This window comes from Xiphias gladius, chromosome 17, assembly GCF_016859285.1.
Source record: "Xiphias gladius isolate SHS-SW01 ecotype Sanya breed wild chromosome 17, ASM1685928v1, whole genome shotgun sequence".
NCBI lineage: Eukaryota > Metazoa > Chordata > Actinopteri > Istiophoriformes > Xiphiidae > Xiphias > Xiphias gladius.
In genome coordinates, this window is record NC_053416.1 from 7,377,316 (window position 1) to 7,521,494 (window position 144,179).

General features: G+C 41.8%; 2 protein-coding genes and 1 long non-coding RNA gene across 11 annotated transcripts in view; all 3 read left to right on the forward strand.

Moving 5' to 3' along the window:
* The first annotated feature begins 13,942 nt into the window (after nucleotides 1-13,942).
* dchs1b (dachsous cadherin-related 1b) lies at nucleotides 13,943-100,210 on the forward strand. 2 transcript variants are annotated; one of them, XM_040150184.1, is made up of 29 exons: nucleotides 13,943-14,508; nucleotides 28,558-29,397; nucleotides 29,521-29,718; nucleotides 30,006-30,779; nucleotides 76,657-76,845; nucleotides 78,674-78,905; nucleotides 79,786-80,022; nucleotides 80,934-81,992; nucleotides 82,216-82,403; nucleotides 82,754-82,850; nucleotides 83,001-83,158; nucleotides 85,443-85,883; nucleotides 86,295-86,590; nucleotides 86,807-86,922; nucleotides 88,979-89,218; nucleotides 89,839-89,964; nucleotides 90,125-90,334; nucleotides 90,885-91,141; nucleotides 91,292-91,498; nucleotides 91,662-92,058; nucleotides 92,176-92,289; nucleotides 92,425-92,636; nucleotides 92,747-92,898; nucleotides 93,446-93,576; nucleotides 93,799-94,085; nucleotides 94,778-94,919; nucleotides 95,067-95,238; nucleotides 95,325-95,734; nucleotides 95,849-100,210. In XM_040150184.1, exons 2-29 carry the CDS (start codon nucleotides 28,576-28,578, stop codon nucleotides 97,894-97,896), a joined length of 9,912 nt encoding a protein of 3,303 aa, XP_040006118.1. In that variant the 5' UTR covers nucleotides 13,943-14,508; nucleotides 28,558-28,575; the 3' UTR covers nucleotides 97,897-100,210. The 2 variants fall into 2 exon arrangements, with proteins under 2 accessions (XP_040006118.1, XP_040006119.1); XM_040150185.1 differs by lacking the exons at nucleotides 13,943-14,508; nucleotides 28,558-29,397; nucleotides 29,521-29,718; nucleotides 30,006-30,779 and adding an exon at nucleotides 32,771-32,867.
* Nucleotides 100,211-107,614: 7,404 nt separating this feature from the next.
* LOC120803097 lies at nucleotides 107,615-112,615 on the forward strand. Its single transcript, XR_005709290.1, has 4 exons — nucleotides 107,615-107,721; nucleotides 110,404-110,560; nucleotides 112,208-112,384; nucleotides 112,503-112,615. It is a non-coding gene; the product is annotated as an uncharacterized LOC120803097 (long non-coding RNA).
* Nucleotides 112,616-131,909: 19,294 nt separating this feature from the next.
* The window catches only part of arfip2b (ADP-ribosylation factor interacting protein 2b), a 14,032-nt gene continuing 1,762 nt past the window's right edge, over nucleotides 131,910-144,179 (forward strand). Inside the window, exons 1-9 of one of the 8 annotated variants that reach the window (XM_040150310.1) lie at nucleotides 131,910-132,233; nucleotides 134,716-134,826; nucleotides 138,122-138,178; nucleotides 139,205-139,240; nucleotides 139,798-139,906; nucleotides 141,002-141,058; nucleotides 142,763-142,878; nucleotides 143,111-143,332; nucleotides 143,530-143,687. In XM_040150310.1, coding sequence (XP_040006244.1) covers nucleotides 134,728-134,826; nucleotides 138,122-138,178; nucleotides 139,205-139,240; nucleotides 139,798-139,906; nucleotides 141,002-141,058; nucleotides 142,763-142,878; nucleotides 143,111-143,332; nucleotides 143,530-143,687 — 854 coding nt within the window. In that variant the 5' untranslated portion in view covers nucleotides 131,910-132,233; nucleotides 134,716-134,727. The remainder of the gene's footprint in view (nucleotides 132,234-134,715; nucleotides 134,827-138,121; nucleotides 138,179-139,204; nucleotides 139,241-139,797; nucleotides 139,907-141,001; nucleotides 141,059-142,762; nucleotides 142,879-143,110; nucleotides 143,333-143,529; nucleotides 143,688-144,179) is intronic. The other 7 variants (XM_040150311.1, XM_040150313.1, XM_040150312.1 and 4 more) reach the window with 7 other exon arrangements.

Sequence of the window (144,179 nt, forward strand, 5' to 3'; positions counted from 1 at the left end):
ACCCCAGCTCTCTCTGAAGTTCAGGAAATTAAGTCTGCATTGGGCTTCTAAGGATGTAGGTCTGATACTTACGAGGCTCGGTGAAATTTTAAATTCCAACACTCAAAGTAAGAGATTGAAAAGCACTAAGAGAGAAGCTCCCAAAGTCATTTTTGTTACCTGGAGCTTCAAAACCAACCCTCCTGCAGTGGTGGGATGTGTGACAAGGGTTTTTAAAAATGTAGGAAGATTCTTGCAACTAAAATGAAATAATAGTACTCTAGTAGCCACTGCTCTGTTAACCTACTAGACTAAAAGCTACTAATATACACTGCATACACTATATATACTTAGAAATTCTTTACTGGGTTTCTAGACAGTTGTGCCTTTTGGCTACTGTAGTGCTAGTAGAGTGATTATTTTCAGAACACTTTTCAAAGGATAGCTGTTTAAATGTTTAAAACAATATAGGTAAAGGATCCATTTTTCAACAACAATAGGAAAGTGTCTGTATGTTTTCAGTTGGAGTTCATCACAGCCAGGTCTACTGCAGGCTATGGAGGTTCCCTCTTTGAAGGTGGACATCGGCCAGGTTTCAAGTCCCCTCTTGAGAATTTTTTAAACAAAATTACAAAAGCAGTTTTGCACATATTTTATGAAGAAGACCTTAAATTGAAAAAAAATGTTTGTATCTTTTTTGTCTTTTTTAAGATGACTATAAATAGTGGTCCACACTTATTTGGCATGGTCCAATAGTCCACTGTTGGTAAGGTAGTAATGTATGTGTGAGTGCCTATTCGCTCAATTCCAGATGTGATTCTAGGCCAAATTAGTTGCTATGAAATATGATGAAGCTAAGAACAACAATCAGCAAACACCTAAGGCAGTAGCACGTAGTCAGAATCAATCATTTCTAACTTTGAATTTGATGACTGATCTAATGAAGTTGTGACAAAGAGGAAAGATTTTGGGTTAGATTTTCAGTGAATGTTGCTTTCAAGTGTCAGAGTCCAAAAGTTTGAAAAGTTAATACTTTCTATTTGATTTAATTAAAGAAAAACAAAACAAAACAAAAAACAGACAGAGTTTTTTCTGTGTATCCTGGTATAACATTTTTTTTTTTTCCATGGAAGCTGATGACTAAAAAAAACAAACTCTGTGCATGACCTCAAGAGATCAACTTAATATATTGACTCTTTAAATATCCAATTGCTGCTGAGACAATTCATTGCACTGTTATGTTATTCATTCAATAATGTAAACCTCTATCACTGATGGAGCCAGAGCAGATTCTTTCTTTTTGGCATGATTTATATACCATCTGCATAATTTCTGAGTTTACCAGCACTCTGGATCTTTTGTCTCATAGATGTACTCTGACATGCAATGATATAAAGTTCAGAGCAAAATAGTATACTTAATATATCCATCATGTAGTAGAATTTCATCACAACTTAATATAACATTCCTCGCAAAAGTAGAAAAAGATGTGTGTCTTTTTCAATTGTTGTTGTTGAAATATTCTGCTGAAGTTGTGAGAATTGTTCTATTTTGTTGCCGTGGATAGGGAGCAACTGACAGATGATGTGGCAATGTCAAGGAATACATGTTGAGGTTCCCAGTTCAAATCATCACTGACTTTTTATTGTTTGTCTGTGTAAGCATGTTTTCATAGTTTATTTTCCTGATTCTCTGAGAGACGGTCCATATGCTATCTAAATCTTTCCATGCTGTGTGTATACATATGTGGCTGAAGCGTACGGTACGTGTATGCCAATCTCTCAGCAGTCTGCCAGCTGAGGGGCGTCACTTTTAATAAATGCACGATGGAGCACTTAAGACCAGAGGGAATTTGACAGAGTTTTCATATTCTAATTGATTAAAGGAGCTAATTGCTGGGTTGAGCTGAATTTCATTACAGTTACAACCACAGGCTCTGTAAGGAATTCAACTTTGGGAAGATTTGGGACAAGTTTGTGGGTCTCCAACACATATGTGTGAGCTGGAGTATAAACATTTATGGCTATGTCAGCTTGTCATTGCACCCAGCTGATTTATAGTCAATGAGGAAGAATTCATCAGTTAGACATCCACAAATGGAAGTCATTAAGTTTGAGAATTAAGTTAAAAAAAAAGTTTTGTCTTTTCTCACATTTGTAATGCTCTGTCCCAAATAAAACCTCCTTGTTCTCCTCCTTATGCTTTTAAACAAACACACATACTTTGATGTCACAGATGCACACAAATACACACTTCTCCAGTTGCCACCGTTCTCAGACCATCACGTCTAATCTTAATCTAACTGTGTTTATTATTCCTTTCAAGCAACTTCCACCCTCTCCATGGAAACGCTCAGTATCCCTGGCAATTTGCTGTCTAATCCATAGTCAGATTGCACCAAAATAGTCCTGTGTACGGTGATTACAGAGTTCAGAAATCAGTGGTCACTATGATGTGGACAGCCGGTGGGTATCCTAAGCGCTGCAGCAGATTTTCTGGTCGCGGTTGCACACACACCACCTTGCTTTTCCATTTAGGGCTATCTGTGTGCGCAGGGAATGATGGGAAACACAGTGACCACTCTGTCCTCATGTAAGCCCTGCTCACACACGCCTCTATGGTTTGTGCATAATGGTGTGCATGTGTATGGTGTGTTTGAGTTTGAGTGTATGAAAGCTGAACTAGTTAAATAATAAGTGCCTAATGCATGGAAAGTTTGGGAATAAACCAGTGGTTGCCTGGAAAAGAGACGAACGCACCCCCTTTGCCACAACCTCAACATCCCCAAATCCCTGCACCCCTCGCCCGACACACTTCACCAACATGAAACAGAATGCCTCTGCAAGGCACAGTGATATTTCAGAAGAAAGCATTACGTCGTACCTCTGAGGTAAACTCAGAAAGAAAAGCAACGCTTAAGAATGGAGGGGTGTGACAGAGAGGGAAAAGATGGTGAGAGCAAGAAAATAAAATAAAAACGAGAAGGTTGCAGGCTGAGGCCACCTGGGTTGTATAACAAATGTCAGCGCCCTTGAGCTTCCAGCATTACAGATTTCTCTGACTCTGACTGATTTTGAAAACTAGAGACCAGGCAAAATGAAGTCATGATGACGTTAACCTTGTACTCAAAGGTGCCTGGCAGCTCGCTGTCTGCCTGATAGGCATCATTACTGCAATACAGGGAACGGGGAAATGAAGACTGCCTCGTTAAGTTTCGCGGAAAGGACTGAGAAAAAGCCGGATTTCTCCCAAAGGTCTCAAAATAAATAAAATGTGCTATTTTTTCTCACAAAGTAAGCATTAGAAATCACACACACAAAAAGGAAGAGCAATTCAACAGAGCCTGACCGGATTCCATTTTGCAAAATTAAAACTTTCTTGTTTTTTTTGTTTTAAATCAACTTTGTATTGCATTCCAAAAACAGAGCTGGCAGCTTCATCCCATTGTGCTCAGTAGTCACTGTGCAATGTTTAGCTGAACCCTCCGCTAATCATACACAGTATATCTTAGTGTTAGCAAGCACTGTAGTGATATAAACAGATAATGAACACACAGAGGTGGAACTAAGGCCATTCCTCTTGGCCAACAGCACTAATTTGATCAAAGGCTTCCCCTGCCAGGATGTCAGAATGCTCTTTTAAAGCAGTATTTTAATTTTGCTGAACCATGTAACCACATGTATTATGTTCCAAACTCATATGGAAGTAGGCATGCTGGGGGAAAAAAATGAAAAATTAGCTGCCAGTATTCACCTCCTTTTACATTCATAGTGATCACACTCATTTACTTCAACTTAAATGAAATACTGTAAAAAAAAAAAATATGCAGACCCAAATATTTTTCAGTCATTGGTTGTAAAGAAATATTTTGGAGCATTTGAAAATGTCTATACTGCAACTGGGAAAGCTCACTACTTTATGTTGTGGCCTGCCTATTCACATAACTTGTAGCAGTATGCATTCTAAAAAAAACAAAGGCTCGATAAAAAAGAAATACAGCTGTAAATTGGAGAATACCACCCTTGTGGTAGGTAATCACTAATAGCTCATACAGTGCTCTTTACAGCCAAAGGCCTGCTTCCAAAAAACACCTCACCATACTGTCGGCTCCAAGCGGCGTGCCTGGACCTTGAATCGTGCAAAAGTAATGTTTATGATTTCCTTACTAGTCAAAATGGTTTAGAGAGAGTATTTAACAAATGTCATGCATACATCCAAAGTTTCTCTCAGTCTGTTTTGAATCAAAGCCATTGGGACTATACACTTATTGGTGGAAAATGCTCACAACTTGGCCAAGATCTGCAGTGCTCTATTCGTCTCTGTGAATTAAAGCATAATTGAATAAATATGTCATATAGAAAGGGTGTTTCGATAGCAGAAAAGCCACTGTAAATATTTGGGTGTTACCGACTGCCAAACTACCAGGGGACAAGAGAGTTAAATCCTCTGGGGATGGACTCGCTGGTCAAAACCTGACCCGAGCTTGTTGCGGTTTGGTATAAGTTCATTAAAAGACAACTAATGTCAAGCTGTACTGATCATTATTAGGGTGTTTTTATTGTATGTGCCGTAGTCTTTGCTTTTGTTTATTTCCTTCTGTTAATGATCAACATGTGCGATATCAGACAAAAATCATGAAATAAGAGGACAAGGACAGTTTGCTTGAAATTAAGTTTAGCTAGCTAGTTTTGTGAGGAATCAGGACTGTCATTAGTGGCCCCTGTCCGTCTCCAGCTCTTATCAGTGCGGTGTCTGGACTTAACCTTATTTACTATGTTTACTGTGCACCCGAGATGCATGCCTTTAATGAACCACTTAGTAAAGGGAGACTGTGGCTAATGTGTGCTACACGGTCCAGGTCACATGATGAGAGACATGCACAGGTCACATCTCTGCATCAGCAGAGATGTGACCTGATGAAGCAGAGATGAATAACCCCCCCTGTGAAGTGCTAGACAGGCATTGAATGCTCCAAAGTAGATCTAATAGAGACACTATGCGGTGCTGAGCAGGTTTTTCAGAACCAAAACTAAATCACTCTCAGCTTGTTGTTTAGACTGTTGGAACAGGCTTTTGTGGGTTTTATTTTGTCCTTTTCCTTTCTTCTCACGCAAACTCTTTTAATGGCTGCAGAAGTTGAGAGAGCAAAGAGGCTTTTTTCTGAAACAGCAGTCCTGTCCAAGACAGATAAAATATGCTTTTGAACTGGCATCCAGTGATCAGTGCTCATGAAAATTTACAGTACTCATGTACAGAACCTGAGCTGCTCTGGGTTTTTTTTTAAACTGTGGCCTCAACTTAGCTTCACCGTTGCTCTCCATCTTTCTCCAAGTCTCTGTATACTTTTGTCATTTTGCCAAACTAGCCCAAACATCCTTATGAACAAATATGAGCTTTGTTGGAGAATTTCCATCCCCTGGCCCTACTCCCTCTAAAAGCTCAGCAACCCCTTTCATAATGTAAACATATTGTGACCTGTACTGTGTGTGGCACTGGTTGGGAAACCGGTATTACCTTATCTTGATTATTGTCCCTCTGCAGCCGGCAATTTATTGGAAAAGAGATCCTAAACTCTTCCAAAAAACAAACAATCAAACACAGTCGAAGCAGTGGGAGAAGAACGAACTAAATCACCCTCTAGGAAGGACAAAGAAAAATTCTCCAGCTTCTGCCCTGGCTCCAGCCACAGACAGCTGTGAGTTACAAAGCCGATTTTGGAGTTTTTCTTGACAGTTTTCCAGGCTCAAAGTGGCCTTAAGTTCTCACTCTCTGATTCCAAGACGATAAGCAATGTTTTCTGAACACTTTATCATAAAATCTTGAATATAATCTATCATCTCCTTCTGTCTTGATGTAAATAACAGATTGTGCTTAACGGACAGCTCTGTGCGCTGTATGTTAAAGCAAGATTCGGTTCTGAGTTTTATACAATGCATCAGAAGCATTCAAAGATCTCTTTGGATAAGACAAACAAACTCAAATAAGCTGTGTTCAGTTATTTCTAAATGTTTGGGGATTTAATGTGTTAGGTTTCTTTTGGTGGTTGGTAAAAAGGTGCTGGATTTGTTGCTGCTGCTTCTGAGATATGAAAAGGGGGTTCAGTGTTAGCTGTAAACATACAAAGTTCACCATTTTTTCTTCATCCAGTTATTTATAATCTTGCCTGCACTCAGGCAACGTTGGACAACAATGATTACCGTGGTATCACTGATGGTGATTTATAAATATAGTAATAATAATGTCAGAAAAGCCATTCAATCATAATGCTGCTCTATGAACCACAATGACGTACAAACTGTCCAAAAGTGAGTATATAGCAGGTCACAGTGGTTGCAAGATGAGCATGTGACACGGCACTGAACAATATGGCATCCGTTGCAGGATGTGTTTCTGTTCCGCTGGAGTCAAAAGTCAAAGCCTCGTTATCTTCATAGGACAACACTTCAGTGCGACAACAAACAGGAAGCAGCTGATCCCGAAGACCGACGTGGGGAACAACTAATTTCCCCGTACGCACTTGACCTTCTCATCTTCCTCTTCCTCTGAAGTCTCTGACACATATATTTACAGGCTGAGCCAAGGTTCAGACATCTCATAACACACGCACCACACACATATATACATAAACAAAAGAGTAACTGTTGTCACAAGTCAAGTTGCAAATTTTATTTTGGGGAGCTAGCGATGATAGAACAAAGAAAGGGAGTGTGTGTGTGTGTCATGTTTGTGCATCCGGTCCAGATCATTAACCTTTGGCATGTGAAGAAAATAACGCCCTATTTTCATCTCTCTTTTTCATTACCTCACACACACCGACACACAGACACACTCAGACTCGTTATCGTTCTGTCATTCACTCTGAATATGTAGTCTCTGTGGCACGTTAGTGGCACAGTGTCACAACAATACAACACAACATCACATCTGGCCCACAGCATCCACTAAATCTGTCCCCGCTCTATGTGTGTGGTGAGTGAGCGAGCGTGGTGTGCAGAGGTGAGACTCCCTCTTTCCCACGATGCTGTGCATCAGGAGGCCAGGGGTAGGGAAGGAAGCAGAGGGGAAGGAATGCTGAATGGCACAGACACACACGCAGAGACACACACACACACACACACACACACACACACACACACACACACACATCACAGACGGAACACATTCAGGAACCTCCTGTGCCCATAGTGCAGAAGCTGGCCAGTAGATGGGCTTATACAGGAAGTTCTCAGCTTTGGCTACTTCCTGTTTGCTAGACGCTTGTATTAGAAGCACATTGTGAGGTAGAGAAGCCTTTCAGCAGCTATTCACTAAGTGTAATGAACCAGTGTGAGTGTACTGGAAGCAAGTATTCTACAGCTGCTGTAGCTAATATTCCACTTTCTGCACACATATAAGAATTTTTACTAACATCGAAATTCATTTATTTTTTTCTTTTTCTATTTTATTGCTATACCTTACCATGATATACACATCTATATACCTTGATCAACGCTGAAAAAACTGTTTGCTATATAACCACACAACACTGTAGAGTTGATATAGCTGTAATACATACAGGAGGTTCTTGATTTTCATCAATGGAACATATAAATCAGCACAAAAACTTTTTGCAGTTACAAACTAGAACACATTTCTGGAAAAGAGTCATTTTACTTAATTCTTATCAGTCTGTTGGGCCCACGTTTCATGGTCGCCAAGGTTTTATAGCGTGTCAGTTAGCCAGCAGCTAAATTGTTTTCTCACAGGCTAAACAAGCTCAGTTGTTAGACTCAGGCCATCTTGATTTAATGTATCGGCCTGCTTAGTGCATTTGCTTTGCAACAATAAAACATTCTGATAGAAGGAGGAAGAAGGAGGAAAGGAAATGTCATGTAGAGAGAAATTGGTGAGGAGAGGAGTAGTGTGGCAAGAGTACAGAGGAGGAGGATGCAGTCTGCAGGCATCGTGTTGATGTAACGTCTGGGTCACGCACAGAAAAAGATCGGGATAGTGATGAGAAGAGAAGAAAAGGAAGGAAAAGGAGATCTGTGAGAGGTGTCATCATTAAAAAAGAATCATAAGTGAAGGGATTTAGCAGCCAAAACACCTATTGGATCATAGATTATACAGACTGATATTTAAACCAGCTGCCATAGCTTCTGAAATGATGTCAAATGATGTTGGAGAAAATCCCTGAGGCAAAATTGAGATTTGTATCCTGTGGTTGAGTCTTCTGCAAGATCCAGTGGGATAACCACACTCAACAGAACTGTGATAATGCTTTGTTTTCATCAAGAAACAGAAACAATGCGGGATGAACCAGGATAACACCTTGTAAGTTATATTCATAAGAGAGGACTGAGTGAAATGATGTTCCCAACAGCACGAGAGAACCTCAGAGGAATTGTGACCCATAAATTTCCTCCTTTGTACAAAACCTGGAAGCTCGTCAGAGGAACCTTTTAATCTAGTTCTCTGATATCAGCCTGCATGAAAAGAGACAGAGAGAGTAAGGGGCATTACAACTGCAGCAAGAAACCTGGACTGCTGTTTTCCTGTTTTCACTCCTTACCTCAAGATAATTGCTTGATAAGAGAAAAGTTATGACCTTCATGCTTGAACATAAATGATAAGTTTCTCAGCAAATGGTCTGCTAAAGCTGGGAGGCCTTGCTCAGGAGAAGCGTGCCAAGTAGAAGTAGGCCAGCTTCTAAGTAGAGGCTCTGAAGTTATAACAGTTCAGTCAGAGAAAGACGAGTTTTAACATTTCTTTCAACTCTAAGCACATTATGGAGATGACGTAATTCAAGATAAGGCTGAAATAGGAAGCTCAGAATTATTGGAAATCTTAGCCAAGTGAAAAGAGGATTTAATGATGGATTCTGGAAAGTACTGTACCGTATATAGCAGGTAATTTAGGGGTGAGTAGCTGCCACGATGATATCACAACTTGAAACATTTTATTTCAGACATTTCGATGTGGAACATTTTGTCTGATTTAATTTTGCAAAACTCTGGGGAAGCATTATTGCCCTGAGCTGCTAATAACAATGCCCTTTTCCTGCTCTGTCATCCCTCGGTCTATTTATCCTCACAGTCTCTCCCTAAAATAGTCCAAAAGCTGCACATATCCATGCACACAACTCACGTAAACAATGCACAAGAAAAAAAAAATCACTGAAACGCCTAAAAAGCTTGGAGGAAACTGCACATAACCAACAGGAAATGTGATGCCAACACCCAACGACAGGAAGCAAAACTTTTTTTTTTTCTTCTGTTGGCAGAACAAAATAATTTCTACCATAGATTCACATTCAATACATCCTATTAATATACTTAAGTATTGGTCCCCATTTAGTGACATCTGCAGAAACGCACAATGTAGTAGCTTTGAAAGAACAGCCAAAGTCATTGGGCCAGTGTATGGTTGCATGGTAGGCAGAGTGGCCTCAGAGTAAAGTAAGCTATAATAATGTCCCTAAGAATACCCTGCAGGCACAGATGAAGACAAATACAACGCTACTTGTTACCAGTGGCAAAGGAAGGCACTTGAGAGAGGCGAGCCAGTGAAAGTGTCCATAGTTTTATAGCGTGCTAAGCAGAGGTGAACAAAGACCTAGATGTCATTTTGTAATGTCCAGGATTTTTAAAATGTGACCGGTCAGCTATTTTTAAGGATAAGGCTGGTGTATATCTATTTTTTTTAATATTATAATACCATGCAAAGACCAAAAACCAACAATGTGCTAGTCCATCTCAGAATACTTTCTGACCTCCCCACCCTGCCCATGGCACTCAGCCCAAGCCCATTTATTCCAACTGAAAATGCCAGTGTTAAAAAAAAATGAATCATGGATTCACTTGATTTCACTCTATTCAAAATAAATTACAGTGTGCGTGTTCAGTGTAATGAAAGAACATGTCACCCAGTTCAACAGCATGGCTCACTGATGTGTTTTTAGTAGTTTTTTGGCAACAGCGGAGGTCTGTGTCGCAGGGGAATAAGCTATATAGAGCTATGGCTACACAGGGAACACATGCTAGAAGGATAAATTAGTTGTACATTTTGGTCTTTTCATTCGATTTGTTCAAATGAAAAACGGTCACAAATTTTCCAGACTTTAAAAATTAAAATACTCAACTATAAATATAAGGTAACAAGCTGTCTTTGCCCACGGGAGTTGCAGAACTAATGTATTTTGAAGGAAACCCCAATTAACGACCCGCAGTGATATTTTGGCCATGGGAAAGGAAGGTCCGATTAAGCCACCGCTCTTCCCTTTCTTGGCAGAGAGTCACCGAGTGGAGCTGTGACCTCATCTCATCCTGTTGCACAGGAAAGGTGGATCAGATAGCAGGGCCGACACCTGCGCCGACACAGGGTCAAACCGTGTGTGTGTGTGGCCGAAAGAGAAAGAGACAGAGTTAAGGGGACAAAAGTAAGAAAGTCAATGTATGCATAGTACTGTAGATATGAACTTATGTGTAAAGAAAGGGAGTAAATCCAAAGAGGTGAAGTGATAACAGTTGAATGTAATAAGACGTGGTGGAAATAGGTGGAAATTAAGCCCTTTTTGGGGATGGAGCTGCCAGGATATAAGGAACTAGGATATTGTGTTGCCTGCCAGTTGAGGAACTGTTTCATACACATTTTCCAGAGGATTTTGCTCGGAGGAAGTATACTTGTTACGTTGCAGTATTCACCAGCTTCTTTTTTTAAGTGATGAAATCTAAAAATTAGTTGCAGTCCACTGCACATGCAAACATGTCAACTTGGCTAATTTGCTGCCTTGATTCACATCAGAGGCATCACATGGCTATGGATAACCGTGTGTGTGTGTTTGTATAGGAGAGAGAGAGCGGAGCCCACGCAGCCAAAAAGTCCAATTGTACAGCCAATATAGACAGGCCCCTCCATTAGCTTCCAATGATGCATTTCCAAATGACCTTGCAGCTACTAGTTGTTAGTTAACCACCATGTCACACTTGTTTTCTTTGTTGTGTTGATGATGACCATAAGCAGGGTCAGCGCCAAGATAATTCAATATATATATATATATATATATATAAGATGATCCTCTAAAGGCCAGACTAAGTCATTTCCAGAGGTTCACCGGGGATTTAAAGCTATGTGACTGCTGGTTTAATCAGTTTTGTAATAAATGCATGGAGTTGTAATCAATATATGGCTTATCCATGATTTGACAGAATATATATCTTGGAAGTGTGTTAAAGGTCTGAAATGTGGAGCCGGGTTATCATGGCCAGGCTGTGGATTTTGAGGTTAGAGCGAGGAAATGACAAACAGGACTGACACAGGAGCCAAATAAATCCTTTGACGGGACGCTATGCTCGTGATATATGTTCCTGTGTGTATGTGCGAGTGCATTTGGATGTGCCTGCGTCTGTGTTTGACAGAGAAGCAGAGAGAGAGATTTTACATTTATAAATGTGTGCAGCGACGATATAAATCTTGCGCTGGTCTCCTCCGTCGTGGGGAGCCTGACCAAAAGTGTCACTCCTCAGCCATCTGCTGCTTGTTAAAGCCGTGTAATTGCAACTCTGTGGCAAGTTTTGACACAACAAGTTTGATGCCGAATAAATTCACTCAGAGACACAACCGCACGCACACACGGACAAATGCTCACTCTCCAAAGACAAGGACAGAGGTTCAATTTGAGAGCCTTACAGGGACTCGGGGGGGGGCAGGAAAAGATTCATTTATTTGTCTGCTTATCTATTTTTTTCATTCATTTATTTTGGTTCTAGTTACTGTTGAGACAAAGATATTTTCCAAACCTTAAAAGAGGTGGGTTCATTTTTGATTGACGCATGTTTTTAAGCTGTCAGGTCTTTCCCTGCGAACCAGCCCTTGAGTAAATATTTCCAAAGGTACAGTATAGTCCTCATAACTCACAGCCAGCAGGGGCAAGGTGGATCATTTTCTATCTCAACTATAAATTGCATCTTTTCATGTTAACCCTTTGGTATGTTATCTTAGAAACTGCAAGCATATCCGGGGCCTTGGGTTCAGTCAGGAGGTGAGAAACAAAGGGTGGGAATAGGAGCAGGAGTTCACATTGTATCAACTGGAACTCTTTTTAAAATGCATGCAATCATCCTAATTGGTTAAGTACTTCCCTTGTTGCTTAGAGAAGGAAAGTACTTAACATATTAATTTACGTCACTGCAAATTAAAACAAAAGCAATGACAATGGTTTCTTTATGGCTGTAAATAGCTGAAAGGCTGAAATTATACCAACAGTAAATTGGTTAAAGTGGAAAAAGTAGATATTTCAAAATACAGTGCTTAAACAAATTTAACTTAAATTGCTATTCTCTACTACAATTGTCTCCGTGAAGTTGACAAGCGTATGAAAAAAAACAAGCATGTTCTCAGTAATGACAGGGATTTAAACTATACAGTAGTTGAGCACAATACAGGCCTCACAAAAAAATACTCAGTTTCAGAAGGGGTGATATATATTTTTAGTTATTGTATGTTAACCTTTTTCATTTAGGAAAACAGTAACGTGCCTTTCAATCCTCTTTGTCTCGCTTGTTGCTCCCCTGGGATTTGATTTTATACTTTGTTAATTTTAAGAGCTAGCCCAATCCCCAAGTGACCACTGTCACAATATGGGAAAAACCGGGACATTATGTTATGTTATGGTCTCCTGTAGAGTTAAAAGAGCCTGAGTGCATCATGCCTGGTCATCCGGTCATGGTCCCTGTGGGTAAATGTACACGCTCACAGGTAAAAGTGTCAATGTGCCATTTCCCGTCCATGACGGTGACATACCCACTCACCGGGCATGTGGTCTCCCAGAGCAAGAGGGGATGGATTGGCGGCTGTCCTTGTTCACCGCTCCCATCACCCCCTCACCCTTCCCTGTGTTCACAACCTCCCACACCCACAACCTCTCTCCCTCCTCCGCATCTCCTCCCTTGGTCTGCAGCGATGCCGGTGGACGCTTGACCCAGAATGTGGGGTGATGCATGACTCCCGTTTTGCTGATGCTGGCAATCGAACGAGACTGTGTGCCTGTGTGTGGCTGAACCTCGTCCCAGCCTTCTCTGCTGCTTCCTCTCTCAGGTTATAGTCTTAAGCTTTTACATCCAGATATTTAAGACCTTGCTGTAATCGAATACCTTGATTTTTAACTTCATTATCAGGGCTACTTTAAATGACTCTAATATAGCTGTATTTTACCTAAAAGTTGTCAATATTTCACAGAATTAAATCACCTACTGGGAAAAATAGAAACAGATAGGCTTGTGTTATAAAATGTGCAGTTTGGGAACTTTTTGCATTAACCTACTTCCTCTTACACGATTACGGCCATTTTCATACAAATTTCATGAAACAGTCTACCATATGCTTTGTCTTGAGTACCACACACTTAAACCTGAAATCTAAACGTTATGAGCTCTGGGTACAGATCTGTATAAAAAAAATCCACAATCCTTAAAAACAAAACGCACACATCCAAAATATATGATAACCTGTTAATATGATTCTTCAGTAAATGTAAAATTATGAGATTAAAATTCTAAATTCCTTAAATGTTCTCGGGGACTTCCACGGCTTTTTGTGTGCTGTCCCTCTAAATCATATCAATAATATGAAGAGTCCATGAAGGAGAAGAGAAATCGTGTTGTTAATGAGTCACCTCCACGCGTAATGTGCCCTGCTGAGCTAAACTCCTCTTTTGATCGTACATGGTGCACTCCTTTGTCTCAAAGACCGGGCTACTTCCACTGAAGGGAGCTGGGGGGCACCAAAGTCTGCTCTCCAATCTCCTCACTCCGCTCCCTGCCTACTGTGGTCCCCCCCCACTCACACACACCCCCTTTGTGCGGCTACCCGAATAAATTAGCAACCCAAGTCGATGAAGGGGGGAGGAGGCGGAGGAGGGCATGGAGAAGAGTAGGGGGGCTGGGCCTTGTGGCGGAGGAGTCGGCTTTCAGTCGGTGAGGTGCACGGTCCCCTGAAGCGGCTCTGTCTTAGCACATACACACACACACACACACACACACATACACACACACACCGTGTCTGAGTGACTGGATGCTGAGAGGAGGAAAGAGAGGAGAGAAACGTGTTGGATCAGCGAGAGACAGGGCAGAGCACTGCAGGGCTACAGACGGCTCCTTTCTCCCGCAGACAGCGAAGAAAACCCTCGAGCTTCCCAGCTGATCCAGACGCGCTCACCTGACACGGGAACGAGGACGCAGAGAGACCCTTCACCGGAGGACCGGAGGAATAACCCAAATTACCGGTCTGCCGAATTAGAAGATCTGTGGAATTGGCTCAGCTGGCATTTTTGTGGATATTATGTAAAAAACAAAAAACAAAAAAACAACAACAACAACAACAAAAAAGAAAACCCCAGGCCAACTGGCCAGAAGGGCTCCATTCAAGATTTTGTCCTGGAGGATTGTCTGTCGTTGAGGGGGGGGAATTGGAAAAACCGTCTGCATACTAATCAGATTCTGGAGGGGGATATCTAGAGCGCACTTCCAGAGCAGCGGAGCGGCTCAGATGAACGTAAGTGACAGCTCCTTTATTCTCATCCTCCGTGTGCTCACGGTCACTGTTGCATCTGGTCGGCGCGGCATTACCGGCCAGAGATGAGCTCTCGCTGGGTGGGTGCCTCTGGTTCTTCCCATGGCCGGGTGCACCCTGCATCTGCACCTGGCGTGCATGAGCTGGTGGCTGGTCACAGGCTACTGTGATATGGGGGGCTGCAATAGTATTACAAGATCGATGAATCATGGTGATGCAGCATAGCCTCATATTGATCATTGATTACCGTTCACAGCCCAGCCAGCCTAAACAGCCAGACTGGAAAAAGAGAAAAGCGTGGATTCCCGTGTAAATGATATGCCAAACATCAAAGGGATGCTCGTCTAATAGGCCAGTATCTGGCCTTTCATGTCTTATGGAACTATTTAATAACAGCAAGCCAGCGATTTCTTCCCCAGGGTTGTTTTGGAGGGAGGACAGAACCACTTAATGGGAAACACCATGGAGTGCACAAAGTGGGCCAGCACATTTTGAACTGTTTCCCAGAGAGACCGACTGACGTGACAGTGCAGGGTTTTAGAAACGAGTGCGAGGCATCACTAGCGGTGAGAGTCTGAAATCCCTCTGCCTTTGAGTAAGGCACTCAAGACTATTAGCTACAGCAGGGTCTGCTCTGCTGGCGGTCTACGTTTCCTCTTTTCTTCTTTTCTGTATGATTAAGAAAAACAGAACAAAAAAAGATCACAGAGGGACTATCTCCTTAGAACAACTCTACGATACCTTAAGCATACCAAAATGAGAAGTCCAGGAGGGTTTCAGGTATTTTTTTTTTTTGTTATCCAGAAAATCGATTCTGACACAGTTATGTTTTTTTTTCTCTAACATGAGGTGTATTTATAGCAGCCAGCTCTGTCTGTATATGTTTACATGGCCAAGATCTAAAAATGGGAACCCAGGGGTATATTTAAGCACCTCACCACAACAGTTATTCTAGTCATATCTGGTGTTTGCCTGCGTCCGCAGCTCCTGGTTTTCTGCTCTGAGGAGGGATACGGATCTTTGCATTTTTACACTATCCACTTGCATAGTCCTGCCTGCTCCAGCTCTGCAGTATACTGGCCCCAGCCTCAGCCTTTGGTGTGCATACAACCAGTAAGAGTTTGGTTTCTTGCGGCGAGATGAGGCGTGCAGCAAAGACATTTTCTAACAGGAACCATATGGATGTCCTTTGGTGTGCCTGAAACTGAGTAGAGCTTATGTTTGTACAAACAGCTTGTAATTACGCACGTCAGATGCTTATAGGAACAGGTTCTCCTTTACAGGAGTAGGACGGCAACAATCTCAGGACATTTTAACAATTTTGGCAAATAAGACAATACATCATGTTTATATATTTAGTCATAGCTTGGTTTAATTCATGAAGTCATAATGAAAATTTATGGAGAATAATTAATATCGCCAAGACTAGAACTTTCCTGATCTTGGGGTGACTCGGTTGGAGCGTGGCAGCTGAGGTGTCCTCTTTGACCCCTGACCTCCCTGTGAAAGATGTTTTTATCCATCTTCATTTAATGGTCAATGAGGGCTGTGATGATAAATGTTACCATTGCCGTTCTCTAGCTGTGTCTTGATCATTGTTAATAAGAAGCGTGTCAAGGCAGAAAGGACCATTCTTTCAGTTCAGTGTCAGGTCTTTTTCTCAAGCTTATCAACAAAGTGAAAAAATATCCTGTTTACCTTGCACTTCGTGTTGTTTTGTACGGCTGAACGGGTGAGCATGACGCCGCCGCTGCCGGGGTCAGGGCCCTGATTGTCATCACGGCTGCGCTCAAAACACTCGCACTTCGTAGCCGACTGCATCTGATGAATGACTTTGTATTGTAGTTTTTGGGGGACGTGCCTGAATAATACCCATTACCCTCCAAACTCGATTCCCTTCATTGTGTATTGGCTTATTTTTGTGTGTGTGTTGGCAGCAACGTGGCATCACAATTGGCTTGGTTTCTACATCTTGTTCTTCTATTTGAATCGTGAAAACTTACATCTGAATCATGCTGGCATAAAGGCAGATATTCTTAAATCTCTGCTTTAAGCTTCTATCAGTTTTGTGTTTTTTCAAGATTTAATGTAGTACCACCATCCACAGTCTCTAGGGACGTTTTTGTCCATTCCAAAGGAATAACGGCAGGGAATGTCCAAGCTGATGCTTTATTCCTTTGCAAATCTCAAGCCATCTTGAGAGTTTACTTTGAACTCTGTAGGTATACAATGTAGTCAAATTGTGCATTCGCCACCCACATTGGCACTGAGAACCTGCTGGCAACGTATACATTGTTGTCGTCTTTCTGGCTACCACAAAACCCACGTAAGAAGAAAAGTCTGTCTTTTTCAGTCAAGTTATATTATGTACACGATTTTGTCCTCTAACTAGCTTCTCACAAAGTGAGACGCCTGACTCTGAATCGTTAATTGTGAACGCAAAGACACTACAAGTAAAATGCAGAGTAAAGGCGTTTGTGTTGTATCTGCTTCAGCTCATCAACTCAAATCACGGAGTGCCCCCAACAGAGAAGGAGGGTGAGGAGAAAAAATGGAAGCCATCTTCCCTCCCAAATGTTGCAGCTCAAACTAAAATCTCTCTGGTTGTACCCCAGAACTGTTTTTTCCTGGGTTTTGTTTTCATGCATGGGAAATCAGCCTCCGAGTACAAATATCGGAAAGTGACTCAGAGACTCCTTCTCCCTCTTTCTTCCTCTCTCTCTCTCTCTCTCTCTCACTTCCACACACATGCACGCATACACGCAACCTACACTCCTCCACAAGCCTGACCTCACCTCACTCAATCATATTCCCAACCGTGACCCCTACGCCAACCCAAACCAAATCCTATCCTCGAGTTTTTTTTCCTTACAAGTAGAGAAGTACAAGGCACACACTCATCATAGTGTTGAAGGGATAGCTGACGACAGCCGACTAAAAAACTAAAGTAACATAAATAAGATTGTTTTCCTCTTCCCTGGCTCCACAAGTAGCTAGTGGAAATATTTACCCCTGCTCCATCTTTCACTCACTGCACTCTGTTGATGCCTGGGATCTGTGTCGGTGTTTTTATTTACCTCTCAGACCGCCGTCTTTGACATAACATAAACCAAATACTCAATATTGAGGGGATTTCATTTGATTTTAGTTTATAAGTCAGCATGTAAACTGTAACGGTGTTACGGTGCAGCAGTGCATGAGGGAGAAGCTTCGGTTTCCTGAAAATCCACTTGTATTTGCATCATCTTTCCACAGGAAGGCCAGGCAGTTATTAATAGTGTTAGTAGTAGACTCAGAAAATAAGATTCCCATTGATAAGGAATCCCCTTTGCTGACTGCTCCACATTTCATTAACTTTACCCTGAGGGGCCCTTGGTTGCCATGACAGCTACTATCACCAAGTCTGCCATCTTGCTGTGATTATAATCGTGAAATTTAATCACACAACTGTAACATTTTGATTTGAGTGTGTGCTCCCATGCAGGGAAAGCCGCACCTGAAATCACACTGGAGTTAAAGTGCAGCTGTATCAGGTTGGTTTCAATGACATACAGTGCGTAGCAGAACTTTAAGCATATCGGTGCACTGGTGGAATTGTTTCAATAAAAAAAATGATTTAAAAAAACTTAAACGAAGATAAAAGCATCAGGTTGCAGTTTCATAATTTCATGTTGGCTGCCCACCCATAACAAAATGCATTCCCAGTTTCTAAGCGGTTACCAGCCCTGCTTGTTTTTTTTTTCTTCACTCTTGCTGGAACCACATGAGGAGATAATGTTTGAATTATGAGGTACGAGTTCATACTTTGCAATGTGTGGTCATAGGAACGTGTTTATGTCAAATAAATTCTAGAAAACCCTGATACATGCTCATCCAAAGTTATACCTCATCTTTTAGCTTGGACTGAAGTGTATTTTCTGACAGTGTACGGCAGTGTTTCCCTTGGGGAAATACAGATCTTAGCTTCACGTGTAAAGCACGAAGAACCATCCCTCAGCTGCTCAGGAGAAGATATTAAAGCATGATTGACTCAGCCAATCAAAGAAAATGACTGGAGTCTCCTGTCAGATGCAGCGTGATTGACTAGCTGGAGCTTTGAGTCGGTTCAATTTCATTTTTTGTTTGTTCTGAGGCCCAGTTCTGAAGTAACTGCCTTCATCGTTATTCATGGTCTTGAGCCAGGCAATAGGGATCCTGTTAGTGTACTGCTCAGGTCGGCTGAATGGGGAAAAACTACAGACACTGGCCATATTTTAAGAAAGACATCTTTACAATGTGTGACAATAGGTGCTGTCTGCAAGGCTATAGGGAGACCGCTTTTGGACTAGTTCCACCGCCCTTCAAAAAATGCCAAGTTTCAAATGGCTCGACTTGCCACAGTGTAATCTTCAAATCTGACAACAAATGTTGATCCAAACTGGCCAGCGTAGCTAGAGCAGGCCTTTAGCTGGCTCATGATTAAGATCTGGGATGATGACGGCTGGAAATGGGTTGTTAAATTCCTGGTGGAAGCTGCAGATGGAAGTCCTCTAAAGCCTGGTGTTGTCTCGAGTTTCCCTATCCTGTGCTTCTCTGCCATGGGTTGGACCTGTGACACTGGCTCCCGAGTGCCAAAGTGTGGCTAGCTCGTTGGAACTCTGGGTTTCTCGTTATTGCGGTAGATGGATGGAAGAAGCGTGTCTGCTTCTCTGCATGCATGAATGCACACATGCAAACGTGTGGCCTTAGGCTAGTTGATAGAGATGTCAGTGGGGCTGCAACTAATGACAATTTCCAAGAGCGATTAATCTCTTGAGATATTTTTCTTGACTTACAGAATAACTGTTAATACTATAAAATGTCAAAAACCAGTGAAAAATCTCAAACCCAGTCCAAACTCAAACTTATTCCATGTACGATTGTATAAAACACAGTAATACTTCATATTTGCAAAGCTAGAACTAGCAGGTGTTTGGCGTTTTTGCCTGATAAATGCATTAATTGTTGATTGATTTTCTGTCAGTCTACTAATAGATGGATAGACTAATCCTTTCTGTTCTTTGAGGTTCCAGCGGAGACATTCTTGCTCAGATCTTTTTTTTTCTCCCCGATTCTTCCCCACTGAGGAGATGACTGAGGCATGTGTGCCGTATACGCTCACGTATATGCTCACGTTTCTGAATAAAGTGATGTATTAATTTCATTACGCACATGAAGAGATAAATGTGGGAATGTCTCCGAGCAAAGATGATTGAAATGTGGTAACTGCTGCCCATCTGCTTTGCTTGATGGATGAAAAGAGTCTTAAGCTCTAAAGGCAAGCAGGAGCACGAGCAGGAGGGAGGGAGAGAGAGCCAGTCTGTGTAGCTTCTCATGTGTTTTTAATGAAGTAAGTGAGGTGATCTGAGCTCCTGGTAACTTCAAACACTTGCACAGAGCTGAGAGCTACATGTAGGGCATCACGGCTCAGGTAGAGCAACGTGTTATGAAAGTTAAGGGATTCAGAGATCGGATGTGTGTGGGTGGTGTGAGACAAAAAAGGGAGGGAAAGGAAAAGTTGGCGAGAAGAAAGTTTTTCTTCTTGCCAACGTAGACACTGAAAGGAGTGACCTCTACTCATATCAAAAAAGTTGATTCTCCAGACGGGGAATCAAAGTGCGATTGATCAGTTCAGAAGTAACTTGTTTTGTTTGGAACCTCGAACCAATCTATCGCATCTCCGTCTTTTTATCACGATTTCATTTGATCGGTATTAACTGATGTGTATTGATGTCCGTTTAACCCTGTAGAACAAATTAAAACAAAGACAGACGGAGTTAATTCCCAGGCTTACCACAAGAAATATAATGGCGCAACATGATACAAAGGCATGCTCTTGAAGAACAGCTGTTGGCGCGCCACTAACCCGGGAGTTGATGGAGAATTTAATAACTAATAAGCCAATTCACTGTCCCATATTCCGCACCAGAGGTAATTAATTGTAGATTTTGATAGTTTGTCAAATCTGTCGGCCAAAGAAAAAAAACCAAAGTCCCAGTCTCTCCCAGTAAAAATTAAGCATTGTAGCATTTGTCTTAGGAAGATACTGACCTCTCTTCACCCTAAAAGAATTGCTCTGCTAGCTGGCAAACTCTTCAACAAAACATTTTATCACTTTGATTAATATTTATGTGTTTTACGAACAATAACATGACTTGATACGACTTTATGCCTGGTTTGCTGTTAGGCCATGTCGCTGATTATTTCACTGGAATGGAAAGATATTAAAGAGTGTGCTTTCCTGTGTGTGTGTGTGTGTGTGTGTGTGTGGTACAAGATGGATCTTTGGTTTCTCTTCTCCTGGCCCTGTTTTGGCTATCAGCTGAGTGTTTTGTCTTTGAACTTTTCCTCTGTTAGATCATTAACGAATACAGTGACTCCTCTAGGATTGTGTGTGTGTGTGTGTGTGTGTGTGTGTGTGTGTGTGTGCATGTTGTGTAGTCATCACACTGAGGGGACAGAGGCCTGTTCATACTGCCACATGTGGGGACTCACCTCCCACATGGGAACAAAAAAATCCCGTCCCCACAAAGTTAAACATTCATTTTAGAGTTTTGGGTTTGGAGTTATGACTGGGTTAAGGTTAGGCTGAAGGTTGGAGTTCGGCATCTAAGGTTAGGATAACCCTCCAGGGAATTAACGTAAGTCAATAAACTGTCCTCTCAAGCGCAACTTATACAAAATCATGCACAGGAATCAAACAAGTAATTTGATAAATGTTGCTATTGAGATTTTAATTGATCATTTAATTACTGTTATAATTTTAATTATAATTGCAGTATAATCAACTCAAGAGTTGTTAGTGATTATTTGATAAATTACCATAACTGGTATGTATGCAGCATGTTTCACAACAGTATGGAGCAAAATGGACCCATTAAGTACTTGTTTGTACATTTTAAATGTCTTTCAACCCTTTAATGTCCACATTCAGCACTGACAAGAATATGTCCTGATGTTTACTTGCTTCCAGTTGATTATCTGATTTTCACCGCAGAGAATTGAATGGATGTTCTCAGATAGAACTCCAAATCCAGTCACAAGAATCGTTTGTTCGAGCCACTATGAGGCCATTTATCTCACCGGTTTCACCAGTGAGGTAATAATGTTTGACGGGGAGGCATGGACATGGTTCGGCTCGACAACTTGCCCATGTGGGATATTAAACATGCTCTGATGGGGAGGGGTGATGAGTGATGGTAGATGGCAGCTGCTGCTTCACCTTCAGGGACATCTCGCCACGCAATCCCTTTTTTAATTTTATTTTAAAAAAATTTTTTTTAGACTCTGCTGGCCTTCTACCTTTTGCTTCGTTTTATTGTCTCACTCTTTCTTGTCTCTCATTTTCTTTGAATTCCTACCCGGTATCTGCTTTTTTCTCTGACAAATAAATGTTCCTGCACACACACAAACAACACACATGGTCATCAGAGAAACAAAAGTCGCTGCACACTTACTTGGCAGCGTGGCCTTGAAGGTTAAGAGTTCAGTGAATCACCTCCGACTGTGTTTTCACTGGCACTCTGTTGGTCCAGGGGGTACATTATTATTTATGTATGTGTTTCAGCACTCACTCAGACTAAGTTTAACTAATTCATGTTTCTGTCTCTTGTCAGTATGTCAGCGTTTGTTTTTTTTTTTGTTTTTTTTAAGGAATCCTCATTGAGAATCAAACTTTTCTTCTGCATCTCTAGTTCCACTTCGTCCTCTGCTCCATACGTCTCTCACTGTATTGTTCCCTTTCTCCTTCTGGCATGTCGGGCCGTAAAATCTAGGACGTTTTGTCACCGAGGACCTGGTGCAGCTTGTAAGTGTGCGTGACTGTATTACAGCTCGACAGCCACTGTGTGGGTAAATAAACAAATCTGAGTCATCACGCCAGCTTTGAATTGTCATGCTGCTGCTGCGACAGAGTTTCGGAGTCTTTCGCAGTTGTTTTTCCCCAGCTAATATCCCCGTGGACTCAAATAAGAATGTGAGCGGAGAGATGCAAAAATTAGAGTGTAACATGCCTATCTTACGGTTTTGTTGAAAGCAGCATAGTGAATTGAGACTCATCTGATAACTTCAAGCAGTTATGACTTGCAGTGCTACACTACAGAATAAATTGGTCACATATAGTCCATAGCTCAATACGCCAATGAGTTGAGATGTGCAGCGACTGTGGTGAGCGCTTAGGACCTACTGATGGTTTTCAAGCATGCTGAGAATGGGATGTGACATACCAAAATATTATTTTATAGAATAGTATCTAAAATAGCACTGACCCCAAAATGAGGACACATAATGTTCAACCAGGACTGGTCTTTTATGACTGAGAATAAACCAAAACCGAAACAAGTCAGCACTTTAACCTCATTTTCATTGCATCGTTTGACATCCAAATGAGAATGTGGAGCCAAACCATGAAAAAAATATCTCACTGTCCAAATACTTTTGGATTGGAATAAAAATTGTTCACATGCAATCAACAGTAACTTCCCTGATCAGATAATAAGGCTAGTCTCTTCAGTTTTCCTCTTTTCAATTCTGCTCTGTAGAATAGAACGAAAAACTGCAACAAAAAAAAAACCCAACAAAAACAAACCGTGTGGACTTGAGCCTCAGACTTTTGGTCTCGGTGGGCTCCTGGCACAGAGGCTCACTTACACTGCGAACTGACTAGTCTCTGCGAAGACGTGGTCCCTCCCCTCACCATCCGCAGCCTCACTGATGTCACTGACATGGACGTTTATGTAGGAAATAGGTAATAAAGTAAAACTCCAGAGCAGCATTTCATGGACACAATTAAAAACAAAAGCTTTCACAGAGCTGAGGTAAACTGGGAAAAATGTTCCAGTTTGGTTCCTCTTTACCGGAGTTTATAATCACTAGTATAGATCTGAATTCGATTTTATCAGATTTGAAAAACAATCCCTTATAATAAAGGCACTTGATGACAGGTCAGCTGGATGTAATTTGAACCTCAGATCAGTTTTACTGACTTCTTTTTCACCCTCCCTTTTACAGTCTGTATTTCTGCCCGGATGAGTTGTCACTCTGTGTCAGACCGAACATTTGAGGTACAGGGAGGGGCAGCCTTATGAAGCGGTCCTCACTTCATCATAATGAATTCAGACTTACTTACCTGGACTCTACCCGTCTCCACAAACCAGATAGGTTGGGTTTCACGGGTTGTGAGAGCGTTTACGGCCGCAGGCTTCTCCTGGGTGACACAGTCATGAACTCTCTCTCCGTGTAGTAGTATTAATATTGATTGTGCTTTGGTGCAGCACGTGCATGTATATTTCAGTGTTTGTGTAACTGTCCAGACAGTGGTTGTCTGGCTGTCTGAGGGGCTGGGTGCTGCGATACTTTAGATACTTTAGAATTACTGGATCAGGGTTGATTCGGTTTTAATTGAGTCGGATATGGAAAAAAAAATTGAAACTAATATCCACCTTTAGTGTAGATTCTTAAATGGATGAAAAAGTAAAAGAGGAACTGAGGAAAGAGATAGTATATGTGCATAGATGGGTACTCAAATATACACACTGACAACACACACAAATCCTCACTGTACCGGAGACAGCTGGGGTTAGCAATGGGACGTCTATATGCAGAGATCCGGGGAAAGGCAACTCGAGGGGGGACGGGGGTCATAGTTGTCTTCCCCCTAAACACACTCAACCCAAACGACATGAAAACTGAGATGCAAAGCATTCCTCCATCCTGTAACCCCCCCCCCCACCAGACTCTCAGCCCTCCCTCCCTCTTCTCACAAAGCTTTTATACCACTGCAGACCGCTGCAGCCTGTTCCACCACAACCTGCCCTAACCTTTCATTCTCGGTCGTTTAAAGATTTGCCTTTGCGCCGGCCACTGTGTAATTGTACACTTGCTGCTAACAGTCATAAAAAAAGGATCTTTTACACATTTTAAATGGCACCAAAACTACAACAATCTAGTATTTTGACCTCATATGGAGTGACATGCGTAACATGGACTGCAAGAAAGCTGTATGTGAAAATTTGATGTGAAATTTCCCACAGAAATCTGATTTTTGCAGGTGGGGTCTTGCATATGCAAAGACATCCAGTTTCATCCAGTGTCTGTCTTTGCATATTTCTGATGTTAACTTATGTATTTCATTTTTACAGCTTTTTCCCTTGACTCTTCATTTACTCTCCACAGTCTAACTTTACTGTCTATCACAGGATCAGGCCAATATTTGTTCTGGGTGACACAGAAGCAGTTGCAGGGCTGAATGAGTGGCTGCCAACTATCTACAGACAATGCCAGACCCCTCAACTGCTCAGGAAGTAGTTCAATACAACCTTTTGCCGTTCCATCAAAACACAAGAAACATAGCTGAGATAGAGGCGGTATGGAGTGGCCTTTTTTTTTTTTTTCACTTGGAATTTCGTGACTTTGGGTCCTGTTTAGCTTGGCCACGGGTAGCTATGGCGTGCCCAGCTAGATCTGCTAAATCCATTAGAGGGGATGGACTGAGGGAAGGTGGGAGGAAGGGACATGGGGGGGATAGGGAGACAGAGAGGCCTGTTAAGAATTGGCACTGCATGAGGAAAAGCTGTTCCTCACAACTGAGATACGACAGCATAAACACACTCACAAACATTTTCATGCACACATTCTACCAGTTTAAATGGTCACATCCTATAGAAAACACTATGGTTTTCTATTATATGGTAACAGTACTAAAGAGGGGAGGCCCATGTATTTGAGGCTTTGAGGCTTGTGCACAGCAGAGGCAGATTATGGGGGTGAAACGCCAGATATAATGTGGCTGAGACTGCATGGAGCCCTCTGGGTCTGCCTCAGTGTGGTCGCACAGAGATGATGTCACTTTTTGTATGCCTGCGCATGTGTTGTGTGCAGGCATACAAAGACACAGGCGTATAGAAACCCATGTAACCAGACAGACAACTTGTTGTTTGCTGTATTTTACTTATTCTATGTGCATTTCTTGCGTTTCAGACGGAAATTAAATACACTCTTCATTCATTTAAACTTGTATAAACGTAATCATAATTAGTAGGATGTTATAAAGAGTGCCACTAGAGGGAGTGAATCAGGTGGTTGTCTTTTACTCCTCTGACCATCTGTTAAAGTATCCTTTCAGCATGAGCTATATTTTAGCCCTTGCTCTCTCCATTCTTCATCAGCTCGGTGTTTTCCAGGACAAACACAAGTGTATTACAGCGCACGTCAAAAGGGAGATGATGTCATGAGCCGACCGCTCACCGACAGTGACAGATTACGGCCGTGAGATCTGTTCATCAATATAACCTTTCGCTGACACGCAACTAAAGCAATGAGGGAGATAGGACATAAAAAATTAAAAAAAACACACATACGCACTCACACACTTTGGAATACACTCTGTCTGACTTTATTTTTCAATCATAAGGTTCACCTACACAGCTCAGTGGTCCCTAAAGACAATAAGGCCGTCATGCCAAATCAAACTGTAATCACGCCTTAGAATGAAACTTTTTCTATAGTGTCCGCTCTTTTCATTTCTCTGCTTTGTTCTTTTTTCTTTTTTTTTTGTTCTCCCTGACGTTCTCAATGGCTGCATTATGGTACTCTACTCTGAGTTCATTTAGTCAGGATGGGGTCTCAAAAGGGCCGAGCACTGACTTTGAATTTCCCTTTCAACGATATAAGGGCTTCTTTTCATCATCATCACACCCCAAATTATCCCTGCCAGACCTCTTCTTTCAACTACTCTCCTTTTCCCTTTTCCTCCAACTCCACTGACGATAGTCCCAAAGCAAAAACACTCACAACTACTTTGACACACACCAAACACAACAAAAGCAGGGTGTGTATCCAGCCTGTGCTCAGACTTAGCTCTGCTTCCCTCTTTGTGTATGAGTGCAGCAACTGTCCAAAGCAGCCGTCTGGACCAGATGTAGAGGTCAGTGACTGTACAAGAGGGCACGGTATCCGTGTCCCTCTCCCTGTCCCAGTGGCCCTATAGACTTTATTAATCGTTCCTCCTCGGAGGCCTCAGAAACTACCGCAGGAGGTCAGGGTCAGTAGAAACACTGTTGGATCGGATGATTGCAGCAGGACTCATTAGACATAAAATAATGTTGTTCTTTTTTTTTTTTTTAAATTTGCCTTGTGTTATGTACACTCTATAAAATGTCTCTCAGGAGCCTTGTAAATTTAAAACTAATAACAGAGTGGTATTTGCTCAGTAGAATCGATGCCTGTGAACAAGTGTAATCTATTAGAAAGAAGTCGGTTTTTATCCTCTTCTTGTATAGGGGATAGTAGTCAGTCTTGCCGTCAATCTGCAAGAAGAAGGTCAGCGTATGACCTTCTTGTATGTGTGAGTGTGAATGCCTCAGTTCAATGTATGTGCGGGCAGCATATTGGCTTTCTCTCTAGAGGTGGCAGACATTCCTAAAGTTAACTGTCCAGATTATATATGTGCTGTGGGAGTGATTGTCTGGGTGAATATGGCCGGCCAGCAAGCGCCAACACCCTCCGCTGACAACTAACCTCCTCTCTGCTACGGGCCCTTTGCCTGCATCACACATTCATATTTTTGAGCATCTGTCCCAAACATTAGTTAATAGAGGCAGGACTCATTAACATTCCAGGGAGTTTAGGTAGTCATGTTCGGATCAATGTAGAAGATTGGTGTACGGCAGCATCCCCTCTGGTCTCAAAGTGTGATGAATGAGTTATGTCAGGGCTAGATGGCTCTGCTCATTGCAGGATGTTTTGAAGAGTTATACGCTCCATAAATCTTCCCTTATAAATACTAGAGGAACGTGCATAAACAAGTGGTCTCATTTTGAACATAATCTAAATATTTGTAGACCTCATCAAGGGGCAGAATGTGCATCTATCTCGTGAGAGTTTAGTGCAGCCATACAGGTAAACCTTGCCAGAACAGTTATGAGTGTATTTCCAGAATTTTATGGTAGTGTGTGAAAGTATGTGTGTCAAACCTGGGTCAAATATCATTTGCAAATAATTATTGGTGTTTGTTTTAACTTTCTGCAAGTACCAGATGGTGGCTTTGCCGCAGGATTACTCAAACAGTGTCAGGTGAATTTTAAATTGCCTTCTAAACTCACGTGATTGCCTCTCTTGCACTCAGTGTGCCATCCCATGAGGAATATCCAAGTAGCACACTAGGTTAAAGCAAACATCAACAATTTTTGGCAAGACGCGTTTGACCCTGGACTGATGCATGGCTTTGTGGACAGTTACGGTATGTGTATCTGTTCATAATTAGATTCAGTTTATGACTGATAAGATTGATTCGGCAATAGCATGAGGAGGATATTATCTTTATGGATCTGTGCATGATTTAGAGTTTGGGGAACATAGAGGCTAAGCTTACAGTCTTAAGTGACTGCTTTTCCCCATAAAACGAAGCAGCTATATACTAACTTTCCCATGCATTCCATGCGTTTGTGAGTGTGTGTGTGTGTGTGTGTGTGTGTGTGCGTGTGTGCGCGTGTAGGTATATGCTATTTTTATTTGTTTTGGATATAAAGAACTTGCTGCTCATTTCAGTTTCTTTAATGTGTTTTCCCTTTCATTGTGTGACCGCTCTGGATACTTTAAAATGTTCTCGCCCAGTGAATAAAATTCGTTGTCCTTCAGATAAATACACTTTATGATTTTGTCCTCAGTGTGGTTCAAACCAGTGTCAATCCTGGACAGACTTACACTTCCAATTTTGTGCTTTTTCAGATCTTCTGAGTTCTTTTCAAAATGTTATGTATATCCATTTTATGGGGAACAATGCTGTAATTCATGACACCATGTCTTTAATATAGGTTCTAGATTGTAAGTGTTAGCACATCATCATGCTCCACTTTGAAAAAAAAGGATAATTTGTTTTCATTTTGTGCTAAAAGGACAACTGAATTTTCAAGATGTTTTCACGGAGAGAATGAAAAAAGTTGTTCAACTGCTCAATTTATATATCATGAAATATATCTGTTGTCTTTTCTCTTTCTCTCTTTTTCTTTCTCCCAGGTGTAGCAGAACCCAGCCATGCCGATAACAAGTAAAGGTTCAAGACGGAGAGCGTGGGTCAGCGGACCCTGTGTGTGTCTGTGGCGGCGGAAACCTCTCTTTTATTTCTCCATCGTCCTTGTCCTTATTCAGTGTACAACTGTCCTTGGAGTACTGGAACTCCAGCTGGATGAAGAGCAGCCTGCGGGGACCATCGTTGGGGATATCAATGCTGGGTTACCACCTGGTGAAACTGGAAGTCCTTACTTCATCTCAGACCATGAAGGCACGGGTGTTAGCAGTGATCTCCACATCGACGAAACCACGGGCATCATTACAACCGCACGCCGTCTGGACCGTGAGCAGAGGGACCACTATAGATTCATTGCTGTGACAATCCCGGGAGTCACTATTGAGGTGTCAATCACTGTCAACGACATCAACGACCATGTACCTGTGTTCCCTAAAAAGAAAGCTTTTCTTAAGATCCCTGAGCACACAGCAGTAGGGACGAGGTTTTCCCTGGAGCCTGCAACTGATGCAGACAAGGACCAGCTGACTACCCAAGGTTATGCTATTAGAGAGGGCAATGTAGGCCAGGCATTCAGACTGGAGACCAAGAGAGCTGCTAACACGGTGCTGTATCTGGACCTGGTGGTCAATGGACTGCTGGACAGGGAGAAACGCTCATTGTACACCCTCGTCCTGGAGGCCTTTGATGGGGGCTCACCTAGAAGGATGGGATCCATGAGCCTGGAAGTGACAGTGACTGACATCAACGATCATGCGCCGGTCTTCAATCAGAGCAGATACCACGCTATTATCTCTGAAAGCCTTCCACAAGGAAGTAGCATCTTACAGGTTAGCAAAGTGTTGTCAGTATTTGTATAGTTTCTCATTACTTCGTTAATAGTACTTGCCTCAGTAAATCCAAATTCACAAAGGTAATTTTAATTTCACTGTTTGGCTTTCTTGTCTTTGTAGGTCTTTGCAACAGATGAGGACGAGGGTGATAATGGTCTGGTGCTTTACGAAATCAACCGGCGTCAGAGTGACCCTGACCGCTACTTTGTCATGGATATTAAGTCAGGGGTCATCACTCTGAATAGACCCCTGGACTATGAGCTAAAGAGGGTCCATGAACTGGTGGTCCAGGCCAGGGATAATGCCAGCCACCCTGAGGTAATTGCATCATGGCTCTGGCTATAGTAGTAAGCGCAATGTGCAGCGCTTTTAATGATGGCATGTAATATATTGTTTTGGAAAATTTATAATCCTTAAGGATCATTGTTTTCTCTTTTTTCACCACTTAAGAAAAACCAAAACCAAAAACAAAATAGACACTGATAATTGCCTTTTTTGAAAAATGAAATAGAAAATAATGAGTCATAGTCGTCCTCCACTATAAAGTGACACAAATTGATTTGAGCACAAAGTAACACGAATCATGCACCATTATCTTTTCACAGGTGACCAACGCGTTTGTAACTATCCATGTCCGTGACTACAATGACAACCAGCCCACCATGACCATCATCTTCCTCAGTGAGGACGGCTCTCCAAGAATCTCAGAAGGAGCCCAACCAGGCCAGTATGTAGCCCGGATATCTGTCACCGACCCAGACTATGGAGAGTACGCCAATGTCAATGTGTCTCTTGAGGGGGGTGATGGGAAGTTTGCGCTTACAACAAAGGACAGCATCATTTACCTGATATATGTAGACCAGGTCTTGGATAGAGAAGAGCGGGATTCATATGACCTCAGGGTGATGGCCACAGACTCCGGCACACCTCCTCTAAGGGCGGAGTCGTCTTTCACCATCCAGGTGACTGATGTTAATGACAACCCCCCGCTGTTTGACCAGCAGGCCTACAGACAAACTATTCCTGAGGTTGTGTATCCTGGATCCTTTGTTCTTCAGGTCACTGCCAGGGACAAAGACCAGGGCCCAAATGGGGACGTCCGATATAGCCTACTTAAGGGCAAAAACTCTCACTCTGACTGGTTTTCCATTGACCCGGTCACGGGGATCATTACCACTGCAGCCGCTCTGGATTTCGAATCAGAGCCAGCACCTAGTGTGACTGTTGTTGCAACAGATAATGGCCGCCCGCCACTGTCATCCACAGCAAAGGTGGACATCGTGCTGCAGGATGTTAACGATAACACACCTGTGTTCTCCAGCAGCTTATACAATGCCTCCATCAAGGAGAACACCCCGGCTGGGACCTGCTTCTTAGAGGTAAGAGAAGCACTGAAAAAGTTTACTCTCCTCTCTTTCTCCCGTCTCCGCTGTACTTGTCTTTATTTTGTAGGGGGACTGCAGTTCTTAATTCTTGTGGTGCTCAATCTTGCTGTGTGTAGGCCAAAAAGCTATTGTCCCACATATGCAGCCAAAACCAAGCATTCACTGTCTCCCCTGTCCTCTCATCTCTTTATTCACTCTCTCTTTTCACTCACACCCTCCCCTTAATCCCTCTGTGATTACTCCCCCGGCAAAGGCCTGATTTATATATCTATATAAATGAGTCTGGAAATCAAAGATGTGTCTGAAGTGGAAAGCAGTCCCAAAGTCCTATTTCAGAAAAAAGGTTGGTGCACTTGGAAGCACTGACGCATTGTGATGTGATTCATAAAAAAAAAAAAACAGGGCTATAAGAGGAGAAAAGCAGCCATTCTTGTGTGTTCATTTAGAAGGGAAAGATTTCAAAAGGGAGGAGAAAAAAAAAGAAAGGCAGGGAGTGAGCCTTCACCTGCATTCCTGGAACTACTGTGAGGAGATTTACTCTGTGCTGGTATGTCCCCTCTCTCACCTCGTAGGGTTGTCATGGTAACCGGACCAGCAGTGTAGGGCGAGCCCTTGGTATTGCATTGTATCTCGTGGCAGCTCGGCTGCCTTGCTTTTATCTTGATTCTAGCAGCTCTTATATATGAGGAGGACCGCTCCTGAGAAATGAAAAAAAACGATGACTGACTGTTTGTCTTCCAGCAAGGTCTCAACTTGGCATCACGCACTGTTTAGACCAACTGTTTTTACAGGTTTGTTTTACACTTCTGCCGAGAAGCGGATGAGCAGAGAGAGCAGCATTTCTGTTCCTCAGCATTTTTAAGAAAACCTGCTGCCTAAACTTAAAAGTGCAGTCTTCCTAATGAAAGGCTTTGGACCCCTAATCATACCAACCAAACTGGATTAGATAAATAGTTGAATTTCACATTCTTGCAGGTTCATTTAACATGTATTTGGAAAGGATGGCTGGTTGGTATTCTGTGGAAATTGGCATATGGGCCTGCGTCTGCTTAGGGAAGGCAAGAGACGAGAGAAGTAAGCGAGTGTAATGAAGAGTAGTGATATGCAATGCAAATGAAATAAAAAGGAGGAAGAGAGCTTGAAAGAGGTTTGGAAGGAGTGAGAAAAGAAAAAAGGTAGGCCTTAACATGACTTATTGTTTCTTTTCTATAGATACAGCCTATCTGTTGCTCATAATTTGCTCCTAATTAGGGTGCTCTGTTGAATTGTTATATCCCTCAACCAACTAAATGACCCCCTGGACCCCGATTCCAGTTGTTGCAACAGTTGTAATCAAATGTTAGTCGTTTTTCTAATCCTAGCCAGCAGTTATTCTGGCACGCGGTGCAGGCATAATCCCATGCCAGACATCATGGGCGGTTTTCAACTATGCCAGAGCGAGTGAATAAGACTTGATTTGCTCATTCCGGCACTTTCCTCAGGGCTCGTTCAGAACGAGTCAAGAGTCTCCAGGCCAGAGTCTCCCCACAGGGGCTGCGATTTGCAGGATAATGGTAGTCGGAGTAAACTTTTTCTGGGGTCAATGGCATACTTGGCCTCTCAGATAGGACACACACATACACACAGATATTATGTTAGACCTGACATCATAGCCTAATGGATGTCATTCCAGATTTGTTCTGTATTTTTCTCCATTTGCCTGCCAACCGACTGTTGAGATTGTGGAGCATTTGGTATTTTACTCTGTCAAGATAGTGACAACGTGAAGAATTGGATCAGCTGGTCCAGTAAGCCCAGTTTACATTTTTGTGTGATGTTATTTGGCACCAATGACTAGGTTGTGAGATTGTGTCACGTTCCTAACAGAGTCGAGACGAAGAATGTTCTCAGAATTGTACTAATATTTACAATAGATAACAATCACATTTGAGTTTGGAAGTAGTACACTGGCCTAGCTGACTGATTGGGATTTTGGACTCTTTGTGTAAAAATGGAGGGAAATCAGTGGATGTTTAATATCTAAAGAAGGAAATTTGTTATCAGAAGAAGTCTATGAAGGAGTGGGACATATACGCACATAAGGTAAGGGATAGTTATTCTCTCTTTTCTGCCAAAAGAAGTCTTACTTAAGTTCAAGGTTTTCTCTATTCCTGTCTGCCTCTTTTCTTTCTCTCAAAGTCTCTTTGTCTGTTTTTCTTCGATTTGTGTTTGTCTTTCTTTGGATCTTTCTCATCATGTCTCTTTTGCTTTCTCTCACTCTCCACTCACACATACACGTACATATACATGCAGAGATAATGTGTAGGAAGCTTCTTATCAGTTCGGCCATTATAGTAATCTGTAATGTGCTGCACTGTTTATGTAGTCGCCACACAAAGGAGTTATTTATTTCTCGGTTTCCCCGCTTTCCTCTTCCCCTGCTTCCTTAAAGTATTTCCCAGGCAGGAGAGGTTATGGTGCCTCTGTGTGTGTGTGCGTGTGTGTGTGTGTGTGTGTGTGTGTGTGTGTGTGTGTGTGTGTGTGTGTGTGTGTGTGTGCATGCACATTCATCTGATTCAGGTTCATATCCTGAGTAGGTAGAGGTCATGAGAACAGCATGAATTGTGGCTGGTGATGAAAAGTGACAAGCATATTTAGGGTGGACCATGTTATTTGCTTAAAAAAAAAAACGTATTAGCATTAAAAGGGTTGCTGAAATCTTAGATGTGCGGCCTATTTGAATGGGTACTAATGCCACTGAGCTGATATAACTACTTTCAGATCTCTTTCTCCTTTTCTTGCGTATAACCTGTATTTTTCGGTCTTAGCGCCTTTTCCTTTTTCCTGCGTGGGTAGCGCCTTGCAGAGTTTCTGTCAAATCCAATGACACGCTCACTTCCAGCATGACCAGACTGCTGGGAAACCGCTGCCGATCTCACTAGCAGTTACACCCATGCTCTTGCCTGACCTGCAAGCTAGACAAAAATAAGTTTAGATAAAATTAAAGCACAAATAAATTAAAGGGACCATAACAAAGGGATTAATGAGATTGTTGAGGTAGTTGAGGAAAAGGCAGCAAAACAGAAAGCAGAAGTTTGCGTGCGCGCTTATATGCATATGTCCATGCCTGTATGTCATACATCTGTGTATGTGTACTTGTATACACTGTTGAAGCCAAGAACTCACTTTGAACAGGTGATGCATCTCCCCTGTGATGTTCGGCATGTGGTTTCCTGGTCAAGCCTGTTAAAAAACACTCAATCATCTCGGCAGACACACAGATGTGCTCAGCTGGAAGATATACAAAGAGGTGGAGAATTGCTCGCTGGCTTTGCAGTACAACAGTATAATGGTAATGCAGTGTCTGTTGGTGGAGTACAGTTTGATACCGTGCCTTAAAAAAATTAATAATTTTGATAATCAAAAAGAAATAAGGGATAATCAAAATAAAATGAGGGTGGGAAATAAGTTGAAACATGAGTAAAACCTGGAAGCTACACTAGGGGCCCAAAGAGGCGGCAGATTTCTTTACACATTACCAAATCCTAGACAGAATTAAAAAACATACAATGATTTTGCTTTTCATACATCCTTGCTAGCATTGGGGATAAGATATCTGAGTTTGTCGTGAGGGTTGTGCAAGCAGAAAGGAGCCATTGAACTTGTGGGTTTATCCCTACAAGAACATCCAAAATAGAAATCGTTCATCCACTGGGGAGCCACGAGTTTGAACCGTGCAGAGTTTATCATTCAGAAGCTGATTTCTACTGATTGCTGATTGCTGCTGAACATATTCTAGCAGAAAGAAATGAAAAATGAGCATAGATGTGCTGAGTAAATGCAATAACAATCTGCCCATAAAATTAGAGCTGCCCATTTGGAGACCTGCTGGTCAAGGGTAAATTTTGACATGGTGGTGGTGATTTCAATCCAGTCTCACCAGTCAAAAGTGGTAAAATTTCACCTACTAAACAGGCCTAGCTTGTAACAAAAAAAAAAAAGGGAGGGGGGGCGGAGAAAGTCAAACATGAAAATGTGAGTGTGGTGTGAAGGTGACTAAAATAGAGCAAAAACATATAGGAAGGAGACAGGTTTCTTTTGACAGGTGGAGTTAGTCCTCCTGAACTTCCCACAAAACCACTTAGATAAACAAAGCATGTCTGCCTGTCAGAGCAATCAGCCCTTTTAGTGTGAAGTCCAAAGTTGGGGACCCCGTGGATAAAGTCTATATGGCTCTATAAGGTAAGACTAATCATATTTAAAACACACACACACACACACACATGCACACTGAGACTAATCACATTTGATAAACCAATAGAGCCCGAGACAGATGGTGACACACTGAAAGCAGGAAGGTGTTCAGTTCAAGCTTCCTGTAACTCCGGACCAGTCTCCTGCTGGTGGTGAGCAGAATTCGACCCCCATCGAAACCAGAGCCAGACCAAACCACAGCTTCCACTTGGAGCTTGCACGCTCCCCTCCAGCCCAGACACACAACACACACTCTAGTTTTTATTAAGCTTGAAAATATGGGGGGAAGATAAAATTTATTGTCCGCTTGACGTCTCCGCTCCTGCTTGTTCTCTTACAGTGGCAGCTGTGCTTTGACATGGCCCTGCTCTGTGAAACTTTGTCTTGTGTGTTTTAATTAATCTGTCGGTGTGTTTAATTCGCTAGGATCAATGGCCGCGTGAAGAGAGGCTGCAGGTTGGAGTGATCACTGTCACCACATGCCTCGATTGTCTCTAACAGGTGTTCAGCGTTGACAACTGGACGGGTTCGCACACAAACAGACACCAGTCAGATCGAAAATTTGGTGAATCATTTCATGGTGTTAACAGCCAGCCCTTGTTCTGACACGCATACTCTCACTCGTGTTCTATATTACTGCCTCTTTCCCCTGCTGTCTCACACCGACTCACACATCTCTCAGCTGCCAGCGATGTTGACAGAATGTGTGTGACGAGGGATCGGGACGGGGTGTCTGCTATGCGAACTATTCGCAAAACGTCCATTAACACTCAATGTGAATTCATCACCTGTTTGCTACTGGAGGCTCCGGTGACATGAACGAAATCCATCTTGGTTTTACGCTCAAGCCCTAAACTTTCTAGATAATGAGATGGGCTTTATTTATCATGGTGGTAATGTCTTTTTTAAAAGAGAGAAGGTCGAAATTCATGAGAGTGTTATTCGAGATATTAAGATTATGATCCTTGAGATTTTGATTATACAAACCCCCATTTATTGCCATGATAGCTGCATTGCTGGTGTCTTTCTTTGGTCCACACTAAAATATCTCAACAACTATCGGATCGATTGCATGACATTTTCTACACACATACGTTGTGCCTAGAGGATAAATCCTACTGACTTTGGAGATCCTCTATCTTTTCCTTTAGTGTCACCATGATGGTAACCATTTTTGAGTTTTGAGTGATATTTCTCAACGAGTATCGGATGAATTGCCATGAAATTTGACGCTGCACATCCATGTCCCTCGATGAAGGGTGCATTGTAACAACTCTGGCGATATCATGACTTTTGATATAGCAGCGTCATCAGGTCAAAGTTTTCATTTGATCTGATCAAGTAGCCTCTAAAGGCATGCTTGTCGCCCCCAGTGGTTGGAGGCTTTATTGGTAAAACACGCTTGCTGTTACCTGCAGTAGCCAAAGGTGATGCCAGATCTGCAAAGACTGAAACTATACATCTACAGAATACGTACATATCACACTAGTGCAAGCTTTGCATTTTTAAAAAACTTTTATTTGTTTGGTGGAAGCAACAGTTAAGAGCCCAGAGTCTCCACTGATCTTGACAATATCTCTTTCTGTTGAAATATTTTCAGTAGCAGTCAGCTTCCAAATTTCAGACTCTTATCAGACAGAAGTCTCTTTGCAAGAGCATTTTTCAGCTTTTTGGTGGCTTTTGGGTTGTGACCATGGTTGGGTAAATCATTCCCTTTTTTCCTTTCCTTTTCCTTTAGAAGCAGTAGTTTGGTTCCATATCACTAGCTGTTGGCATATGCTGTATTTTAAACCTATCAGAGTGCTCATTCATGTGTGATCTGACTGGCTGATGCCTCTGTGGAGAGGATGGCCTCACGCCTCATTAAGCCCAATACTCTGTACCATATGGCAGTGAGGGGTTTTCTTCTCTCATTCTCTTTCTTTCTGTCTCTCTCCAGTATGACTGGTTTCAATTGCATTTCTTCATCTCATCTGTTAGTCTGTTAGTAAGTATCTTTCTCTCCATTCTTTTTTTTTTCCTTAAGTTTTCACCTCATGTCTCATGGGCATTTATTTACCCTTATGGCTGCTCTGCTAGTCTTGGCAACTTTATCTTTTCCTTTGCTAATTTAAAGGAAACAATCTCCCATCAGTGAGTGAGACTATCAAGTATGTAAAGTATTTCTTTGTTTGTACTTTGCTGCGTGTTGTTGTTGCTCATTTCTAAGCACCAGAGCTCTAATAGCACCGAAACATGCATCATTTTAACAATGATAATGATAGTAATAAATTTTATTCATAGGGCGATACTCACAGACACTTTACACAACAAGTTAAAAAGATCCTAAGGACACTAAAAGCAGGAGGACATTAAACAGGGGTTACCCCTGTTGCCCCATGTCTGGTGCTTGGTCCTGGTGGATGGTGGAGAGAAGAGGTTGGTGAAGAGGAGCAGAGGCTGCGGAAAGGAGTGTGACGGTGGAGCAGGTGACCATGGTAGGAGGGAGCCTGGTTATGGAGGGCTTTTGGTAGCGAGGGGACAGACTTTGAATCGAATCCGTTGCGGGACAGGGAGTCAGTGTAGGCTCTTTGGGACATGGGCGATGTGATCCTGGGAGCGGGAGTGAGCGAGCAAGCAGGGAGCAAAGTTCTGGATGTTCTGGAGTTTATTAAGGACTACGGGTGACGTGTCATAGAGAAAGCTGTTGCGGTAGTCGAGTCTGGATGTGATGAAAGCAGGGATCTGTGCTTTAGCAGCAGAGAAGAAGAGTTATGGGTGGAGACCAGTTGTGTTTTTTAGATGGAAAAAAAGGTAGGTCTGGTAATTTGATTAACATGGTGTTCAAAAGAGAGGTTGCTGCCGAAAATGACTCCAAGGTCCAGATGAGCGAGGGAGGGAGGGAGAGTATCGTAATCAGTGGTGAGGCAGAAGTTGTGAATGGATTTGGTGAGTGATTCGGGACAGATGATTAAAATGTCCAATTTTGGTTTTGGAAAGTTGGCTTTCATCCACGATGGAGTCCAAAGAAAAAAAATAAAAATAAAATAAAAATATAATGAAATGTACCCTCGATACAACCTCTGCATAATTTACCATTTTTCAAAACTAACATGTATAGTATTTAAATATATTATTTATTATAAGTATTCATACATCACTCCACTTTTCCCTCTTATGGAAATACTAAACAGTTGGGCTGCAACTAAGGGTTATTCTTATTATTGATCAAAATTTTTGCAGATAAGTTTACAACTAACAATTTCAGGACTACTGTAGATCCGACCAAGAAACACTATCGGGATCATCTTGTACAGCTGAGCCTAGAGTTCCTGACTATCAGTAGACTTATCTGCTCAGCAATGGATAAAGTTGTAGAGAAAAGAAAAGCGATTGCTGAATTGCAAATCCTGTCTTTAGTGCAGAGGGTTTCTTTCCACAGCCTGAAGCTGACAAGGTGGACACATTCAACTTTTGCAAGAACACAGTTTAAATAGCTCCTCTAGTGCCTGGAACACACAGATATAAGAGAGCTGCAGGAACAGGATCCTCCATAGTGAATGCAGACAACAGTGTAATGACATTTATATATTCACACTTTTTCTATCTGTCTCTTCCCTCCTGCCTATCTCGCTGTTCCAGCTCTCCTGGGTTGCTCTTGCATTGTGCCTCTTTTCAAACCTCTCTGCCCTTGATACGTCCTCTCTATCTCTGTCTGGGCCTCCATTTTTCTTGTCTTCTTCTCGTGTCTTATTGCTGGAGTCCTCCCTCTCGATCCTGCACTGGCGTCTGAGAGGGAAAGGAACAAACTCGCAGGCATATGCGCCGTGAGCTGCAGGTGATCCTCAGGCTTGCCACAGTTCATTAGGTCACCCTAATCTAATTTCATGACACACTGAGTTAAGTTGGTGTAAATTAGTATGCTTCCTGTGTTTCTCTGGATTGTATTTGCTTTGGGAGGGGTTCTGCAGTTTGGAACAGCAGGTGGTCAATAAGTTAGGGGTGACGGGTTGTATAAGAGCTTGTTTCCCAGTGTATCAGATTCTGTCATTTTGGCTTTACAGAGAGTTAGATGTTAGGTTTGAAGTCACAGTTGGATGTGACCAAGACATTTCTCTCTGAGGGTTGAGTTTGTGTAGTGCCCTACAAGATATGAATGATTCAAGTCATTTAATCCATTTTTCTTTGTTGTCTTTTTTTTTTTTCACTACTCCAGGGCATGACTTTCAGTTGTTGTTTGTGTGTCTGTTTGAGTGGGTGTGTGTGAGTGTTGTAGCAGCAGCCTCGGAGCTGTTATCTGGCTGACTCCGCGCCTCTGGTGTTGTGTCTGTGTCCCAGCTCGCTCCGCACTATTTATTTTCCACTCAGGGGTCAAAGACAGTGCAGCTACAGATATTTGTTTTCTCAAATGAATCATCCAGTTAATCATCTCACTTGTCCTTTTCTTTTTCCTTCTCACCTCCAGAACTCAGCATGGAGAGATGCTGAGAGCAGCAGAGAGACGGAGGCAGAGAGGGCCATACTGTAGTATTCCAGATCTAGTGTTGCGTTTATCATGCCAAAAGACACAATATTAAACAACACTGCTGATCTTGCCTGGTCTGTATAAGATCACAAAAAATGGCACTGACCAAGTAAAAGGCATTTTATATTCAATATGGTCCACATCACGCCTCTCACTTTCTTTACATCTCCCAGATGCATTTCTGTCATGCGTGCATCTCATATTGTCTTTTCTTTGGACTTCAGTTTTTATAAGGATAGTTCTCACCATGAGATGTCTATTAAAGGTTAGAGCAACATCAGAAAGAGTGAAAGAAAGTTTCCACTCCCCTATAGTGGAATCTTTTACGAGAGAATCTCTTACTACTTCCCACCTGCCCACACTAACCTCTGCTTCTCCCCATTCCTCCCTCCTTTTTGATTACTGTCTGGTGTCGCTGAGTTGTACATGGGCTGACGTGGGGCATCGTGCTGTCAATATAGGCTATACTGTCAATAGTATGGCCTATATTATATCATATTATATTATAGTATAGGCTGTAGTGTTGTTTGACGACACTAAATGTACAGTCGATATTTAAATTGAAATAAATGCATGCACAGGGGAGAAACAGGCACAGGACGAAACCGTGGAGCATGGGCTTTTGGGATAAAAACCACAGAAAAGTCAGAGACTTATTTTCACTGTGGGCCTCGGGGCTTGTGAGCGTGCACGTGTGTTTGTGGTTGCTGGATGTGGTCTTTCGGACAGGGTTGGAAGGACTACGGGAGTGGAAATAACTTTACTGTTTGCATGGGCAACTCCTGTGATTTGTTTCGATGGACTGTGCGAATCTTGAACCGCGAGGGCGACAGGGTGGGACAGAAGGAGAGAGTGACGACAATGAATGGGGAGGTGATCGGAAAAGGGATAAAAAGGTTGGAACAGAAAATCAATGGACACTAGAAAAAATGTATTCAAAGAACTTGATTATTAACTTTTTCTCCATCATAAACCCCTGTCTTTTTCCCTCAGCAGAAGCCGTTCCATCCTCAGACATGCTCTGAAGATCCCTCTCCAATGTAGACTGGACTCAGTGAACCCGTACATGCAGAACAAGCAGAATATTAATTTAATAAGCAGCCTTGAGATGCGGAATAAACCTCAGTGTGTTTTTCCCTTTGAACTCACAGGCAGCTGATTGTGTGTTTGACTTTTTTGAAGCTATCACTGCGTTTATTGCAGTCTCGTATATGCTTTCTCTAAATGTATACCTACTGGGCAGAGGTCTAATTTGTCAATATATTTCAGCACAAATAGCTATTATATCCTTTTGAATGAACACTCGCTGAAATACTTGTAAAGCTCCACTGAAATTAACACTAATAATGTACCTATAAATACAGTTTGCCATTCATCAATAATGGCTTTGATTTATTTCTCTAAGCTCGTGTGTTTAAACATTCTTGCCAAGCCGTACTGGTTTCATACACTGGCCATTTAAAATTTTGCTTCAAGCCACTTTGAGCTGCTCTAGGGTGGTCTATGCTTTTGTGACTAACTATACAGTAACTTGTTATTCGGGAAAAGGGATTCTTCATCTCTCCTTTCACCGTGCCTTACAGTATTCCCGCCCTGGACCGAGCTCTTGCATGGACTACGACAGAAAGTTTTTCTTTAATTATTTATAGGGGCATGTCTTGCAGTCAGATCGTGTATAAGGTGTTTGTTTTGGAGTCATGTAAGGACTCCAAGATGAATCTTTCTGACATGAAACTTTAGTCACCATGTGGGTTTTTTTTTAACCTCACACTAAGTACATTTACAGGCATTTGGTCTGCGTGATCGGTATTGGCTGAGGTTAGGTAAATCATTAGATTTGGCCTGCCTCGCTGTTGTAGGTGATTTAACTTTTAGAGTAAGGATGAGTCGGATTAAATGTCAGTTTAGGAGAACCAACATTGGTGCATGTGGCCCAAATTCAGTTCTGTGGTTTCGCATCAGATTTACTACGGCCTAACACACCCCTGGTGTGCAGTTTAGGAAGTTCTTTATACTACTTGGATAAATGTCTCGGTTTTGAAACAACACGTCCATTTTGCAGAATTTAGCAGTAAAAGCGCTACTAGATGATGTTTTCAAGCCAAAGTGCACGGACGAGGGAAAACAAAAGCAGGTGTACAATACATTAGCAGAAGAGCACTCTGCTCAGACTTGTGGCAGACGTACATTTCTGCAATCAAAAACTCTACCATCTGTCATTGCTTGAAGATGTCGCTGTGTTCCTATCAAAGGGATCGAAGGAACTGCCAACAGGAAAAGTAGCGGGGAGTTGCACGAGCCATCGTTAAATGTCAACATCTGGTGTCCTAGCTGCTGTCACTCACAACAGCTTAATGTTTTCACATCATGGCTCAGCAGAGCGGGACTATAGTTGCAAGCAGGAGCAATTGATTGGTTGGAATATAAAAAGAAATACACTTTTTATTAAATCTGATACTCTGCTCGTTCATTGTCCAACAGAGAGGATGGAAAATGGCTTTGGTTCCTAGCTGTGTTGTAATAAAAGAGGTGCAAGCAGGGGATCTACTTCAGTCATTCCTCACAACATTTGGTAAACCTCACGTCTCTATAGATTTTAGTACAAATGTGTCCACAAATTAAAGGCATGCACCTAAAAAGGCAACCTTGACCACCTGCTGTTCCAAGCAATAAAACAGGTGATACTTATGAAACTGAACCTCAAAAAAGACCTGGATGCCAAAATACATACAGTGTAATGAATACATTCAATGAATACGTATCACAGCTGTGGGCATGAAAGACCTTCTAAAACAAAATGTGGCGCATTTGAAGGGGATAGTTGGAGTTCTTAATTGTGGTCCACAGGTGATACAAAAGTTGTATCTTGTGTATGATGAGTGGAAGACGGTGTAAACACAGACTGTCTATAGTTGCCTGCTAAAGTCTGCTAATGATTGTACAAAGCGTTCTTCTAAAAACTGTCAGCCTTGATCGATTCTGTTGTTGATGCTGAGTGTTTCTACATCTCTCTGTATCTCAAGTAGAGGCAGACATTGGTATCTTGGGTAGGGTCCTACTCTCTGTAGGGCCATATCAATTTATGAAAGATGGAAGTGCTCTCTAATTTGCTTTCTACACAAAAATATATACAGTGCATTCGGACACACGCGTACACATTTATGCTTGCTCATGCACAGACTACATGCTTCCCTTCAAACCCACAGACACATCCACGACAGTACACCCACAACGCTGGCGGGCTGTTGAGAGTATTTTGTGCCCTGCTCCGGGGGATGATTACAGAGGATCTGCTTGATTGCATGAATCTTGGAGTACCGGATCAGCTGCCCTAATACCGGATGTAAGGGCTAATGTGAATCAGTCGAAGGGTATTTTTCTCCTCTCAACCCTTTGTTTCTTATCTAAATAATGGTTCTTTCAAATCATGCAGTTGGAGAAAGTGAGATCACAGTGAGTGCAGAACAGATGATACTGCTTACTCTGAATAATGTGTAACACAATGTACTCTATATACTGTTTGCTTTAATGAAGCGTGCGATGACGGTAATGAATTGCAAAAATCTAAACTCAACTGATCAGAATCATGGCTCTTTGTTACCTTACCATAGAATAGTATTGTAACAATTGCAATTAATTTTAAGGTGATGATTGTGCATATGGGAGTTTACAGAAGCAAATTTAGATTAGTGAATAGTAAACTGATATATGTACATGTACCCAAGCTGAATGATTCTGAAAAAAATAACACTGCGAAGATTTACTTATTTTCACCAGATATAATGTGTGCAGCTTTTATATTCTCTGGCTCCATTTGATGCTCCATATCATGTTTTTCAAAACCCAAACTTCAACTTCACATTTTTCACCCAAGGTTTCGACAATTTCTTTTATATTCTGCACTCATTTGCCTGTTTGGGTGCAGAAATCAAATCAAAATACTTGTTAACATCATAGAAATAGCATGTTAAAGTGCTATATATTGTCGTGCATCATGGTGGGTCTAATTGCCTTATTAAATTGCATAATTTTCAGTGTGATACGGTTCATTTGGGAATAAAAGGAGCCACAGCTCATGTGGAAATCACACCTGACTCACACTGAATACTGACCGATGCTACAGCAGAAAGAGGGAGTGAGGTCGGTGTGACAAGAAGGTGCCATTGCAGACCATTAAGTGGAAAACAGCCTGTTTACACAGGTTTCCTGAAGGGTTAGAACAAACGTGCATTATCATATTCAAAAACCACAGAAGACGTTCTAAGGGTCATCTAAAGTAATGTTTTTTTTATGGTATACAAGGAATGTAATGCTCTTGCTTGAACAAGTTAACATTTCAGAGCTGAAGGTGCTGAATGTATGGATGCTTCCATACGTTTACAGTAAAGAAATGCATTGCTCTGGAGAGTCCAGGACTCAGCACATTTCAGACAGTGAGCGAGGGCACAACGAAAAGGAGAGGCGGTGATGAAAAGGATGGCTGCTTGTGGTGTGGAAGCGTGAATGCAGGATGCAGCAGAGGTGCTGGTGGTTACCATGACAATGAGAGACGTAGAAGGAGGACTGGGGAGGTGGGGCCGAACCAATTCATCACCGCTTACCCTTGTGTGTGTAAGTGTGTGCGTTGTATGCATAACTTCACCTCTATCTGTCTGAGTGCGTCCTTGAAACACGCTCTCTCTCTTGCATACCTTGCTTGCACACACATTTATATAAATATATATATATATATAACAAAAAAGTAGAGCAGTACAGTGGAGATCTGGATGGGAAGCAGACTGGTAGTGGGCAGGCCAGATGTGCGGCTCATCTAAAACAGAATTTTTCCAGCGAGAGAGAGAGAGAGAGAGAGAGTAAAAGAAGACATTTCTTTTCGGTCTCCTTTGCCTTTACGCAGCCTGTCATTCTCGCCATTGTTTACAAGACATTATCTTCTACAACATGCAGACTGAGAGTGGTATCACAAAATGCCACAAAGCGGGACTGGAAATGCTATTGATTAGATGATAATGGCTCTAAAGAGGGAACTCTGTGTGTGTGTGTGTGTGTGTGTGTGTGTGTGTGTGTGTGTGTGTGTGTGTGTGTGTGTGTGTGTGTGTGTGTGTGCGGGAGGGAGGACTCTTCCTTCCAAAGGTATTTTTCATTGCTGTCAGGGGGAGAGTGGGGTCATGTTATTGTAACTGGGCACAGAGAGGAGCAGGCAGACAGTCTTCATATGAACACTCACCCACGTGAGGGATGGTGGCCGTTACTTCATACAGATAGCATGCATATGCGCGCATGTGTGCACGTAGGTGGTGGGGGGAAGCGGGATGGTTTTCGAAAGGGTTGCAACCATCGTTCAGTGGTAGCCATGGTAACAGGACTCTGAGGACCACAGGGAGGGGAAAAGAGAGGAGGAGGGGGTAGTGAGGGAGAAACAGAGGGAATTATGGGGAGTGGGGTTGGCGTCTGTATTTTATGATAAGCGATGATAGAAATCTGGGCCTCACCAATCCAAAATGGAAAGCAGTTTGGTTTTTTTGGCCATGTGACAAACCAAAGTAAAATTGAAAGCAAATTAAAATCAAAGTGAAAGGAGACTTCGCAAGGACTGACTTAAAAATATATGAGGATGAGAGAAATTACAGAATGAGTGTGAAATTACACAGAAAACGACGGTATACGGTCTGAATTGATGCTGGTCATATGTGACACACACAAAGATAAATGCAGTCGCTCCCGATTTGTTTGCATTTGCTTAAAACTGTACATAGAATTACAGGCAGTTGTTTCAGAAATAGCTTAATCTCCTTTCAACAGTTCTCCATAGTTCCCTTTACAGAAGTCGATTCTTTACGCCAAAAGACCTATAAACATGTTTATTTACCTCTAAGGAAACAGGCCTTAATCCTGCACATCTTTTTTCATGTAGGAAACATGCTATGTTTTGTGTGCATATGTGTGCGATTTTCTTGTGCAGTATAATTTCATGCACATTTGCAAGACAGATAATGTGTGTGTGTGTGTGTGTGTGTGTGTGTGTGTGTAAGCGCCCAGCTTGCCTTTCCCAGCACCTGAAGTGTGACTAAATGCGAGGTTAACGATCCCCAGCCAGCTAAAAAGAAACACCATGTGTGTGTTTTATTTGCATCACCTTTAAATCCCTGTGGTCTGCCGCTGCTTTGAGGTAAACTGAGGTAATGCTTAAGCTGGCTTTTTAACCCTTCTTTCCACAACTGTAAATTCTCCATGCATGAGCCAGATTGAGTGGCACAGCAGTAGGTTAGGCCTAGTGGTTTAAATTAGCAGAAAAGTAAATTCCTGTTTAAGTTTATTCTGTTCTTGCCTCCTTCTACTCGTGGCTTCTTCTCTTTTCTTGCTTATCTAAACTGCCGGTTCAGGTTTGCTCCAGCTTTTTAGGCCTCTCGCATCCACAATACTTTCCCTTCTGTCTCTTTCAATTCAGTAGAGACTCTTGACAGGCACACACACTTACACAATATACACAGCCTCCAACTGTGGCTCTAAATGGAGTTCTTTGTTTTCTTAATTGTCAAATTAAACATGTCACTCTATTTAAATGGGACACACAGATGCCAGCTGCCAGCTCACCCAATGGAGAAATGGGGGGTTCAGCTCTTATTCATTGAAGGCACGAGCCCCCTCCCCCCAAAACTACTTGAACGTGTTTTTAAATCACACACACTCACTCACACACACACACACACACACACACACACACACAATGAGGAGAGGATGAAGAAAAGTCGGTGCAGCCTTTTGTCTGTCACAGAGTGAGGCTGGATGGACGACCCCCCCCATCTGGTAACAATCACCTCACAGTCTGCCTCAGTCTCTTGCTTGTGTGTGCGCGGTGTGTGTGTGTGTGTGTGTGTGTGTGTGTGTGTGTGTGTGTGAGCATGTGTAGTACTCGTGAGCGTGTAGATGTTAGGACAAGCATGTGTCTGCGTGTGTGCCTCTAAGTCCCGAGCGCCACTAGAAACTCCATCCATCCCAGCCCTGTCTGTGAAATATGAAAGAGGAGGAGGGAGAGACCTGCTTCCAAAATAGAAAACTACAACATGGAATAGAGTGGGCACTTTCTTTCTTCCTCTTTTCCCTGAGGGTGATTACTCTTTTATATTTATTTGCCAGGCAGACATCCTGTTCTCGGTCCAACCACACATCCTCCATTTTACACATTAGTCTGGCCTTTTTCCTCCAGCTGCCTCCCTTTCGCAGTGGAGTGGAGGTGAACCCTGGCGCGTTGTCCAGGCGGCCCGCAGCTCCATACAAAGCACACCTATATTTCACACTGCAGGAGCAACTCTCCTGCCTGTCCCTTGATGAATGCTGTGAGATGTTTTGTAGAGGAAGGATCATTTAGCCTAATTAATGTCCTCCCGCTGCACGGCTCTGAAGACACATAATTAAGGCCCAGAATTCAGAGCCTTCTTTATTGCTTTAAGATTCAAAAGAGCAAGGGCTTGAACCTTGGCTTGAAGTCCAATCAGTGGTGCATTTTCTGAGGCAGGTGTAGGTTCTCTATTGGAACAATTTTGCAGGGATTTAAAGGAATTCTTGAGTTGACAAAGGGCAAATAAATCATAGAACCTGGCAAAGATTTGTCAGTGACCAACTGAATTTAAGCCATATCCTTCATTAAAATTTGCATTTATTCTAAAAACAAAACAGGTTCTGCTGTTTTTGGAGGGAATCTTTCTATTTTCCTAACCGCCCTTTTTCACATCATCTCTTTTTGGTTTCAGTTATGGCAACAGTATCACTCAGCCTGTGCAATGTGTAATAAAATTATTTGGCTACTTCTTTCCCCTGCCATTTCATCCCAGTGATTTAGAGGACCGTTGTCAGGTCCGCATTTTCACAAGGTTAGGTTTGATGAATAAGACTTCTTCTGGCACAGCCCTCTGGGCGCCTGAGAGTGTACGTGTGTGTGTGTGTGTGTGTGTGTGTGTGTGTGTGTGCGTGCGTGCGTGTGCGTGTGTGTGTGCGCGGGTGTGCGCGACCCTTGCTTCTCACTCTTTTCTTTCGACTTACATCACTGAGGCGTACTATACACCAGAGAATATTTGGCTGAAATCCTAAAAGAGATACAATGAATTGCCAGGGTAACAGATAAATGCCTGAGTCTCTTCAGGGCGAGTGTAAAAAAGGAGATGCTGGATAAAAGCTAAAATCCTGATCTACTCTGAGAAGAAAATCTAACTTTGAGGTTTTAAAATATTCAACCGGGATAAAAAGCCTACACTTGCACACAAAGAAAGAGAAAGAGAAGAGGATTGAAAGATGAAAATGAGATGGACAGGCGTGTAGGTTCAGGCTCATATTCAGCTATACACACAATTTCATGGTCTTTCTGTCTCAATAACTTGGTGTATGAGGTTAATGCAATGCTGGTGGTCTGCATAGAGTTAGCGTGCTGAGTGTTCCATTAATCCTGCTATGTTGCACATTGCCCACTCCAACCCACTAACACACACACACACACACACACACACACACACACACACACACACACACACACACACACACACACACAAACTGAACATCCAATATAGATCTACAGCCAAGATAGGGGAGAGCTGTGGCAATTATACACCTAATAAATCAGTCATTCACTCATTTTTGTATGTATGTGCTCACTGTGCACCCCCCCACACACACACACACACACACACACACATTCACACACTCACAGACACACATATACAGGCTCACAAATATAGAGGCTTGTATAATCATGTTCATTCACAGGTCGCCTGGCTAGAGTGCATGTACACAGTAAAATGAAACGCACGCACTTATTTCATGGCTGACAGCTGGCTTATGAAGCGACTTAACCGTGGTACTGAAAATGCTACAGTTCAGACTCCTTCGACTGTCGGGGTTGTCCCCGGGCCGAGACACACTCGTTCTGGATTCCATTCCTGGGTGGAGAAATGGAGGACGGGGAGACCTGGATCAGGGGCATAAAACATACTGTCTGGTTCAGCCATCAGTCTCTCCCACTTTTCGAAAACCTACGGTAGAGGAGGGATGGGGTTCTTGTGTCCTACACTAAGCCGGAGGTTGGGCTCCGCTGCCCAAAACAGCATGACTGTGTCAGATGTAGTGGGGTTTCTCAGGTGTGACAGACAAAGGTACATTTACACCCCGACACCATTTGACAGAATTACAGCTGACAGCTCCATCCTCGAGGCTTAGCCACAGCTACCACCAAATTCATATTCATGGTGAACAAACAGGGTCGTACTCCAGTGTATGTGAAAAGAATTATGTTACGAAGAACGGAGAGCAAAGTTTTAACTGGCATGCAGGAGTTGCCAAGTTTAATGTCAACCCGAGTTACCGCAAAATTTTTAAAAGCGAATGCTGATATCAGATAGTTCGGAGGTTCGGGTTCTGAAGCGGATGTTGGATGATATGTTTGGTGGGTAACTGTAGCCAGCAAGCTAGGTACGAGAGTAAACAGAGGCAGACAGATGGTTACATAAAGGGATACGGTCATGTGACATTGAGAATCACTTGTATACTGTATTTAATTATCCCTCTTAAACACAAGTGGGGCTGGTTTCGCTGTTTACTAAGTAGTTGATTGTAAATTTTGCATTTGGGTTCCAATATTTTTCTTGGTCCTCAGCTTGGTCCTCATACATGTTTTCATTCATCACAGTGAAATTGGCTCACTGGATGCATACGCAAAAACAGGTGTTCAGGCTTTTGCACTTTTTTGGCCCATTGCACAGGGACATTAGAGTTCTATTATGGCTGGGCTGATAGACTGTCTGCACATACTGTATGAATGGCACAAAAATGATATACTAATATGGGTCTTAAGGACTTTTTACATTTTTACAGGACCCGATGTCTCAAATTTTGGTGGTGCAAAGAGTAATTTTCTTAATGTCTCAGATTTTTTCCATTGTTTTACAGCTGTTTCTTTTGTAATTATTGTGTTTGGGAAAGAATGTTTTGGGCGCAAGTGCATTAAATGGCCTGCAATTCCCACTGCGGCAATTACTGTACACCAAATTTGGAAGCTTGGTGGAGAGGTAATAGTACTGAGACCACCGCAAAAACAACAATTAGTTTTTTCTTATATATTGTGTCACTGTTCTGACCACGGACTGTTATATAAGTGACTAGCTATTTCTCATCCTTTTATGGACCCCTCAGTGGCCCCTCAAGCTACCCTCGTGGTACCCTTGTGGTAGCTCGAGGGGACAGTATTTTCTGTGCAGCATCTTCGCCGGTAACCTCACAGTGACAGTAAGAGCCTGGGATGTCACTGCTCCCGGCTGTTGTTCACCAACAAATTTTTATGTAACATTTAACTGCCTGTAAAACCACAAATTATTGTTCTTTTTAATGTCTGGACCCCGGTTTTGGAACCACTGGTCTAGGCTTAATGCTACCTCGAAGAAACATAGGAGTTAGGAGTCAGGATTGGTTAGCCAGCGGCCCATGGAGCCAGGACAGAAGTAATGTGAGATGTGGACTATAGCAGACCTATGGAAACAGGGAGACGTCCGTTTATGGTCCAGCTATAGAGATTTAATCTGTACTGTTAAACTGGCCAGCGGCGTCCCTCCTCTGCTCCTCTCTTATGGGAATTTTCAAAGAGAACTATTACTGTGATTTACTGTGGACAGGTTTCAAATGGTCCACACTCCTTGTCTGCGTCTCTGGCTCTGTTCTTTTTCCTCTTTTTTGCTCCTCTCTCTCCCTTTGTCCGTCTTATCATGCCGCTGGACTGAGCCAGACATACACGTGCCTGAGCGTGATGCTGAAACCGTCACATGCAGTACAGTACGTGGTGTGTTTGTACATGAAGTAAACCTCAGAGTTGCTGTGTTCACACATGGGTCTGTGTAGTATTTCCCTGCAGGGTCTCTGAGGTTAGGGTCAGAATCTCATGTAACCCGCCACTCCCTGTTTTTAACTTCAGTGCTCCCCTTGACCTCACTCAAATGTACTGATCAATTACAGCACTATAATCACAAGAGGCACTTCCCCCTTCTTCCTCAGCCCCCCCACCTCCCCTTCTCACTCCATCTCCTCAGAGCATTTTGGTCATGGTAAAGTTGGCAGTGTAGCACAACTGCTTGCCTAATTTCTCTGTGATGAAGGCTCTGGACAGGAGGGTAGCTGAATGTTGGCTGGGTATCAGCAAAGGGTGCTGCAAGTCTGCAGTGGCACTGGTTTTGCAAGATCGGTATTTAACTATTCAGCTAATTATTTCCATAAATGAAATCCATTTTTCCACTCGTCATGATTTAAATTAGTCATTTTCTCTGCATCAGTGTTTTATTTTTAAATGAGAAGAAATTCCTTTTAAGTCAAAAACTACTCTGTGATAAGTAGCTGAATATTTTGGCCGTCTTAGCCCCATTTTCTCTTTCGCTTTTTCACTTGTACACTTGGAAGCAATCACACACAGCCACACTAACATTCCCACATGTTCCATCACTCGGTGTTACTGTTCGTGTGTTGAATGGTGGGAAAAAGTGAATTATCAACAATGATCTCAGCACTGTAGCATATTCTCCATCTGGCATACAGTTTAATACTGACCGCCTCCAGGGTGAGTCAGCTGTGAGGAAATTAGTCTAATTACTGGTCTGAATTCACTGCAACTAACTGCTGCAGTGACCCGGAGGAAAGAAGAGGGGACAAGGACAAGGAGAGGAGAGGACTTTGATCCGGTTTAGGGATGGTAGAAAACTTGAGCGAAACGGTCAACAAATGAATATTTTCCCATTTTTTTCTTCTTTCTGATTGTTGTGCCATAAACTCATGTTAATCAATTTGTCTGCCTGTCTCATCCATTCAATCGTCTCTTCCCTAAGGGATAGATTTAGCAGATGTATGTAAATATCCACATATGTGTGTCTGGTTTATCCATCTCTCTGATTGGGTTAAGGCCTGGGCCCGGGGCAGAGACTGGGCTGAGACGTGGGTCTGAGGCCCGCTACTCACGTGAGGTGGTGAGTTGGGACCCTAAGCCATCTGTCAGCCCCGTCTCTCTCACATAATGCACACACACAGATGCAAAAGGAAAGTGAGAGCGACTCAAACCTTGAGACAAAACTCGTGTTACATAACGCTACCATTTACTGGAAAAAGTTTCAATCTCGAGTTTGCTCTTTTTCTTGGATCGAAACATTACACAGTAATTTATGAGCTGATTATGTTTCATGGCCATAATGCCTGTGTAAACTCATTTAGTAGAGGATGTCATGCATTGGCATCATGAAATCTTTACCCTCTCAAGTCCTGGATGTTGGTGTCCATCTGTCATCAGCGATAAAATGAACATGCGGGGCAGCGAAGGCTGCTCAGCAGAGGAAAAACAACACTAAGGGTAAAGGAAATTCACAACTAGAATGGAGCTTTTGACACTTTGGATGAAGTGTCTCACATGCTTTGAGAAGATGAACATGTGCTTGTGTTTCTGTGTCCCTGCTGGAGCTCGTCACAGTGTCACGCAGGTTAAGAGGGTTGCAGCAAGTTCATAGATTGGGAAATGTGGAATGTGGGCTTGGATGTGAGCAGCGGAGGGGGTTGCACACGCTCACTTGTCTGCTCATTCACTCACTTCCTCTGAAACTCTCCAGGTTACAGAAAAATTATGGTTTAGTACAACTTTTTTCACAGACGTATTGCTCACAGTAATCTTTCTAAAATTTGTTTAGTAAATCTGGTTGACTGTTGATAACAGGTCAGACGTGTTGGACCACTCGTGTTTCTTTCCATGTCAGACGTGTCACCATGTTTGCAGATCTCAGCAGTTGCTTTGGCAAGTGAAATATTATCATAACCAACAGAAATGATGACTGATATTACGAAAATAAGACCCAAAGTTGAAATAAACCAGACTTTTCCTCAAAATAGTCAATGTTTAATCTTCTCATCTCCCTCCGCCCAGCTCCCCGCTAAGCAAATATCAGTTTCCTTTGTCATAAACACAGCCTATCATGTTGCGCCTATCATAAAGGTAGCCTCACATTGAGGCCCAGCTTCCACTAATCCCACGTTGTCATTTAACACCCGTAGTAACCTGAGGTCAGCTCTGCTTCCGCACACTTGGTTGCATTTGAATTTTACTTGAAGTACATTCTGCACGCGTGTGTGTGCGGTGCATACAGTAGGTCTATGACTAGACTTGTTTGGGTTTGAGTTCATTTTGTGTATATAGATTCAAGTAAATAAAATGGAGCCTGAGCTGACTGGAGTGTTTGTAAGTGTGTGGGAGGGTTGAACAGGATAATGGTTAATGGTCATCTCTCATGTCAGCATTTGTTGAATGGGTAGCCAGAGTCTGAGCTGTGTAATGGTTCATATGTAAACAAATTACACACAAGCCGCTTGAGTATGTTTGAGTGTATTTCTGTGCATAGTCATGTGAGGACAGACAACTTAACCTGTCATTGCCTATGACAAAGACAAGTATCATTGATGAAATGGTGAAAATGAAATATGGTTTATCTTCCTATCAAGGTACCACTCACTTGCCAATTTAAAGATCAATGCAAACTGGTTGAGAAACAGTTTTATGCTGAATTGTTCTGACTATCCCTCTTCTCCGTCTCTTTTTCTCTCCTCATACGAACACTGGTGTAGAGTGACTGAGATGGTAATTTATATTGCTGACTGGCTCTCTACTGTTACCCCCTCCCCTCTATACCCAGCTCACAATCCCTCCCTCATCCCCCTTGGTCGTGTTTCACTCTGTTCCTTCAATATTTTATGCCCCTTGTAGCGCCAGCGCCTAAAACATTTACAGGCCAATTGATCATGTGTGTGAAGGGGCAGTTTAGAAGACCACCCTCCCAAAACCAGACGCAAGGCATCAAAGCACAGAGCCTGGATGTTTACACTATGTCTCCTCTTGCTGTGGCATCTGCCTTGTACATCACAGTGCATAGCTCTAACCTTGGCAGTCAAGTACTAGGCTTATTCCCGTCCCTCTGAAGTTAACCACTCTGGAAATCATGAACTGGAAATGCCCTTGCTTCAAAGATTTCACTTGCTCCGAAAGCGTGATGACAAGTCAACCTGTTCAGTTTCTCCTGGCTCTGTGTGTTGCCCTAGCTGATAGGAAGAGGTGGACTTCTGGTGTTTGAAGACAGAGTTTCCGGTCAAGAAAGTTACACATCCTTGTCGTGCCCCGAGAGAGATTTATGGCACAGAAAGAAACAGAGCTCAGTCTTTACCTGGGCAGGATTGTTTGTTCCAAAATTCCATATCGTCAGACGAAATCCAAGTTCTGTTACACATCTCTTGTAAGCCCCATGCTGAGGGAGGCTCTTTGATTTGTAAGTCTCAAAACTGTGGAGGATCAGTCCCCAAACAAACCTGTAGTTCCTTTGAATAAGTCCAAGAATATCACATGTAGAGAGAAGCTGCTGTATATTGTGCTGTGCACTATCAACAGAGCAATCAAATCATGGCCCTGAGGAGCTGAGGAAGAAACATGCCCGAGGGAATACGGAGCTCACGAGAAGGAGGGATTCAAACAAATATCAGGGTTGGTTTATAATATCTTCTACCTCTGCAGTTTCCTTGGATAATGAGACCACGAGAGAAAAAGGGAAAGAAAAAACACCAGCGTTGATTGAGAAAGAAAGGTTCATTCACACGTTGCGAATAGGGCCCTGCATGGAGCCTTTATGTGTTGATAATGATATTGAAATGCATCTTGCCTGGAGTGTAAAACTCACAGTTCACATCAAGGCCATTTAAATTGCATCAGATGTGTTTTCAATTGTAGAAAATCATACATCCAAATTTCCCATTATTGTTCAAACCCCCGTGGTACCTACGGTAAGATAAAACAACAGCCGAAGGAAATTAAATATATTTACTACTAGTATCTGACCCAGTTCTCTCCAATGGCTTTTGTGAGTAGGATGGTTTCTCTGTGTGTCTATCACGTTGCCATAGTAACAAACAAGGAGACGGCCACTTCTTACCATCTCTAAGCTGGCTTTTGAAACATCAATTTTTACAGTTAGTGACATTACAGCATGAAACTGTAACTGTAAACAAGATGCACGAGAAAGCGCACACGTGCAAACACTCAGTGACACACATTAACCTTGTAGTCTCCTTCTGAAGCCAGTCGTACTCTCGGCCAGCTGTTTGATTAAAGCTATATGAGTAATCCAGATGTGTTCTCCTGTGACTCGCCTCCCATAATGAACCAATGAAAGGCCCATTTCGTCTCTGCCTGTCTGCAAAGCTTTTCGTCTTTATTATTTCACGGGGCTTTGATCATGGCTGGTCGAGATTGTTTTTGTACCTAATCCCTGACACCTCCTACAGTCTGGCTGTCTGTCGCTGTGGGTAGCATGAAAAAATCCCATATAATCACGACTTGATTGACAAGCATCCTTTTTGTCCTTGTTCATAATGAGGCTTGCCTGGTGAATGGAAATGGCAGATTCTGTTAGAGCAAAGTAGAGCCAAAGATAAAGATGCACAAAGAGAGCATCCTCAACGCTGATAAACATTGGGTTGTTCAAAGCCATTGGAAGGCTCCATGATGTGTATGCCAATTATATCTTCCACATGTCTGTCTTTCTGTCTGCGTTAAAGAATTTGTGATTTTGATAAGGAGTTTAAGCACAGCTTAGACGTGTAAATCAATGCTGTACTACACAGAGACTTGGATGTACAGTAATAGAAAACGTTTCTGTCACCAATCCTTTTATGTGTGTAACAGGAGGGATGAGAGAAGGAGGGGTGGGTTGAAACGCAGAGTAGAGGGATGTGCGTATTTCTCCTGGGGCGATACTGTAAAAAGGTTTAATTGAATCTGTCGAGGAGAGGTGTGAAATGCCTGTCAGCAAACTGTAGCGACTGTTGAGTCAGACCAGAATAACCGCCCAGTTTGTCATCCTGAATTTGGAGGGTTTTAAAAAGCAACACAAGGGCATAATTGTTTGCCTGCATGTGTACTTCTAAGAATTATCGTATGGCGTGAAAAAATTCTCTGGAAATCCAATTTACCAGTAGATCCACTCATAACCTGCTCATCAGTGGGATTCCTTCCTTATTACGAGGAGATTATGTCTGTTTTTTTGGTTTGTTTGTTTGTTGGTTGGTTTATTTTTCAGCAGGATTGTGCAAAAACTACTCAACCCATTTGCAGGAATTTTTTTTATCCCTTTCCTTAAAAATGGGATATCCATGCCCTATCCATGGGATGGCTAGGGCATTTTTTCCGACTCAGTAGATTGCATACCTTTTTTTTTTTTTTTTTTAAATTCTTCATCAATCAAATACAGCTAAAAAGCAACTGCACTCAGTAAATGTGTATTCAAATGCAAAATATGAAGTTGACAGAAGTTAATTAGAGGATATATAGCTTAGCTTTATATTGAGAAAGAGTGTGTGAAGCCATGTTTGTGTTTTTTATGTTTGGTGTCTCCACGTGCTTTCTTGTGCGAATTGTGCATAGAGGTCCAGTTCCTGAGCATATCGTCCTGAGCAGAACTTCCGTTCTTGGTCCTAACAATAGTGGCAACTTCCTAGTTTATCGCATCATTTCCTGTCTCGGTTCTAATACCGTCTCACACTGCAGTGTCTGGTTCAAGAGACTGGAAATCCATCTTAACCCCAGTAATCAAGGGCCGGGTAAAAGTTGAAGGATCAGGCAAAGCTAATTTAATTATACAAATGAAATTCATGATTTTATACTCCATAAATCATTTGTTCTATTTCCTCAATAAACTGTAGGAAAACATGAACTCGTGTCCTTGCTCCCATTAAACTCAGCTGTAGGAACATATCTGGTCATCTTCGTGTTGTTAACTCACCATAAAATTCAAATGTTACACTCATTCTGCAACGATTTCACATTTAAATAGCATGTAGCAGTGTCGAATTCATCGATTTAGGTCAGCGGTTTGTTGCAAATGGATAGATAGGGGGAAGATATATTAATCTGATATGTGACTGCAGGATAAGTTGCATTTAAATAAAAAATACTGTTCTCATATAAAATGTTCAATACTTATCACACAGTAAATACTAGCCCCTGCAAGCTATCAAATAAATGCCTTTATACCTGAAAGTGTACAGTCGAATTCATCTACACATACAACGGAGTGACTGATATTGTCACTCCACTCATGTCTCCTGTGTGCTTTAATATTTATCCTTGAGGACAAATGACCAGATAAGGCTTCCGTGACGTCTATCATGCTTGCTTACGTATGCATGTGCGTGTGTGTGTGTGTGTGTGTGTGTGTTTGTGTGTGTGTGTTTGTGTGTGTGTGTGTTTAGAGGAGGGCTTTCACAGGAATTGCCAGTCATCTTCGTGTTCTTGTGCAACAAAGGCAACTGCTCGGGTGGTCTAGTGTGTCCAGAAGAATGCACGGGTTTAGCTTCTCTCTCCCTCGTCTATGGTGTTATTTCAAAGCCCATGTAAGGCAAGCATTCAGGAATACTCAACAACGACAAAACCATGGTGCTCTACTTAGCTGTGTTTCATCATTGTTGAATTAAGTCATACCAGTAAGGCTGAATCCCGCCGTAGGGTTTCACTGGGAAGTCACATGATATACCTGGCCCAGAGCCTTGTTTATAGCAGCTGCGGAGTGTGATGAAGGCTGCGAAGACGAGCTGGGTGCTGCGAGACATGATGCAGGCAGGTCAGAATAGGACGGGCCTACCTAACACAATGCTGAGAAGTTTATCTAGTCCTGCTCTTCATCAAACACTTCCATACAAGGGGTGTGGAAGGAACTGAATGACAAGGACTCACACATTAAACGTGAGCTGGAATTATTGTGCCGCTCGCCTCAAACTTTATTTTTGTCATACATTTCATCTTGCCTGGGGACCCCGTCTAATGAAACCATTGTCATAGTGCCATGTAGCAATGATGCACTGATTGTGTGTAATGTTCCTGGCTGATTTTTAGCTTCCATCATATGTAATCTGAAGTTTAGTATAATGTAAACGTAGAATCCCTTGTGATGTGTGTTTGGAATATTTTTGCTTGATCGTGTATGGGCTCATCAGAATCAAGTGAAGGGCCTGATACCAAAATGGCTCATACAATTTAAAAAAAAAAAAAAAAAGTGAGTTAAATGTAATTAAATTTATCTGTTCTTATAATACTATAGAACAGAAAAGTTTGGTATGTAAAGGCCTTAAGGCTTTCTTCACTTTATGAATAACAGTACTGGGTTTCAATGAAAAGGTGGATTCAGCCAAATACATGATTTACATTCTTCTGTTGCAGTGATTGTGGACAGAGAAGTTAATATCTTACATCATCCGTCTGCCAAAGAGAAAATTGGACCATCAAGACTTGAATCGTGGATGTCATCGTGTGACTCTCTTTTTGTGTCCACTAGCTCAGAAGCAGAGACTCAGAGTGTGCTAATAGTTTCTGTTTCAGAAAAATGCTATTTGCTTCCAGCTGTGGAAAGTTTTCCGCGTATTCCAATAAAACCAGCGCAGTCATACTGTAGGTTTCCTGCAATTGTTCCATTATTCACAATTGGTTATATTTTTGTTAGCCAGGGGATCAGTGTTTTCAAATGGTGGATATCTCATCTTGGAATAGAGGTCTTTTGTGTTCTGTAGAATACTCTTTTGTACAATACACTACTATCTAGTGCTGTATAAATGTGCTGTCTCATGTGATGGCCAAATCAGAAACAATGATGATGTTGAGTAACTTTAAGCAAAGTAATCAGTTGCATCTGGGTGTGTGTGACTCCACTCAGCCTTTCTTCATTCTTTGTTTTCTGAACCTGACACTGCTCAGCTTGCTGTTCTGGCGAAACACTCAGCGAGGGGAAACGCAGTATCTACTGATGGAGCCAGTTCATTAATGGAAAGGTGCACTGCAGCTGGCGTTCTGCCGTCGTAAGCCTAAGTATGAGTTTTCGGTTTTGCTTTGTGCTGATGGAAAGATTAGATTTTGCTTCACTGGTTTGTACAGAAATTCTTCTGATGTGTGTAAGACAGCAGATAACCACTTTAGAACTCTGTGTGTGCGTCTTTGTGATCGTGTTTACTCTTACTGTGCATACTCTAGACTGAATCAGTTGGTATCCGCTGTCCGGAGCAGCTGTGTGTGCGTGTGTGGAGCCTGTGGAGCTCCGTGCCAGTTTGTGCCACAGTGAAGGCTGGAGATTAGCGAGAGCACCAAGACAGTGAATCAGTGAGGCAGTGTTACAGCAGTGCCTGAGGTTTACTGCCCCCTAGCCTCCTGTCATCGGCCACACCTAGTGGAGAACAAAGGGAGCGGAGGCTGGCACTGACTGGAGTATGGAGGGAATGAGAGAGGAGGAGAGTGGGTAGCAAGAGACGAGTGGAAAAACAGAGATTAAAAACTCTTGGGATGAAAAGACCTGGAAAAGGGTAGGACTGTGAAAGGAACGAAGGCTTAACGGGGTTTTTCCTGGTTTAAAAGGTTTCTCTGGCAGTTCTTTTGTCCATTAGGGCCAGATGATATCACACGCAAATTTTCAAATTAGCCTTGGCATCAGCAGGGGTTGTGTACTTCATAAAGGTAAACTAAAGACTTTTCACAGCCTTTTTTATGTCACATCAATTAAAGTATAAAACCAGTGTCACCATGAAAGTGAAACAAAAGGCTCATCTTTATAGTATGCGTGTGTTTTCTCTTTCTGGAACAGCAGGGGTTGGAGTTTTAGTTTTTGGTCCATTTGCAAACCACATCACCATCTACACGTTCAGAGCTGGTTGCATTTCAGAGCCATGACATATTGAAACATAGCAGATATTTATTAAGATAAAAGTAACATAATAGTTCACAAAAACCAAAGTGCTCTTGCATGTGTCTCTGAGAGGACAATAGCTCTGAAGATGACTTCCATAAGTGTCTTATCAGTCAAATTTTTTTGTAGTTTGGGTTACTCACCAATGATGCGGTGCCACCACCGCTGAATGAATGTACAGCAGAGGACACACAGTGCGCTCTGAAGTAACTGAAGCAAAACAAAAATCGACCACAAATACTTTTGGATTGTCTTCCTTGGTCGAAACCAAAATGAGAGTGGACTGTAGAAAAAATACATCCAGAAATAAAGGCGGCACACCCTGTCTGTGAAGTAATGGAGAGTAAACTGTGACCAAAACTGAAAAAAAAATTAAAAACATTTACATACCTGGAATGCAGAGACATGTACAAAGATGGAGTAGGACATAAGGATTAAAATTCCAAAGTAGACATTGATTGCAACCATATTGAATAAAAGAAAAGAGAAAAGGAGGTAAAAGGAAAGTAAATCATTGGAGTTAAACAGGCAATTGCCCAGGTTTTACTTTGCAAAGAATATTGCACACGTAGCATTAAAAGCTCAAGCCAATGGGGACAGATGGTCAATAAAACAGTGTCAAGAGACAGGACGGGTAGAGACAGAGAGAGGCCATGAAGATGAGACTGAGGTGACAAGGATCAAAAAAGGGACACAAAGAGGAGAGTAAGTGGTAAGAGGGAACTAGAAGTGTAAAAAGGAAGCAGGTTTTAAGGGAAATACCCTGTCATTGCAGAGATAGGCCAACAAGGGGAACCTGGGGAACGTTTTGGTTGGCCCCCACACACAAGGCACCATTGTGCATCCACGGTGGCTTGCTAACTGGGTTTGACAGGGCTGTTTTGACTGCCCCCCCAGGGACCAATGTGTTTAAGATAGAAATTTACAGGGGCATGTTGTTTCTACATCGTCCAAGAAGCTGCTATTCCCTCACTTCAATCGCTTTCATTTCATGCTTCACTCATAAGAGACACAGGAGGGATATTTACCCCTTTGTCTCATGGAGGAAAATCTCTGCATGCTGGAGGTTTGCTACCAAGTGGAACATCCAGTCCACATTGATGTTCTGCCGTTGTATTTCATAGATTAAAAAAGCTGAATTCCTGATATATAGCACATAGTGTCAAAATAGAGGCACTTTACAAGTCTGCACTTATACCCTCATGCATGTTTCAGTAAGCGTATGAGTTAGTGCTTTGTTGTGTGTGTGTGTGTATATGTGTGGGTCAAGGCAAGCAATGTGCAGAGTCAACACAGTGTCTGTAATGAAAGACAAAACCAATAAGACTTTAAAGACAACAGAGACCTCCTTTTCCTCTCCCTCCTCCATGCTTTACATAACTCTACTCCTCTGTCGTTTTCATCCCTCTATCTCTGTTTTCTCTCCGCCGCTGTATTTTGTCCCACTTTTCTCTTGCAGTTGTACCAGCGGAGCCTCTGTCATTCTCCTTTGTAAGTGCTGAGCTGAGCTAAATGTGAACCCTCGTGATGGGGAGCTTTGCTGCCTAAGGTACGATACCGCTATCTGAGCTGGGGCGGTGAGTTTAGGGGGGGAGAAAAACATCATCGTATGGATGCCTCTTGGAGGTCAAGTAAATAGATTAAAGGGTAAGCAAACAGAGAGGAAGTGCGGGCAGAAGCTGTTTTTGGCAGCAGTGCCGTAAAGTGGGGGCAGGGAAAGAGGGGGGCCGCGGGATGCAAATCTGTCGTAGCAGGTGCATCAAGAAAGAAATGGTGAATGCTGTGTGTTGAGGGGTTTAGTTACAGAGGAAGGGTTTTTCAGTTTTTTTACTTAATATTATGGGTTTGAGGTGCTTAATGATTGAAGGCAATTAGAAAACAAGATCTGGGTTATGATTTAACTTTACTTTGATCTACGTTAACCTCTTTAAAAATACTGTTTACTGTATCTTTAGATCTCTGCCCTCCCTTCATCTTAAACTCTGCCCGTGTTCTCCTCCCATTTCTGAAACCCAAATCCACTCAAACGTGGCTTTGATCTGAGTAATAATCTACACCACCCCGCGTTCACTGCCCCATCTCAGCCCTCTCCCAGGCAGCCTTGGTGTGACCAGTCATGTGGTAGTTGGGACCCCATCATTTCCCATTAACATGTGGCTTAGTGCATCTTAGTCAGCGCCTCCTACCTTGAACCCTCTGGCTCACTGTGCTGGAGGTCTGTTTACCCCGTGACTTTAGGATAATCTCCCCGCTAACTCCCAGCTAAACTTCTCAACCTTCATTGCCTGTCCTCCCTTCCTTTATGGGGAAAAATGTTGCCAAAATAGGAAACTGACATTTAAAGCAGACTGACAGAAATAGAATCCATATTTTCCAACATGCACACTTCAAATAAAACCACACTATTCTTTCATCATCTTTATTGGGCAGAGTGTTAGTTCTCCTCTGTTCCCTTTGGCTCTCCGTCTATCCTCTATGCTTTGTCTTTCTTAACCCCCCTTTTTCACATCTCCAAACACCACATTAGTTCAGCTCCCCCTCTCCCTCCCTTATATGCACCTTTCCTCACACACACTTCTTATCCTAACAATTTCCACTCCTCCCAACACATAGGGTACCCGACACTTTCCCTGCACATCACTACCTCATCTCTCAGTATCATACCCATTAGTGTAATCTCTCTTTCATCCCTTTAACTCCTGAATTCTGTTAACACCTCGTTCCTTCTTGCTATGTTAGATGGACATGACAGGTGCATCATGATCTACACAGCAGAGTGCAGCTGATCATGTCCATTGAGATGTGGACTCCCCTGGAGAGGTTGGAAGTAGCATCTCTGCTCCTGCTGGCAACTTCAACTTGATGTTCTTTCTGCCAAAGAAATTGTAAAGTCTATCCAACTTTTACCATTCTCTCCATTCCTTTCGGAGTGTGATGACATCTTTTTCTATCTCCTGCGAACATAAATTAGCTAAAACTTTCTGCATGAGAAATGAGGTAATCAGGGCTGTGTTCATTTTTTCCCTTTGCTGTAATCACATCCGAGATGCTGTGGTAATGACTCAGCACAGTGAATGAAAGCAGCGGAGATACAGATAGCAGGAAAGATGGAGTGATGAAGATAGAAAGGGCCCCTCAATTAATCAGTCACTGGAGTCTCATTAATTCTTTCTTTGAAGCTAAAGTCTCTCTATGCGGAGACTATTCAGCTTTAAATTAATCTTCATTTCTACTAATCTCTGCTTCTTCGCGTCTGTTTAAGCAATTAAGATGAGTTTCCCAACATTCAGAAAAAGCAACTGTCTAAGTATTCAACATTCTTTTGAATACCTGTGGTTTGCTCTCATAGTTTTTTATTGGTGACAATAGAGTAATCTGTGGCTCAGATTCTGTCTGTCCAGTTTATGTCTGCAGTGTTTGTGTTTGAAGTTACTGCTGTGCTCTGCAGTGTTTGCAGTGTGTCTTTGTGTTGAGAAGTAATTTCCCAGTGAACTGACTGATGAAGTGCGGACGTGCAGCTGATTTAAGACTTCTTTCAACACGTCTGTAGGTGTGCAACGCTAGCCCTCTCTCTCCCTCTTCTTTTTTGCATTCACATCCTCTCTCTTTCCCCTTTTCTTCATCCCTTCCTGATTTGCTCCCTGCAGGAGTTGGCTGTCTCTCTCACCCCAGAGATGCATCATGCATAGCCAGCCTGTTTTTCTTGGAAATTCCAGTTGGCTGAGCTAACCGTGGAGGATGGGATGATAATGGGAGGGAAGAGTGTGCACATGTGTGCTTGTATACCTCTGTCCACATGAATGTGCCTTTAATTGATGCGCTACATCACTGACAACCTGGTTTATCAAGTGTGTTTTGGGTTTAATGAGGCCTCCGGTGCTTGCTTTAACCTGATAGGTTCCCTGCTGGTCGGCTGAGCCATCACCGTCTACACTGACAGTTTTTTGTTAGCACTGAAATCAGAGGGACAGAGGAACAAATGAGAGAGCGAGTTGCCGGACCCGAAGGAACAATTGACTTTAATCCATCCTCGAGAAACTGATGGGAGCAGGTGAAAAGCGTGAGGACTGAATTAAAGCTAAAAACAGCAGAGAAAGACAAAGATGATTTAAGCAGCTAAGATATCTATGGACAGAACAGTTTATCCAGAGAATGACTTGGCTGCCTCTTGCAAGCATGGTCAAAATCCTGAGGATCAGGCTTTGGTCCTACATGAAGTATTATTTACCAGGTGCTTTAGGAATCAGAGATGGGTTTCTCACTACTTCCTCATATTCACCTCACATGTGCAGAGTCAGGAAATTAATTTAACAAGGATAAGCTAGTTTTTCACCCCCTTAGGCTGTGTATGAATATGTAATCGCAGTGTCTAATATCCTTCCCCCACATATGCACATGGAGGCTTCTTGTGTGTCTTTGGGTCAATGAAATGTGTGTGTGTGTGTGTGTGTGTGTGTGTGTGAGTTTGTGTGTGAGTACAGTAGACAAGGGTCTGGCTCCTGAACCATCGGCAGGATAAACTTAATCAATAGTATTCATTAAGATGTAATAGATTTGACTGCAAGCTGACCGTTCAGCAGTTTGTATGACAGTGTGAGTGCCTAGTGTGCACGAGTGTGTGTCTTTCCTTGTGTGGGTTCATGAGAATTATGCCTTTCAACTGTACCTATCAGTCTTTAAAATCGTCAACGCGCATCATGTGTAGCAGCCGGAGTTCGTGGCCTTCAGGGTCTTGCATTAGAGCCGAATAGTTTAACCTTCTCAACATTTAATTTGCTAACTGTGTTAAGTTTCGTCTTGCCGTCGACCCTGATGCTAATGAGCATTAACACACAGAAGAACCTCTTTATGTTTCTCAGTCACTGACTGGGTGACCCATCTCTGACTCTGATTGTGGTTCAGACCCAGGTCAATCAGAGGCTAATTCATTTATCATAGCTGCCTGTTTCTCCTAACTGCACAATCAACTTAGCTCCATTGTAGGTCTGAGGTCTAATATTAGCAGCCGTTAAGCTTTGCTGGTTGTGGCTTGACCCGTGTCATGCACATGACTACAGAAATGCACAAGGTCAACGTCATGCAAAGTAATGCACTGTACTTTGAATCTGAACAGTACTTTGTGCCTGAACAGAAATGATCGGATATGCACCTCTAATGCACATGAATTTTAGTTTTACAATATTACTGTAATCTGCTGAAGATCTTGTCTACCATTAACAGATGTCTGCATTAATTCAGAATGCAAACATCTGTAGGGAAGCAACAATTCTGAGGGACCAATAGCAGCAGGCAAGAACATCTTCAACAAAATGACAATGTTTATATTTTGCAGAGGAACATTTGGCTAAGACTAGATAATGGCTGCAGCTATAAGATACAGTTATATCCCACAGCATTGCCCGAAAGCTTGATTGTGTGCCATTCAACTTCGTTGGCTGATGGTTTCCACGAATGCCTCTCCGAGAGCTGACAATGACTGTCTTGCTTTTAGTAGTGTGTGACAATCTTCTATATTTCATTTTATCCAAGGGAATGTTTTGAAAGGTAGTTGTTGAATGGTTGTTGAAGTTTCTCATATCATAGATGGTATTTTAATGTTAACATGAACAGTTCAAGAGTTCCAAGTTTTTGTTTTTGTTTTTTTACTCAAAAGTTGCCAACCAATTTAATTGGCTTATTTGAATATCCTTCATTACACAAAGCTCTGTGTTTTGATGTTCATTAAATTAACTGCTTTGGATGTAACTGTGCCTTTTTTTCAAGTATGGAGCTCTCAATTTGTACAAAATATTTGGGGCAAAATATGGACGTTATTGCATGTGTACAGCTACTATGTGTATGTGTATGTTGGTGTGTGTACATGTAAGACGGGTACAGAAACAGGCTGTCACATACAGGCTTTTTGGTAGTTTTCCACTTAATCCTGACCTGGGTTTTCTCCTGTTCGAGAGGGTGACTTTTATAATGGTATATACAGTGTATATTCTCACTGGAGAAGTGACTGCTTTGTTATATTTTCCACTTTACCGATTTGAAGTGTGTAGGCCTGGTATAAAACTGTGCACAGACACACACAAGGATCTCATGGTCTGGAGTCGCCGTGCCTGTCTGCAGTCAACAACTATCAGAGTAACCCAACACCAGATGTAAGCTCAAAGCTCGGGGGCAGCTCCCTGCTATCTTTTACTATTATCACCTCCATGAGGTGGAGGTCTCTAACTGCCTGACCTCGGGAAGAATCAAGGAAAGAGAGAGCGACATGGAGAAACAACAGACATAGATGAGGGTCGAAAGCAGAGACAGACAAAGACGAAAGAGAACGAACACACACACACACACACACACACACACACACACACACACACACACACACACACACACACACACACACACACACACACATAGTTGGTTAACTCTGTACTGTGTGCTGATCTGCCATTCTTCTTCATGAAAAAAAAAAGGCAAGTGAGATTTACCCTGCTGTCACATCACACAGGTTTTTGATCACAAACCTCTTCTTTCATTTCCTTTTTTCTTTGTGAAAAAGTATATTAATAGATTCCCTATAATCAAGGCGGCCACATAACAGGTGTTCCCTCCTATTTTGTCAGTGACACATTCACATATGGTCACGGGTGACTTGGTGCACACATACACACGCACACACACACACACTCATGTTTAAGGGTCAAGGAAAGAGAGGCGCAGCTGGATGTTTGGCTCACCTTTGACCCTTAAGACTCACATACAGATACACACATGTCACACACATGTGCACACAGTTTGTAAAGACCCTCATCTCTGAAACTAATATTGTCAGATGACTATTGGCTCTTTGTACGACGATTTCTGTAGGGCAGAAAAAGGTGGTTTAGTCTAACTTGAGCTAACTTATAATGATAAACACACTCAGCTTTATTAGTGCAAACCTCCCACATAGCTGCATATTGGTTTACAAATCGAGATTGAAACATAAATGTTTATGTGGACAAATTCAGGCTTCAACTACCCTGGAAGCCTGTATGCATCTAAAGAAGCTCGCTGCTCCACAGAGGGGGACTTGGTTTCAATCAGAGTTACTTTATAAACCCGTGATTTAGTTTGAATTGGAAACATGTCAGGGCAGAATCCTTTTACTCAAGTTTGGCTAGATTTATTGTATTCTTAACCCCCGGGCAGAGATAATAATAGATAAATAATGTAATAAGTCTTTGAGTTAAAGGTTTCCATCTGGCAACGTACAACAATGCCCTAACCAAGGCAGAGCCGTAGGCGCAAGACACAAGGAGTCACTGTGGCAGTGACAAATGATTTTTGGAGTTTACCTCTGTGTTTGCATGAGGTCAGCCATTTTTATCTGTCGTGTTTTGAGCTTTTCGTGGAGAGCAGGGAGCGGTGGAGAAACTTATGTGGTTTTTCAGTGAGTCATGTTGGAGTTCCTCACTCAAACAAGTCTGTGCCTTACAAGAAACAAGACGATTTTGTTTACAAGTGATCACATTCAGTTAATACATCCAAAAAATTCCCAAGTTGCTTTGACATTTTATCAGCCGCTTACATTTTCAAGATAGTTTAGCATTAGGGCTGGGCAATATGGTTGAAAATCACAATATTACAGTTCTTTAATATCGATATACTGTACATCAAAATAGGCTGAGTGACTGCAAAATCACATTTAAAAAATTGTTTTTTGCAGAAAAATGTGTTCCAGGGGTATGATTCACATCAGACAAAACTCTTCAGATGTGTAAATTAAAATCTCGAATAACTAATTTTATAGTTTTTTGTTTTGTTTTTTAGTGTTGTTTGCTTGGAATCACTAATTTGGACAGCAGACTTTTGTGAAAATATGAAACAATATGAACGTATCATACTATATGATATCACTCAAATAAATGATAATATTGAATTATTTCCCAGTCCTAACATCTAAATGGTTTTAGTAACCCACCATTGTGATTGGTAGAAAAATGTCCCAGCCCACCTAAAATTTAGTGTTATTTGGCTGGAGTCTGGTGTTAATTAATTTACCCCCATTGTCCTTAACGTTAGAGCTCACTGTTGACACGGTGAATGACGAGACTATGATGAAACTGTCCCATGGCCTCGGGGATCACATCCAGGAAGCACGACTAAATGGGTGGAGGGCTACAAAGCCTTAGAGACACTATTTTGGTTTAGTGGAGCGAAGCCATGCAATCAAAAGGGATAAGCCCGAACCTTTGTGCAGCATGTTTAGAAGGTATTGTGTGTATTTCTATTTGTGTATCATCTTGAACCATATTACTGAGAGGTCAGGACTTTTCCCGTTGGCCCCAGATTAGAAAAAGTTTGTCTAAACATCTCAGACTAGTATAGTGATGGTGGTAATATTGTTTATTTTAAGACTGTAAAACATCAGCTTTATCAGGAAAAACTCACAGAATCTAAACATTAGCTAACAGATGGTTCTCTCAGCAGCACATTTTTGATTTACTACCAGTTCAAAGGTTTAACACAACATTTTCATACATTTTGTCTTCCCTTTGATAAGATTTTGAAGTCTTGCTGTTGGCAGAATCTTATTTAGAATATTTTAGCTCTGTGTAAGAAGCTGGCATTGACTTTCCAGACTCCTTCAACAGCTGTCTTCATGATAGATTGTTTAAATCACACCTATTGATCTCCTCTTTTCTGTGCTTTTTGCTCTCACAGATGGACTAATCAATACCCACAATTAGAAACTGCTCCCTGTGACTGCCCATGAAACACACACAGATACACTGGGTGTCATCACATGACATTTATAAATTTGCAAAGCCCACAAGCTGAAAAATGAACCAGAGAGTAGATGGAGTTTATTCTTGTGCTTCATCGTGATCCGTGTGCTAGCGTGTTCTCTTTCCATGCAGACATTAACTTAACATAAAATAGAAATTGGAAACAATAACTGTCAACAAGATGCTAACCCTCAAATTCTAAGTGCCCGCTCCCAATGATCTACTCTAACATCTGTCAAAGACTCCCACACACTTGTCAAAGAGAAAATAAAATCCTGTGGTGTCCCAGAGGAGGAAAAACAAAACAGATTCCTCTCTCTCTCTCTCTCTCTCTCTCTCTCTCTCTCTCTTTGTCATATTTTTATTGGATAAGCCGCAAAAATGCCCAAAATTTAAAAATGCACACACACATGTCTGCCCCCAGTCTTGGAGAAATGCTGCAGGAGAAACACAGATGCATCCTCCAAAACACATACTGCTCTTTCAGCTAGTTAGAGGATTTGAAATTACCCAGAGTGGAGTCCCCGAGGCAACCATGGGCCACATACTCGCAATCATTCATCATCTCATTCATCCAAAAACCCAACAGCTCAGACAGTCTCAGACAGCAGTCCCCTGTCTGAGGTGCAACTCTAGTCCGCCTTTGTGCTCTCTCGCTCCCTTAATTACTGTTTTCTCTTCATCTCTGGAGCAAAATTACAACTGGAAGACAATAAGTGATAATCATCGCTCACTTTTGTAAATCAAAGATGACGGCCTGGAAAAAAACTTTTCCCTCATGCGTTGTTTTTCCGAGTACATAAAACAAAACGAATGCACCACTCATCAACATCGTAACAGCGTTGAGCCTCATTAAGCTCACAAATGTCTGAATTTGATTGCTTACCAAGGATCACTTACAAGGGCGCAATGTCGATTTCCGTTATTATGCTTAACAAAAAAACAGCTCTGCTTCTGAGCTGATGTTGAAGCGCCTTGTAAATCATGGGCCATGTTGCTTCTATTCTACGCAGACTTAAGACCATTCAATGACCACAACTGTGAATATATAATGAAAATTTTTTACTAGTCTCTGTGGGTGGTGTTTGACACTTGACCCCAAGGTGCTCATTAGCTTCCCCGTTAGCAGATAGCGACACTAGAATCTATGGTATTTCACAGATATGCAGATCTGTTGCTAGCAGCTGCTGCACCAGCCAGAGTCCTGCTGAGGCCTCTGACACAGACAGAGAGACAGGGTTTAAATGGCTATGGATATTTAAAAGTAAGTAAAAAATAGGGCTGATTTCCGCCCTGATTAGGCCAGCTGTCAGTCAGGGCCCACAGGATTCAATTTGAAAAGAATCTCTAAAGGGGGGACAGGGAGGCACCGACACACACATACAGTAGACAGGCACACACACTAGTGCACACCGGGGTTAAGAGTTGCCACATTGCTGGGCTTTGCGCAAGATAGGATCACTGCCATCTAAATCCCCTGCGTCTCTTATCACTCGTCGGAGTCCAGTAAGGTGATGTCATCCCTCATTGTGCTCCTCTATCCCTCTGTCCATCCCTGTAACTAGCTTTTTATCTCCCTCTGACCCCATCTTTTAACCTCAATTCACAGTCAGCTCCCTCTCCTTCCTTTCTCTACCCGCTTTTATAAAAGAGATGACAGCTTGTTCTTGATCTATAGAGCTAATGGTGACGGTCTTGGTATAATAGCCGAGTTGTAGGGCTGGAGATTTTTCTAGTTTTGAACAGATTGCGCCTCTGATGATTTCCTTTTCCAGTTACACATTTAAATCTAAAGGACTGTTCTGTGTGTGTCTGGAGGGTAAATATAGCAGAATCATATTGTATAACTGAGAAGAACATACCAGATATACGGCTGAAATGATTAGTCACTTAATCAGTCGGCTGACAACTTAACTGAAAAATTAACTGCCAGGAATTTTGATAATCTCATGTTAAGCTAAACACTCACTGGTTCCAGTTCTCAAATGGCAGAAATTACTGCTTTTATAAAGTAAAGGCTTTTGAGTATCAACATAGTTCATGCTTGGTCTTCGGAAAGCAGGCCACAAAACTTTTGTTGATATTAGGCTTAATCTTGATTCCCCGTGACTCAGATTTAACTTGTTATGGACTTGATTTGACTTGAGTACTAGATGATAGAAACACAATCCTAATGCTATGCTGCATTAGTCCCATTTTTTTTTTTTTGTGATGTTTTATTTCAGCAAAACAACATGCACACTATAACCACCGTACTACTTGCAGCTTTGGGGCTGGTGAAGCAAGTTGCCTGCAATCAGAGTATCAGATTGCTGCTGAGGTCCATCTTTTGTTTGTTGCTAAGCCTCGAGTATAAGCAGGTCCAGGGAGTGACAGCATGTTGTTAAACCAACTTGGGTAAACCATGCCTTGTGTTCTTTAACATGAGATGCAGCCCAAAGATAAACTTACTAACACACACCACATGTCTGCATGTAAAACCCCATGGGCTAAAGCTGTACCTCTATGGTATAGTTTACTGTTTAGCTTTGAGGGTGGAACATCCCGCTCTGTGTGTATGTGTGTAGATCTATGCACATTTGTGGGAGACAGAAAAAAAAAGAGAGAGTTCTAGTGGCCATCATCCTTTATTATATTCATTTATAATATTAGCATTCTTTCTTCCAAATATAGAAGTCGGTCTGTCTTGCTCCGTCTCTTTCACCTCTCTCTCCCTCTCTTTCCTTCGGTGGTTTGATGTTCCTAATCATTTCCAGCCGTGAACTCCACATGAAAGACAACAAGCACTTGCCATAATAGGGTGCTGAAAGAACGAGCGAGAGAGACGATAGAAAATAGGGGAGACGCTAAAAAAGAAACGGGAGGTCAAGGAAGGATTGGAGATCGAATAAGAAGCGAGATGAGGCCTCGGTCCTCCTCGTTCCCATTTCAAGGTCTCATGTTATCATTAGCCCTGCCTTTTGTTCCTTTGCCAAACCCCCCAACCTCCCGTTCCCTTTCCCACCTTCCCCTTCCTTCTCTCCCTTCCTGCCATATATCTTAACTGTACCCATAGTGCCTCAACTCACTGGCAACAGTGAGGCAGAAGTTGATTTGGAGACTTGAGAATGCCTGATATGAGGAATGCAGCTCACTGTAGAGCAAAGGAATGTGTCAGAGAAAAAAGAGCAACAAAGTTAAATGACTGTTTTAGTGATATACAACACCCCAACACTAGTGTTTACTTTTAAATCCAGACTCCAATTACAGTTTGTTGTAAATAGTTTGTGTGTAGTTATCCAACATGATGCACCCAATTCAAAAGCTTCAGGTCTCCCATGCTCTTTTATCATCATTGCTGCTGATTTAAAAGATAATGCAGGTTTATTACAGTTTGGGTCTATCTTTCATAGTTTCTGCCATTATTTATTGCAGTAATAATAAGATTAACAACAATAAACAACAAACCAGGTTTTAATGAAACTCCGTCCCAGTTTTGCCAAACTTAAAACAGTAAATGAAGGCAAAAGGTTAAAAAAAAAAATACATTAATACATTGTAAAATTAACAAAATCATGATTTAAAAGAGGAAATATCTGATCAAAGAATTGTTAACAAAAAAAAAGACTAAGGTTCAGACCAAGCATTCAATACCATTTAAAATAATACCGCGTTTCAATATCTAGTCCTACTTCCAAAATCTCAGCTTGGTCGTGGTGAACAGAGTGTTATCAAAACCAATATAAATGATGGCATAAAATACAAAACTAAGTTGTAATAAAGAAATTAATGTAAACAACATTTGCATTAATATAGGCTTCTTCTTGGCCTGTTTGACCTTGGAGATGAAGATTGCTTTATAAACATTCAGGCCTGGCAACAGAAAGATGGAAGAAGTAGATTAGATCGGTATAACTCCCTGTGCTTTACGGGTTTTACTATGAAAGCCTATAGAATGTCTTTCTCCCTCTCTTTCATGAGAAGCCATAAAAGTCCTGAACTGCTGCAGAACTGCAGCTGCCTCTGCGAAGCTGTGCGCAGACTCCCTCTGACACTAACTGATGCTTTACGGAGACAAACTGCAGAGAACGGCAGGGTCCATCTGGACCAGCGCCCACATCTGGAGAAGATGAGAATCGAGGAGAGGAAAGGGGAGCAGAGATACAGTACAGCAAAAGGGATAAAGCCATGAGTACAGTGAAAAAGAGAGAAGAACAGAAAGGGAAACAAGGAGAAAACCAGGAAAAACATGGTCCAGTAGAGTAAAAGCAAATAAGTGCTGGCTGGCCAGCTGATTGCACACCTCCAGAGGTACTGGTATGCCACATGTTGGCAGTGCAATAAATGCTGGCCTGCTAGTATCGTTAGACAATACCTGCAAATCCGCACCATGCCACAGACAGGATACCACTCCTTATGTGCAGCATTTAATACCACTGACAAATGTGTGAGGGTGAAGTGTGTGAAGTGTTGAGTTGCAGATTGGAAAGGGTTAGCCTTGTGTCTGAGATCTAAGTAGACCCTTGGAGAGAAATCCACCATATCTGAAAGCGATTGAGAGTGGCGGTGGGGGCATACGACAGAAAAAGTGGAAAGGTAGAGAGATGAAGAGACAGAAAGAGAGATGAGGCCTGGATCTTCGCTAATGCTACCGTGAGTGATTGCTCCTTCTTCGGTCCCTGCCAGGGATGAATGGCTCTCTCTGGACAAAAAACTTCAGGCCTGAGTCCTGGCTGAATCCGATATTCGGCACGCTCTTCCTGACTGTTTTTCACATAGCCCTTACCGGGCCAACGTGTACTGTGAGAGACTTTTGCTATGTCTTTTAACAGTATATATGGTAGTTGTTCAACGAAGAACACTGTGTGTAAATTCTGGTACTGTATGAAAATCTTAAGCTGAAGGCATGCTGGGTGGTTGGTAGACGCTTAACTGAAGCAGTAGATTTTAAAGTCAGTTTGTGTTTTGATGATTTTTCCACTGATAAAGGCTCAGAAAGGCCTGAGCATATCATCAGAGTTTAAGAGGAAACTACAGAGCTGTTACCTCAGATATTGCATATTAGAAATGATTATCAACTTTAAGTGTATGGTCACCTTGGTCTGTTTACCAAATGTTTTCTCAACACACTTCTAAATTTAGTGGCGTCAGGTGAGATATCAGCGCTCCCACAGAAAAGAAATACAATGGTGGTTTTGCAAGTCTTAGTCCATTAACTATAAATTGTGTATACTTAGCATTACTGCAGACCATTTTCCGTAGTACCTTGCTCCAGGTATTTGCCACCTTCCAGGCAGCCATTAGTTTCACTTCATTCCAATAGTACATGAAAATCAACTTGCGAAACCACCATTATGGTCCTTTAATATATTATTGACTCCAATAGGATAAGAATTTCTTTTTATCTTCCGCAGCTCATATCTGTAAATGGTGCGTCATCCAAAACAACTAATAGCTGGTAATGAGGCAGTGTCTTTCTCGAACGTTAAAAAAACATGGGGACCAAACTTTTGACCTTTCAGTAAAACAACAGGCCTTCTAACAACTAGACCACCCTGACTTCAAAAATACACCCCGCATCCAAAAATCAGTATAAATGATAACTACAACTATTATAACTACAAATATCACAGAGACAAGCAGTATGCAAGCATGTACTTAAAAGCAAGAGAGATTTAGATGTTGTCAGGTATGGTCTGTCTGTCTTTGTGTTGCTATTTAGTTGTATGTTTATCGTGGCAGGATACCTCTGGAGAGCACAATACAGTAGGTGTGCAGAGCTGAGGTTGGCTGGCTGAGAGAACAGAGACCAGCTTGGGATGAGTCCCCCCCCCCCCCTTGGCTGGCCTACCAGATCTCTGGATTTAAGAAGACAAGTCGAGTGTGTGTGTTTAATAGATTACCTTTAAAACTATGCTACATTTTTTTGGTCAACATTAGTGCTGTAAATGCAGAATAGGGCAACAGATTTGGGAGAGGAGTTTTTGGAATCAAACCGGTATGCACGTTTGATCCAACCTGCTGGTCTGTGTAATGTAAACGGAACATTGGTGCTGTGCTGTCAGATGGATTGACAGGAGGGAAATGTAGTAATGACAGACATGATCCTCACAAGCTCCTGTCTTTTCGGGAGGGTTGATGTGATTTTCTTCTGCTACACATTTTAAACTGTTCTGCTTTTACGAAACTATCATGTGTTTCAGCCTTGGCGTTTTGTCTCTGTTTCTGTTTTGTCCCTCTGCATTTTTTCTCTGTTTTACTTCAGCACTACAAGTCTGGAACCATGTAACTGCTTTTCTGTTTGTAGTATGTTGCAGCAGAAAAACCCAAATCATTACATCTCATATTTTATAGCTCCCAAGGTTTCCATGAAAGTATGCTTAAATAGACATTCTCTGTAGTACCTCCTTGTGTTTGTATTGCATATTTTTTCCAGCTTGAAGAATCCATACCATACTGTTGAGAGTTTTTAAATTTCAGAGTGTGTGGAGAATCAATGTCCTGCTCTCCTTCTTGTTCCCAGCCTCTATGTAATACCTTTCCAGTCCAAGCCTCCATTCAAAAACTACCTACAAGTGTATTCATGTGCACTGTGCCCAACACTTGGATTTCATATAAACCTAACAGACACAGTCATATCTCCTTTGCTGCCTTATCTATGGTAGAACAACCTTTCCCTCGTCTTTGTCTGTGATCTACAGATCACAGAGATTTTGTGACGATGAAGTCACCCTATGACCAGGTGGGCGGTCATGGATGTTTAAACCACTTTAATTAGATTTAGTGAAAAGTATTGGGTCATCATATATGTGAGTGTCTGCGTGTGTGTAAGATCATATACGAGTTATTCCAGTTCTCATCACCACAGGTGGCTAATCCATCACGGACAGCCAGAAAGATATGACGAACACCCAGACATGAGCCTAGATCCCAAAGATAGTGTCAGTCTCAACACTGTACTCTATAGCAAGTACCAGCAATGATCTAAAGCCCCAAGGTGTAAACACTGACCAAAGGAAGAGGCACAGTTTGACCTCTCCAAAACCACAACCGGCATGCTAACGCTGCGACTAAAAACCCTGTAGGTGCTGTTCTAATATTCCAGTCTTTTAATATCCTATAGGAGCAACAGTGTGAGTCAAGGTGGTAGTATTTCTGTCTGTCTGTCTGTCTGTCTGTTTATAGCCAGCAGGTAAGTGTAATGGTGAAGACATGTGTTGGTGTGACAGAAAGAAGGTTGTTGCCGGATGTCTGCTATGGTGGTCTTGCACTCTGTGGGGTTCAGGGCCAGGGCAAGTTCACATGTGGGATTCGGACGTATGACGAAATAATTAAACAACAAGGTTGGAAAGGAACGAGTGTTTTAGTTCTGTCTTTTTGTTGTAACAGTATTCATCCTATAGTCATTGTAGTCATGTGGAACAGACATCCTATTAAGAGAAGTCTCACACTTGGCCTCCACATATTAAGACTTTTTCATATAATATTACTCCTTAATTCTTGAAATATTGTGACTTTTTTTTAAAAAAAAACAAAAATGTCTTATGTCATTGCGAAATCAAACACTTCAGATGTTTAACTGTTGTCATATGAGAGGAGACTGTATGATGGAGAAGGGCCTCCTGGATCTTGGCTCGCCTTGGAGACTTCGAGATCTGAGACAGAATGTGACTTATAAACAAGCACAATAAATGCCACCAAACAATGTTAGGGACCAATGTAAAACAGTCAGAGGCAGGACCCTGGAGCACAGAGGACATTTCCCTTTTGTGTTTTAAAAGGAAACCTTTGTTGTATTATGGGATTTTTGAGTGTTTTATTAGATTTGGTCGGAGCATGCAATGTATATTTGTGTGGGTGTGTTTTTGTGTGTGTGCAGTGGAAAGAAGAATGTTAGGTAGATGAGATGAAAGGGGTCAAAGATTAGGTCAGGACCTCTCTCTGTTATGTGTCTTTGTGTAAACAGTTTGAAGTCAGTTGTAGGAGAAAAATGGAGTAAGGATCATTGTCTAAGGTGTGTGGCTCTCCCAGTCAGTCAGTCTGTATCTCGTTTAAATGTCGGTTGAAAACCAGTTTGTGTTGCTTGACCTTCCAACATTCATTGGTTCTGTTGAACCAAACTCACAACCTCTGTCAGCACTCTTCTCTCCTCTCCTCTCCTCTCCTTTGCTCTCTTTTACTAAAGGTTACCTGTCAGTTCCTACCATCTGTATCCATGGTTACACCGCACCACCTGTTCCTTTGCCAGTTTTTCAAACACACCACGAGGGAGATTTATCCATTTTTTAGACACTTTATTCAGTGATCTAAAAACAGTGAATTGCTCTCACAGATGCTTGTTTTTTTTATAGTACTCTGGAAATCATAACAAGTTGTGCTATGGTGTGTGATATTTGGACAGATGTGCAGATGTATGGGCTTGTGAGGTGACTGTATTATGGGACATTATTGTGATAACAGAAAGGTCCTTAGCTCGTATATAATAAGTATTGCACATGTAGGTTTTCTTTCACGCAGATTTTTGGACCTGCTCGGTGTGTTGGTGTGATGCTTTTTGAAATCCTTATGTCTTATGTTTGATACCATTTGGACCTTCAATGACTTGCCGCATGTCTCTTTTCCCTCAGGTTTCAGCCACAGATGAGGATCGTGGTTCCTTTGGTGCTCTATTCTACACTCTGGGCTCGGGCTCCGGAGGCGTGGTGCCAACACACTTCACCCTAGACAAGGAGACAGGCCAGCTGTGCACCAGCACAGCTCTAGACCGGGATGAGGGATTGGACAAGTTTGACTTGACTGTCACTGCAACGGATGGAGTAAGAACAATTTTACCCTAAACAATAAGGAATATAGTGATGAGTAGTTCAAATCTCTGTAACCTTTTCATTTTCACAGACAAGTCAGTCCTTGAAGGAATAGTTGGTCACTTTGAGAAATTTGCTTCGCTTTCTTGCCAAGAGGTGGATGAGAGGATGAATACCACTCTTATTTCCGTATGATAAGAAAGACTAGCTTAGCACAGATACTGTAAGCAGGGAAAGAGCTAGTACAGCAAGGTAAAAAGTCTCCCCACAAAATCACATTGTGTCGTTTTTTCGTTTGGGTTTTGTACAGATTAAACAAGCAAGATATAATGTGTTAATTAGTGAGGTTCCGAGGTTATGGCAGGTAAAGTCTGTTACTTTTGGAAAGAGCCGGGCTGGCTGTCTCCCTCTGTTTCCAGTCTTTACGGTAAGCTAAGCTCACCGGCTCCTGGCAGTAGATTCATATTTATTGTACAGACATGTGATTCACATGATATGAATGGCATCAATTTTCTCATCTAACTCTTGGCAACAAAAGCCAATAAGTGCATTTTCCAAAAAAATATTCATTTAACCTTTGCATCTTTTGTACAATCAAAGCCTGATTAATTATAACTGAAATACATTTCTGCAGAAGACCATAACATCAAACTCAAGTCAAAGGATTAGTTCTTTGTGTTGCTCCATGACCAAACACATTACCTACGGATTGCGTAATGTTCCATCTGATCAAAGATTCTGGCTGAAAGCAAATTAAACAGGAAAAGAAATCCAATCAAAGACACATTCAGGATAGGTTTGAAGAAGACAGCATCCTGGCCCGTACCTGGTGTCCTCAAAAAATCAAGGGGAAATCCAAAAGCATTGCAAATCAATCAGAGGAAAACTGAAGGAGTGCAGGGGGGGGAAAAGTAAAGAAGTAGGGAAACATCCATTTAGACAGTCTATTTAAATTACCTTTTACTATATACTATACTATATGATAGCATTTAAGTTAAATACATATGTTGCCTTACCTGACCACATTTACACTCTCTTGGTTCTAGGATCATCCCAATAGACCCATGCACATTTAAAGCATCATCATTAATCATGGTGGATGCACTTAAATAGGCACTGAAACCCTAAATGAGGTGCAATAAATCTTTCTTTCTCTTGTTCATAGTTGGGTTACATAAAGAAATAGATGCATAGCCGTTGATATGCATGTATCGTTATTAGTCGTTGTGGCGGTAGTGTTCACATTTTCTTTATCTACCCCTGTTCAGGTAAAAATTAAATTCAGGTCTATACTTTACCACCCGACCCCCACAATGCATCTTCCCTCGCAGCCCCAGCACATTCCCAATTTGAGCCATCTGGTGTCTGTTCCCTTCGTCTCAACTATCCCTGTTTGTAATAGTCTTTAATAACTAAAGCCCACAGATGCAGTGTAATGAGTGCAAACTCTTCTACTCTCTGACAAATGCATACAGCGGTTGGTTGGCTCAATATTTCAGGGATGTTCAACGGAGAACTCATCTTTCTGTCCTCCTTTACAGCCGCTTCGTCTTTACAGTGCGACATAAATCTGCCGTTGCAGTTTCAGAACATGAAAGTCCTGGACTGTCATTGTCACCAAGGAATAGAAAACAAATTGAATGTTGTCTTTGGGGATATGCTACAGTATGTAGAATATCCATTCTTATGATTTAGCCTCCTTTTAGCTCAATAGACTAGTCAGTAAAGGTCCATAATATAATTTCAGCCTTGACCAGATCATGTGACCGTGTGTACATTTTAGTACAAAAAATCTTGAATCAAATCTAATTCAGACAATTTTTTTTTTTTCCTTTTCCAGGGGGGTCTGAGCTCAGTAGCCCGTGTGCATGTCTCAGTGGTGGACATTAATGACAACCGCCCCACCTTTTATCCAGTCCTCTACACAGTCAGTCTCAGTACCCATAGCGCCCCGGGAACCTCCGTCGTCAAGGTAACAGCCAATGACCCTGATGCAGGGCAAAACGGCAGGGTGACCTACCGCACGGTACCTGGAGGAGGCTCCACTTTCTTTACCCTCAACAAGGACACAGGTGTGTGTGTGTGTGTGTGTGTGTGTGTGTAGTATGTCACTATAGCATGTTCAAGCATGTGCCACACATACTGAACAAAGATGGATGGAGCTATTCTGCCCTAAAAACGTAGTAATTACACATTTGGTCAAAATTGTGGTAACACCACAATATGACCTTAGCATAAAAAATATTACACCATAGAAATGTGTTATTTTTGTGGCAAAAACAGTAAAAATTCACAAAAACCTGAAATCATTTAAAAACCAAACTGAAGTAACAGCATTTCAGCTAGTTAAGGCTAGCTGGTGAGACAACTAGCTTTAGCTAAACCCTGTGTCATGGAATTGAAAAAAATAAATGTTGCTTAGTAACTGAGTTTGTTATACCGCATAAATAAGACAGTAGCTATAGTCTTAGATAATACCGGAGAGAAAAAAGTAACAAAACTAGTCCTTTTAAAAATTCACTAGCTAAAAGCTAACTAGTCTAGCTTAGCATAGTAGCCTGTAACTCTAGTGGAATTCATGTGATACCATGTGGTTAAGCTATTTTTAAATTACATATATTAATTCATGTAATTCATCATCATTTAATTAAACTAGGTCCTTAGTAAAAACAAAGAGAGCTGAAAAAGAAACAAGAACCCATTTTGTTTGCAGATACTGCATTTTCGTGCAACCTGTAGATGGTCCAGACATAGAGTGCAATATCTAAATGTTCTTTTTTAGATTTTCTGTAAGGTCTGTTAAGGTTTTACATCCTTTATGTCTGTTAAATAGTTTGGCTAAAGCCTTTAAACCTAAAACCCTAAGTGTTCTCTGTGTCCACTTTGGAGCATTTTAAAAATCAGTGGCTGTAGAGTGATTTCTCTTCTCTATTTGTATTTTTTCCTCTGCAGGTGTGATTTCTCTCTCTCGCTCACTCCATGGCAAAGCCAACACGGTAATCTCCATGGTGATATCAGCTGAGGATGGTGGTGGTCTGACGGCGCCTATCAATGCCAGGGTGAACGTTAGCGTCGTGGGAGGCTCAGTGGCGTCTCCCTTGTTTGAACAGGCACAGTATTTCTTCACTGTGTCCGAGGACGTTCACAGGGGGACAGCAGTGGGAGTGGTCCGCGCTGCAGCCAAGACAGGTGAGAACACCTGTGCACTCATGTCCTCTGATTAAGTATTTTCTTCTCTTTACTGTACGGTATGTCTGTGTCTGTTCTGCCTTTAGTCATTGCAGGATTGCTTTTATCAGTTTACTTAACATACCTCACCACTGAGAACCTGTCTTATGTGACATACCTGTTTCCATCTTTCTGACAAGTACCAGGAGAGAAATGCACTAAGGGGCTGGACAGTTCATGATGCCTTACCTCTCACTCCAGCAGTTGTACAAATACACAGGCAACAAGAGCATACACTCCATTAAGAAATCACATCGATCACACACCATGCGCTTTGCTGGGGATTATTTTCACTGTAGCTAGACTTTTATTTGCTCTGACTATTAATAATGGAGAAATGGATTTGGATCGGGTTATAATTCTGAGTGGGAGTCAGAATGAAGTGTTCTCAGTGGTGTAGTGGACAGAAGCACACTTATCTCTGTCTGTGTAGCTGTACAAGGCTTTCAGTTAATCCAGACCCTAACCTACTTTGAGTAAACCCAGTCCTTCATTAACACTTACATGAGATATGAGCTGAAATAAACACACCACATCCCTGTCTACTAAAAGTGGATATGGATCTGTCATGAGAATTTTCTTATGTGCCGGGTATGTATTCACTCACCTAAAGAGGAGTGGAAAATCAACAGTCTCTCTCAACTCTTTCAGTCTGTTTTAGTGGTGAAACTTTTTATTAGATGAATCATTTTTTAATGTCATTTATCAAGCAAAAATGCCAAAGATTTGTTGCTTCCAGCTTCTCAAATGTAACTATTTTCTCTTTTTCTCTTTTATATCATTGTAAATTTAATACCAAGCATTCTGAAGTACTCACCATGGGCTCAGGGACATTGTGACATGCTTTTTTTCCCCCTTTGCCTTCCCTTTAGGGGTGTCTAAGGATATCTTCTATTCCATCTCTTCTGGTGACCCTGATGGTTACTTCACGGTGGACAGTGCTTCTGGTACCATTCGTACAGCCCTTCCTTTGGACCATGAGACCTGCTCCAGTCTTGACCTGGAAATCCAGGCACGCTCCGGCTCTCCGCCAGCATATGGAACCAGCCGGGTACGCATAACCATTTCAGACGTCAATGACAACGCCCCCACCTTCTTCCCCTCATCATCAGAGTCCCTCCTTTTACCCGAGATCACCAAAATGGGGACTGTTATCTACCGCATTCAGGCCACCGACAAGGATTCTGGCCATAATGGTCAGCTCAGCTTCGACCTGGTCTCTGCTGGGTCTGCAGGCAGCAGTGGCCAGAGGACGTTTGGTGTGGACCGGGGAAGCGGGGAGGTACGTCTGATTGGGAGTCTGTCATACGAAAATGTCCCACGCTATGACCTTCAGGTGGTTGCCAAGGATGGTGGAGCGCCTCAGCTTAGCTCTACCTTCACTCTTGTGGTCCACATTCAAGCACAAGATGCACAGGGCCCCAACTTTGACACCCTGACCTACCGTGTGGAGCTACGGGAAAACACACCTCTCAACACACGTTTCCTGCAAGTTCGAGCACTCAACAGGGAGGCTTCTGGGAAGGGTGGAAGCTCCTCCTCATCTTCTTACTCCTCTATTTCCTACCGCCTTAGGCCTGATGGTGACGCTGCCGGTTTTGGCATCATGCCAGATAGTGGTTGGCTGTTTGTTCGTAGCTCTCTGGACCGAGAGGTCAAAGACATGTACCTGTTGACTGTCCTGGCCACCTCAGGCCCAGGAGGGGCACGGAGAACTGGCAGTGCCACAGTCAGGGTGACAGTGACTGACGAGAATGACAATTCCCCCAGACTGAGCCAGGAGAGGGTGTTCCTGGCTGTCAGAGAGAACCTGCTGGCCGGGACAGGCTTTGGCAGGGTGTCTGCAACGGACAGAGATGCAGGACTAAATGCTCGACTCACCTACAGGCTGCTGCACACTGACAGACACTTTCAGATTAACTCACAAACAGGTGAGGATAAGCACATGACTTAGCTTTTTTAGTTGGATTTAGCAGTGTTACACTGAATTAAATGTAATCAATGTAGTTAAATGTACTCCATAAGCAGCCTTAAAACAGCAACATTTCCCTCGAAGAATAATGATTTGCTGTTTGTCAATTACATTAACATGGTAATTAATCAAGTTATCGAAGCTAAAGCCTTTTCTCAATTTGTTTTCCTCTCTTTCTTTAGGTGAGATCAGCACCCGCCTTGCCCTGGACAGAGAGCAGCAGTCCAGTTACCAGCTTGTTGTGGTTGTACAGGATGGGGGTACACCCCCACGTAGCGCCACTGGCACTGCTCATATCACCGTGCTAGATGAAAATGACCATGCCCCCAGTTTCACTCATGCCAGGCCGGACAGGGAGCTGCTCCTTGAGGTGAGAATGAAGGGAGATTAGATAGATCAGGTCAGAGAGACATCCAGCTGGTTTGGGAGATGAATATTATATGATGTTGAACATAAGTTACCCTGGTCTCAGCTCGACCTCCGTGCACATTGGGGCTTATCCAGTGGGATTTCCCAGCTAAGGTTTCATATTTCAGCAGCAATACGTTTTGTTACCTTCATTCCCTAGTCCTAACTAACTTTTTTTTCTTAAACCTAATCCTATCATGTGTGAGCCACAATTCTTTAAAACATAACATAATAGGAAGATACTGTACATAAACAAGACATAGTATGTTGGAAAAAGACATTAATATGAATAATTATCCTTCTCCATTGTAGGTGATGGAGGGGCTTCCATCTGGGACAGTCTTAGGGACAGTGACAGCAAAAGACGCAGACGAGGGAGAGAATGGGACTGTATACTACTCTTTATCAGGTGAGTGTAATAAATCCTCTTAAAGTTATGTTTTAATCAGTTCCCTCAAGATTCACATCACTATCCAAGTGTTAAATTATGTTTATTGAGTGTTTCATCATCATTACTTTTACTTTGAGCTGATATCCATATCTGTTGCATCCTCCGAAGGCTCCAGAGCAGAGCGTTTCTCCCTTAACCCGACCAGTGGCGAGCTGAGAACTGCTTCCCCTCTGAGATGGGCAGAGCGAGCCGAATACATCTTTGTTGTGACTGCTGCTGACCACGGCACACCAGGCCTCAGCTCCACCTGCCAGCTACGGATACAGGTAAACATAATCTGTAGATTTTATAACCTAAAGCTGCATGCACAAACACCTATACATCGGTTGCTTCTCAGAAACATTCCAAAGGCATTTGGCAATTTTAAACAAAGACCAATTTGGTGACCAAGCCAAAAGCTGTCACATCGACACATTACCTCAATCCTTATGCATTCCTGGCTGCAAGTAATTTCCTCAAACTTTGCACAAAGTGAACAGTATAACTGTCAAAGGCATTGGAAAAGGAGGTAAATATGAGAAGGAGAGAAACTGAATCTGGGCCTGTACAAACAAAATCATCTATTCAATCTAGTGTGTATTTCCTGCTCCAAAGGTTAGTAGGGTAACCAAAACCCAAGGTGAGAAACCCAGAGCTGCAGGAGGGAGCTGCTCTTGACTGAGTTATTGTTCTGAACTTTCTGTTTGAGGGTCATTCCTGCATATCAACACACAATATCAGGAATTCAACAGCAGGAAAGAAGATTGGTCTGCCACGGGGGCATTTAGCCGGAGAAGGCTGGTGGTTTGCTTTGACTGTGATGCTTTTAGCTCATTGTTTTTATGTGATGTGATTTCAGAAGGAAAAAGGATGCTAATTACAGCGGGAGTGCCTGCCTTAGATTTTGCTTGCACCCAGCTTGTGCGACATTGAGATTACACAGAGGGGAAACAGGCACCTTGGAATCAAATGCTCCCACGTGAGATTTGATGAGAGTCAGCTGCATCAAATCACGCAAAGAGAAAGGAAATACAGCCCTATACGGTAGCAGGCAGTTATACATATACACACAAAGACAAGCTGACAGTCGCGGCACATTCAAACTCTCTCATTAGGTCACATTCCCAGATAATGATTTGAGATAACATTTCAAATAGCTGCTGGTGAAATCAGACATAGGGATGTTGTTTTACACCACAAGTACCACAGTACACATGCTAGCTTGCTTTTATGGGAAACGAAATTGGGGAAAGCCGAGGAAAAGTACAAGTAGTACAGCACAGTACAGTTTCTTGTACCGTCTGGTAAAGCATCACATTCAAGATAACGGAAATGCTGTGATGTATTTGATCAAATGATTTTAAAAGAATTCAAGACTTAGCCACCCATACTCCTGCCACCCTATATGTAAACATTTGCAGACTTAACACACTACAAACCTCAGTTAAATTTGTTCAATTGTTGCTGTATTTCACTTGAATTTCAAAATCACTGCCCCATTTTTTTGTGGAAGACTGTGACTGGCTTGCTGCAGCACAATGAAACACAGAGGAAAAAAACAGAACATGGTTCTGTTTTATAACTTTTAAAACAAATAGGGGTCATTAACATCAACATATGGTTTGTAGCACAGTTTAGCTTCAAATGTCTGGGTCAGCCTTTTTAGTCAGCACATGAGGCTAAATTATGCACATTACTCACATCACTTCCCTCTTCTTCTAGGTTTATCCTTGCTATTCATGCTTGATAAAGAAACCATAAAGATCCAATTCATTGTAAGAGATCTTGGTAATGAAAGTGAAGGATGGTGTGTGTATGGATTTTTTGTGATGGTGAAACCAGAGCTTGTTAAAATCTGCTCATGCTTGCTGACTTCAGAGTTCTTTGATCTTTCCCAGAACAATATGGAACCCTGAAATTGTTGCTCAAAGTGGCAAAAGCCCCCTGGCACGTAGTTGTTTCCCATCTGACCAGACTGCTGCTTATGGAGACTGTAGTTATTGTTCTGCATTAATTGAACTGGAATATTTACAGTTTTCCATCCCACCAAACCCTTCATTATTCTGTCACAGATCACAAATTCTGACTCATCTTCAAGCCAGAATGCTGCAGTGTGAAGATATTTACTGGGAGAATTGAACTTAATGTCTTCATGTACAATGAGAATGCCTGTGAGGGTTATTATAACAAAAAAACAGACATGGACTAGAGCCCAAGGCTATGTTTAGGGATGGGCTGGGGTGAGGACCATATAACCACATTGTCTGCAGAATAGCAAAGGAAATACGATCCAGTAACATGCGCAGCACAACACACGCCTTGACATTTTTCCCCTATGCTTGGTTGAAGTATTACTATATATATACAGTTGGACCCTACTGTATATATATATAGACTGAAATGTTTCACTTGTTTCTTTTAATCTGTTTTGGGATAGATATATGGATGATTAAAGAAATTTCTAAGTCACTTTATTTTACTTATTTTAATATTGATTACTTTCAAATCGCAGTCATCATGATTAATTCAAGTAAGTTGCAACAAATTCTGACCTCTTTTCTTTTCCTTTAGGTTCTCAGCTCCTCCAGGTCCAACCCCAAGCCCAACATGCTCTCAATGACCCTCAACACAGTCGAAGGGGCTTCTCCGGGCTCCATCATTGGCTCCATCTGCTCGCATGACAAGCACGAATCTTCTCTATTGGAGGGCCAGGTGACCTACCTGGTAGTGGGGGGGACAGACCAGGATGGGACTTTCATGGTGGACCGTTTAAAGGGCGATGTGTATCTGGTACGCGAGCTGGACTATGAGAAGGGGTCGAGGTACACTCTGCACATCGAGGTGTCTGATTTCTCCCAAGCTATTCCCAGCAGCCACCTAGTGCAGCTGGATATCAACGTGCAGGATAGCAATGACCACACCCCAAAGTTCACGGAAGACCCAGTTACCATTGTGATCCCAGAGAACATAGAGCCAGGGGCTTCAGTGTATACCTTCCAGGCTGTGGATCGGGTGGGTAACTGAAATTATTTATCAGCTACAGAAATGATATTGTTTACCAGTGACTGCTACTTCATTCATTGCTCCCTCATTGTATACAATGGATATATTTTCAACCAAACATCATAAATCAGAGCTAATCAGAGAAATTTGGTTAGTTTATTTGCCGTCATCAATTGTTAAAACAAAATAAGGCTGCAGCTAACAGTTATTTTTGTCATTGATTAATCCATTATTTTTCTGTCAAACACATCTCACAGTCCTCATCAGCGAAAGAAATTTTCTCAGTTGTCATCATGTGAATTAAGTATGGAAAGCAAAATCCCCTGATAAAAACTGTGTTGATGCAGAAGAAATCTCTGATTTTTTGGTTTTCCTTTCTTGATCAAAATTTCCACTAAATGATGTGCTTTCTGTTTATAGGATGGCAGTGGACCCAACAGTGAGCTACGTTACTCCATCGAGCACTTCTGGCCTGACACACCTGACCTCTTGACCCTTGACCCCTCCAGTGGAGTCCTGACCATTGGGCAGAAGTTAGATCGTGAGTCCACGCCCTCCCTCTACCTTGTGGTGCGGGCCACAGATCAAGCAGTGGACCCTTCTCAGAGGCGCTGGGGTTCGGTCACTGCCCGACTGTTTGTAACAGACGAAAATGACAACGCTCCGGTCTTCAGCTCTCCGTCTGCAGTCAGTGTCATGGAGGATCAGCCTGTGGGGTGAGTGGCATGTCTAACTGTGGTCTTTTTTTGGTACCTTCATGCACATTTAAGTCATGACTCTGGCAGTTTTCAGTATTCAGACTACAGAGGAAGAACATCCAAGAAGCCTGTTTAAAAATAAACAAGTTACTTTCATAGCTCCAAGATTGAAGATTAGCAAGTGGTTTTCATGCTTGTTATAATTTGAGATTTTGTTTGTAATTTTATTGACAGGTTTGTGATTTTGTACGTGATGGCTCGAGATGAGGATGAAGGTGAAAATGGCCAGGTGTCATACAGAATCCAGTCAGGCAACAGTGCTGGTCGCTTCAGTCTGAACCCCAACACCGGTAAGCCTATTTTAGGGTAAAATCTAAAAATAATGTTAAAATCATATAACAAGAGACTTGGGATTTCCCATAAATATCCAATTTACACTTCTTCAACGGATGATTTGAGTGCAATTCACCTCATAATTTCTCACGTTTACAGTCCTGTTTTGATCGATTTAACACTGAAGAGCTTTAAACCTTACTATGTGGCTGTTTTCTGCGGGATGTCACGATTGATAGATAACAAGCACCCCACCCATTGAAGCCCCCTGGATGAACAAAAATTTCCAGTAGATCATAATTATCCACTGAAGTGCTTCGTCCACAGGATTTCAACTGCTACAACACTCATAAGCCTCATAACCCTCTTTAATAGATGATCTTTCAATGCCGTGGAGCGAAATTTCACTCGAATAATGCTTTGGTGTTCTTTTCTTGATGGATTTGTTCATGGAAACAGATCTTTATTTGGGCTAGGGATGTGGGCAGCCTTTGATATCTTATATATGCTTATGTGTAATCTCTCCATCACTGGAGCTGGGTGGTGTGGGCGTGCTCAACTCTGGCTGAGATGGGATTAGGAACCATAAAACAGACATGTAATGCAGCTTCCAGATGGAAGAAAGTTAATTACTGTCAAGTGTCTGGTGCATTAGCAGGAGTTGATTTCACTTCTGGTTTGTTTCTCAGACTGGGTGGTGCTTATGGCTTAAGCTTATGGTTAATAGTAGCTTTAATAGCAAATTAGCATTGTATCACGAAGACATTTTCTAAACTGCCTGGCTAATGTGGGGGGTATCATTAGCCTGATTGCTGCTTATAAATTAAATGTCTGTTATTTTCACATTAAATCAGCTTTACTGTTGGTTTTAATAACCACTTGAGAGCCAGTGTTTTCTATATGTGTCTTAATTTCTTCTCAAGTAGCTTCAAAAGTAGAGAGAGCATTTAATGCTGTTTGAGATAATTTCATATATTCTAATGTATATCTGCTTGTTTAGGATTAACAATTAAAATACTCAATTCCTATACACAATTTTTATGGACACAGCGCTGCATTGAATGAAAAATTCTGTCTTATACATTATAATATGCACATTTTCCTGAAATTCAGTATGATATATCTTGTATTTTTGGAAACCTTGAGACCTTTGATAAAATTTAGATAACGTTGCATGTGATTTTGAGCAAAGCTGGTCCAGAGAGCACCTTTTTTCATAAGTTTGACACTGTATTAGTAACACTAAATTGGCCACAGAGGAGGATGAAATAGTACAGTCAATGTTTTGGATCTGTCTGTGTTTTGGCTAAAACATGGGAGCTAGCAGAACTTCACAGAAACATAAGGGGCCATAGCCTCACAGAAAAGTCAACACACTTTCAACTCTCACGCACAGCATGCCAGCTAAACTTGTACATTGCTGTGAACATTTCAGACACAAATTTCATATTTCCTCTCACGTTGGCCTACCTTCCTTGTAGTCTGGGTGATGACAGGGGTGTGGGTTATAAACACAAAAGGTAAGAGAGTAAGTGAAGCCAAAGTCTGTCTGAGCAGCGGAGGTCTGATTCACAGACTCTATCTGAACCAACTTGATTTACATAAAATACGCACCAGCTAATGCCTTGCAGATTCAAAGGCCAAGATACTCTAATGTTGTACAGAGAAATTAAAAAAAAAAAACAATAAGGGAGGTCATAGCCTGATTTTAGTTGGTAACTATGTAGTTCCAAGTTGCAATCTGAATACTGCATGTGTTTGCTTACCTTCCTACGTTTGTGCTTTGCAATAATAATCCATGTTAACTGATAAAGCTCTGTACTGCAGTGGTTCACATTTGAATGCCTGTTCAAGAAGTGAATAGCTGGCATGAAGTTATATTTTGCTCACTGTGGAAACTCTCATAAAGCAAAAGCTGTTCATAAAAACAATGTAAACACATTTAGACACAAACACAACTGCATACACAATTCAATTCAAGACCAAAGTAATTCAAATGAGAATAGAGATTTTAAGTGAAGTAACCTAGGAAAGTTCTTATTCACTGCTCACTGAATATTTCTCTCTTTTTAGGCTCTTTCTCCATCCTTAAAGCCTTAGACCGGGAAGAGCAGGAAGTCTTCAATCTGACCATTGTAGCAGAGGATCACGGGATACCTCAGCTATCCACCTCTCAGGTGCTGTGTGTGCAGGTGATTGATGTGAACGATGAAGCTCCAGTGTTCCAACGAGCAGAGTTTGAGACCCAGGTGATGGAAAACCAAGGACCAGGAACAACAGTGTTGACAGTGACTGCCACTGACAAGGATCAAGGTTGGTTTTAATGTATTTTTCAATTTATAGAATAGAGTATAGTCAGTGAGCAGGAAATACGGACATACTTTGAAAAACATCTTCTTATATAAGCAAAAAGGAATTTTAGCCCAGGAAAAAAAAAAGCTGTACACATATTTTACCCAGATTTTGTGCTTCATAATTCAATAAAATATTAAAGTCCGTAGATTCCAGCAACACATTTTTTCTTTTTAAGAGTTATAGATGATTTCAAGAAGGAAGGATGTAGGACAAAGTTATGACAAGACATGAAAGCATTAAAAGAAGAAAGGTTCAAAAATTCAATGCAGGAAAAATTACTTAAAATGTACAGCTGGTACACAGTACCTAAGCCTCCAGTAGAAGGCCAGAGAACTAAACAAGAGAGGGACATAAATGCTTTTGAGAAACCACATGACTTTAAAACAAACCACGAGCTCATGCTAATGAAAATGTGTGGTTACAGTCATTGTCCAGAGCATTATATTTCTGGAGCTATTATTAGGATTTGTCTCATTACTCTGCCTTATTACAATGAATGTAGCCTATTTTCTTTATTGCTTGTTTTGTAGGGTGCCCAGCCTTTAACTTTTTTTTGTCTGTCTTGTGTTTTAATGCAGGTTCTAATGGCCAAGTGACCTATGGGGGTGTGACAGAGGAAGGCTTCATTATCAACCCTGTGACAGGAGTCATCACCACCACAAAGGCACTAGACACAGAGCTACAGGATCACTACACTCTCACTGGTACTAAATATATCTATTGTTTTGCATGGCTCTGTTTGAACTTTATACTACTGGAGCTCAAGCTCACTTATTCCCACAGAGCACCTCAGCAGTACATCAATTCAAACTTTTGTATGGGATCCAACATCTCATCAGTTTAACAATTTCCACCTCATATCAGTGTATGCCAGGGATGGAGGTGTGCCTCCCAACTTTGCCAAGGCTGTAGTCCGTGTGGAGGTGCAGGATGTGAACGACAATGCCCCAGTCTTTGCAAAGCCATGGTATGGACTGGAGGTGCCAGAGAACCAGGCCCCTGTAGAGCTTTGCTTTCTCAAAGCTACAGACCCTGACTCAGGTCCTGGTGGAGAGCTGGAGTACAGGATTATTGGTGAGAAACAGTGTTTTGTGCCTATCCCAAGTATTAGAATGGATTTAAAGAGCAATTTAGTTTACCACAATTACTGTAATTGCTGTTCTGGGTTGCGACTGCTGTGAAAATAACAATATTTTGTGAAAAAAACGTGAATTTTTCTCATTGTTGGTGTTTTTCGGACTGGACAAGGTCATGTATATATTTATATATTGTTGAGAGATTATTGTAGACCAATAACTTGGACCATTTTTGGTGATATCTGGAGTTGTACTGAACGTGTGCAGCATTTGGAGTAATGTATTGCTTTTGACTGGGCTCTATTCCTCCCATATGAAAGATGAGATCTGCATACTGCTAACTTAGGCTCGATCCTGACATTCTTCTGTCTTATTTCAAATATAGTGCATTCCATATACCTGTCTGGAACACATTCAAACTTTGATTTAAGTTCAGAGTTGGTACAGATGTTCGCCATTCTTTTCTTCTTTTAACTCTAAATCCATAGAAAATTCCTTATTTTTAAAAGATTTTTCTTTCTTCTGCCCCATGAACTCCTTCCATTCAGCGGGAGACCCTCATGGAGATTTCCAACTCCACACTGGCACAGGAGCCCTGTCTACGTCACGCGGCCTAGACAGGGAGACGAGGGCAGAATATACTCTGGAGGTGGTGGCCACGGACCGAGGCAGTCCCATTCTCAGCACTACTGTCACAGTGGAAGTCAAAGTGCTGGATGTCAATGACAACAGCCCTGTCTTCAGCAGAAGTAGCTACTCTGTGGAAGTGTCAGAGGATGCTGCAGAGGGCACACAAGTTTTGGATGTAAGCAGAGTTCGGAATTAAGATGAGATTCAGAATACATGCTTTTATAAAACATCTTGCTGTCATACAATGTATTTTACATTTATAACAAATGTGTTCATATGTCAGTAATACTAATTTAATCATGTAAATTTATTTATCTATTTCCAGGTGTCAGCCACAGATGCTGATGATGACCTCAATGGGAAGGTTTTGTATTTCCTTAGCAAAGAGACTCATGGAGCATTCACTGTGGATGAGAACACCGGTCGTATCACCACGGCAGCACCTCTGGACCGGGAAAAAATAGAGTCATACAGCTTCCAGGTGTTTGCTGTTGACCTTTCACCTGCCGCACCCAGGAATACCTCTGCTCAGGTAAATGAGGTTAGATATTGAAGGTGTTCAGTTGACTGATCGTTGAAAAAAGCCTTGAATTTATGATTCATATGTGGGAGATTAAGTTTTGTGAATATTTTTATGTTCATTACATCACCAATAAATTCTCCACTTTACCCCACATGTGACGTCTTCCTTCTAGGTGACAGTCACCATCCTGGATGTCAACGACAACATTCCTTTCTTCATCCAGGATCCGATGGTCATTGAGGTGTCCAACAAACGTTCCCAGCGGGTTCTAGCCACAATGAAGGCAGAGGACAAGGACTTTGGAGCCAACGGTTCTGTGTTTTACCGTTTTGCTATGCCAGTAAAGGGTTTCAGCATTAACTCCCTGACTGGGGAGATCCGGGCCACTGAGGCAGTTGGAGATCTGACCCAGGCTCAGAGGACGTTAATTGTGGAGGCTATGGACCAGGGCAGCCCAGCTCAGTCTGCACAGGGTGTGGTGGTGATTTACGTGAAGGAGGTGGAGTACAGTGGCATTCGCTTCTCTAGGAATGCCAGAGATGTCAGCATACAGGAGAACGCTGCAAAAGGTTGGACATTAATACATTCTTATTAGGGATCAGTTCATCTGTGCCTCTACACTCTTTCGTGATCTCTCTGCTGTCACAGTTAAAGAATATTTTCTTGGTTTTTTTCCCAAAATTCAGGCACGGCTGTGGCACAGACTCAAGCTCAACACCCAGATGGCACACGTAAGGGTATCAGTTACAGCCTCTTCAGTGGGAACAGAAAGCAGGCCTTCAGCATCAGCTCCTCAACAGGTAAAACTCATAATAGTAAAAAGTGTAAAAGTGTTTTTTTTTGTAAGTAATAGACTGCAGATTACCAATAAGATTTGCGTTTTAAAAAGTTGTATCCTGATCCTCATTTTCCAACCCTATCTTCCTTTCCTCCAGGTGAAATCTGGGTGCAGAGCTCCAAGGGTCTGGACTTCGAAGACACCCCCAGACTCCGTCTCGTCGTGAAGGCTGAAACCGTGTCCTCCACGTCTTTCATGGCTATTAACTTGATCCTGCAGGATGTCAATGACAACCTTCCTCGCTTTCAACTGCAGAATTATGTAGCCTATATGAGAGAAGCCCAGGGATATGAAATGCCAATCATACAGGTACTCCCAAATGTAAAAACTGCAAAATAAAAAAATACAGTACTTGGTCTACAGAAGTTTTGCTAAGGGTAAAAATAAATCCCCCCCCTCTTACCTCCAACTTTTCCCAGGTGGTTGCTGAGGATGTGGATCAGGGCCAAAATGGTCAGGTGACCTACTCCATCCAGTCATCGGGCATGAGCGGCCTGTTCAAGATTGACCCAATGACAGGAAGCATCACCACAGCAGCCATCATGGACCGTGAGATCTTTACCCAGACCAAGTGAGAACAGACTTGTGGTTAAATGAACCTCACGAAGAACGATTCTATGTGCTCATTTGGAGGATGGATATATATTTTACCTGTAATAACTGTTGCTGCATGGTGATGTACAGATAAAGTCCACTATGTTTAAACACAGGAAACATTTATAGAAGGAAGAAAATAGACGTAGCACATCGTGAATCATATTCACTCCGCTAGTTTTTGTTTATATAGCTGGTGAGGAGGTTGATATAGTTTGCTGAAGATGTAGGCATCATTACAAACTGATATCTACATGCCAGATGTATCAAAGCTGCAATTTTCAAACTCTGTAAATCAACTTCTGTTGACTGTAACTTTTTCATAAGTTTTTGCGTGTTTCATAACAATATTAGAATGTGTAACCAAAGGTTAAAATGTAATATCAAGTAGATATACATCCTTTGACATTCCTTTTACATTTTTTCTGTCATCACCAACATTAAAATTAAACTTTTATAACTTAACATGTAATAAGAGACATAAGAATGCTTTTTGGAAAACCTCTCTTTTTGCCCACCCACAGGCTAGTAGTTACAGCAACTGATAGAGGAAGTCCAAGATTGGCTGGTTCAGCCACATTGACAGTGATCATTATTGACCAGAATGACAACAGTCCCACTATTCCCTTGCCCCAGGAAGTCCGCATTCCAGAGAGTAAGTACTTTATTTGCAGGAAATTTGCAGGAATTTTGTGCTTCCTGGTTATGCATCTTATGTAGGCCAGTTTAAGCAAGTACATTAAATTTACATAACAAATTCTGTCATCAGGCAAGCTATGCAGGTCTAAGAATGTGCAGTTATGCATCATTGCTGTGCAAAATGGAAAGCTGAATGCAACTAACAGGTTTTTGTTCAATTTCTTTCTCTATCTATCAGACACATTGATTGGCACAGAGATCACTCTTGTGACGGGCAATGATGTCGACTCCAGTCCTGCCCTCGCTTACTCCTTACAGCTAGACCCAACAGCCCTAGGCAAGTTTGGGATTCATCGCTACAGTGGAGGCGTGTCACTCACTGCCCCTCTGGACTTTGAGGAGAAGACGTGGTACACCGTTACTGTCAGAGCCACAGACAGCCAGCACCAAACTGAGGCTAACATTACAATATTGGTGGAGGATATTAATGACAATGCACCTGCATTCACCCATGATCTCTACCAGGTAGGATGACTAATAAATCAAGCTAATTAAACTTCTTTTTTTGATGTAGGTACTTCGATTACAATCAAGGTGTGTTTTGTACAACTCTGTTTCTCACAAAATCATACAAGCACTTTAAAGGACAGCTTCTTGACATTCATTCTCCTATATACTAATAATTTTGTCTGTGTACTTTTATTTTAGTGTAGAAAGAAATCTGATGTGTCCATTGCATACTACTTGCTACTGGAGGAAATTCACAGGATATATGTCTTCAAGTGTCATGCCTTGTAAAGTTTGAAAGGGAATTAAATTCACTTCAGCAACAGTTTCACTCCAGCAGACTACTTCATCAAGAAGAAAAAAGTAGCACTTGTAGACATGTACACACACTGCAAAAAACACATATGTAAATTCCCAGCGTGCACGTAGTGGGGGTGATAAAAGTTAACTGCCTAATATTGACTAGGGAAAGGTTATACAGATGAGCCTGTGTAATATTTACTACTCTGTCGCAGGAAATGACTTCAACGTGAGCATGAGTTCAGGAAAAACAAAAACTACAGCATAAAATGCAAAGTTTAGTGCTTGTTGACGTCCTCACCATGAGTTTAGGCATTTTATTACAGTATTTATTGGAGCCGTTGTTTTTTTTATTTTTTTTATTTTTTGCAAAGATGCTCAAGTGTTATTTTTGATATTTTGCACCCCAGGTAACTCTGCCAGAGCACACGCCACCGGGAAGTGCAGTTGTCACAGTGACAGCAACTGACAGGGACTCTGGAGAGAATGGAAAGATCATCTACAGAGTGATGTCATCAATCCAGGAGGGTTTCTACATTGACCCCAACAACGGTAAACAACCTTTTGCTCCCTTCCTGATATTTTTTACCTCACTAAATAAGTTTCCGGTTTTAATTGAAAGTAATATGTAATTCATTACATTTTGAAAATAAAGTAGACCACAATGTCTGACTTCCTCTCATTGCCTTCCATATCCAGGAACCCTGTTCATCAGTAACAGAGCTGAGTTTGATCCTGAGCGTCCGTCAGTCAATATTGTCATCGAAGCTCGTGATGGAGGCTCGCCTTCACTCTCGTCCCTGACTACAGTCCAGGTTCAGATTTCTGACATCAATGACAACGCTCCTGTGTTCCATCAATCAGACTACAGGTCAGGCTACATTCATTATATGCTGGATGTTTTATGGTTTAACTTCATCAGCTGCTCTTACTTTTGTAATATTCTTCTGTCTGCAGGGCTACAGTTGCTGAGGACACTATTCCAGGGTCAACAGTATTGACTTTTGAGGCCTTTGACAGCGACCTCTCTCGAGAAAACTGTGGCTATGACTTTGCTATTGCCAATGGAAATGAAGGAAATGCGTTCCAGATCGAAAGTAGTGTGCGCTTCGTTGAGGGGCGGGGCTTCCAAACTGTTGGGACTCTGCTGTTGGCTGAGGGGCTTGACTTTGAAACCAAGCCACTTTACAACCTCACTGTGGTAGTATCAGACCGTGGTGTGCCCCAGAGGAGCTCTAGTGTCGCTGCAGTGATAACCATTGGTGATGTGAATGATAACCCTCCAGTGTTTAGCAGAGCAGAATATACTGTGTCACTGAGTGAGGGAGCTGCCCCTGGGACTGAGATCATACGACTGACTGCTACAGGTGGGCAAAAGTCTTCTCTTTTTGTCTAGGTATCTCAGTTTCTCTCAGTTTCTCACTGTTCCTTTGTTACTTTGTTTCTTAATTCATTGTACTCTGTTTTTGTCTTTTTGTCAGACCCAGACTCAACTCCCAATGCTGAGGTCCAGTATACCATCAGCTCTGGTGATGAGGTGGACTTATTTACCATGGACCAGTGGACTGGAGCCCTGCGGCTTCAACGAGCGCTAGATCGTGAGCACCAGTCCACACATATTGTCATCATCCAAGCCACAGATGGACAGGGACACTTTGCGCTAGCTCCAGTCATTGTTGAGGTCAAGGACATTAATGACAATCATCCGTTCTTCCCTGTGGAAGTCCTCACGGCTAGTATCAGAGAAAACCAACCAGCAAACTCAGCTGTGACTGTTCTCCACGCCATAGACCATGACACAGGGGTTTTTGGCCAGCTAAAGTACTACATGGTGGAGCGGTCCAGGGTGGGAAAAGACAGCTTCACTGTGGACCAGAATTCAGGAGAAATCAGAAGCAAAATTCCCTTTGATTTTGAGAAGGTCAACTCTTTTAACTTTGTAGCAATCGCAGTAGATTCAGGCAACCACTCAGCCACTGTGACTGTACAGGTGTTTGTCACAGGTGAGGATGAGTATGACCCAGTCTTCACATCCTCTGATTTCACCTTTGAAGTCCCAGAGGGAGCCAAGAAAGGCCAGAGCATCGGCTATGTCCAAGCAAATGATGAGGATGGAGGGGTGGATGGTGTTGTTCTTTATTCTCTTTCAAACAGCTCTCCATACTTTGATGTAAACAAAACCACTGGGGTGATTTTCCTCAAGCTGGACAGTTCAGGTAGCAGTAGTAGCAGTGGGTCGGGCCGAGCCAAAAGGGAAACCAGGCTTATGACTTTTGATGTGAGAGCTCACAGTCCTTTGGATACCTCTCGCACCTCTACAGCCCAGATCTCCATCGACGTCACAAATACCAACTTTGGCCTGGCTCCTGACGTCAACATTCTGCTGATTAGCATCGTTGCTGTGTCTCTTGGTTTCATCATATTGCTTGTGGTCATGGCAGTGGTGGTGTTCCTAGTCAAGTCACGCAGGAGAAAGAAAGGGCAGGATACAGGTAACAGAACTCCTGCCTCGGGAACTGCTCTTCAGAAACTGGATGATTGCAACTCGGGACCTGGAGGAGAGAGGATCTACCACCAGGCCTTGCCAGGCTATGCTGGAGATCAGGGTGGGGCTGGTGGTGGTCCGTACACTAGAGGGGGCTCTCTGGATCCCTCCCACTCCAGTGGAAGAGGATCAGCTGAGGCAGCGGAGGATGATGAGATCAGAATGATAAATGAGTACCCCCGGGTAGCTTCCATCACCTCATCCATGCAGGAGCACATCTCGGCCAGAGGACCAGACTCTGGAATTCAGCAGGATGCTGACCAGCTCTCAGATATCTCCTGTGAACCTGCAGCTTTAGAGGGCAGCACCTGGTTCAAAGGAAAGAAACTGGGTGGCAGTCTCAGTGGGACCTTGCTCTCTGGCCAGCTCCCAGTCTATAGGGACGAGGGGGGTGGGTACCTGGGAGTAGGCCGCGGCCTCAACATTTCACTACCCAAGGATTATGCCTTCCCTGAGGACGGTAAACCTTCAGTGGATGGTTCCCTCACAGCTATCGTTGCCAGTGACGAGGAGCTCCGTGGAAGCTATAACTGGGATTACCTGCTCAACTGGTGCCCACAGTTCCAGCCTCTGGCCAATGTCTTCACTGAGATCGCCAGGCTGAAAGATGAAACTGCTCAGCAGAGCCAGAACCCTCGCCAACCCTTCCAGCCCAAGCCCAAAATGGATCCCAAACCTAGAATTGATCCTCCACCTCTCATCACATCAGTGGCCCACCCAGGGGCCATGTCAGTCCCGCCAAAGGTCCCTGTGATTGGACGGACATTCCCCCACTTGGCCTCACTCCGCAGGTCCCCTATAAGTCATGAGGGATCCATTTCATCAGCAGCAATGTCCCCCAGCTTCTCCCCCTCTCTTTCCCCTCTGGCGGCTCGATCTCCAGCCGTTTCTCCTTTTGGAGTCAACCAAGGGCCCTCAGCATCCATGATCAGCACTAGGGAGCCCTCACTGGACCAGAGTCCTGATCACGAGATGAGAATATGATGGAAAAATTAGAAAACTATTTAAGGAAAAACTTTAAGACAGACAAACTGAACAAAAAATGAAAGACCCTCATTCTGGCTCTTCTTTTTCATGGAACTTAAGAAAGCAAACAGAGGTGTCAGTTGTACTGTCATTCTCAGAAATCACTGTTTTCATCATAAGAATGAAGGTTTCACAAATGTCCAGTGTTCAAGTGTCCAACCATATGAATTTTGGACAATAAACACACCCACAAAAACATACTTAACCTTCTTCTGGTAGAATATTTGCATTCCTTGAAGTACTCCCATTGGTAGGCAGTGTTACAGGAACACACGAAATTGGAAAAAATTGGAACATGTGCCTGGGTTGACAGGACCAGCCCACCCTTCTACAGTGACGCAGGTCTCCATGAACTGCCCAGGGTTAAGAGGTAAACTGACCTCTTCATGGGAATGTGCATTTACCACGCCCTGCAGTCAGAGATCCCTTAGTGTGTAGATAGATAAATGTGTAGTTTTCATGTTATCTCGCTGGCTGGCCAGAGAGTTAAGGACCTTGTTCCTCTCTTTGTGTCTGTGGACATTTTTACACTCCAGTATTAACTCATCTAGAGGCTGCTTTTAATATGGCCACTGGACATGTGTGTGACTCCCATGGACAGACGGTGTGTGTTCAAAGAGACACCGATTCATTGAATTGCCAATGCATCACACAGTGGAAGGACAATGGAGATTGTTTTTCTCACCAATTCAGATGACACTTCTTTTGATTTTACTTTTATTTTTATATATTTTTATATAAAATTATGATTTCAGATTTCCAGAAATGCCATTATTCCACATGGAGAGGTTATTGTTTTTGTGTATTTGCATATATGTATATTTGTATGTATGCAGGCTACATTATGTACTGTATGTGTCTCCTAGGTTTTTAGAGACTCTTGTGACAGTTCTTTTGTGAGTGAGAGGGAGACTGTTGTGTTTTTAGCATTATTTATATGAAAAGAAGACTTGCTGCCCCATTTCAACAGTAGGAAAACGAACGCAGATCACACTACGCTGTGTTGTTACCTTAAGAATTTTTCTTTTTTTTGTCAAATTGTAGATCATTCCAAATCCAAAACAGCAACCGGATGAAAACCTGTGAACCAATATAAATGCCTGCTTCTCCAGCAGTTCAGCATGCTGTTGTTGCATGGAGTTATGCAAAACAGCGCCTCCCCTTTGTTTTTCAGGGACAGCTCAATTTGCTGATCACCTCTGTGTCTTTGAAAAAAAGTGCTTCCTAAAGTCGATTACATAAGTCATTAACTTAAATGCATTTTACTGTGAAGTTGTTCATCTCAGCACAACGGAAATAACATGCAGTGAACATGCTGGGATTCTCATAGAAGAAAAGTGGCATAACTTGGAGAAATGTAGCACATGAGCCAGACAAGTGGGAAGCAGAAGCCTGAATGCAGGAGCCCTGATGAATGTACAAGGATTAAGCAACCAGTGCATTATTTTTTTTCCATGTTTAATCTGTTCTTTGCATTTTATTTCCGTGATTCACACATCAAGATTGTCACTGATATGGTGAGTGTTTTCAGGTTCCATGTGTTTAACTCATCATCCGCACCTTCTCTCTTTTCTGTCATCATTCAGATCCAGTTTAAGCAATCTGCTGGTGCAGCAAAAGGAAAAAGGCTTTATGATCGTCTTTTTCATTCTTCCCTGTGTATTTATCCTTCTGGCCTGTTTTTAATATTTTGAGGTAATTGCAGATTGGATGTCCTCTTGTTTTCAAGAGATGGCTTCTACCTCTGTTCTTTGTTCAACATAACCCTACAAATTGCCTCATGCAAAGCTGGCACTGGTTCAGCTAGAAGCTACACATGCCATGAGCCTAACTCCAGCACAACATGTTCTCAACTCATAATCATGCTGTGTCAGACACATTTCTATATTGGAGGACCTCCATTTGGAGTTCAGTTTGAGATGAATGCCAGTGACTGATCAGTGAGCAATGGCAGAAAATAAGAGCTGTACATGTATTTAAAGCAAATAATAAATTCCTACTGATCTCTTTTGACAAACTGGAGTCAGACCTCATCTTTTTCACAATTCAAAAAAAGACTTTCAGGGAAGAGCTGGGAAGTAATTCAAGTTTAACACTGTTCCAGTTATCTGGGCTGTGAGGGGTAACTTTGAAGATATGGTGTTAAATCCAGTAATTTATGAGAACCGTCCTACCAAAGGGAGGGGCAGACTTGGCTTTGGGCAGAATCACAGCAGACCTCATGAGAACAGCAGGCCAGGAGACAGAGCTGTATGTCCAGTATGGTCACCATCTGGCTTTCAAGAGCAGCAGATATTCACCTAAATGTATAATTGAACAGTAGCCCATGTTTGCAAGATGTTTGAAACCAAGACAGACCAAAAAATCAGAAAAAATAAAAATAAATAAATAATAATATATATATATGTAAAATATGTATATCTGTAAAATAAAAACCTATCAATGATGCACATTACAGAATTACACCAAATAGAATGAGATTATCTGTACTTTGAACCCCTGACCTGACAAAATGTGTATAGCTTGGTGTCACATATACCAACAAACCGATATACATACTTTATGACATTTGATTTTACTTCTATATTCTGTAAATTGTTGTACTGAATTCTGATTTCCCATCCTGCAAAATGCTCACTACCAACACCGTCCTTCTGGATATTTGTTTCATACTAACAAGTATCCTGGGTAAAGTCAACACATACAGTAAAGGGTAGCCTTTATCGGTATCGGAGAAACCTGTGTGATCTACCCAAGATCCAGCCAACGGTGGATTCAAGTTCTTTCAGCTCATATAAAGTCATATGATGTTGACATAGCTGAATAATTACAAAATGTTTATTTCATATGGAGCTCAGACATGTTTGCATAGCTGCTGGGGATTTCTGCCTCATTTGGTCATCACACACAGCCATGCAGTGTTTCTCTGTTATTGTTATGTACAGAAGGAGCTGAACATAGATTTTGACAAGGTGTAAGAGAACGGGCCAGAGACAGAAGCTCTTGTGGTACAAGTGACACAAGCAAGACTTCTTGTGCAATGAAAGGTGATGATGAATTGCACATTTGAAATGCAAACCATGTTTGAAGGTTGACATAAATGTGTTATTCATACGGTGAATGTTCTTACATTTGTTGTCAGCTGAGGTACAACTGTACAGTTGACGGGATGGTTGGACATGCGTATAAATTCATTCTGTATTATTCATTTGTAGCTCAGCTGGCTAATTGAGAAAGACATTAGCCAAAGTATAGTCTTGCCTGCGGGGAATAAAAAGTTTGCTGCCTTCATTTACACGTTCCCCTCAACACAGCTGTGTGTACAGCCCGCTGTCCCTAAACTTTTTCTGCAACCTACTCTTTCACTAACCCCACATAACTCCAAATAATGACAAGCACACACATGTACGTGCACACACATACTTAGAGGCTACTACACAGTGACACACATGGCCCGCAACAATCTCCCGAGCTGACTTTGGCCCAGATCCAGCTCCTACAGGCACTTGGCAGGTTTTTTTTGTTGCAAAATCTGGGAGAAATCTGTCTGAAGCAGAAGTCTAGCCCCTGAAGACTTAAAGAAGATGTGGGCCAAATATGAAATCCTTGGTACAGTATGATAGTTGTGTATGTGTTTTGCTACGACGTATTGTGATGGTAAACGGTCAGGCAGTTGTGGTCAACTTGAAAGGCACAATACGGTGCCATACATACATTCATACATCAGGTCTTCAAGTAATACTTAGACTTTATCAAGACCCAGTATTCTCACTTCAACATCCACATTCTCCCTTATTTGTACCCTAGCTTATTTGCTCTTCAAAACCTTTAAAAGGCCTTGAAAACCTATTTTTTAAAAACCATTTTCTTACTCTGAGTGATGCGGTGCTGAAAAGACCACAAACTTGTTTGCAAAAAAACATGGAACAGTTTGGGTTTTTTTATATAAGAGATTTTGGTATTTGTGATTTTTGTCTGTGCCTCTTTCACTAGTTTGAAGTGGGCAAGGCTTAGTTTGAAAAAAATGTGATGTCAATGTGCTTTTATGCACCAATCAGAGTTTAACAACATTGGAATCATAATCTGGTGAAAATTGTAGGGTTGTTTGCTCATGTCACCAGGACGTTGTCAATCAAATCTGATCAATTCACCTCCGCACAGTTCTGATGAAACGGATTAGTTAAAAGTTGAGGAACTTTTTTTTCCAAACTTAAGTGTTCATACCTACCTTTTTGGGTCATGAATATATATATACTACTATAGAGAAATAGTTATGATTATGAAACCAAGGTTAGGGGCTTTAAAAAGCTCCATATCTTCTTTTATGACTCTGCTGAGACCTTTGAGAATATCACTATAAAATGTGAAACTTGGTTTAAGTCTAGAATCATATAGATACACAGAATTGTAACGGGATTGTTAAGTTTTAAATGGTCTATAAAGTCAATTTCGCCTAATTTAACTTCACATGACATACAAGAGATTCAACACGTGAAAGACAATTTAGAAAAGGAATTTGAAATATACTATAATACCATCAGTCCTTATCTAAATATATAGTGTTCAATGCACAACTAAATAGCTTTACTCTTAAAACAGCATAGTATAGTTTCACATCGGAATACAAATAGAAATCTTCAATATAACTTGAAATTGTTAAGAAAGCATCACTTTCACGGACAGTGTTTAGACTATGTTTAATTTTAATTGCCAGAAAAGTCGTCTCGAGAGTTTGGAGTAGAGGTGAAGACTTTGGAGAACCACAATCATGTACTTTGATAAATCTTATTTTGCTCAAATGTCAGCGCACTCTGTTAAGGACCAGGTTTTTTTTTCCCTGTCAGTCCGGGTAATCTGCAGCTGCACTCTCTGGGAATCCAGCCTGTAAACATCGTATTAAACTTGGCCCACGCTGTAGTTAGTATGCAGGTGCTCTTTCATTCTGACTTTGATCAGTACAACTTTATTAAATGATGAATCAGTACACGCAAATAAATGTACAGCTACTACAAAACAAAATATGCATGCAGCTGTTAAGTATGAACTCTTGTGCATGGTGTATTGGAGAAGAATATTGCTGCACTGCACCAGTTGGTAATAGTATTCATGAATGTAGGTCACAGAAAGAGAGAGCAAAAGAAAAAAAATGGAGAAAAAAAAAAGAAATAGGAACAGCTCTGAGAGTAACAATCTTTATTGTAACTTTTAACTGAGGTTGAGGTACTGCAGGGATTTCTTGGACTGCTGTTTGTCAGAGAAAGAGTAAAGTTTACATGAAGACATATCAAAGAAAAACCTTTGTTCAAGTGCAGCAATGTTGTGTGTTTGATGTTACTTTGAAAAAAACCCTGCAAACATCGGAAAAAACACGAATACGTTTGCCAAGACGATCCCCATTTTAAAGCTTAAATTTAATCCATTCTGATGAAATACTAATGGAACTTAACTCTAAACTAAAGTCTGTTTTCATTTTAGGTCTACTAGAACTGATCTTGGATTGCTGCTCAATTTTGTGTTGTATCTTGAACTTAACTCATTTATATCCTCTAAAAAGTAAAATGGAAAAATCAAAACAGTTAGTTATGCTAATGATAAGCTGCTCCGCTTATATCATCGGATTTCCTTCCACCATAGGAATAGTTCTGATATGTGTAGCCCACCGCTTTCTCTTCCTTACCCATGAACTTTATTGTTCACACACAGTAGCTAGCAAAAGTAAAAACTGAATAAATCTGGCATGCTTAAGGATGCGGCTGGCAGTAACACCTATTTATTTATTTAAGCACGGCAGTCACCAAATCACTCCTGTGATTTTACACATGAAGTTCAGTTTACTCGTCACAATGAGTGTGCAAAACCAGCTGTAGAGCTATAACGTCTCGTGTGGCTGTGGAAGAGCTTTCCAAAGTTTGAAAAAACATGATTTAATGTTAAATATTATGTTATCTCTGCTTCGACCTGAGACTTCAAAGTTCGAAGAGGTGGGCATTTAGGAGGCACATTATTGGAAGTGTAGGATCCAGTGTCATTGCTGCTTGACCAGCACAACGGACTAAAAATCATGATATCTCGGCCTCTGCTGCACAACTTCAGTTTTTTTTTTTTTTAATTTGACCTGTGAGTTCCTCGTGGAAGTTTATGGAAGTGTAATACTTAATCACTGGGATACCCCTTTAAAAATCCTTCACACTAAAGATGTTCAAAAAGTTAAGATATTTCATGAAATCAAAAGTACACTTCCATGTACGGTTCGACAAGAATATCTCAGTTCAAAAATCTATTCGTGGTGTATCATTCACGTGGAAATCTCTTTGAACAGATTCCCAGAACTACAAACAAGACCTGTGGAAATTGGCTAAAGCAACTTCTGCTCCAAGGTCAGCTGGGCCCCAGTGAATCTGTTCCCCCCTCTCTGGGATCCCCCATGCCAGGAAATTACCATGAACCCATACATCCCTACACAATTACACTCAAAGGCTCACATCAGAACCTCTGGTGCCAAGATCCAGTTTCATGCTGTTTATCAGTTGTTATCTCTGCTGGCAAAGGAAACACTTCTCGCTGTTTGCCATTGCTGGGTTATTAGGGAGATGTATGCACGTGTGTTCTGTATGCATGTGTGCTGCGAGTGTGATGTTTGTGCACAAGCTGTATGCCTTCGTGTTTGTGGTCTGTTTGCACATAGATAATGTCATGTGGTGAAGTTTCAAATATCAGCTTTTGTGAAACTCCCTTGATTTACAACTGATCACAGTGATCCAGCTGGTTTTCAAAGGGTTTTTTTTTAACCCAAAGAGTTGCAGATTTCTCTCAGCACACATTGCAAAGTTAAATGTAAATGTACCTAAATTAACGCAACTTAAACCAATGCAGAGGTAGTTTCAGCCTCCCTGTTGCGCTGGGCCACAGGATTCATGGAGGAAAAACACTGGGGCTCTTTGGCTCATGGCCTTTGAATTGCTATTTTTAGTGAGTTTTCACTTTGCTTTTTCTGTGGCATCAAGCAGAGAAAAAAAATGACAGGAGAAAGGAGCCAGCTGAGTCAGGGTGAGCCTGGTTCTCATTTGTGCTGACCTTGTGTTACAGGACTCCTTTACTAGTGTCACTCACACCTCACACTGCAGGAGGGGGGAGGGAGGAAGAGTGAGACGGAAAGGAGCACGGTAGAGATGGCGAGGGAGTCTGTCAAGGACATACAAAACATAGTTTACCACTGAACTTATCTGGACTTAAAAATGGAATCAGATTCTGTGTTATAGAGCCAAAATCACGGGTCAGTGTTTGAACTCTGCCACTTTGTTAATTAGTGAGAAATTACAAGAATTAAAGGGAATAATTCCACTCTGCCTTTTTGACGGAGTAAGTAATGAACATTGTTTGTACACTGTTTAAAAAATAGCACCATTAATCAAGATTTTAAATGTTAAAAAAATAAATTGTCCTCTGGATTGCAGCGCAGAATAATCAGTCGGCAAACGAAAGCATAAATGTATAAAAAAAATACAATGTGCTTCTAAAAAAAAAAGCCTATTTCTCCACAGCTCCTGAATGTTTCCATGTGAGAATGTGCAAGTGTCAAATACTCTGGTGAGAGCCCAAACATTTCAGTTCATGGTCAGTCATTCAATCTGCTGGCTTTTAGAAGGCTGAAAGCACCTCGGGCAAAGCATGAAATAGGATCTATGTCAATTGGTTCCAAGAGCTTTTTACAAATGTACGAATGTTACAGCTACGTCGAGACTCTGTGGCATTTACATTATGGTTTAGAGCAGCATCATTAGACTATCAACAGTGACAGAGCTGCTAACATTTTGACCATGTGCACTTTGGGTGGAAAACGCCACGCAGCCAAGCTGCAGCATCTTAACGTTGTTGATAGACATTCTGGAAAAATCATTTACACCTTCATGGGGTTCAGAAATACTTTAATACTTTCACGTAGTCCTAAATGAAAAAACACACTTGCAACAAATGGATCTCATTAGTCCGGAAAAATAGGTTTGCATTTTAAGACGAGGCAATGCAATTTTTGCTGAAAAGCGGCCTCTGTGGCCGGAAGTGGCAACTACAGGATAATGGCGCAGTAATTTCATCGCCAGGTGAATTTCATCAACATTAGGCGACCTCAATAAGAGCAAGTAGTGTGGGACGACAGGGTGAAAGCCTGGTGAGATATGACACATTTACCAAAACTTTTACTACTTTTGTTATGCGTGTTTTTTTCCGTGAAATGCAAAACATACTGTACTCTATCCGTAGCACCAGTAGAGAAGAATCATGAAATCAGAGGACTGACTCGGCAATGTCAGTTGCACGGCAACAGCCATCTGAAGTTTCCAAAGACTGCCCACCACAGGTCGGTCGTACTGTATAAGCCAAAGCCTCTTCCTGTTTTGACTTGAGCCAGTGTGTTTTTAATTGCATATAAACTGAAGTTTTCATTTATACGAGGGAGATTATGTTTCATTGATTATTCAAAAAGACACTGGATCCCAGTGCTCCTGATGGTAAAGCCACCGTCCCACGTCGCGGCATGCTGCCATCGGTGTGTGAGAGTGTGCGTGAACGGGGGAATGGGAGGCAAATTGTAAAGATCTTTACCAGTTGTTATCGCAAGATAAACTGTGTTGTGATCATGATTTACTTTGATAAGGCAAATTTGAATTTTCCAAGATAAGTTTAAATTTTGTGGTGGATTTACTTAATTTTTCAGACAGTAATGATGGGGAAAGCAGTATCTTGCTATCTTCAGATAGTGAGTGGTGAACATAATGTCAACATTACAGCGTCACTACGGTAACATACATGTACGCTTTCGCATGTTTGCTATGTTCTCCTCTGGGACACCCCATTCTCTCCGGCAATGACTGCATGATGAAAAAGTCTTGAATGAACAATGAGTTTATCGAAATAAATTTGAGAACAATTTCTTATACAAGATGACAAGATAATTACTCTGGGATCTTGAGTTAATGAACCTATATAAATTATCAGCTATCACAGCCACTCTCAGCTTTCATGGTCTACTGATAATCTGACTTTTATTGCTTTTCTTTATTGGTAGCATTTTAAATAATCTTGTGCTATTAACCTTGTTGTTTGTTGAGGAAAGTTTACTTATTTTACGGCTAAAAATCTAGACTTTAGTTTTCTACGCGGTTTTCCAACTAATGTGTGATGTAAATTAAATGGTCACTGGAATAAGGTCGGTAAAAAAACCACATACATCATCGGACAGCAGAAACCCAAACAGATTAAGCTTTTGACATCATAATCCTGCGGAGTCGTCATCCACTACTTTTTACTGATTGTGAAGAATGAAGAGCTGTAACCCATTTATTCATGATCTCATGCTCTGAGCCTGAATGGGCCATTCAGTCCAGCACAGGTTGTGGTGCCGCCAGCCAACACATTCTAGGGTGGGGTGCGTTTCTAGTTAGTAATTATTTATTTGCATGAATTACGGGCCATGGTTACTAAGATGGGGTTCAAAGGTCATGTGGATGGCACCCAGTTGGAAAATACAGAGGAAAAGGGAGGGAAGTTGAGTTAGCATTTGCCAAGATTATTCAATCCTCCCTGCTCTGCAAAAGCAGAGGACTCCATCCCTTTCTCTCCCTCACCTCTTCACTATATCCACTCTCTTCTGTTTCTCTCTCTCCCCGTGTGCATTTCTACAGTAGGCAACTGCAGCAGGAGAGCTGGTCCTGGTCCGACAGCCTGTCAGCCTCTTAGTCATTGAGGATTGTCGGAACGTCAGCAGCAGCTTAGTCGGAGTTCACGGTAAGGTTCGGAGTCCATACTTCCTTTTTTTTTTCTTTATCTGATTTATTTTATGTCTTTGGTTCCTTCTATGTCCATGTGTCAATTATGAAACCTCACTATTCCCCTATCTACTTTTCCTCTATCCATCCAACTGTCACAATAACCACCCCCCTCTCTTGTTCTCTCCCTGCCTCTTCTCTGCCCTCTATATTTGTGTCCAAGATGTGAGCCAAAGGTCTGACACTGATACCGAACTTACAAAAACACACTTGGCCTTCAATCAGGAGGGTTAAACAAACACCATAGGCAATGAAGGAAAGCGACAGGACAACAAAACCACTTCTTTTCAGCACTGGAAACAAAAAAAGGGCTACACCAAGCCTTTAAAAGGGAAAAATTGTGACTGTGGTGGAGAAGAAATATGTTTCACATTACAAGCAGTTATGTTGATTTATGATTGATAGATTGATAGACTGCGAGTCAAGCTTTTTCTTAAATGGAAAAATTCAATCTATAATGTTGCACTGAGCATTTTCACCATGTTAAAACACTCCAGTTGCCCATTTATTTCCCCGTGGCTCTGCATATCACGTGTACACGTTTTTCCACTGCGTGTGTAGCATATCCCAAAGCTCCGTAAGGAGGTGTAGGTGACTGACCCCTCACCGTCAAAGAAACGCTGGGCATTATCCTCTGCAGTTTTTTTTTTTCAAAGAAAAACAATAACGGCGAGCTTTACTTGTGGGGTTACAACTGGCATTCCATCCAGATTATTTGTCTGCTACTCATTCCTCAACAAAATCTCACGCATGTAAACCTTTGTAATGGATTCAGCAAGAGCAGAACAAATCAGTGGAGACATCCGATCTCAGAGCATCCTCTTGCTGTTTTGCATTTTGGCTGTGCACAGTGAAGACAGTCGCAGAAAGTTGTTGTTTTTCAAAGTCACAGTGTTCTCTGCAAGTTCTTTTTTTAAATTAATTTCCCCTTTTATTCTCATCTCCCTTGTTATCTGACAAGAATTTATTCAGAGAAACTCGTGCATAATTAGTTTTCAGTAGTGAACTAGCTTACCTTATTGTTTTGCTGAAACTTTTGTTCCCTCAGTTCTATTATGATTCTTCTCTAATTATTTGATTTATTCTGCGGCATTTGTAAACAGCTTCTGTCTTTCTGAATATTTAAATTTTCTGAGTGGCCTGTACGTGCCTGTCGGCCTGGAGCAAGAGTCCCTCCTCGGGACTATAAGAGGTGCAGCTGCTTTATGGGTTGGATAATAGTTTCTTACTTTTATTAACTTTGACATTCCAATCCTTCAGAAACAGGCCAGTCAGTGTAGCCACAGAGAAGCATCAAACCACATGAAGCTTACATTTGACCATGTGTTTGTGATGTTTTGCATTCAGATTTTCTTCAAAAATGAAAGCTAAGTTGGTCAGATCTCTGTTTTTGCTGATGTTTGCTCTCATTCACTTCATTGTCTACACTTTTATCATGATTCTCCCTTTTTAATAGTCTGTCTCTCTCCAAACCATGTCTCCTATTAATTGCGTTCATGTGCAACTTTTCTGAAGAAGCTATTCACGTTCAGTGGCAGTGCAGGAAGTGGTGTTACGTACAATGAAAAGCAAGAAAGGTTGGTAAGCTGGGAGGACATTTTACAATTAACTTCTTGTTCTTGACCTTAGCAATAAATGAAACACAGTCACTTAAAATGGACTTAAAAAAAAAAAAAACATACTCAATAGCTGGCTTTATAGTGCTAACAAGTGTGCTAATACCAGAAACATGTATGGTATGAAACATGTGGAAATTCAACATCTCCCTCATAAAAAAATTCTGACACACTTTACAGATCATAATGTGCTTCTGGACGTTTTCTCCCTCACTCTGCTTTTCCTCAGAGCTAAACAATCTTGGCAATCTCTCTGTCCTCAGTACAGACAAGTCTTTGCTTCAGATGAGTCTGCCCAAACTGGAGAAGTGAAACAGGGAATCGGGGAGTATTAACAGTAAGAGGGAGATCGGTTGTACGCAGCTTTTTGGCCAAGAAGAGACGTGGATCAGGCTTATCACCGAGATAAGCCAACTGCTTGTCATTTCAGCTTAAAGCATTGGCCTGCTTAAGTACGCTAGGCACAGAAAAATTTTGCTCAGTACTTTGTTTATTTTAAGTTGGAGGGGAAAAGTATTGTTAAGCAGCGTGGCTTATATCCACACTATTTGCACTTCAATAAATTGACTCTGGTGGATTTTTTTGACAGACACGCTTCCAAGCAGCAGCATCACGCTCCTTGGCGTAATGAAGGAGTTGAGGAGACTGGGACTGATCCGACAAAGTGGCACGGATGGCAATACAGTATATGAGCTTTACATTTGAATTTTGATCCACTGAGCAAAATTTTACTTTCTTTGCCGTGGGTCACTATTCAAACCTACATAACTTATAATCGCAGTGATAGCTTACCTCCCTAAAAGTATATTGCAAGCACACGGCATACAACACAGTTAAAAATGGAAATAATGGAAATAGAAGGAACAACTTTTTTTCCTATGAATCACATTTGGCATTATGTTTTACTAATGACATCACTTGTCCCAGTGGATTGTCAGTAAATAAACCAATCACAGACATTGGAAGTCTATAAGGATTTTACACTGGCTAATTACTCATTTCTAAAAGTACTATTGTTTTTTTAGGTTTCAACATTACAGACAACGCGAAATATGACTTGCTATGTTGGCGGCATCGGTGGAACTGCCGACGGTTCCGTCAGCCACTTCGGTATCGCCAGTTGGAAGTCTGGTCCAGCAAATATTGTCACAATTCAACTGGACACAACCCAGGAGAGCTCTGGTAATATCAAAGTACACAGTTGTTGAGCACATTTTTTTATACGTCATTGTAGCAGTGATGCAGGTAAGACTAATGACATTGAAATGTGGCACCACCTTTAGTAAAATCAGCAGGGAAACGGAGTGGTCCAGGGTAATCATTATATAATAAATCATTACTGTAAATGACAGCTACGACTTTCTTTGAAAAGACTGAGTCACTGCAGCTGCCAGTAGTAGTAGTAGCTGAGTCAGGATACTGTGGCTCCTGTGTTTGATTATAACCCAGTGTCCCAGGGCTCCTCATGCCTCCCAGAGTGTCTCTCACAGGCTGTCTCTGTGAAGAAAAATAGGACAATCTGTTTTGGCCCCGCGTGAGTAATGAAACCACATTTCTTCTCTTTTGCACGGAAAGGAGCGAGAGAGGCTGGGATTGCAGCACTGCAGGGACATATAATCATATAAATTAACAAGATTTGGGTTTTGTTCCTTTCAAAAATTTTGTTTTCTGGCTGATAAAAGCCTGCATAGCTGATTTATAACAGTGTTAAACTGCGCATGATGCCTATTCCACAGCCATTTATATTCTTGAAAGGTAAAAAGATCTGAATATATATTGTCCCAGTCAAAGTGGGTGGTGTTGCTGCAGATAAGATTGGTCACAGTTGAAGGAGGTTGTTTTTTGTTTTACTCTTATAATAAATGGTTGGACTCTGGAAGAATTGGCTTGGCCTCTTAACCAATGACAGCTGCGGACCACATAACAGAGATATCAGGCAGAGTGAGCTCTGATTGATGAAGATATATGGGGGCACTGTGGATATCTTTGAGGTGTCCCCTGTGGCTCCCACATTTCCCGTCATGTCCAGAGAGTACATTCCCTCCACAACCTCAGCATGACAGTTCACGGTCATCACTGCCACCTGCCTTACAGTGTCCTCTCCTGCTAGCTCCCTTTACCCCCCCCCTCCCCAAACTCTTATAGTTAGAGAGATTTAGATAGATGCATCAGGGCATTGCACCTTTCCAAAGCCCTTTTCTATCATACTTACGCTGCTTCTGTCATTATGAATTATATCTGGTGTGGAAAAACACAGGCTTAAACACTTGTTGACTGAGGAGAAACAAGAGCCGGCTGACTGTGGCGGCAGAGAAGGAGGGAAACAATGTAACCGTAAATGCGGCGGTAGTTTTGCAAATCACCGTTAGCATAACTGTGCTGTCGGTGATGTTTGATCCATTATCCTCTCCTTCTGATTCACTGCAGTCGCTTGACATTGGCTGGTTTCTTCTCAAACACATTTAATTTTTAAGTCTCTACACAGTGAAACATGTTACTGGTCAGTGCTTCGGGGTGTGTATTCCAGTAGAGTCAGCAGGAAAGAACTCTTTTCCCCTGGTAAGACAACGGAGATCTGGACGTGGGCTTTGTTGGCTAAGTCATTAACAGTAAAGCATAAATATGACTTAGTGCCAGGGGAGTGGATACAGCGGTCAGAACACCAACACTCAGCACATGCAGTTGCCATTGGTAGATGCATTACTAAACACAAAACACTATCCTTTTTGCAAGTTCTGCTTTGGGTTTTTCACCCCCTCCCCTTAGTGTTAAACCTCCATCCGCCTCTTTCTCTCACCTCTCTTGGCCCCCGCTGTGTGGGTCGTCCAGGTTGTAAAGGATACAGTTTGCGGTTCGCCAGAGCTCAGATGAACCGAATTCCTGGCAGCGTGGCATGTCACTCGGAGGAACAGTAAGATGTCAAGGCCAGCGAGCCATGAGTGATGGAGGCCGAGGGAGGGGAAAAAATTAGCCCAAGAGATTATGTGTTAGAATAAGATGGATGAGGTGAGAATTCCATTTCATTACAGAAGCCAGTCAGATTGAACCAGTTTTTTTATTATTTTTTTTTTTTTTTTACATAACAAATTTTCTGCTTACTATGAATTCTTTTCCACATCTACAGGTAGTGAACGTCCAAATCAGTGCCTGTGTTTCACCATCATGCAATTCCAGCTTTTTGGTCAACTTTGTCTAAGATGCACTATATACCTGTAAGTGTCCATTGGCTGATATGTGTAGTTACTAATTATGGAGATTTTAACACACCCTACCCACTTTTGGCTGCGGACTGCCTAAATTGAAAGAAATGGTGTCGTGTTAATGATAATCATCAATAAGCATCAATCATAATTACTACGGCCGCTAGAGGTCGCCTAACAGTCAAATATTAATTCGGTTGTAAAATGCTGATTTCATAGACGGCCTAAGGGCTCATTTTTTACGGGAGGAAAGACTCAACTCGTGAAGGTGTGACCCCCACCTTACAGCAGTTCAGTTAGGGAGCCATCACTCGGCTTGATCACATTCTAACAGAAAGTACGTCATCACAAGTTTACAGTTAGGGCAGGTCAAAGGGCCCGGATACAACTGAATATAATTTAAATGCAAGCACAAACAGTCGATCAAATTCCTATATTTAAAATGCGCAAAACATATAATGTGCTGTGGTTGCAAAAAGTATTAAAGTAATAGTTAAAAGGTAATATTTAACCATAACCTGCATACAGCTTTAAATGTAGTTGTCTGAATCATCGGTCCAGATCTTCGCTATGCTAACAAGCCTTCTCTTCTACTAAGCTACTATGCTGCATTGTCCCATCTTTTAAAATGGCAGAGGAGAAGAGAACAGCCAAAGCCCAGGTTGGCATTCTGGCCCCTGACACTAAAAAAAAAAAAAAATGGAGGGAGGAAGACAATGTAATCCTCGGGGCAGCAAACTCTTGGGTCCAGACTGTGAAAAATGCATACCATGAGGTTAATGCTTAAATTGAGTCCAAGTCAACCAGCCTTGTGAATGATATAGTGTGTGAAAAGAGTTGTTGATTATGAATTCAGAAACACAGCAGCAGAATTAGTTTATTTTTGTGCTTTTGTTTTCCACTAAATAATCAACACATCGGAGACTTGTCACAAAAGAATAGCGTGTGCCATTAATCACCGGCTAAAAATACATCTTACACAAGCACAAACTCTAAGTGATGGAGAAGGTGACCACATCAGTGATTCTCTAGAGACTACAGCTAGAGAAGTTGAAAACAGCTTAATCATTTCCTACACTGTGTGTGTATGTGTCTGCCTGTGTTTGCATATGGTTATACAATGCACATACAGCCAAACTGTTGCACTATAAGTCATGGCCCAGCCTGCGTATGTTTGGAGAACCCAACGGGCGCTGATTGCAACTTTATTTACAGTTGGCTATAAATACATATAGGGATCTTTTTACAGTCAACTCAAAACAGGCTCGGAGACACCCACACACTCTTCACTCTCAGGCCTGTTGAAAAAAAAAAAAAAAGGGAGCGTGGCTTGCGCTTCAGATGGAGGATGCAGATGGAGGACGTATAGGTGCTTGTTGTCGGTACTCCGTGAGCTAGGATCACGCGATCAGCTCGCAAACTTCGCGCAGCTCGATGCCAAAGCACATTGTGCGTTTAAAAAAAAATAAATACTCTGGTTGGTTATTTGCCTGACTTTGCTTCTCAGGGTCAAGTTACAGATGTGCACGTTGCAAACATCATTCTTTTCATCTAAAGGGGGGAAAAAGATAAACTGCCTCACCATTGTAAGCCATTACTGTAAGTTTTTGTGTGCCAGTTCAGCAAATGTCAACTGACCTCTCTTGAACCTCACACAGCATTGTTTAGCCGCAGCGCTCAGCCAGACATCTTATTGTTTTTGCTTTTGGGGTTTCTCTCACGCTCACCCTGTCACTGTGGACTGTCTTTCCAATAGCACTCAGCTGGCCTCACACAGACAGCTCAGGCCTGGTCATGAGGCATTATGCTCACTGCATGTCTTTGTACACATCGCAGAGAAGGCTCAGATGTCTGTGCTCAATTCCGCATGTCTACATTCATACGCACAGGCAGGATTTGTGCGTATGTTCCTATCTGTGGTTCAAACCTCTTGTTAAAGGCCCAGAACACAGGTTGAAGAAAACTGGAATGGGCTCAGAAACAGCGAGCAGAGCAAACTCGAGTCCAAGACTTCAAGTGGAAACTATTCCAGACTGAAGTCCCATCTGCTTTCACTTTAGAGTCTGAGTCCTAAACTAAATAAAGATCCCTCCTGAACACTTTTATTGCTGTTCTCTTTCTATCCATCCTTCTTTCTCGTCCTACTCTTTTCTCCGTATCACCATCCCCAGCACAGATTTTTTTTTTTTTTTTTTTTTTGAGCTTCAGAGAGTTGACTTGAATGTGAGCAGGCTACATTTACTCCCCTCTTTCCCTCTGGTTGCGAATAAAACTGTCCTGTGGTGTTACGAGTTAAAATGTCCCCTGTAAAGGCCAGAACTGATCTTACTTGTATGCAACACTTGGGTTTGTTTTTTACTTGTGTACTGGAATGATTTTCACCTTCATCTCATCTCTAATGTTGTCGCTGCCATTTTATTGTTATGGGCATATATCTCATTATCAGTGTCTGTTTCTCCTCCTAAAGGTTTTTTTTTTCTTTTTTTTTTCCCCCTTTTTGGAATTAAATATCACTTCATTGTTGCCCTTCTAATTGTGAATGTCCCACCTCTGAAGTAAGTAATAGCGTAGCACAAACACATAAAGCTACTTAAGAAAAAGCTGTGTTTTAAAGTGGCTATAATCTATATTTTCATAATGAAAATGTATCAAATGAAAATGTGAAAAAAATGTGACCGTGTCAAATGGGTCACTGGTAGTGATTTACCTTCAGAGAATGGCAGCTGCCCTTGGCTTTGCAGAATGTTATGAGTTTCAACTCATTGTTTAGCTGTTTGGCCCAACTTTACTGTTCTAGTTTTAGTTCAGTCTCGCTGCTCTCATAGTGTTGTTTTCGGCCGCAGCAGGCAGCTGTTTTCAGTGAAAAAGTTCTAGAAACCCACTGTACGCTACCTGCTCAGCACCAAACAGCAAACAGACCCAGTCAGTGACTAACTGGTGAACATAATGGAGCACTTAGCAGCTAAATAGCCAGATATTTCCTTTTGGGGTTGGCAGACCCCGATGTTAGTTATTTCTTCCTACTGAATACTTATTGATAAATGGAATAAGGGACAAAAAGAGGGAGTTAAATAAGGATACACTAACAGACAGATGCCAATGCTTGGTCTTTTTTTGTTTATGATAAAGTTAACACATTTTCCAAGACAAAGACATGATTTACTATCCCCTTATTTAAGTGCTTTGAAGATCATCATATGATTAAGTAAAGTATAACTCTCATCAATTTTTCCGAAGTTGTCATAGCTATGCTTGTCTCTGAGGCCAAGACAGCATTGATCAAAGACATCTTTGTTTTTAACTTTGTGCTCTCCCCAGCAGGGCAAAGAACCACAGAATAGCACAGCAGCATTAAATATTCCAATCAATTTAACAAACAGAATTGTTGAGTGTAGTCTGTGCTCACAGGGTCCTACCATAATGAATGGTTACCACACTAAACCAAGGGAATCTGACTGAGTCAACACCACAACTCTGAGTCCCATTAAATTCTCACTGGGATAAAAAGCGCTGCAGCTCTAATGTTGCTGGAGGTAGACCAAGAGCCGTTTGAATCCACGTTTAAGTGTCTGTGTGTTCAACATTGAGCAACGGAGCTCCTGCACAGTGAATTATATCCATCTGCTAATGTCATTCCAGCCCGCCGCCTTCCCCTGACTCTCCCCGCATGGTATGGTTTGTATTGTCACACTCTGCAGCCATTGCAATCAATGGGCTGACTCCCAGGCATGCACTGCGGCCCGTAGCCAACAGAGGCCATGTTTTTGTTTGTCTAAACAAACACTGTTCATTTTTGATGTTAGGTTTGTTTGATTTTCAAAGAATATACACCAGAGGGGGGGGCTGGAATTGTTGGGAACTGAACAAAGACTTCTTCATCCACTCAAATAATTCATAAAATGAGCGAAACACTCTTTAAGTCCGCACAGATCTACAGATGCATCTGCTGAACAAAGAGATGATGATTTTGCGGTCGACCGCATATCCCAGAGTGACATTTACTGCGTATTTATGGGGATGTAATTCCGTTCACTGACGTGCCGTCTAACAGGCTGTCCCAGGCTTGGTATCACAGGTCAGTGGAGGGCAGACCGCGTTCAGAGAGCTTCCACCTACTAGCTGGGTCGCATGTGACCTCGAGGTCCCGGAGACACTGACAGACTGAATGCACTGGCTCCAGTCTTTCTAATTCTTCCCATGGGGGCCTAACCAGCCACACGGGGTGCATTAATAAGTCATGAAGTACAGACATCTTTTTTGTCTGAGGTGATGCTCCTCTTTCTCATTGCCATCCCCGACTGCTTCTTGCTCATTTAAATTCTTTAAAATTCTCTGTGTTAAAGCAAAGCTAGCCTTTGCCTCTTTGCTTCAGGACGACCTTTCCTTCAAGGGATGCACGCTTGCCCTTCTCCTTCCCCCTCATCCATTCCTCCTTTGGGTCCTTTTGTGGTGAAGAGGGCAATTTATTCATCTATTGATTTACTCGTTTGTATGTTGTGACGGGGGGGGGGGGGATTTCTCTGTGGGTTTCTCGGTTGGCTACAGTGAGCCCAAACTTGGCCAACCGAGTCAGATCAAAAAGATAAGGCTCTGCTGAAAAACACAGAGACATGTAGAATCACAAATGTGACAAATGATGAGTGTGAATCAATAATTACAAGCAAAGAAGGAGGTGAAAGATTTGTTGGCTACTTTTTGTTCCGCTTGTTTATGAAGGCACTGTTCCCTTGAACCGTTCATTTCTGTTTGTCGTTCTGTCTTTTATATTTTAGTCTGGCTCTTGGCTAAACCCCCAGAGAACAAGATCTGGATGATGTGGGTATAGAGGTCAAAAGGTCAAAATACAAAGTGCTCAAGAGGGGTGAGAAATGCTTCAGGAATGACTGACAACGAGAGAAAAGAAAACAAACGAGACTGGTAACCTGACGCCCCTTGGAACTAATATATGTAAAAATGTGCAGAGTCAGAAAAAGCATTAACCACCTTAAAGTTCAGAATGCAGCATGACTGAAAAGAAGGAGTACTACCACACTATATTCCTTTATTTTATTTTTACATCACATACCCGAAAAGTCCACACACACCTGACTCCTCCTATCACATAAGCTGCCTCCAATTTGCAGCATAATCTTTTTTTAATTTACCCCTTTAAGCAAAAAAACTGCAAATATCAGAACTTAATGAGTGACTCTGGAGAGTCTGCGAGATTAACATGCCTGTGGCATCTCTGAAGCTATTAATCCATTTTGTCAAATTTATAACAGATGCACATTGCCATTTGAATCCAGATCCAGCAGTGTTACTGCATACAAGAAAACTGCAATTCGCTGTTGAGTTTGTAACAATATACAGTAATGAGAAATAATCGTATTAGCGGAGATAAAATTTTACTCATTTCCCCTGCCCTTTTTTTTATTTGTCACATTATGCTTTCGTGCTATGTGATTATTTGTCTTAAGATCAAATTCTGCACATAATGACACACAGCAAAACACAATTTCAGTAAATTCAGTAGAATTTTGGAAGAAGCAAGAAAACATGTATGAGCTCGGAAGGGAAGAGACCAGAATGGCATATACAAACACACAGACAGGATGTTGTAAATCAGGGTTATAGTAAAACATGTGGCATAAGCTTCTGGTGTGTGGTATGGGTGTGTGTTTATGCACACGTGTGAACGCGAATATAATATCGTCACAAATCTGCCCATCCTGAAATACATTCATAGCAAAAAGAAGACTCAGAGGCAACATGTGCATCTATTTTGAATGGAAATTCTTTGCCAAGTGTGACTCACAAGACTCAAAACACAACCTGTTTTTCAGATTTATGACATTTAGTTAGCTGGGGAAAGGAAAAACTCGCATTGGCTGTTATTCGTGCATCACAAATGTTGTCTCTGTAACTAACAAATGCGTCACTGTGTGTCTGTGTTTGTGTTCCCCATGATAGATTTGTCAAACTCCAAAACATTCAGAGAAATGAAAAAGGATGAAGGTTCCAAAGTTTCCGACTCAAAAATATAAACTGATGGATGATAATGTACAAAAACAAGAGGAAAGCCCCAAGATTCTCAACAACAAGCAAATTCCTTTCATTTACCAAGAAACACGACAGCATGCACAGACAACGGGACTGTTCAACTAATAACACTTTTTCACAGTTGATCATTGGTAAAACATGCGTAATCATGGCCATTTGGCCAATTTCTAAGAATGAGGGAGAGAGAGAATTCAGAGAGTGGTTCTGAAAAGAAGACATTAAAGTTTACTTTGTACATCCTGGTTATAATTCAGGATTTAAAAAAAAAAAACTCTCTGCAGCTGCTCAACACTGGATGTCTAAACCTACTGTAGTTGAGTTTCAAGCAGTCCAAGGTATTAAACTGCTTCTTAAGCTTCCACAGATGGATATACAATGCTAAGACCCTTTTCCGGTTTACCCTGGATATACTGTACCTACTCTTAGAGTACGTGGATGTGACTGGGGGCACAATAAACACGGAGCTGAATATATTTCTTAACTCTGAAGTACAGATGTCTCAGTAACATCAGCAGCAGTTACAGGGCTAAGATGAGCAGCTTTCACAGTAAGCCACAATGAAAGGCTCTGAGATGCCGGGATGAGCCGTGTTATAAGCCACACTTAGGATCAGGATTTGTGAGAGAATGTGGGGACCACTCTGCTTTTCTGGCTAGTTTCGATGGGTTTAATCTCTGCAGTTGATCCAGTGAACATACCGTCTTTATGGGGTTACCAAGGATGCAGATGACGGGAGAAATTCCAACGTCATAAAATCACACAGGAGATGTGCTAACTATCAACTGCGAATAACAAATATAAACGTTCTAAGTTGACTCTGAGTTTTCACCTTCCTAACGTAAGCTTTGTTTTTTACGAGAGAAATTTCACCATGAGAGCAACTGAGAAATCACCTCGGGTTTGATTAACTGTGTATTACTATAATCCTGGATCATCGGAGTGGCTACACAAAAAAAAAAAAAAAAACTCACTAGGAAGAGTTGCTTTGGTGTCTTTTACTCCTCTAAATCTTCCGCTAACCCAAGTTCACAGGTTTTCATAAACTCTCTAGATACACAGAGATTTAGTCCAGCCAGCAGCACTGAGAGAGAAGTTACACCATGACCATAAAAGGATATTATTTCTTCTGATCTACAATCTCAACACAAATGCAGCTCTCTCTCTCTCTCTCTCTCTCTCTCTGTGTGTGTGTGTGTGTGTGTGTGTGTGTGTGTGTGTGTGTGTGTGTGTGTGTGTGTGTATGTGTGTGTACTTTGTTAGCACCAGTTTGAGTTTTAGACCTTGAGAGTGAGGATATTTTTGGAAAGTGAGGGCATTTTTGCCTGACATTTTTATTTCTTCAAAGGGCAGTTTGGGGTTTAAGGCAAGGCCTGAGGGTTAAGGTTAGAAACAGAATTGTGTTTTCATTCAGGTTAGGGTGAGGGCTGGGGTTAGGCATTGTGATTGTTAAGGTGATGGTCCGGGTCAGAGTTCGGGGCTAGGGAATGCAATATGTCAAAGAGTCTCCTTACAAGTTTTTTGGGAGGATATTTAATGATGTGTTTATTTATTATGCCAACATATAGTGAATGTTCTGATTGTGCTCTTTTTAAACATCAGACAGATTTCTGACAGTGAGACTGAGGTAAAGAGAGGAAGACGGTAAGTGTGATTTTCTATAGACAGTCCATACACAATGCATGCACATACCATAGTATACAATATAAGGTATTCATGGAGCTGACTGTTGTGCATTTCTCAAAGTTGCTCTTCTAAGCAATATATTTCACCATGTATAATAAAATATCAACTTTATTTCAAGTTTTCCTAACTTTCCTGACTATTTGCAATATCATGTTGCTTTCCCAAATAAAAAAAACTGGGGTAAATCCCCCAGTGTCTGCCTAAGTGCCCAAAAAGAAATCAATCAAAATTGACAGTGTGCTATAACTTCTCAATTTTACAATGTCACATGTGGTGCTCTCAATCCAAACATCATGTCAGACTCATGCTGTAATTTTCCAAAAATGCAACCATTTCTCATCCACTAGAAGCTTTTCTGGATTCTCTCTGCGCACTGTTTCTTAAAGGAGTCCGGGGATAAAACAGGGAATGGGTTTGGAGGGAATACAAGAATGAGGATAATCGAGAAAGTGTAAAATCTGTAAGTGGGAGAGAAAGCAGGTGGGCTGAGCACTCATTTCTGACCTGTAAAACTCACTTCAGGATAACGGCAGCCCATTGTGCCAAACCTGACTCACTTGCACTTCATGCTGAGGGACCAAAAGGTCACGAATTCGCTTACCAGGAGAAATTCATCCAGGAGAGACAGACCGATGCAGGAACAGTGGAACACCACATTTTGGACGTGGAGGATCTCCGGCGTCCAGGGTCCATTTTTGTGCTATAAGTCTGTCCTTTGTTGGAACAGATTTGACAGATAAGTTATTTTGATGAGTAATCTTTTCCACAGGAGGGAAACTTAGTAAGTGGCTGTTTGGGTGGCAATGGCCCCCTGCAAACCTAAATCCTTGTAAGCGCTCTATAAATGAACCCCCTTGAGGAATTCACTTCCAGATGAGCTTGTGTGTGTGTGTGTGTGTGTGTGTGTGTGTGTGTGTGTGTGTTCCAGTTTCTTTAAAATGTATGTGCGGCCTTGCTGAGGTCTCGCTCCCCCATCACAGGTATCTGAATGAATATGACGTTGCACCAGTGCCTCCAAATTCCTGTATATTTGTATTTTTTGGCTAGTAAAGTATTAGTGATTGATTTTCTTCTTTTAAGTTCACTGTTCATTCTCTGGACTGGATGATTTCAGAACACACAGCATCTTGTGTCTGCAGATGAATGCCACTGCGGTCAGCTTCTCTCTTTGCAGTCACTTCAGCAGCAGCTAAAAGGCAGAGGTTAACAACTGGCTTTTACTTTATGTACTATCATCTCCAAGATGTTGTAGGTGAAATTTAGGAGGAGGAACAGCAGAGGACGAAAGATAAGAAAAGCAAGGCCGAACAGGAGAGGTTATTTGCTCTTTTTTACAAACGGGGGAGATGGTCTGGTCATTTTAAAGGGTTTCAGGGGGATGTTTGCTCAAACTCTTAATGGCTTAAAAGGACTGGAAGCATCTATCTTTCTCTCCCCGCATTTCTGGGGGGAAGGCCCAAGAGGAATGGACCAATTCTAGCCTGTGACTGATTGCACGAACTCAAACAGATATGCCCCAGCACACATGGAAAAATACCATTATTAAAGTAAATATCACAATGGAATTTCCATTACTCTAACACCGAATGGGGATATATTCCATTTTAATAAAATCGCACGAAACCGGTTTAAATTTTAATGCACTCATCAAGAGTACAAACTGCATAGTTTGTTACAGCTACATTACATCTGTCTCTTGTGATTTTGTGTACATGTATATGTGGATATAAACTGCACACATGCAGTATAATTTAATTGCCGTCAAGAACATGTCCCTAGAGCTACATATATGCTAAAGGAATGTCGATGTACATCTGTTCTGAGAGTGTGCGAAAGAAAAGCTATAAAGCAAAAGAAATATAAGCAAAGATATTCTAGACTGAAAAAAATGATGAAAATAATTGTCGGGAGATGGTGTACGCATGCATGCACACATAAATCATCATCTAAATCATTTATGCTAGCCGCCACTGAGCATGACGAGTGACAGCAGTCTGTCTGCCAGGCTTCTGTCACGTGGAGCCTGGCACTGGTGTTGACGGCCCAGTCTGAAACATGAGGACCAAATGGACCTGGGTATCTCTTGGGGGTGGATAGGATCTTTCTGCACCTCCATGTCCCGCACATCTGGCCCTACTGCACTGCTACTCTGGCTGGAGGTACAGAGGGTTGAGAGAGGTGAAGGGAGGGTATAAATGGTATATTCTTGGGGTAAGAAATGAGGTCTCACACATTACAGGGCCATGCAGCTGTTCTGTGGTTTCTTGGTTTTTTTGGGGGGGCGGGGGGTTGTTTTGTTTCTTTTTCTGTGAAGCTTTTCTAAAGACATAATAAATTTGTGAAGATTAAGTCACACATAATGTGTGGTTCATTGTGTCTGTCTGAGGAAATGTAGGATTCCTAGTCATTATTTATGTGTATTTGTATCTATGTAGTTGTATCCTTGCTTGTTAATAGTTGTAGTGCCTTTAATCACATTGGGCTGGATATTATGCTTGAAGACAAATACTCCAGTGAGGCCCATATTGTGCTGTTGCCCAATAAACAGATGCATTCTTGGCACTTCAGGCACATTACTTAATGCAACTTTGGATTTTACATTAAATGGCTACAGTGTATGAAGGGGGATATCTTTTGACTGAATCTACAGGGGTAAATGTTGACTTTAAATGTTTGTGTGCCACTTCTTGTCCTTGCCAAGTAATTGTGTACATTTTTAATGAATCATCATCGTGACATAGCACCAGAACTGCTCCTCCTCGTGTTGAGGTCATGTATTTAGTATGTCTTTGATGTTTGGATGCCTCCAAGACTGGAAAACATTTAGAAAAATTCACACAGAACTCTAAGCCCTCATACCTCAAGTAACTACACCAGGTTTTAGAACATCCCCATTTTTCCAGTTTTTATGAGAATCTAAGCAGTTCGAGTCCAGTGAATCACCTTAAATGGTACAAAGGTCAGTTGTAAACTGCCCAAGGTAAAAAAAAAAAAAAAAACAGGTCACCAAACACTGAAAAATCAACTTACAGCTTTCCTGCATCAATGGAAGTAAATGAGGCCATGAAAGTTAATGCAAACAATTCCTACAGGTGCCCCAACTTTTGCTGAAGACTTACAAACCCTCTGTCTGTACAAAGTTAGTGTTGGAACAAACTGTGTTACTACACCCTCTGATGCATTATTAGGACAATACTGTACTGCAGGAAGTAGTGCTGCGCATTGATATCAGAATGGTGAGAAAAAGACAAGTAATAGAGGAAGACAGACCGGTTGGTCAGGGATTCATCCTGGAGAAAGATAATGACCCAAAACATTAGAAGAAAAGAACGAGACGGCGGCTCCACGTGATGGAAGACCAGCACAGTCTCCAGACCTAAACCCCATGGAGCTGGTTTGGGATGAACTGAACAGAAGGTGAGAGCAAAGCAGCCTGCATGTGCAACAAATTTGTGGGAACTTCTCAACAGTGTTAAGATGAAATTTCTGAACAATATTTGATTTCCATAGTAGAAAGAAAGCCACAAAATGTGTTCTGCTGCTGAAAGAGTCAAGAATTTAGATTCAATTTAGTTCCACAAAAAAATTCCATGATCCCTCATTTTTTAAATCTTCGATTTTTTTTTATGCTTTCAAAAACACTGAGACATTGAATTATGTATATCTAAATAACAGATAGAAAAATGGAGGTGTTCTAAAACTTTTGATCTGTAGTTTACATCTGTATCTTTACCATTATTCATCTGTCCTATTTCTGTCTTAATCTTTTTTTCTCTTTCTTTCCCCACCAGCATCTCCCAACAGTTCCAGCCGAGCAGTGTAATGGAAAGCTCCACACCAAAACCAGACAGGGCTCAGTGCAGTGCAGCCAGCCTAATGGGTCTCATAAGGCTGAATAATGTAAATGTCACCGAGGAGCTCAAACAGAGACCACCAACAAAACCAAGAGGGACAGTGTCCGAGTGTGTGCATTTAAAAGGATCCTATTGGAAAAGAGATGGTTGGTACTGCGTTCAGAAGTTTATAATTAATAGAAACATTTACAAATGTAGGTTCATCATTTTCAGTCACCAATGAGAGAACGAAATGTGATGCTATGTCTTGATACTACTTTCATGACAAACATGTAAAACCAGTGAAACACACTTTTAGGACGAAGCACAGCAAGGACTGTCCGTGAAGAAAAGGTGTTTTCTCTCTCATTCTTGGTGGTTGACTGGATGTGACTGCCTCATAAACCCAGTGAATTTTTGGTGTTTCTGTGGCGGCTTGTTTGATTCCAGCCCATTTCCCCTCTCCCACAGCCCCACCAGGTGGCTGCCCAGCTCTCCTCTGTTAACCAAACCCACTGTGGTCCCACAGTGCTCAAATCTCCTGAAGGCACTGAGGTTAGTTCAGGGCCATTTGGGCTCGCTTCAAAAATTATGGTTTCGTCAGAACTGTTTCAAAGAACACTGGGACATACAAAGAAGATCAAAGAGGTGCCTTTAAGCTCCTCGATTTGAAAAAGGATTCCTCAAGGATACACAATATGTTGGAGGTCCTGTAGGTTCCTAAACATCGCACTGAAATATTGGTTTGAATGGAACTCCCAGATTCAAGTTTTTTGAGTGACCTTTTTGAACTGCCTCTGGTGATCATGTCGTTTTTCTTAACTGTGCACGTGTGTGAATTCAGTGTGTACAAAACACTAGAAATGTAGATTATGCACTCTTCTTTGAGAGGCCACATTCTGTAATTGTCCCTTGCTCACGTACAAATGAATCAAATCCAGGTATTCATGTTTTTATACACTCAGATGACCAATTTATCATACGATCCATCCACGCTTTGAATGTAATATACTATATATGCATGTCAACAGTGATACCCGGTTCATCTTTTTAGTCTCATTGGAGATGACCCCAGCATGAGCTCACTAATCCCATCGGTATGACAACTGAAGATACATCACCTTAAGATGTCACCTCAGGAAAAATAAAGTTTAGGAAAAGAATCTTTACTCTCATTAACCACTGATTAACTGGTGTAAATGTTTAGGAGATAGCTCTTGTTTATTTTATTTCATATGCATTTATTTCTCCTTTCATGATTAGGCCTATGGACCCCCGCTTCCTAGCTGGATTAGTGTGTTTGCTTTGATGTGGCTTGTGCCCTGCTTAGTGTGTGTGGGCAGGCCTCTCACTCCTGTGTGTGTGGCAGGGTTGAGGTGAAGGGGTACGTGCAAGCCCCCTTTTTACTCTGGCAGTGTTTAGATGTAGTGCGTGACCCAGAGTGCACCATAAACCAGCAGATTCAGGAACAAATACAGCTGTTAAACACCAATGTTGGCAACTATGACCAAATACTTATGATCACAGCTTGCTCATTTGGCCACATTTGTGTGTGTCGGTGTATGTGTGTGTGTGTGTGTGTGTGGTGTGTGTGTGTGTGTGTGCGCGCGCGCCCCATTATGTGAATGTATGTTGTGTGGTATTCAACAAGCTACGATGTGTGCTGCCAAGTATAGGTAGCTGATTTCAAAAACAATATAAACTTAGGAAGCATTAATAACATCCCTGGCACATGCGAGAACACCGAATGCCTCCAACATTGCAAAAGCCTCCATATGAATGACTAATTCTTCAGTGAGAGAGACAAACTGCATCAATATCATGTCCAACATGCATCAATATGCTTACCATATGTTTAATGTATCAGTCCTGATAAGAAACATTATTATCAGACTGTCAGTTGAGATTCAGTCACTACTACGTTGAGTGACACAATCTGAAAATTAACCGAGGATAAACTAGTTAAAGTTGTTTAACGGTCCAAGCAGTGTTTTTTCTTCATCATTAATGGCTGAAGACTCATGAACAGTATTTATTCCAAAGTGTTATCCAAAGTTGGACAATCAAAGTTATTTCTTAACCCTGGAAAAATGGTAAACTCAAGGTCCACTTACTAGCTTTGCCTAGGGCTCTCAACTGCATCTTAGTCTTCCTCAGCGGATGCAGATTGTGCTGGTTGTCATGGCAATAGCTCATTTGTCATTCTTAGGCCATGTCATGACAGCTGAGGAAACTCCATCCGCTGAGGAAGACTGTTTAATGTGGGTGAGAGCTCTGGACAAAGCTGGAACGTGGACCTTGAGTTAAGATTTGTTTTCGCAAATGTATTTATATAAATTATAGTCAAGCCACATTTATCAGAGAATCTAATTTGGAAATCAGCAAAATGTGGATGGTAATTCTGCTGGAAATGTTGACCTTTTTACGATTAGTGTTGGATTAAAAATTTGTCCCTAATTAAAGGAAACAAAAAGGAGAGGATTTACGCAACTGGACTCTGAAAGCTCCTGTGCTAATATTATAGCTCAGCGACGCACACGCTTTACAAAAACAGCAGCGCGACACCCTGCGAGGAAAAAGAAAAACCTTGAAGGGCAACGACCTGTAATATTTACCTACGGTGACTCCTCACTCGCAGCTACAGAGGGCCCCGCACACCCCAGGGCAGAGGCCGATGTTTTTGTTGCTTCTGATGCAGAACAGATGAGAATGACTTTTCGGGGGAAATTTTTTGGGTGCTGCTGGGGATTGGAACGCCCTGCAATCAGTAGCTTCGTGTCCACTCACAATATTTAAACAATGATATGGCTTTAAAATATAGATGAAAAAAGTGTGTTTGTGTTTATGTGTGGGTGCTTCACAGAAATTTGTCTACATTACTCAAGTATCCCGGTGGAGTACACACAGCTTTGTTGTTAAATAACCACCGTGAGGACAGACGCTCTTTGTTTGAGAAGAGGGTGGGGTGTGTCTCTACAATGTAAACCCTTCAAAGAGAACATCGGTCTATTAGCAGTGTTTCTGATTAGGGCTGTTGAACAAAAGCAATCAAGACTGGTGTGGTCTCCTTGAGAATATGCATCAGTGTCAGTTGCTCCGGGCCTGGTGGTGACTGGCGTGTTCATCAAGTGTCCTGTTTACAATAAGCTGAGAAGCCCACATGTAAAGTCAGCAGATGATTTCAAGTTGCTCTGAAGGGGCTTTTAGTCATCCAGTAGATCATCGAAACTATCATAAAAGCTGCTGTAGTCATCATGATGTGGCCACATCTTTTTTTCCTTACACAGATGATATCCAAGCTGATCTAAAAAGCTTTATCAGCTTTTGAACTGAGTTGTCTCTTGGATAATGAGATGTTCCTCGGCAGGAGCCTTTATGTGATGTCTGCTCTTTGTGGACATGATTCATATTTGGCTGGATTTTAAGTTTGGGATTTGGTGCCACCATGAGGGCATATCAGGCATAGAAAGGACAGAAAATGCTTTGTGTTCAGTATTAAGTGATAGCGTTAAAGAAGGGATGGGAGGCGGTAGACTAAATGTGTGCTGCACTTCCGATGGATCTAAAACGTTCTGATAAGTTCAGTAGGTGAAATGCATTAATTTCCTATTTGTTTTGTTCAGGGTTAGCAGAGGAAGTGTCTGCACTAGCGGATGAATGTATTCGCATGAGACCTTTCCAAAGTTTGTGTGAGTCTTAATATGAGTCAACAGGTATGTCTGCACAATAATGACTGACTAAGGAATAACATCCTCTGATTCCAGTAACCGGTCGCTCTATGGCCAAACACATCCACGTGCGGTTGCTGACTAACTCAGAGATAAAAAACCTTCTCTGTCACTTTCTACTATCATGACATTTATCAGAAAAATATGTACTTACCTCCTCTGTGCTCGACACTGCTAACTCTGCATTTTCCATAGCAGCAATGAATGGTCACACACACGACTCGGTGTGTGAGTGCGGTTTCCATTGAATATCGTATTTTCACTAATTTTTTTCCCCCAAGTGTTAATTTGGATAAGGACTGTTACAAATGGACACGATTTCCTGTGATTTTACACCAAGTGGGAATTTGATTGGTGTGTTTATTCTGCATGAATATGCAATAAAATTCCTCCACATGTGCATAAAAACAAAAAAGCACATAGGACTGAGCACAGAAACTAAAAAGCTGCTATGAATTATGGTCCTTGAGTTGAAGTTAAAGTGGTGGAGTTTTGGGTAAAATAAATTATTTTAAACAAAGGCCTCTGTGGAGGCAACTCATCTCTACAGCACATGCGTTGATAACCTGATGAAAAATGCAGCTGTTTTCATAGCATGTCTCTTTTTTTTTCCTCTTACCATCCTGTTGGAGGGATGAATTTCAGCAGTTACAGAAGAAAAACATGCTTTTCTCTGTTTTTTGAGGTAAATATTAACTTTTCTCATCATATACACAATAAATATTGTGATTTAAATTTAATTCCAAAGGGCGTCCCTCGGAGAAGGAGTGTAAAAGGAGAGTAATTGCCTTTGTTTGGCCATTTCTTTTAAAAATGAATGTTTTAATATCAATAACCCTTTTTTTTCCCACACTTGATCACCTCTCAAGTAGTATATTGCTATCTCCCTTCTCATATGTAACACAGATGTACAGTGACTAGTAAAAGAGTAATTAAATACACTCAATCCAGTAGATCGAGATTTAGTTCACAATAAAAGTGATTGATTGTCATAATTACAAGAAATTGATGGTAACTGGCCAGTCAGGAGTGGGAGTTTGATGGCTGTAGTCTATAATTTGGGTGGACAGCACTGCACACACACACATCTGCAGTAGGAGCAGCTGTGGCGAATTATGTTACATGTGATTACACTGTTTGCATGTCCGCAAGCTGTAAAACATGTTTTGTTGTATTTAAGTTATTTAGGATAGAAAAGAAGAAGCGACTGCACAAAACGCCGCACCATGTTCACTGGGGCAGGTAGTGTGTCAGACTGGCATCAAAAAAACACGCCGACAGCTGGAAAACTCATTCTGCACACTTCCATTAGTAAAATGTTCCCATATGGAATTTCACACCCCTTCCAAAAAAGTCCATGAGTTTCTCTTGGCTCCGCCGTTCTCTCGGTTCCGCATCTATTCATTAATAAAACGTTCACTCTTTCCCTCGCTTTCACTTTCCACCTCAGACTCCGACTGACTGCAGAAGCTGTTTGAAACTCCTCAGCCTGTCGGTGTTTGTAGGACACCATCCGGAACTGTTAACATTGTTCAGAGGCAGTGGTTCATTCATAGCTTGCATACTTGAGCGCAAGTATATGATGTATGTGCGTGTTGTTATGGCCAAAACATTCACTGTTCCTGTCACACAGAGGCTGAGCGCTGCAGTGATGATGCCCAGGTGCATGTGAGGGACTTGAGTCACTTTGGCTTGAACTGCATCATCCAGAAATATATCCTCGCGGACACACGACAGCGGCTATTTATCTGTGATTATTGATTTTAACCCCGTTAACTTCTGTGAAACCATTTTTAACCGACATGTTTGCCATGCGATCCATATTGTTACTGGGTCAGAGGTATGTGAATGCACCGTATGTACCGGCCGTCCTTTTATTCAAACACGTCCAGTTCGCTTCTCATTCATTTTGACAACCAAATCTTCCGGTTGAAATGAAAATAAAATAACTCGAATTTGCTTGGCATATGGAAAACAAACACACAAACAAAAAAACAAAAAAAACACATTAAATAATTTTTTTTCATTTAAAAATAATAGTAAGTTCTCTCAGTCAGTCTGAGTGTCTGTTTCTGTGTGTGGCAACAATGAAAACAGTTGGATCTTTAGGAAGATGCTGGATTCACTGAGGGAAAGATAGTAGTCACCTTTTTCCTCCCTGGGTTTGCCTCAGACTAAAACGTACCCACAGAGGGCACGTTGTGCTTGCGCCACAGCCCTGACGCCTGGAAGTTGGAAAACTGATTTTATATATGACTACAGTATTTGCATACCCCCGCTACGCTGGCTGTTCCATTGTGTCAAGCTACTGTATGTTAATGACAGGCTGACTGGGTGTTGGGACGAGGCGTTTGCATGTTTGCTCCCAGACAATAGGTATTCTCTTTTTTTTTTTTTTCCCCACACAATTAATTCTCCGTCAACTGTGAGGGGGACACGCTTCTCTGTTACAACATGCACCCAGGTCTTTTCCAGAAACATGCAAATACACCAGAAGGCCAGAGTTCCTATGGCGCGTAATAAAGTAAACCAAAAAAAATCGTTTGTAGGCCAATTAAAAACCTCTGAGTACACTTCAGACTAACCTTAGATAAATAAAACAACTAAGTTGCTAAATATTTCTACCACCCCTGACAATTAAATTATTCGTAATTGCATACATTTACATCGTTTTTTGTTGTTTTGTTTTTTTACATTTTTTTTTTACAGTATAAGAAACCTTGCTATATTGCCACGCGGGTAAATTATTTTCTCTTTAAAACTACGCGTGCTGCTCCTGTTGCATTCTCACCGTGAGTAAAAAGGTTCAGTGCAGGTCATTTTGCTCCAGGCAGGTGATCAAAAGCGAACCTACCATTGGCATCCGCCGGGGGCACGATTTCTTTGACTCGTGGAGTTTGCATCCGACCCCTCGGATTCGCAGAGGTCACGAGCACTAGCGTTTCTCGGGGCACAAATCAAAGAACGTTCCCGGCTCACACTTACCTTTGTTACTGTGCACCCGTCGGCGGCCCGCTGATACCCGCACACATCGGCTGCGGGATGCTCCCAAAGACGGGTCGCAGCCGCCTAAAGGAAGGAGCAAGAGCTCCCACTTCGCGCCCATTTCCGGGTACAATTCTGAGGCGCGATGGACTCAGACGGTCTACAGCAGATCAGGGAACAGACTTTCTTCGCCGGTTGCTGAAGGACTTTGTTGCATCTCTTAGAAGCCACTTACATACGCGTGCAAGCACGATGCATTTTTAGTGCAGCAGCTGGTTTGCGTCTCCCATCACTTGGCGCCACTGAGCACGCTGGAGTTTATCCCGGGTGTGATGTTCCCCTGTTTGACCACCAGCCTGCTCTGCAATGTGTAGGCCACGAGAAGCATTTTCAACATCTGCGGGCCTTCAAATTGGCCTCAACTTTGCGCCCACCTGTGGCCCCTCACACACACACACACACACACACACACACACACACACAAAACCATGCATACATACTGTACACACAGAGCCCCTCATTAGTTTCTGTGGGAGTGAATTCATGAAGCTGTGTATTCATTGTTCCCGTCCGAGCCGAAAATTGGAGCCATGTTACTGCCTGCCCTGCATTTTCAATGTGAAGTTGGCCTTATCCATACGTGGCTGTGCAACTTAAATGTGTGTCTATGGGTGGCAGGCCAAATCAGTTTGACCCGTTACAATGGCTACACAGTGCTGATGTATACATTTTCGTGTCCCCTATTCAATTTGAGTTGGTCAAGTTAGTCAATTAAGCCACTGAGACAAAAAAAAAATTGTCATTAAGAAGAGTTTGGCCGGGTTGTTTATTAATCTCAGCTTTATCATAAAAGTAACATAAAAAAATAAATAAAAACGACTAGAAATGAGTCGTTGTCGACAGCTGCTTGGGGATGGTGCAGGTTAGCGCAGGTCTCGCCACGGCCGTTTTGTTTTTTTTTGTTGTTGTTTTTTGCTTTGGCAAGGAGTGACGCATCCGCTCGCCGCTAGACGTTCTTTGCGTCGGCGCGCGCCTGCAAAATGAATCCCGCGGTGTCGTCAGTTCCGCGCAGCGTTCCTCCCGGCTCCGGTGGTAAAAGAGGACGGAGGATTATTTACGGGGAGTCGCGGGGCAAACGCGGCGAGAACAGCACTGCACCTTGCTATGTCGTTGAAACATTCCTAGACGAGAACGCTGCAGTGTCTCCCGCGGGCGGTCTTTGTTTTTTTTTTTTCCGCCCCCTTGGACTGACACACGACACACCAGCCTCCCCTAAGCCGCGCACGAACGGGGATGCACTGGCGTTAGCCTGCCATTAGCTTGCTCGTTAGCTCCCCGACCAGCTCCGTTTTTTTTTTTTATAACGACGGCACCGAGCACACGGGTAAGTCGAGCCGTTTGTAAACGACCACATTGCTTTTTGTCTGGGTTTGACGTTGTCCACTTCCGCCTGCTGCTCCAGCGGCCGTCCTTGCACAGTCAGCTAACTTGTTTACCGTTTTTAACCAGCCTCTTCCGAACAGCTGCATGTGTGAACTGGAATCAGGCCTTTTCCCTCTTGCAAGCAAATTTATTTCCAGACCGAAAAAAAAACGCTTCAGTGTATTGCACAGAAAAAGCGGTTATGATCTGTCATTTGTATTTTGTTTTTAAAATTATTTCTCTATTACGGCCTGAACAAACCGTCACCGTGCCCCGGACAGATGGAACCCACCGGAGGCCAAGCTAGCGTTACCTGCCGTAGGGAGAATAATAGTACACCTGTTCTGGTTCACCTGTAGGGGCTCCCGGCCGCGTTCGGTGTGATTTGTAAGCCTCGCACCGAAAAAGTAAACTGTGACTCATAATATTATGACAACAATAAACAGCAATAAAGTACATTGTCTCTGATGTAGCACATTTTATGCTGCTAAATGCCATTCCGCGTTGTTTTAGCATGGCCTAAGTGACTTGAGTGGGAGACGAGAACACACTGCAGTGGATCGAGGTGTACTCACCGAGGACTACATACTGTAGCTAGGTCGGGGCCTATCTCGGATGTAGATGTTCTGCCAGGCAGCAAATTTTTGTTGATCACTCTATGGAAGACCTATAGTCTCCCATCAAATAGCTTTGCTCGGTGTTTCGGGGTGGGTGGGGGGGGGGTCTGTAGATGTAGAGTGTCAGCTCGATAAGCAGACGTTTCTTTGGATTTCCAGTATATGGCACTACATCAGTTTGGATTAACATGAACAAATAACATGAAGAAGCTGCCATGCTTTTTTTTTTTTTTTCCGACACAGTAAGCTGATGCAGTAAGCCGTCTTAAAAGAGTGCTTTTGTGTTGAGTGTTGTTGCGCAGGAGAAGCACATCTATAGGGTGATGGCTAAAGTCAACGGAGACGTGTCACTCTTCAGTGGAAATGGGCACTGGGCATGGCCAAGTGTGCATTTATAATGGAAGAGCCGACCTAGGTGAGGTCAGAGCAAATGTAAACAAGCCTTACTCATACCCCCCTTCAAGCAACATCTGTGATATTGGTGCCAGCAAGTGACCTGAACTGACATAAACCCTGCCATGTGGTGGCAAGTTTACAAGGGCACCAAGCTGTTTTTTTTTTAATAATTCATATTTTTGGCTTTGCTTACTTATTTAAACACTCATTTACAATACACACATTATTACAGGTATGTTGCATATAAGTTATATCCTGTTTATTCTGCATTGCACAATGGCCTTAACGTCCTATAAAGTATTTCAAGGACATGTGATATTTCACATCAAATAGGGTTAAAAGAATAACGTGGACTCCGAACTTGGCAGGTGTATTGCTGAGCACCCAGGGAAGTCGACTGTGACGTTGTTTTGGTGCTTTGACTTAAACTCACACGGTCTACAACAGATCAGGGAAACAAACTTTCTTAACCAGTTGCCGAAGTTCTTTGACTCATCTTTTAGCAGCCACTTGCATACGCTTGCAAGCATTTTACATGTTTAGAGTAGCAGCTGATTGTTCTCTATCTGTAATTATTTGATTTAAAATCAACATACATTACCCGCTTCTGTATTTTCCAGGCCTTTTCTGATGGCCCAAAGAACAAAAATGCAAATCACATAAAGAACTTACCTGCTGTATTATTGGCTCTTGTCTATCTATTTTTACAGAGAGCTTCTTTACATGGTTGAGTTTCTTTCAGGTGTGATGTTTACCTGTTAAACCGCAACCCTGCTCTGCAATCTGGAAACCATGATAAGAATCTCCCACATTTGAAGGCCTTCACATTAATTTTGCTCCATCATCTGTGGCCTGGTCACACATACTGTATACACCAACCCCTCATTAGTTTTTTTTGGGAGGGAATTCATTAAGCTGTGAATTCATTATTCCCATCCAAGTCAAAAATAGGAGCTATGTTACTGCTTGCCCTGCATTTTTGTAAATGTTATTATGTATATGTGGTTGCACAACTTGAATGTGTGATTATGTGTAGCAGGCCCAATTATGCTGACCTATTAGAATGACTAGACGATGTTGATGTAAACATTTTGCTATCTGTTGGTCTAGCTGGGGTTGTTAGGGGTGGATGCTGCTAATATATGGTCCTTCAGTTGAGTAGATAGAGTAGAGTGGCCACTTCAGTAAGACAGCTCATTGTAGTGTGCGGCTCCTGTGCATGGGGCTTTCATAGGTGTGGTTTTTTTTTTTTTATGACGAGTGGTAGCCTTGCTCTTTGAAAACCACCTCGTTGCTTGTTTGTGGCAATTATATACCCATCTGCCTAATGATGTGGCTGTTTTGACCATGCTCTTTGGTCTCTTCTCTTCAAAGCAGCATTAAAGCCTCACTGTTTGCCATCTCTCTCTCTCCCCCCACCTTTTCTCTCAGAAATTGTGCATTATGACAGACAGCATTATGAGTAAAGCTGCCACAATGGAGATTCCTATCAACAGTAATGGTGACACAGGGACACTACCAGAAGACGACAGCCTTGAACAGGTGGGTCAAAGCTAATTATCAGTTGATAGGATGCTGAGTGTAACATTGCAAGACCACCCTGGTTAGTTGTTATTTACCTATTTAAAGTTATTACACAAGGAAACAAATCTGCCAAAAAGTTTGCTTACCCACTTGCGAACCGGGGCCCACCAGAAAAATTTGTGCACACAAAGCCAAACTGCAGGAAACACAACAGAGTACAGAGAATAAAGAGTTGTATACATTTACTTATCAGTAACTTATCTTATTTTTTACTAATTTACAGAAAAACTTATACTGCTGGACCATTGTTGGCCTTTTCACATCACTTTCATAAAAGTGTTCTTACAGTAGCAATGATGTGATTTATTTATTTATTTATTTTTTAAGTCTGAAAAAATGTTTAAGTTAAGTTAGTTTTGTTTAGGTATTAAGTATATATGAATTTTGAGGTTTTGTTTTAGTGCAAGTTTAAGTTTAAGATTTATTCTGAAATCTTTGACTTTCAGTTCTTTCATCAGGAACCCAAATACTTTTTCTGTGCCTTTTTACTTGAGCTCCCTGAAGGCTATACAGTATCATTCAATTGAGAGCACATGAAGGAAACCAAACCTACATATGTAAACAGCTGATGTCACTACGTGGCATTGTGCTGTTGGTTTATCACATGGTGACTGATAAATGTACGCCTTTTGTTGTTTGAAGTTGACGTAAACGTTATGGGTATTGTTCTCAGCTATCATGAGATTAGCTATATGAGCTGGTTCTTTTCATATCATTCACCCCCTAGTACCACCCTGTTGTAAAATGTAGAGCACAATTTAGGATTCGTTCTTAGTAAATAAAGTTCTCAGTCATGAGCTCTGGCTGTCACTTACTGTTTTTGTCTCACTTTGCCTTAATGTACCTGTATAACTGAGCAAAGTGATCATTCTGAAGCTGTATTCTAGTCTCTTGCTGGGAACTTAAATATTTTTCTTTGCCTTGATTTAACTGTTATTGTATTATGCACTGCCTGTCATACACTGCCAAAAGGCCCTGTGTTCCTTAGCTTGCTTAGATACAACTGTGGAAAGAGATCCTCCTGGGAAATCAGGTGGTGGAGTCCAGATGTCTCCTTGGGAACCAGTTGTTCCCATTAACAGCTCATGTGGCCTCATGTTCGGGGTTCCAGATACATCTCTGGTGTATTTGGTTAACCTGAACACTAGGTGCCAAACTGAAATGCTAAACTCTCAGATATAGTTGTTCCTCGCCAGTGGGGAAATGTTTATTTACAGAAGAATAAACTCTTGTGGACCTTTTTTAAAAAAAAAAAAAAAAAAAAGACGCAATGCTCCAGGTTTGAGCACGAACATTCTGTCTCCAGCCTTTTCAGGAGGGTCTCAGTCAGAGTTGGCTAAAATGAAATAATAGTGGAGTTGCAAAGTAAGTAAATTGGAACAGGTTGTTCATTTTCCTGCATCCCAGGGCACACCTTGTTAGACAAACCTTGTTAGACAAACCTTGTTAGACAAACCTTGTTAGACAAACAGACCTAAGATCCTGGTGGAAGCACTGGCATTTAATTGTGTTATTTGCTCAACAAACTGTGTGTGGCTCCACTCATTTAGTAAAACCCTACCTTCTCACCAAGCTTGCATAGAGAAGCAAGTATTCAACCATTTGGTGTGGCTACTTCAGTTTAATGTGTTTAGCTTCACTCTTTAGCGCTGGATATTAACCAGTTGTCATAGCAACTCCGCAATTAATGCGAAACTGGCTGGGCTTTGCCGTTGGGTGAAAGCCCTCTGAAGGCAGATTGATATCTGCTGTACAGCATTTGGTTTTGAGCTGCAGCAGTTTGTATTGCTCATGCACACAGAGACGAAGACTGACAGTTTGAGGAAGAGCAGGAATCTGGTTTCAGATGCTGTAGCATTGCGCTTGTGTCAGAACATGGATGGTGACTGGCAGCTTGGCAGTGACAGATAGGCCCGACCGCCAGCAGCATACTGGCAGAAGCATCAGATGCATCACAGTGGATCACTGGTGTCTATTAAGAAATTCAACAGCATTTTAAGATGGTTACACTAATTAACACAATTTCTCCTAGGTGATTACTTGTGCAGCTAATTTGGAGATGTCCCAATTGTGTTGTTACAATTGCGAAGCGTCTCAGTTGTTTTTGAAAAATGTGTGTTTTGTGGCATTTTTGTGATATAGACTGTGATCCAGCCTTTATCTTATCATGCAATAGCATTCCGTGTTTGGTACAAGCTCTATTCGAAAACAGGCAAGACATTTCCAAAAGCCTACCAAACCTCCCTGTTATATGACAACCAGATTGTTTTATGATGACTTAAAGTTGCTGTAGTCTCCTTCAGCTTAAGGGAACAGGCACTGTGTCAACAAAGTGTCCAGGTAGGGATCAGTGTCTGCCACATTGGACGGATGCCACAACACAAGGCAGATCTCTAAAAGAAGGGATAGACAGACTGAATGAAGGAGAAAAATAGTTAAATAATAGTTAAACAGGTTTTTCCTTCTTCTTAACATGTTTTGTGGTTGTTGGTTCTGTGTCTGTGTGGTTAAACTATCCGTCTCTCCATGACGTTAAATGTTGAAAACTATCACTGTAGGCTGCAGAGACTGGCACTGTTGCTATGATGAGGGCCAGTTGGCCACTCCTGAAATGGCCCGATTTAAAATGGTAAAATAGAGAGTTCTCTGTCCTGCTAATCAAAGTGTGCTACCTGGAGGTCGGGCACACAAATTTTGTGTTTGTGTGGATGTTGTGTATGTGTAGACATTTCTTGTTTTTTTTTTTTTTTGTTTTTTTTTGGTTTGTTTTTTTTCCCCCCACTTTAATGTTAATGTCTTAAAATGTCTTGTAAATGAATTTATTAATTTTTACAGTGTTGAATTAGAATCAGTGTTTTCTTTGTCCAGACAGTGATGGAATAATATCATGGCAATGCTGCGGTAACACATGAGACATGGAAAATGGTAACACACCAAGTAAAACATTTTCACCCAGTGGCCTCGATGATCCACTGGAAACTTTGACATATGCCAGCTTAATGCTGAATCCTGACCTGACCTGCTGTGATATCAGTCATCACTGCTCTCCATCTTACATCCCTGCTGTCCGTGGACATTACAATAATTTTTCTGGGATTTCTTTTACATCGTTCTATCTTGTTTCATGATTTCAGTCATGGATTTTTCTTTTTGTCTCCTTTTTTATTTGTTTCTCTTTTTTTGTTGTTGTTCTTGTTGTTTGTACCCCCCCCTTCCTCCCTACCCCCCCCCTTCCTCCTCCATCTCTGTGCAGGCTGCAAAGCTGCAGTGGAGCTTAGATGAGAAGGTAGGGAGCTCCAGAGGCACCAGGGTGAGCAGGCCATTTGTGCATTTGTGTGTCTGTGTTTATGTTGGTTAGTAGCACTGCTCAGTGGTTTGACTTTATGCGGCATTAAATTGCCTCGCCTCACTACGTTGGTTTCTTTCACAAAATATCTTATATTTCATTTTCTTGGCAAACCACTGTGCAGCTTGAATTGTGCTGCTTGTTAACTTGACTCCTACTAACTGGCTGGAAGGAGTTTCTCAAACTAGACATGTTTTGAGAACACAAGTCATTTTGAGGGATCTAACAAAATAGCTGACAGCTAACCGTTAGAACTCAACAAAAATAGGTGTTTCCATTTGATTATTAGATTCAAAAACCATCTAGTGTGTGTTGTCTTGAGTGAACTAATATAGCCCAGATTCTGTGTACGTGTTGACTTGGGTAATGTGTGAATGTGATCCCCAAATTTTTTTAGTGGGTGTTGGTAGACAAAACGAAACATTGTGGCATACTAATAATCACCAGGTCATACTAATGCTGATGTGATTCTTTTTTTTCTCGTTTTGTTTCGATGCGTCAGTTGTTATTTCAGTTATAAGAAGATATTCATTTGTTTTATTTCCGTCTTTGAATGCTGTTTGACCCCTAACGGCACAAATCACAGCAGCTATATTTTTACCTCCTTTTGGTAGTATCAAACATACTCTTTGTGTTTGTTTACAGCAAGGAAATTGCTGCCTCCCTTCTAGAGCATTCTTCAGTAGTTTCCTTGTCACAATCTCACTGTAGAGTCTAAGCCCAAGATTTCAGGAAATGTCCTATATACTACGCTCCCTTCTCATTTTCTGATGGACGATACGGGTCTTTGCCCATAGTTGAGTTACAGTGTAGTGTTTGTAACAAATAGAATAAGACTCTCGCTCACTGCACAGGCACGAATAACATTTGAACCTGTTTGTTGCAGTAACCAAGGCTCACATGTGTTTTGCCAAAGTGAGAAATCTGTTCAGGCCAGATATTCCTTTTCTATAAATCCCTCATGGAGGTTTTTTTTTTTTTCTTCTCTAGCTGATAGACAAGCAGAAAGGCAGACAAAAGAAAACAGTGAGTTTAATTCAAGTAAACACACAAGATGGATCATGTGGCTCGTCACACCATACCCCTCATGATCCAGAGCTACACTGGTGACTATATTTGAAGGGGAAAGTAGTTTGCTTGAGCATTTCCTGCCGCATAGATCATTGAAGTCGCTGCTCGGGTTAGACTCTAAGTCGATCACAGCTGTGGTATGTAAGTCTTCTTGCTTGCTCTCAACAGGATCATGGCAGGGTGTTAGCTCAAACCCTTAGGTTAATTATTGACTGTGCACTGTAGTGGTGTGTTTTCTGTCTCTCACACACTTCAAAGTTTTCCCCCTTTGGCTTCCAGATAAGTAGTTGAAGTTAGACGCTGCCTAAAGATTGTGTGTACTGACCAACCTTCCTAACTTAGTAGTGTTTGTCCCCCTCTAGTGAATAAGCCTTTAACTTGCATTGTCTACACTGTCTGAATGTAACACTCAAGTCATAATTGCCTGTTTACATATCCCTACCCCAACCCACCCAAAACCCTTCCCTTTGTTCTGCTTTTTTTATTTTTATTTCGCCGTTCAAACTTTGCAGGACCTACAGCAGGTGATGGTATCGGGTCCCAATCTAAATGAGACTAGCATTGTATCGGGGGGGTATGGAGGAACAGCAGAGGGTATCATCCCCACCAGCTCAATCAAAGGTAGAGTCCTACTTCACTCTTTGTCTCTCTCACTCATTTCTGACATCCTCTTAGTCTCTTCTCAGCCAAACTGTCTCTCTCCTGTTTTTTGCGACTTCTTCTGTCGACTCTGTGCTCCAGATCTGACTTCAGAGTCTTTCTGTGAGTTTATTCAGAGAGTGACATGTAGTGTTTAATTTCTCAGACCTCCTATCAGTCTTTCCATGAGATCATGCTGCAATTAATTTGTGGTACGTCCGGTGAAGTACCAAAGTGTTCTAACAGTGATATGTTGACTGGATTTAAACCTGAACTTCATGTCAAAAAAAGATGAATTAAAAAAAAAAAAAAAAAAAAAAAAGTTAACTGCAGTTAACTACTTGAAAACCAACTTTTTCTGCAAGTCAGCAAGATATCGGCAGGGGGTTGTGGGGACCAGTCAAATAATGTGCAAAGCACACATTCCTCATAGATTACTTTTGTGCACGCACTTAGCAATCATCGCAACCAAAGATAAAATGATTGCGGCCATGATAACTTTTCAGAGTTAAAAAATTCCTGTCTCATAGCATTAGAAACAACTATGCACTGTTTTGCAGTCAGATGAGTCGTCAAACTCATTGACCTATCGCATAAACTGGCCTTCCCTTTAATAGTCTCACTGATACTGGAAACAGCTCTCCCCCACCAGCGCGGCCTCTTGCATTGTTTTAACGGTCTGGAGCTGTTACCCCTGCGTTCAGCCATCTCAAATTTTTCAGATATACTGTAACACTGTAACTGTACAGTAACAGTACTAAAGGACAAGTTCAACATCAAGCGTGTCATTGTTCCTAAATGTCAGGCAATGGTTTGAAACCATATCAAGTCAAAGTTTCCATCGGTACATGACGTAAAACACAGTTACACCCCACTTACTGTCATAATGTTTCTTCTCGCCAATACATAGTGTGATACTCTAGGTATGCTGAGGGATTAATGTAAGTTTCTAATTCGAGGCATTGACCTCACCAATTTAGCTGTACGCGCAGTCTCAGAGGGACTTAATAATGCTATCTTCCCTCTTATTTGATGATAATCTTTGTCCCACTCTCTCTCTCTCTCTCTCTCTCTCAGGCCCTGCTGTACGCTACAATGCAGAGTTTAACAAAAGGATCCCAGTTACAGGATTAGGTGGTTCCTTAGACCTAATTATTATTAATAATGGAGAGCTTATTTCCAAAATGTGATAGGATCATTTTTAGCGATGCTGGCTGTTGTATAGAATCTAGAATATCCAGTCTGTAAAAACTGTTTGGTAAACAAGAACTTTTTCTGTTAACTACAATACACGATGTGACTAATGGATATTTCTCACGTGATGGCCATCTCATTTTGGAAAGACGTTCTTTACACAGTGTGCGTCTTTTTCAAATAGCTGGGAATCAGCTTCTCTGTCCCTTTTCATCAAATTATTTCTTTTTCAGGGGAAAGAAGTGAAGTATATTTATTTCTGCCTGCAGCTACTTTCCTTGGACATAGTATGGCTTTTCTCTGTCACAGCCTTTAATTGACTTATCATTCAACTGTTTCCTGGTTGGTTTCTTTTGCAGTTATAAACACATCCTTTAATGGGTCTACACTTCTGTTTTTCACAGAGTATCTCAATAAGCTAATCTCTAAACTTCCCTGTAGCAAAAGAGAACCAGCCTTCACATGTATTTGCATTGAAACCTTGAATATCAATGGCAAAAGTAAGATAATATTGCGAGAACTTTAGTAAACTTTTTAGAAGACCCCATTTCTTTCATGTTAATCGTTTTTTATTTATTATTAAGTAATAAAAGGCTGATCCATTTAGTACTTCTGCAATTCAGACTGCCCCCATCTTCACCACTCATTTGTCTGCATTGTTCACTGATTGTCAGGCACTAAATGTTTTCTTTTCATCTTTTTACTTGTCTATCTTTGTCCTCCACCATCTTTTCACTATGCCCTCCTACATGTTCCTCATCCTCCTTTTCTCCCTTTTGTCGTCTTACTTTTCTGCATCTCCCTGCTCTTCCATTTTTGGCATGCTTGTTCAACCTCAATAATTACCTCATGTTTAAAATCCTAAATATCCAACTATTGTTCTAAATCCTGATCCTAAAAAAAAAAAAAAAATTCCTTTAATTTGGGGGGGAAAAAAATAAAACAATTTAAATCCCACTCCCCCACCCTACCCTGATTCACACTCGCCGTGAACCATTCCTTCATCCATACCCTCCTCTGCATCCACCCATCCACTGTCACAGACCTGCGTATGAAGGCCAGGCGAAGTAGCCTTCCCCCAAGCAGTTCTGCCATCTGCCATATAGCAGGCCAATCGCATGAATACCAAGGTACTGGAGAGGAAAACGAGGGGGAACTTAAATGCTTGAAGATTCAACAGGCTCTACATCGATTAACCAGATCGCCATTTTAGCAGTGACCCAAAATATCCCTGCAGTTTATAGTATTTCCACCTTTTATCACAGCTCAATAAAAAGAATTTGGTGTCTATAATATTAAGGTTGCTTTCCCCAGTATTTCCAATATTTTCTGCCGGTTTAATGCCCTGTATATTCCTGCTACTCACTCGTTAATTCTATTTCACTCCTATGCATGTTTTACAGTGGTTCAAGGGTTAGTGGTGATGGATATGGTTTCCAAAATAGCAGACAGATTTCAGCCACCCTTAGTCCTGTCTTTACTGAATGCAGCAGAGTTTTAATGCACTTGAAGTAGTTCAGGATTCTCTCTATTAGGTCTATTCTTTGCTGGGGTTAATCTTGATGTCTACCTGAGTGTGTTTGTTTGCTCTCGTTTTTTGTTAACCATATTCTTGTGTTTCTGCGTCTGGGTCTTATCCCTCAGGTCCCAACATGCACCACAGCAGCAGCAGCTCGTCAATGACGGCAGAAGAAATAACCCGCGGCGTGGCTGTGGAAAAACTAGAAACAATGAAGAAGTGGGGTCTCAATACTTACAAGGTATCTATACTGTTGACTAACAAGTAAAACTTTGAATAGATGATAGCTCTATGATAAAGAGCTACTTGTTGATTTTTGTTTTTATTTTTTTGTGTGCCTGAGGATCTTCTGGATCAAATCACTTTCTTTGCTGTGTCTCTCACCCAGATCCCCTCCTCCCTGTGTCTGATAAAGTCACAGAAATGACTTTGTGCTGCTGATGTGTCTGTGTGTGTCTTCTTCATTGTGTCAGTGTACAAAGCAAATGATCTCAGAGCGTTTTGGTCGGGGTTCCCGGACCGTGGACCTGGAGCTGGAGGCCCAGATTGAGGTGCTGAGAGACACTAAAAGGAAATACGAGAATGTGCTGAGATTGGCCAGAGCATTGACCAACCACTTCTATAACATGGTGCAGACACAGCACGCGCTGGGCGACACCTTTGCTGACCTCAGTCAGAAATCTCCAGAGCTACGGGTGAGGCCTAAAAATTTATGTAGTTTATATGTCACCTGTCTTAACGCGAAGCAGCATAAAAGTTGAATAACACTAGGTGAGGAGGCTATATTAGTGAGCTACGTTAATGCCAGTTAGGTTCATGTAGACAACATTTAAAAGCTTTAATATCATTTGTGTTCTACTGTGTGCATTAACGCCTTGTTTTTTCTATACAGGATGAGTTTGGCTACAATGCAGAGACTCAGAAGCTGCTGTGTAAGAACGGGGAGACTCTACTTGGTGCCATTAACTTCTTTGTGTCCAGCATCAACACACTAGTCAATAAAACCATGGAGGACACCTTGATGACAATCAAGATGTATGAAAATGCCAGGTAAGGACATACAGTAAATTAGTTAAATTAGTAAATTATTAATTTAATAGTCTGGATTAGCGATAAGATTTAGACAAAGCATGAGCGCAGAAATGTTGATATTTTACCGTCATTGACAATGTAAAAAAAAAAAAAAATATATATATATATATATATATATATATATATATATATATATATATATATATATATGAGATAGTGTGAAAGGAGTTGCTCAAAATGTTGAGGCTACAGAGAATTATCACCTAAATATGTAGCTTCTCTCAGTTTGACAGAGTTTTATAGTGAGTTTCAGCTAGTTGAGTAGCTATCTAATCCACGACTTTACTGTTTTGGTTTACTGTCACTGCTCCCCTAGCATCATTTTCAGCTGTTTTTAAGCTACCTACCACTACCTGCTAAGCGCCGAACATCAGACAGACACAGGTAGAGACTAGCTGGTGAACATAGTGTAGCGTATAGCGGCTAAAGAGCCACATATGTCCCTCAGAC

Coding starts and splice junctions, on each gene's coding strand:
- dchs1b (XM_040150184.1), top strand. CDS start 28,576: ATGCCGATAACAAGTAAAGGTTCAAGACGGAGAGCGTGGGTCAGCGGA. Junction 89,219..89,838: donor TGCCACTGACAAGGATCAAG/GTTGGTTTTAAT, acceptor GTTTTAATGCAG/GTTCTAATGGCCAAGTGACC. Junction 92,059..92,175: donor ACAGGAGAACGCTGCAAAAG/GTTGGACATTAA, acceptor CCCAAAATTCAG/GCACGGCTGTGGCACAGACT.